At 33.8% G+C, this 144,179-nt stretch overlaps 7 protein-coding genes across 11 annotated transcripts; 6 read left to right on the forward strand and 1 right to left on the reverse strand.

Moving 5' to 3' along the window:
* The first annotated feature begins 10,225 nt into the window (after positions 1-10,225).
* Positions 10,226-14,286, forward strand: LOC125049740 (ankyrin repeat and ELMO domain-containing protein D-like). The gene is made up of 7 exons (XM_047649177.1): positions 10,226-10,379; positions 11,284-11,441; positions 11,682-12,807; positions 12,880-13,050; positions 13,205-13,373; positions 13,450-13,646; positions 13,775-14,286. The coding sequence occupies exons 1-7, from the start codon at positions 10,319-10,321 to the stop codon at positions 14,164-14,166; spliced, it is 2,274 nt and encodes a 757-aa protein (XP_047505133.1). The 5' UTR covers positions 10,226-10,318; the 3' UTR covers positions 14,167-14,286.
* Positions 14,287-21,521: 7,235 nt separating this feature from the next.
* On the forward strand, positions 21,522-25,181 carry LOC125049958 (D-beta-hydroxybutyrate dehydrogenase, mitochondrial). Of its 2 annotated transcripts, none has more exons than XM_047649513.1 (5): positions 21,522-21,622; positions 22,507-22,653; positions 23,747-23,904; positions 24,156-24,318; positions 24,621-25,181. In XM_047649513.1, exons 1-5 carry the CDS (start codon positions 21,523-21,525, stop codon positions 24,956-24,958), a joined length of 906 nt encoding a protein of 301 aa, XP_047505469.1. In that variant the 5' UTR covers position 21,522; the 3' UTR covers positions 24,959-25,181. The 2 variants fall into 2 exon arrangements, with proteins under 2 accessions (XP_047505469.1, XP_047505470.1); XM_047649514.1 differs by lacking the exon at positions 21,522-21,622 and adding an exon at positions 21,661-21,851.
* Positions 25,182-25,540: 359 nt separating this feature from the next.
* LOC125049447 (nuclear pore complex protein Nup214-like) lies at positions 25,541-48,843 on the forward strand. 3 transcript variants are annotated; one of them, XM_047648755.1, is made up of 29 exons: positions 25,541-25,763; positions 25,853-25,991; positions 26,077-26,243; positions 26,512-26,684; positions 27,005-27,216; positions 28,165-28,285; positions 29,173-29,260; positions 30,253-30,355; positions 30,970-31,123; positions 31,922-31,958; positions 32,059-32,152; positions 32,201-32,371; positions 33,293-33,351; positions 34,120-34,314; positions 34,838-35,007; positions 35,908-36,069; positions 37,485-37,664; positions 38,124-38,518; positions 39,465-39,605; positions 40,903-41,031; positions 41,768-42,205; positions 42,283-42,363; positions 42,440-43,382; positions 43,795-43,967; positions 44,648-44,746; positions 45,817-45,877; positions 46,389-46,528; positions 48,189-48,315; positions 48,714-48,843. In XM_047648755.1, the coding sequence occupies exons 1-29, from the start codon at positions 25,725-25,727 to the stop codon at positions 48,742-48,744; spliced, it is 5,022 nt and encodes a 1,673-aa protein (XP_047504711.1). In that variant the 5' UTR covers positions 25,541-25,724; the 3' UTR covers positions 48,745-48,843. The 3 variants fall into 3 exon arrangements, with proteins under 3 accessions (XP_047504711.1, XP_047504712.1, XP_047504710.1); XM_047648756.1 differs by having other exon boundaries at positions 32,225-32,371; XM_047648754.1 differs by having other exon boundaries at positions 32,059-32,371.
* A 6,351-nt stretch (positions 48,844-55,194) lies between these two features.
* LOC125049497 (TM2 domain-containing protein CG10795) lies at positions 55,195-56,823 on the forward strand. Its single transcript, XM_047648833.1, has 4 exons — positions 55,195-55,602; positions 55,819-55,900; positions 55,972-56,137; positions 56,426-56,823. Exons 1-4 carry the CDS (start codon positions 55,377-55,379, stop codon positions 56,546-56,548), a joined length of 597 nt encoding a protein of 198 aa, XP_047504789.1. The 5' UTR covers positions 55,195-55,376; the 3' UTR covers positions 56,549-56,823.
* LOC125049496 (evolutionarily conserved signaling intermediate in Toll pathway, mitochondrial) lies at positions 56,734-65,021 on the reverse strand. Its single transcript, XM_047648832.1, has 6 exons — positions 64,839-65,021; positions 58,268-58,675; positions 57,898-58,124; positions 57,602-57,809; positions 57,412-57,534; positions 56,734-57,030 (listed from the first exon to the last, which is right to left on the reverse strand). Exons 2-6 carry the CDS (start codon positions 58,650-58,652, stop codon positions 56,855-56,857), a joined length of 1,119 nt encoding a protein of 372 aa, XP_047504788.1. The 5' UTR covers positions 58,653-58,675; positions 64,839-65,021; the 3' UTR covers positions 56,734-56,854.
* A 17,200-nt stretch (positions 65,022-82,221) lies between these two features.
* LOC125049456 lies at positions 82,222-86,882 on the forward strand. 2 transcript variants are annotated; one of them, XM_047648766.1, is made up of 2 exons: positions 82,222-82,535; positions 83,037-86,882. In XM_047648766.1, the coding sequence occupies exon 2, from the start codon at positions 83,040-83,042 to the stop codon at positions 86,553-86,555; it is 3,516 nt and encodes a 1,171-aa protein (XP_047504722.1). In that variant the 5' UTR covers positions 82,222-82,535; positions 83,037-83,039; the 3' UTR covers positions 86,556-86,882. The 2 variants fall into 2 exon arrangements, with proteins under 2 accessions (XP_047504722.1, XP_047504721.1); XM_047648765.1 differs by having other exon boundaries at positions 82,222-82,477.
* A 1,394-nt stretch (positions 86,883-88,276) lies between these two features.
* On the forward strand, positions 88,277-106,250 carry LOC125049628. Its single transcript, XM_047649022.1, has 5 exons — positions 88,277-88,537; positions 94,630-94,756; positions 99,350-99,652; positions 103,860-103,974; positions 104,703-106,250. Exons 1-5 carry the CDS (start codon positions 88,480-88,482, stop codon positions 104,829-104,831), a joined length of 732 nt encoding a protein of 243 aa, XP_047504978.1. The 5' UTR covers positions 88,277-88,479; the 3' UTR covers positions 104,832-106,250.
* Positions 106,251-144,179: the final 37,929 nt, after the last annotated feature.

The following is a 144,179-nucleotide window of genomic DNA, read 5'->3' on the forward strand; positions in this document are numbered from 1 at the left end:
GCCCAACATAAATTAAAGCGGGCATTGTTGCGAGACCCCTGACGACGAAGTACCGCTTAAAGTTATTTATACCTAAAACAGCGATGAAGATAACTTAGGGCAACGTATGTATTATCATTTCCCTCCATATATTTTCTTATTTAAGAGGAAATATTTCGGTGGCATATGCAAAAAAGTAGGCAACGGAAAGAAAACTGTTACTTTATTCATTTCGTATCTTTATTTATAATATATGTATTAATTTATTTATTTTTATTAAAATGTATTCATTTAACTAAGTGACACCTAATTTGGCTGTGTTGTGTGATGGTGTAAAAGTGAGGGTAAGTACGTGAAGGTGTGTATGTGGGGTATGCTCATGATGCAGGTGATTTTGCGCTATGGATATTCTTAATACTCCTTTTAACCATATTCCGCGATAGCTTAAAAAAGTCAAGGCTTGAATGATAAAGGTTTTATGTTCATTATCCGCTTAGTTATAGCTCAAATGTTTATATATAAGAGATCTTTTACTATATCCTAAATATATTAAAATGAAAGGACGAATGTTTATCAATCGAGCTTTAACGAATTAGACGGAATATATAACACGCGGATAAAACTGTTTTCGCTTCCTTATAGATGTGAGGAAAAATTACGTCGAAGAATACAACTAGAATTGAAAAACAGAGAAAGACTTCTTCTGGTACTCGCAGCCATAACGAATTTTTTCCTAATTACAAAAGAAACTTTACTAATTTTGTAATTTTATAAACATCATTGATTAATCCATATGCAAATGTTTTGTGTAAAACCTTCAAAGATCTTCGAAGGAAGTTGGAAACATTTAGATTGCGGCCCACCAACAACCGCGCTCGTAAACCAACGAACTTTACGGCAAATCCGAAACGTAATTACACAGATTTCTTAATGGAATCACGACAAAACCGAGAATAATCATTAAGCTTATCTTAAAACATAACACAGCGTTTCAGATAATGGAATTTAGTGTATTTGATCAACTCTTGATGATATTCAAGGGGTGGGGTATATGAAATTAATTTTACGTTTAATATTATTCTACTAATATAGTATAAAGTTATTAAGTGTATGGAAGCAATTTTACATTTCATGTCATGTCTCACGACATTCAATAATGTCAAGTTTCACAACTAAGGAGGTTGCAGCTCCTTACAAACGTTGTGTAAAAAAAAAACATGACGATTAAAAAGAGTGGCGGAGAGTTTATTGCCAGTTCTTCTCTTCCGTTCTACGCCCTTGATTTGAGAACTGGCACTAAATGTAAAATTAGAAGCATTAATATGTATTTCTTTACTGACAAGTCATAAGTGTACAATGTGTTACCCATATGATTAAATGATTTTTGAATTTTGATTCAAGCGAGAGCAATACGTTAGGACTGTTGCCAATGGAGACCCATGGTCTCTGCCTACCCCTTCGGGAATGGGAAAATAAAAAACAAAATAAAATATACTTATTTTAAATACAAAGTAAAGCCATGTCCCCGTAGCTTAAATAAATTTAAAAAAAATCAGTCGCGCTAAAACCTTTTTAGGTTTCTGAATCTGTTTCATGATCATTTTTCAATGGGCAAGCAGGTGATCAGCCCAGCATCAGTGCCTGACACACGCCGTCAACTTTTTGGGTCTAAGACATGTCGGTTTCCTCACGATGTTTTCCTTCACCGTTTGAGCGAAAGTTAAATGCGCACATAGAAAGAAAGTCCATTGGTGCACAGCCGGGGTTCGAACCTACGACCTCAAGAATAAGAGTTGCACGCTGAAGGCCAACACTGCCATCGTCCCCGTAACTTAAAGTCTATAAATTTGTCTTATATAAATGAGGTTATGCCACTATGACCCTTATGAAATTTCCGGCTACTTCTACAGCTAACATATATTATATTTAATAAAATACAATTATACTAAACATATAGCCAAGATGGAATACATAATATAAACAAAAAGGTTCAAATATTACAGAAGAAACTATTCAAAAGACAAAAATTATTCACTTATAATACCACAAGAGCTTCAAAATTATCGGGTATTTCTCGATAGGTTCGTTGCAAACAATTAATATAGTCGTCATGACGACTATATTTGTTTGCAGGGAACCTTGAGGGAAATGCCCGATAATTTTGAAGCTCGTGTGGTATTCGGGGGATTATTTTTCCGACCCAAATGTCGGCCAATAGAATTGCACCATGAGACGAAATGTACAGTTAACAAATAAGAATTTCATAATGAATAAAACAACTACTTAATACTTTTCTTGAAGCAACGACCAGAGAAAATTTTCACAAAAAATTATCAGTATCAGTACCATGTAGGTTGTACCACGTGACGTCGAATGGTGCAATTCTATTGGCCGATATTTGGGTCGGAAAAATAATCAATACAATTAAATTAATTAGGCTGTGTTGTGTGATAGTGTAAAAGTAAGGGGAATTATGTATTTGAGGGTATGTATGTGAGATATCCTCAAGATGCAGGTGATTTTGTGCTATGTATATTCCTAATAAGGAGTATTAGGAATATTAAGATATATGAAATAGAATAGAATATCAAGCATTTGAAATAGTATCAGACAATAAACAAAACCAGTAAATAACTACAATAATTTTATGAATTATGAAAAATATTTTCGTTTACTTTGTACGTCTGCTCCGCCTTGATAAAAGCACCGTCTTCCCAACATTATTGTACAAACATAACGTCGTCCTATTAATAAGACGCTGTGTTTACTATTCCGAATACTTCGTATAGCATCAAAGGGATCGCGAGGTACGTCAGTTCGCTACCGTAAAGTATTTGTTTAATGCCCCACTAGCAGCTACTTAGGGTAGTCTGTCCTTGCCTCCCCTCTCGAGTGCAACCTAAATAACGCCGGTAGAGGGTCGCGTTTTGTTTTATTATACCCATTCTACAAAAAGTAATCTTCATTATTTACTAAAAAGATGAATTTTAAGAGGATTGCGCGCTGCGGCCCCGGCGCTGAGCATGTCGTGTTTGCGGTTCAAATACTGTTTTATTGCGTAGAAAATGACAGTTTTTGGGAAAATATTAGATTACAATCTGCCTTTGTGATTTAACTTTTAATTGCCTTTAATCTTATTTCAAATATTGCCAGAAATATGCTGATGGGTGATAATGTGAAATGTAAAATAAGTGAACTATGGCGCGTTTCTTATGATTGTGATTGGTCATCCGGAAAACGGATCGTGTCGAGTGTGACAGGACTTGATGTGCCGTTGACCAAACCTAATCCAAAGAAAACCCGGTCACCCCCAATATTCGAATTTCAAATTGTAAACACCTAAAAGACAAGTTCATCCCCCATTATTCGAATTTCAAATTCTAAACACCTAAAAGAAAGTTCGTCCCCCAGTGTTCGAATTTTAAATTCTAAACACCTAAAAAACAAGTTCGTCCCCCAGTATTCGAATTTCAAATTCTAAACACCTAAAAGACAAGTTCGTCCCCCAGTATTCGAATTTCAAATTCTAAACACCTAAAAGACAAGTTCGTCCCCCAGTATTCGAATTTCAAATTCTAAACACCTAAAAGATAAATTCGTCTCCCATTATTCGAATTTCAAATTCTAAACACCTAATAGACAAGTTCGTCCCCCAGTATTCGAATTTCAAATTCTAAACACCTAAAAGACAAGTTCGTCCCCCAGTATTCAAATTTCAAATTGTAAGCACCTAAAAGACAAGTTCGTGGACAGCCACAGAGCATAAAAACTCCCAGCTCTGTTCATTACGTTATAACGACTAGGCGTCTAATTTTGTGCATTTTTAAATGAGCGACAGTTGAGCGTTGGGTGCACTAGGGTACTGCACTCACCCAGTCAAAAGAGCATTGTGCTAACGATTGTGCTTAAGAGCTCTAAGAGGGAAAACATGAGCCATACCCGTAAACCTTTCAAACTGTGAATAGCGGAGTGTTTCAAATTACGGCCTGGGTTTTATGGAGTGTGAAAACATCCTGTTTTAATTTTTTAATGATAACGACGCGTTCTATTAAAGGATGCGGAAGGAAGTGTGGGAATGAATGCTGTAATTATGGCAAGTTATTTAACATTGGACAAACTAAACATTTTGTCACTAAACGACACCTGCCTTGCGATTCTGTAACTCACTTTTCGAACTCAAACAATAAACTACAAGCTCCCTCCTTATCAGAATGCCAAATCGTAAAATGACTGCTTCACGACTGATTTGAGCGCGACCGCCGCTGTGACAACCGCGGTGAGAGTTCGAAAAGTGAGTTACAGAATCGCAAGGCTGTATTATGGCCTACAAATAGTGACCACTTTTGGAAGCCTAATTTTCACACTCATAACAAAAACGGTGTATTTTTTAATGATTTAACCAAAAAATTCCGATTACGTACAAATAATTGTTTTCCTTTAGAACGCACCTATAAAGATCGATGAAACATTTTTATATATCCTGAAGTGTGAACTACTGAAGAACGTTTACCCATGTACGGTAATGGTCGTTAAAGGCATCAATAGAACCGCGTTAAACGTGTGTGAACCGTTAATCGTTTAAATAATGTACCATATTCTAATGTGAATTTCCGTCGAAAGGTATTATTGAATTTTTATATTAATTTAATATCCTCAATGGACGACAACAAATGTAATCGACACGTCCCGTGTCTGAATTGCAAATTGACTTGTTTTTAAACTCATGACAATATATGCGCATAAAAGGTACGATTTAATTTGATAAATCCCTAAACCTAATATTGTCCCTTTTGTGATTTATATACAAAGTATATTTTAACGTAATGCATGTTCAAAAACATTTTTTTGACTATGGTAACACATATGTAATACGGACTTCGGTTTTCAAACAAATTAAATAGGGACGCATTTGATTTAAAAACACAATATGTATAATATAATTAATTAAAATACTCTGGACTGAAATTTGCTAGGCAACCCATATGGATTATATTTATTGACATATTAAATTAAATATAAAATAAGTTTCATTAAATAAGCATCTCGGTGAAGGTCGTTGTATAGCGGGATCTTAGACCATAAGGTACGTAGAAATGTGTCTGCCCTAAGGAATTTTTCTCAGGTATTTTAAGTAAGATGCATATAATGCCCAAGTAACTAACCAGAGAGGACTTCACATATTTTGTCATCTATGTCTTCATATTTTGCAATTCTAATTAACACGCGATCACTACAGTTCTTGTTTTTGCTACTCCCAATAACAATTATCTATCATTGCAAACGTATATGTATATCTAAATGGTCCTAAGAGTGGTTCAGAAAGGAGACTTATATGATAATATCTAAAATGTATTGGATTTTGTCATACGGGACTCATAGCTCGCGCTAAGCCTCATTTCTGAATCTAGCCCTAATTGAACATAGTAACTTACGTACAACATTGTCATATTGAGTATTACATTCTAATAACAACCGCGAGTTTGCGTCACATCCAAATCATCAGATTATTAGATGAGAGCTTTTTTAGCGTTCACTTAACACCCCCTTAGAAAATCTGACGCGCACGTTATTTTTTTTTTACATTTTCAACCCTTACGTCCGACCACCCCCACCACGCAAACACGTAGGACATGGATGCTATCAATATCTGACGCGCTCGAGTATGTCCATGGAACAGTTTTTTTTTAATATTTTTGAAAGTCTATAGCCGCTCCCCCCACCGAGGAAAAGGTTTTTTTTATATCACATTTTTTTCTTGTAATTATCTGAGCTTCGCAACCCAATAGGTCTCTATGACGCTCGAGTAAATCCCCATTTGGCATCGTGGGCTACTACCTCGTGTACTATGACTTACGTCAAATAAAACGAAGTTGACGCAAGTGAAGTTATACAAGTTTTCATCGTGTGTATTTTTATATTTTTCGTATTTATTAAACAATGTTAGAAGGCTAACAGAATACACCAATTTAGCTTGTTTTATGTAGCTACGAATCGAACAATCAGCCTTTACCTTATTTAATAGACGCGATATTTATCCAAAATATTAAGAATGTGCTAAAGCTGAGGAAAATCTCTACCTGTCTAGGTAATTTGTCTTGTAAATAAACTGAAAGAAATGCTTTCATAGCTTATTGTTCTAAGGCAGCACTATACTAACATATCGACAAACCAACATATTATGATTTTAAATAACAATCCTTCAAGGACTCAATTATTTAGGTTAAATTATATTTAAGGTTTATACAATTTTCGGACACTTTTGCGTCGGCCATTGTATGGAATTCGTGTATACGAATGAGTTCCAGGATGTGATATTTCTATTACAGAAATATCACAATTCTGCAATTATTCATTTATTTATTAGTAACTGCCACATGGACCATACTTTTTAAATTTGTTTTAATTTTCTTTTTATGAATTTTTAATATTTTTTTTATAAAATAATATTTATAATAACCTAGATGTAGTAATTTACTATCTAGGTTAAGAAAATTGTAAATACTGTATATTCGATTGCTATGATTACTAATAAATATATATTATTCATTGTAACGGTGCTGGCGTGCGACCCCCATCCCAGAGGTCGTGCGTTCGAGTCACAGCAGCAATGGAATTGTGGGAAGGCAAACATCGTGAGGAAACCGAAATATCTCAAACTCAAAATCGATGTGTCAGACACAAAAGGCTGCTACTTGTTTATAAAATAAAAATTATCGAAGAAACTGATGCAATCTGTATTAATGTGGCATCTAGTATTTTTATAACATCAATAATTATTAATTTTAATATAACTGTGCCGAAGTGTAATGTATTCTATCACATATAAAAGAGCAGTAAAATAATGTAAAGTCGCTGAAAGTATTTAGATCTTGTTGTAAATTCTGTGGTTTCGATACCCACACTTCAAAAGAAATTGAACAGCGACTCCCCACATCCCTCTGAACTTGCAGTCTATAACCCATTAGCAACAAGTACCACTTCAACGAACCTGAGGTTAATTGATAGCAAACGAGAGATGTTTTGATAAACTTTTCCTTTGCGAAAAAATACCTTAATAGAATGAACAGTTCTAGCAGCTTTAACAAAATAAAAAAAATCAGTGGCGCTAGAATCTTTTTAGGTCTGGGCCTCATATTTCTGTATCTGATTAATGATCATTTGTCAATTGGCAAGTAAGTGATCAGCCACCGGCGCCTGACACACGTCGTCGACTTTATGGGCAAGCCGGTTTCCTCACGACGTTTTCCTTTCTTTGAGCGAATGTTAAATGCGCACAATGTCCATTGGTCGAGTGAAGAGTCTCACGCTGAAGCCACTAGACCAGTGATTCCCAAAGTGGTCTATATCGACCCCTAGGGGTCTATGACAACCTGCAAGGGGTCTACGTCAGCGAAAAAAAATTTGGGGGTCCATGAAATGAAAATGGGGGTCCACGATAGTGGATCTCAACACATACACTGATAGTACCTATTTACTTACATCATACTCTTATAATATCAAAACATATACTTTATATTGACTTATTGCTTATGTTATTTTATTTATAGTTTATTTTATATTTATTTAATGCTACGTATATTTTACATAACAGATACTAAATTTTATTTTGAGTAGTTTTAATTTAAATTCAATTAATAAATGTATAGATTAACATGTGTTTTTACTTTGAGTTTTTAACACTAAACTTCACCACTGTTAGAAATTTACAGGAAATCAATATCAGGTAAGTAGGGGGTCTACCCAACACCGAAAAACATGGCAAGGGGTCTACGACACAAAAAAGTTTGGGGAACTCTGCACTAGACCAACATTACCGCTTAAATTATAGATATGAATAGAAGTTATATCTAAAATCAACTAGGTATTAAATATAATGAACATGCCCAGTATAATATTAGTGATATGTAATGGGGATTTAACGAAGCAGATAGCATAACGACTAGCCTAATTAAGGTTGGGGTTTTCATTATCATTACCGAGGTAATAAGTAGCAAATTAATTTAAATTTATCTCCCAATTAACAGATGAATACTTCGTCACTGGTAATTTATTAATTTTCTAAGGAAGTAATCTGGGTCAGTTTATAAGATTTGTAATAAGCTAATTTGTTGGCACTTCGGAAAATGTTTGTAAAAAACTTGAGAGTTGTCAAGGGACACCTGGATGGAACGAAGTTCCATTCGATTAATTTATATGTTAATTGGTATCATAACAGTATGATAGATTTTCTCGACACCAATCTTATATTTCATCGTCTATTAAAGTTTTAAGAGAAAAGGAATCTGAAAGAGGAAGAAGTATGATGTTGTTGTGCTACGCAGCGATTAAATAGTAAAATAACCTAAATATAAATTAAGTGGCACAAGTAATAAGCATATTTCGTATTTGGTGGTTCAGATGTTTTAATTCAGTATCATCTGGTTCATCTCCTTGTATAAGCTGTTCTCGTTGTGATATTAGTACACTAATTTTTGAATTCGCAGATTTTCATGACATTTTCCTGAAACATTATTTTTTTATTTATTATAATGAATATTTTTTACAGGTATTCTGGTGTACGATTATTACGACTAATTTAGTTAAGTGATGCCAAAAATAATTTAATTTCTTATCGCTACGAAAAAAGCCAACATCACGAGGTGTTCCCAGGCGGTCACCCATCCAAGTACTGACCTCGCCCGACGTTGCTTAACTTCGGTGATCGGACGAGAATTATAATAGCAAATAGCAAAAAAGTGTCGTGACAACCTTTCGTAAGAATTTTTTTCGTCTAGCCCCCTTTCACAACGCGCGATAAGGAACTTCGTTCCAAAAACATGTGTGCGTACAAAATATACATATCAGTATCGTTCGTCATTTGGGATTTCAATAAATTATTTTAATCGGATGATCATTTGTTAATCTAACAAGCAAGATCAGTCTCCTGTGCCTGACGTCGACTTTTTGGGTCTAAGGTATGCGGTTTCCTCACGATTCACCGTTCGAGCGAGTGTTGCACACATAGAAAGAAAGTCCATTTTTACACAGCCGGGGTTCGAACCAACGACCTCAGGGATGAGATTCGTATACTGAGACCACTAGGCCAACGCTGCACTGGGTACTTTTAAGTTTTAATGGTCCAGTGATCAGGCTATATCCTCTTACAACTTAATTACTAACATTGATAAAGGTATTGATATGTTTTACAACAATCTTCCAACTTACCGTAACTTTGTTTATCGTGCTCTTAATGAGGTTTAAGTTTCTATTTAGTTCTAGTTTTATTTTTTTGTAATTGTTTTTTTAATATTTCCTAGTTTGAAATGCTAGCTAATATAATTGCTGTGTATGTTATGTGTGTAAAATTTATGATGTCATATTTTCTTGTATATTTTAAGCATACATGTTTTAGGACTTCTAAATAAATAAATATGTCTCGAGTTCAATTGCCGGTAAAACAAAAATTCATCTTATTCATCTAATTGCCTAATAATAACGAAACAGACATGCTGGCCCCACTGGGGCTATAAAACATAAGATAGCTTCATAATTATGTATTTGATCGTACTAAAACTATTATTATTTCAAATTTGAAATCTAGGTTTAATTCAAATTCAGGTATTCAATATGTAAAAGTTGTTTATTTGTTAGAGAGGTAACGATCTGTTACGAAATTCTGTATGTCGAAAAGGCATGTTTCTCAGCTAATTGAATTGGTAATCGTTGTGAATGTACTTTTCATTCTCTCATAACTCATTCCTCTTTTTACATAGCTTGAGTTCACTTTACCAATGCTTTCCTTATTATGAAATATTTGAAACAATTGTTGTTCTTATCGTTTGTTTTTAGCGATACAGTTAAAACCTAAGCTCGTTATTTCTTGAAGTACTTTTTGTAAACGATTTTTAGTTTTTATCAATTGTTTTGTCATAAAGAAAGTACCTTTTAATTTCAGACATTCAATTTGTAAAAGAAACTCATATAATTATCTACTAAATAAAACTGAATAGTATCGACTAATAACTGATATACTTAATATATTTTTAACACTGAATCTCAAGTACGACGCAATATATCTTTGTGATAAGGTAACAATAACATTGTTTCCTGATCACAAAGAATTATTTAATTAAAAAATTCCCATAAAGCTATTAAATCGGACGATAATATTTCCTTTCCTATAATTGTTTAATTCAAACCGCGTTTGTTTTCATCAAAACTATTAGTCTACTACGTCACACGATTAATGGCAAATACCCACTAACTAATACCCTTCAATCAAATGACAATTACGTAGGCATTTCTGTCATGATATAACAGTTATTAATCAATAGGACTCAAGACAGCACATGGTTTTAATATGAAGAGTGCATTATTCGTTATTTTGTTAAAAGTTATTTTAAGTGACTCCGTTAGGAAAGGTATGTAAAACTGTACGATATTATAAAATACTAGCTGGCCTGGCGAACATCGTACCGCCTAACAGTCGATTCTTTATTTTTTTTTAATACTTATTCTGCTATTCGGGACACCGGTCTAGCTAGTAAGATAAAAAAAAGAAAGTTGATAATACAACAAATACATTATGTCAAAAAATAAAAATTTACCTTCCCGGAACCCCTCCACTAACACTTGATCTTTATGATATGGTATTAAAGTTCAAATTGCCTTTAAATATTATTACGAATATTTTGTATGGGAATATAGAAAAGTGTTGTTTTTAGACTTTTTCACTCAATTTTTTGAAATTTTTCTCTCCGTAAAAACCATCCTCGTACTTCAAGGAATATTATAAAAAAAGAATCAGACAAATCGGTCAAGCCGTCTTCATGTTATGTCGTGACAACGGAAAACGGGTTTCATTTTTATATATATAGATTTTGTACGCCCGCAATGTAATTATGGAAATAACATACAATTGTCGATTTACAAAGCCAAATAGAATTCATGATATAACTTTCCAGACGATGTGAACATTTAAGATACAACTTCGACTAACTAATTATATTACTAGCCAATATAATGCACTGACAGATTCTACGCTTTAAGTTGATTGAAATTCTAAACCTCGGTACAAACTTGCTACTGGATATTGCTGGAATTAATCCTCTTAGGTATTCATAAAAACTTAACAATATTTCAACTAAAGCACGATCTGTCTTTAGAGAAATATAAGTACATGATTAAAGTTTAATATAAAACTGATTGACTGGAGTACTTTCTGTCTACATCGCCTTCAATTATTTAACTAAAATACTAATTTATTTTTAATTTAAATTGGATATTAAATACATTTAAAACATTAATGCTGATTTTTCTTTTCAGAAATATGTGAGCAATGCCTTGCAAAAGAACAATGTCCATCATTCGCGAGTATGAACAGACAGGAGCAAATTACCTGGAACTTAAAGTTCCCTTGTGACGACCAACAGGATAAAAAGAATAACGTTTTTGGTTTCTCACCTGTTGCGAAAGGAGATTTGGTAAGTTATCATTAAAAGTATATGCCCAACGCTTACGCACATCTTCAAGAAATATAAAATAACCAAATGAGAATGCAATTTGCTACATAGCATGTTTTATAGTGTATCTATCTTGATTGTTAAGTCGACATACAATAAATTCTAACTATCCCATTAATTTGAACCACTTTTCACATTTTTAAATCGGTTATATTTAAAACAATTAAAATCCATAACATTAATCGCCATTTTAAATTATAGGTATGCTGTCAAAATTCACAAGTATGGGGGGTTAACAACTTAGGTTCCAATACAGTTAGTTCAGCCATTGATACAGATACAAAGAGCAATAGCTCTGACCCCGCTATTAAGCCTGAGTACGGAAACTTGTATGACCAACCAAACAGAAGAAATCCCTACTTATATGGAAACCAAAACAACCCAAATATGTATGGAAATCAACAGTATCCGGACAACCCCTATAGAGGACAACAGAATTATCCTAATCAGAACATGTACGGTAACCAAAATATGCCAAACAACGGTAATTCAGGTAATTTTGGTAATCAAGGACGCTATCCTGGGTATTTAGGAAACCAATTTCCTGACAACCAAAATACTTTTGGCCAACCTGGTGGCTATGATCAAAATGGTGGCTTTACGCCAAGTCAAAATTTATTTGGCGGTTTGCAAAATCGTCCTTCACAGGCTTTAGGTGGCCAGTTCAATAGACCTACAAACCAGTATCCCTATGGTGGACAGCAAAATCGACCGAACCCAAATCTTTACAATAATCCTCAGTATGGCAATAGACCATCATATCCCGTTTCCAGTATAAATGGTTCTCCTTGGGGCAATCAACGGAAACCAGGATACCAAAGATACCCGCATAGTCATGTCCAACCAGGCATATTAAACCCAGGTCAAAATAATATAATCCCAGGCTACCACAATAATCAACCGACTAATATTCCGGGTCAAGCACAACCTGGAACCTTCAATCCAGGTTTGAATATACCTGGCAACGAAAATAATTTCGTACCGGATTATCAGAACCCACAAACGAATATACTAAACCCTGGTATTACGAATCCTGGACTTCCATCGGAAGGTATCCAAAACAATATAGTGCCAGGATACCAAAACCCACAATCCAATATACCCAAGCAACTGCAGCCTGGATTAAATACTGGATTACCTTCAACAATTAACGAAAATCCACCATATCAGTCCAATCCAAATGGAAATCAAAACTCCTATGGCAATGATCCTCAGGATCATAATCCTAACTTAGATGAAGAGTGTAACAGAATGAAGACAAGTTATCCTCCGAGCCCTGAAACTGGTTGTTGTGGAAGAGATATGTCAGATGCTGACAAAGTAACTGGTAAGAGCATGGATATTCATAGCATTACTAGTTTGATAGGTTTGATTTTTGATCACTGATGTTCTTTTATAGATTTGCAGAGTTTGTTAAATATGTTTGCACCGCCGAAACAGAACTCTTGGAATCAGCCAAGAAACAACCAACGACATCACAACCGACCGTCAACATCATGGCCCACATACCAAAGAAGGAAACGTGCAACACAAAATGATACTGATCTATCACTCGATAATAGAATAGCAGGTACAAAATCAACTCACTGCATGTAAATTTTGTAGGAACAACGGGATTTAAAACAGATCTTCCTTAAGTTCGGCGGAAGTTCAGCACCATTCTCCCACAACATTCCTACGAAATTAACAAATATGAGCTATAAAATACTTTATTTTTTTGACAGGAGGCAGAGAAACAGAACTTGATCAATTCCCTTGGACAGTTCTCATGAAGACTACTTTCGACTACGGGACAAAAATTTCTGCGTTTAGCTGTGGAGGATCACTTATCAGTCGGCGATATGTACTTACAGCTGGACATTGCGTTTTCGAACCTAAAGCCAGGATCAGCGAGTAAGCGGATTTAGTAACTTAAATTATACTAATACCTGTGAAGATCTGATGTATAGAAATCATTCTTTAATTTCAGTGTTGAAGTAACGTTAGCAGAGTATGACAAACGAACATTCCCAATTGATTGCATCACAGTTTTCGGTGGTGGACGCGAATGTGTCAAGAACGTCCTCATGCACGCTGAAGACGTGATCCACCATCCAGAATACGACGACGATCGACTACTTAATGACATTGCTCTCGTGAGGCTTAATGCATTTGCACCATATACAAGTAAGTAATGTATACAAATTATTGCGAATTTCTCATTTTAAATTTCTGATGATATAACAAAAATGATAAACACTAAGGCTAAACTAACGAAACTAGAAATAAAGATCTTATAAATATCCCTGTTCCAGGATATATAAGACCAGTCTGCCTTCCAAACATCAACATTGATATTCCGGAATTTTCCAACCTACCTCTCGCCGTCGCAGGCTGGGGTCGTGACCACCAGTACCTGACTGATGTTAAACAGTCTACCGTAGTCCAATTGGTACCACCTGAGGATTGCAAGAAGTCCTACCCTAATCTATCCAAGAAACATCTCTGTGCTGCAGGAAGAACGGGACAGGACACATGTAAGGGCGATTCTGGAGGACCCCTCATGATGCTGTATAAAGGCAGTTACTACATCATCGGTATTGTTAGTGGCAAACGAGCTGATAGTCCTTGCGGATCTAAAGTGCCATCTCTTTATACTAATGTCTATCAGTACATCAGTTGGATACAAAACACTATTAGAGAATAGAATAAGTGCTTTTGACGAGTTTAAGACTGCGATTAAGAATGTACATTACCGTAATAGGTATAAATAATCTGTAATATGAATAATAATTTATTTTAATGTTGAATAGTCCTGAATTAATAAAATAAATATTAACATGTTTGTGTTTTTTGTTATACTAACACAGATAAAATTTAATTTAATAAAAATATAAATTTAGATTTAAAAAATATATTATTTTGTAGTAATCTTGGTCCTTATATTAGTGCTACCACAATGAGCAATGTTGTAGAAAAACAATTCTTATTTCTCACAATATCTCTTTGTAATTCCTTGAATTTGAAATACTGAAACTGTATTGGAAATAAAAGAAGTTCTTTAATAATTCAAATAAAATTTTTCCTAATTTAGAACAATTAGAGACATTATTAAAATTATAGTTGTTACGTATTTCTTATTTATCCTAAAAAATATATAGCCTTCCATAGATTTTTACACCTTACATTTAATCGTGAACTGTGGCAAATTACAAATACTACCAACGAAAGGAAGAAGTGGCTATTTGATACCTTCTTCGTTCCTTGCATCTTTGTATCTTGGTACATGGACAAAAGCTCTTAATTTTGAATTGTTACAATACAAGTTTTTTAATTGTTTTAAATTATATAAAACAAGCGAAGACATTATTTTATTATTTAACAAATGTTTCACGTCCAATATAACCTGGAGTCTCAATTCAGAATAAGAAAGATAAGAATAACAATACTAAATAAAAAATAACATTATAAAATACAACGTACAGGGTTTCTGTAACTTATATTACATTTATTTGTTTAAACATAAAATACAAAAAAAATGTGGAATCCTATTTCAGGTTTGATGACACTCTTCTCAAAAATAATATCTGTTGTACTAAAAATGACCAATTCAGTCTCTGTGGAGTTTGACAGGCGTAACATTTGGGATGCGGAATGAAAATACAAAATTAGTTTTCAACTAGCAACTTATTTAGTTTTGTATGATAAATTATGTGAACACCGCTTTTCGGAATACTAACTGAGATATTAATATTGAAATAGTATGGAACAGATTGTGAATATGCAAATTGTATCATTTTAAATTATGTATTTTTATTTGAAATAGTGATTCAATTGACTATCTGCATTATTATTACTAACAATAGGAATGTGAGTTCTGAATTAATAAACATATTTTTTTTCTTATATAAATCAATGCTTTTGCAATGTAAGATAAAATAATTGTACCCTATTTTAATAATATTAATTATTATAACAGAAGGAATAACACAAAAAAAAACAATAAAAACGAAAAACTAACCTAATAATGTATGTACCCTTATACATCAACTATTTTATCCTCAATCAACAAACGTATAATTACAATTTTTATATTAAATATAGTCGAAAAACAATTTCGTAACAACATTGTCTCTTCAACAACACGTAGTCCCCATTACAGCACATTTCCGATACACAATGAGCAAATATGTACTCCTTTCGAAGACCATTAAGCGTTACGGAAAACAATCCAGCCCAGAGAACACTTAAATGAGCAAACACTATTATCAGAATTGTTGCCGGGGGCTCACAGATTTCCCAAGGGAACACTTCTCTTTAAAAATGTCGGCCGAATGACCGTGGCGCAAAAATCTTAAAAGTTTTACGCCGTAAAATTATGGCCACGATAAATTTTTGTCTAGACTTAAAATATCGCCTATAGTTTAACAATATCGAAAGCTTTATATATTACTAAAAATATGTGTGTGTAATTATGTACATGCGTTAGAAGTTATACTTTGGCGTAACAAGATAAAAATCTTTTTAATTTTTTTCTTTCTCCTTATTGTACGTTTGTAGAAAAAAAGACACTAACAATAGAAAAAAAGGTATTTTGTTTAAAAAAGTTTTATTATAACGCATTATCTAGTTAAATAAAGATTATCACATATCACAAAAAAAAAATTCTACATAATTAAAGAAATTGAAATTTTTAATTTTAAAATTATATAAAATTGAATAGTTTTTATTTGTTTGTTTCCTTTTATAAATTCTTGAACCATTTTGTAGTTAAATGTATTATTATGTATTCCATATTTGGCTATATTTTTAATGTAACTGTTTGTTATTGTATATAATTTATGTTAGCTGTAGGTTTACAAAATAAAATAAATAAAAATAAAATGTTGAATATACCAACTTTAGAGTGTCGGTTTTTTGTGACGCTGTGCGCGCGCATCGTAAAAATTTACTCTCATAATTTTTCCCTGCGCCAAAAGAACTTCAATAATAGATTACTAATAAATAATGGAAATATTATTTTTAACTTAAGCTCACGCAAATTCACGCAGCAGTTAAAATCCCGGCTAAGCACCGCTGTAGGCAATTCAATAAAGGAAAACATCGTAAGGAATTCGGTATGTCTTTGACCCAAAAATCGACGATGGTCATAGGAATAAGTTTGCCTACTTGTCGAAATAAATTTACAGACGCAAACATATGACTGTACATCCCAATTGGTTATAAGGCTTTAACAAACAATATTAACAATATTAGGATTAATAATTCGAAGGGAAAGTTTGAGAGTCGAGTCTAAACTCTAAGGTAAGGTAAGTATTACTCCCGGCCACCACTACGGAATCTATAATCTTATGAAATATATTAGTATAAACGGCCTAATCATCATCGTGACTTCCGTTTCCCAAAAACCGTATTTAATTAACTTAGGAGTGATGCGTAGTACTAAATCGACCCTGACCCATATTATAGTTGCCTGAAAGAAATCGCTTGTTAGAGATAAGGCCGCCCATTGCCTAATAACTTACGTAACCTGTATTTTTTATGTATTTGTTTAAGCTAACGAAGTGTACATAAATATATACATATAAATAACTACTATACACTATTGCTAAATAATAGTTTATCTATAGTATCAAATCGGATCTCCTGATGTGATATGAACATCATTCGTTTTAATGGTACAAGTTGAAATAAATAAAATGTGTCACAGTAAATATCGGTCTCCATATAAAAGTGTTCAGAATTTGGGAGAAGCGATGCGTTTTGTTATTAGCCATTGAACGCAATATGCAACGAGCCATTTTAAATCTGTTTTAACGTTTGCAAAAAAATTGGAATAGAATAGTTTTTCAGTTGTCAATGGCACTCGGTTAAATGCGATTTAGAACGGGATAAATTTTTGGTTTAACTGGAAAATAATTTTAGTTTTTTATACATATAACAGCTTCATTAAGACATTAAGGCCCGGCGCCCATTCTCGGCATCGGCAAGGAAAAGGATCCTTCGGCATCCTACATGCAAGCGCACACTATCGGCAATTATGCTTTGGCATGCTGCAACGTTCTTAGGGATGACGAAGCGTCCATAAGGATGCCGCACCGTCCTGTAGCTTGCCGAAGCGTCTCAATATCTAATATTATCTCAAACTATCCCCCGAGTGTTGCCTCGGCGCCGGTGGCGTACCGAAGCATCCCGAAGCATTCTCAAGGCTGCCGATACACCAGCCTCAAGCATACCGAAGCGGTATTTTTGTTATTACAACCACATATCACGGAAATTTCTACTTTATTGCCATTATGTTATAGTATATTGCTATTTGCCACCTAAAATCCTCAGTCGTACCGATGCCGATCGTGGGCGTCGGGCCTTAAACATTCTTAAAATGTTCATGCTGTTCACAAACATTTTATGTTTTTTTTATTTATTCACACTTCGTTACATCGATTTTAAAATTATGAGGGATGCAACGGGTGGCCTTATCGCTAACAAGCGATCTCTTCCAGGCAACTCTAGTAAGGAAAAAACTAAAATAGAAATATGATGCAAGAAGTGCGTAACCAAATCCTATAAAAAAATATAGATCCCTCCCAATCTAAAATAATCCAAAAAAGCTATTCATACATACTAAAAAGCTTATCTCACGGATTCATGAATTGCGATGCAATACAAAAGAATAAGAAATACAGGAATTACAAAACTCAAGATTGAGCAGGGTAGGATATGGTTAAGAAATGTTTATGCAGAAGAGTTTTAAAAGATGTCAGGAAGGTAGCTAATCGTATGGAGTCAGCAAAATTGCCTAAGAAGGATAGGCAGTGAGATGGAATTTCCAATAAGCATCTATTAGAGAAGCGTAACATATAGTTATAAGGACCTAAGAATTTGAATTAATTTTTATGATAAGAGTTTTGGGATTTAAAAGAATTGAGTATCGAACTTGAAGGAGATGAACGTCTGAGTCGAATAGGTATTTAAGATAAAATATTTAAAACAGCAGATTTAATTGCAACATATATACATGATAATTTAATATAAATGGCTTTCAATACACAATTTAAAAATAATTAACATAATCAAAATGCATTTTACACAACTATACGTCTTGTACTATTTAAGTGATAAAGGCATTTACGTTTGCGAACTAGCGAGCGCGGAATCGACTCCCGGTTTGTGTCTTCCGAGGGAGATACGACATCCAATTATTTGGTATACTCCTTCCTAAAAGGCCGTCAACGCACCCACTAAAAAGGTGTCTATGGGCTCGTTTGCCCCCCTATACTATAAAAAAAACAAAAATCCTGAATGAGGTTAATCTCGAGAATAAAGAAAAGTGTTTCATTGTTTTAATCTACTTTTGTATGTAAAATGTGATCCTACAGAAATGTAATCTTGTCAATTATAAGAATGTATTCAGGGTAAATTTCTACATATGGCAGTAGTCCGGTCAATTTAGACATTCAAGGGCAAAGGTAAAAAAATTGAAATTTTCGCGATTTTTGTCAAGTGTCTAAGATACTTTTATGATAAAACTCGCAAAAATCTCCTTCTTTCCCCTTTGCCCTTGAATAACTATTTTTCCATACACGGGAATGATGGGAACTTTTAAATATTATTTATAATTATGTTTTGAACAATTTTACAGATTGTCAGCTTGTTGGGATTATATGCACCTTCACTCAAATTTTTTGGTCTAGATTGACCGGACTACAGTGATATAAGTATAATTTTCTATTTGAATTATTCGGCTTGATTGATTTTTGGATAAGGGTGTGATGTATCAGTTGCGGTATTTCCTGTAACCCTACCCAAATTGGGCCCAATCCCAGGTTAAGTGAGGCATACACGGCATCCGTTCAATAAGCAGTAATACCGATTGAGTATTCGTGCTGAAATAATGGTCTTTTATTGACGCCTTTGTTGAGTGATAGGACGAAAATCAAATAATTCGTATCGGAAAACGAGTCCCCAATTTACAGTATTGAATGGAACAAACTATAGCTCAATCGAGAACTATGTTTAAATAAATTTAAAATATTTATTACGACAAAGAGACGATTTGGGGATCCGCTTAAGTTAAACATACCTATTTTATACTAGCTGACCCGGCAAATGTTTGTTTTGCCATGTATATTATTTCTAGGAAACATTTTTTTAGTTCAATAAAAATCTATCTACAATAATAAAAAATAGGCGTTTATCGTAGAGGGGTGAAAATTAGGGGTTATATGTATTTTTGTATACTGTATCATAAAAAAATAAAAACAAAAAAAAGTTCTTAAAATTAAAGTAAATTTTTTGGGATGGAAACCCCTTATCACTTAGGGGTTTGAAAAATAGATAGTAGCTGATATTCAAACTTACTGAATATTGATATAAAATTTCATAAGAATCGATGGAGGCTTTTCGGAGGAGTATGGGAACGAACATTGTGACACGATAATTTTATATATATAGAGACTAAGTACATTTTTTTATATATATATTAATTACAAAGAAAATAAATCCTTTTAAAGGAATCCTTTAGTAATTATTAGACCGCGTTTTCGAATTGTACGCTAATTTAAGCTTAAGTGACGTTTATAAGTGATAATATAAATGATTGTTAATTCATCAACAAATTTCCTATTTACAATATTCTCTGAAGGTAGATTTAAAATAGGCATATAGCCTATTTTTGATCTACCTACATTATCACTAGTAACTTTATTATTGAAGATTATTTTCATTTATGGTTCCCACTTTAACAAAGAAAATAAACCTTTAAATATGACTTTTAAAAACACGATACTAGCGGCAACATAATGTGATTCCTACAAATTCCTGATTCATATGCAACGATACCTGACGCTCAATGCCTGGGTCAAGATCATCAGTATCATTTCAGCTTTTGTGTCTCAAGCATTGTTCGAATAGTAAGTATTACCATTTGATTTAATTTTATTAGTAATGATAACAATCAACTATACAGAATTTACAATTCTCTTAACCTACATAATAATAATCTAATATATAAAATTCTCGTGTTACAGTTTTCGTTGCCATACTCCTCCGAAACGGCTTGACCGATTTTGATGAAATTTTTTGTGCTTATCCGGTATCTATAAGAATCGGCCAACATCTATTTTTCATCCCCCTAAATGTTAGGGGTAGTCCACCCCTAAATTTTTATTTTTATTTTTAGACACAATTTTTAATTTCTATTTTTTTATGATACAGCATTAAAAAATACATACAACCTAACTTTCACACCTCTACGATCAACCCCTATTTTTTTATTATAAATGATATACATGGCAAAACGACGTTTGCCCGGTCAGCTAGTAATTAATAAAAATAAATTTAAAAAGTTTGGTCCATATGGCAGAGTACCTTTAACGCTGGCAGCATTTCCTCGCTGTATTGCGATACTATTTCGTTGAGCGAGGAAAGCTTTGGGCTCACCGGTACTATCTACCAGGCGCCAACTTAAATCTTTAATAAGCGCCTGTGCACTTGAACATCACGGCCCAAGTCTCTACTCCAAATGAAACAAAATCGTTGGAGGAAAGACTTATATTTGAGTCGTTTATTATTTTGCTGCGGCCGCCCCACTTTTGTTTTAATAATTAGTCCATTGAAATGTTACATTTGATAGAGGACGCAATTTTATTTATGGAATATGTAGGGGAGTCAATACAAGCTTAAACCCAAGTTTGTGGGGTTGGCGCCCTTGTACCCCGGCCGCCATCTTGGAAAAAGGGGTGAAAACACGTTTTTGACTATATCTCTTAAACTATCCATCTTACAAAAATTTGTAAAAATATATTTTGTAGCAAATCGCCTTGCCTACAATTATGTCTGTATGACTTTTATCATAAAGCCAAAATTCAAAAGTTATAAGGCCACACAAACTTGGGTTTAAGCTTATATTGACCCCCCCAACATATTCCATAAATAAAATTGCGTCCTCTAACAAATGTTCAGTTTGGTCCTCAAATTGTAACATTTCAATGGACTAAATAATTTATGAGCCTGTGTAATATGAATATGTTTGTAAGGTGAGATTCGTGGTCCACCGTCCATTATGAAGTGGATTCGAGTTGTGGCCATAACAGGATGCGACAGCGGCCTTGGCTGGGCACTAGCGGCTCGACTAGCTCGGGAAGGTCTTGTTACAGTGGCAGGTGTGTATACAAATACAAAAACTTGTGTTAAATATAAATAATCGTACAATGCCATTAAAACCGCGTGAGTCCGGTAGTTTGTACAATAATGCTAAAACGAAAGTTTGTGATGATGGATGGATGTTTGTGTCACGCGAAAACTAAAACTATAGAGCAACTTGACGGAGATTCATTAATACAACATAGATTGTGGAAAATAATCTTGATAAAAACACACTCAACCAAATAGGCAAGTTGTGATAGTAAAACTTTCAACATTTTATAATTAAAGGTCGGCCGTGTTTTGTTTCAGATTGAGTTTTTTATTAATTTATTTATTTTACTAATCTGTTTCTTAGAATATAAACACGCCTATTATGTAATACATTAATTAGCGTACACATAAAATAAACTTATGCACTATTTACCTATATTTGGTGGCAGTTTCAATGTCAAAGCAATACAAAGGCTAGACCACGTCATATTGTAATAAACTAAAATAGGGGTTTGGATTATTAACATTCTAATTGGACCTGTAAAGAGTGCTCGGTGAGAGAAAAGTGAAACCCTCAGAAGTTATGAATAGAATGATCATTTATTTTACAAAATTGTTTCCTTAAAATTATATTAAATCTAAACAAAAAATCTTTTGTTTATTTATCCGTCACCGGCATTAGTAACTTTTTTGTTATATTTAATACATACCATTAATAATAGTTACTAATATCAGTAATAATAGTTACTAATGCCGGTGGCGGCTTCTTTTGTGATTGAACGTGTAGCTGATTAGGCGGCTCAAGTGTTATTAATGGCTGTTTCTAGGTACGCGGTTGCTGTAGCTACAGACCTTATAGATGACACTGCAACGGTTGATAACATTATAGCCCTTAATCATTTTGTTACAGGCATGTATAAGGGCACGAACACCGAGGCTTCCAAAGCCCTGAGAGCCCTTTGTGCACATCCTCACATGTTGGATGTGACGAGGCCCGAAAGCATTGCCAATTTTTATGACTATGTTAAATGTCTTTTAGAGAAAAATCCCGATTATAGTAAGTTTCTTCCCTAAAGTTATGCTACTAACGTTTTTGTGATATCGTATTTATATTTTAAGTCTATGATAATTTTTCTTTTTCCATTTCATATAGAAATAAATCCTTTATTTGCCTTGAAAGTGCTGCATGTTATGATGGTTGAATTAAAAAACAGCACAATTACTTATATCAAACTATAATTAATACCAATTAAATGATTCATTGTGTCACAACAAATTATAATAAATAGCAATTAAATATTGGTTATGTCATATTTTATGTTAGTATGTCAAACCTTATAATCTAATAACTCCACTCACATTAAAGTAGCACCGAGTGTTAAAAATCTAATTACTATGCAAGGGGTTGCATAATATGGTAGTTTTCTGTAACCTGTGGAAAGTTGATTAAATAGTTTGATTGCTTTAGCGTAGCTATTTTATTCAGCTGTGCTAGATGCTTGTACCCACAGCCGTGTTGGATCCCTTGATAGATACAATTGAATTCCAAATAAATAAGATGCAATTAAATTTGAGAGAACTAACTCAAATCATTCGTCGCATTAATCACGATTAATGAAACTTAAGGGTGATATTCAGAGTTGAGTGCAAGTGTCTCATAAGTATTTTATATATGGAAATCATACTTATCTCTAAGCATGGACTTAATCTGACTTATGATCTCTATTATTCAGGAAACTCTAGAAAATGATAAGTTTCGAACATATCAATTATATTTCTATCTTTCTTTGCAAGGTTTTTCTTATTTATTGTTTGCTAAAGAAGATTACAATAAAAGCTTACACTTAGGAATACACAAAAAACCAATAAATACTGATTTTACGCATTTGACAGGCAAACACAGTATGCTTATACTTAATAACTATTGTTAACAGAATTCTTACAAACTATAAATATGTGATCTAAAAGCGAGAGATATATAATAAATGATAAGTTATTGTTTTTTTTGGAAATGATAGCTCTGCGAATCTGTGACTAAGATAGGTGGAAGGGATCAATTTTGGGGGAAAATTTATTAAACTTACACACCCTATATTCTTGTCACCTAACCTAATAATACATAACACACTCATTAATATTTAATGTATTAGGATTATATGCCCTGATCAACAATGCTGGAGTAATGACCATAGCTGACTATGAAGTGCAACCACCAGAAATATTTGAAAATACAATAAATGTAAACTTAATGGGTCCTATGAGGATGGTGTCAACATTTCTACCTGAGCTTAGAAAAAATGCTTCCGAGGTAAAAAATATGTTAATACTACCTTCGAAATAAGATTATAATAAGTATGTGTTGCCATACTATTGAATTCAATTGTATTTACGTATTGTGTTTTATGTTAATACTCTTATGCGATAAAAACTTATCGTTGCTCTATCCAAACGAAATCACAGGTAACAACTTTTTAATACAACGACAATTAAATTGTCCCATTAATGTAACAACGCAATTAATATACACATTTGGGTTATAAAATTTATATGTAATTGCAGGGTTTAAAACCTCGTATAATTAACGTCGCCAGCCACTGCGGTCTGCAGCCACTGCCTGGCTTTGCCCCGTACAGCGGTAGTAAGGCAGGCTTGCTTGCGTGGACGCGTGCTCTACGGCTAGAACATTTTGGTACCGGGCTGAGTGTAGCGGCGTTTATACCAGGTATTATGTGTTACTTTTTGTATCCATTGAGGTTTTATTAAAATAAAAAAAACGTTTTTTTTTATTTGTAACTTTATTAATGGATCACTACCATAGCGTATGTCATTATTAGCCAACCAACTTTCTAATTTGGGGCTATCATTGCTCATGATCTGAAGGCGATCATTTTAACGAAATTTAAACCAGTAGACCGTTGAGACAGTAACAATTATCTAAGTGACATCGCACTATAATATGTGCTTTGCCTAGCTGTTATATTATAATTATATCTTCTATAAACCTTAAAAAACACTTTTTTGCAGGAGGATTCGTCAGTAACAGCAACCTCATGGCCAATCAGAAACGCCAAGAAGAAATAATCTTAAAACATTTGAACAACGAGCAAAAACCGATTTACGAAACCAAAATCAAAACATTAAATAATTATCTGTGTCCAAATGTACAGTCACCTAGTTTCGATGCTATGAAAGACGAAAACTTAATCGAAACTTTCATGAAAGCTGCATTGTCAGAAAATCCAAAATTACAATACAAAGTGGAATCTTGGCGTTACAAGTTTTACTACACTTTGTTTAAAATACCTTTTCCTGAAATTGTACATCTTTGGCTTATTAAGAAGTTTTTGAGATTTCCAGTTTAAAACATAGTTAAGAAATTAGGACATGTTTCATAAGTGAGGTACAAAGTAGATTCTTATGTCTCTGCTTGCGCACGAACAAAAACTACATTAAAATATACATAGTTAAACTCTGTTAATTAAGTACTAGGTACCCTAAAACCTAAAATTGTTTACTGTATGATATTGTATTCTATGTATTTGGGTTATGGGCAAAATAAATGTAATAAGGCAATAGGTACTAGAATTTTTGTTTTTGTTACTCTCCTAGTCAATTAACGCTTAAAATAGAATAAGAATAATAAATTTACGCCACCTACAAAGTAAATAATAAACTTCTTATATTACAGTATTAATACGACCACGAATACTAGAGACGTAGAGTAATACTTAAGTACTCTAGCGGCGTAAAGTATAACTCACTTAACCCTTTTATTCTACGTTATGTAAAATAAAAAAAAAATAAAAAAAAAAATCTGAAAAGTCGTTTCTGTGGTTATTGATTGACTGATGACATATCGGGCCGCTGTCAATCTGGAAGTTTTAGTCACTGTCAGTATAAAATATAAATCGTTGTTAAATAATTTTTAAAGAATTTCATGAAATGGTATTTACTACAATTACTTATTATTAATCAAAGAAATTGAAAGTTATTCGACTAGTAATATATAAATAAGAACTATTATTTTTATATTGCTTTTAATAATTATTAACTAAAATTAGTTGATATTTCTCCAATAGTCTAGCTTAAATTTACGGAGGGGTTTAAGTTTATGCGAATCCTATAACGATGGAAGTTCAGTTTGGACCAAATCCTGTAGATGAATCGGTAAGGAACTTAAATATTGCCTTCAGGCTACCGCCTTATGTAAATATTAAGCTTATAAAGCAACTAGCAATAACCTACCGGCATTTCAGAATTTGCTTTACAAACTACAACGGAAAGTTAAGGTGTTTAATACGTCTAATTCATTACCTCACCGTGGATATAATTTGATTACTACATCAAGCAAGTATGGAATTGTTTTTGTTGCATCTCCTCAGGGTGTTTTGTCTGGTAAGTCGTTTAATTATATTTGCTTTTTCTACTGCTTACTCTTGGATAACCTTGATTAATGATTACCATATCAATTTTTTTACAGCTTATACAATCAAAGAACTAATAGACCCAGTATCTGAGCCAAGACATTTGTCAACAAATCTTCAAGTACAACCTACTCACATCGCAGTAAACTGTGATCAAGAATGGCTGGCTGTGGTTGGAGGCCAAATGCTTTTGATTTATAAAATTACTGATTTTCAAAATCCTGTAAGTGACAACAATTCCAATCAATTAACAAAGTTTTACTTTATTAATTATAAATAGGTTTAACTATGTAAGTCTAAGCTGATAATTTTTCCCTATCTGAGGTTGGTTACTTTTGTGTAATTATATGCAGGTAAAGTTATTTTTCAAATTAATATGTTACCTGTGGGTGTTTTTGTGTGTAAATAAAATTAAGATTATTGATACATAAATATAATATAAAGGAGTTAATGACGAAGTACAACAATAAAATAATATTCTTTATTTTCAGGCTGTAGGTCATTCAATTCAAATAAGATGTGAAGTAAGTCCATCTACTTTTCTGTCATCCATACAATGGAATCCTTGCATCCCAGATACAATTGCCTTAGTGTATTTTGATGGCACTCTAGTAGTGAGCCAAGTAAACACTATGCAGAAAAAACAGATACAATCAAATGCCAGGTAAAATAAATGTTAAATATATTAAATGGGATGTTAGAACTGTAATCGCGTCAAAATCACGAAGAAAGATTTTCTCTATATTGGACAAATACAATAACCAGTTAATTTTCAAATAGAATATAAAAAAAATTGAATTGACACCATTTGCCTTGTACTTAGATGAATTGAAAAACTAAATAGCCTACTGAACACAATATGTATATAGAATAATCTCAATATGATGAGACAATATGTAAAATGTCATTTTTACATGTTTCCTTTTTAAAATTAAAGATGTTTAGAATCTCAGTGCAAAAATTAATTTTCTTTTGGAAATCCAGGTGCATGTGTTGGAGTCCAAAGGGTAAACAACTCGTGACTGGTAATGCTGATGGAACTCTCTGCCAGTACAAGCCTGATCTGTCTCCAATGAAGTCTGTGCCAGCACCAAACTTGTTTGAAGGAGCACCCGTAGAGGCACTTGCCATTTACTGGATATCTACTTTCCAATTTGCAGTTGTATACAGGAATGCGTCTGATAATAGCCGACCAGGTACTTTATATTATCACATACATTGAGAATTAATTGGTATTTTATAGTGTCCAGATTGGTAACAGCAGGCTTACTACCGAAAGATACAGTTGAATTTGATTTGAACAAACAAATGATTCATACTTTTGAAATCTGATAATGGCTTGAAATACAAAGGCAGCAGTAATTTCAGCTGGTCAAACATTACAAAGTTGAGTATATCAACAACTATGCTTTTAAACCAAGATTTATAAATATTTATTTCTATCAAAGGAAAAGGAAAAAATTTAACAGTTGGAAGTTACCTTCTAGTTTGAATACAAACTATAGGTTTTTATCTTCCCTTTTTTCATTTTAGTAAAGAGAGTATTCTATCCTTAACATTTTAGTAAGGGAAGTATTCTATCCTTAACATTTTAGTAAGGGAAGTATTCTTACCTTAACATTTTAGTTAGGGAAGTATTCTAACCTTAACATTTTAGTTAGGGAAGTATTCTAACCTTAACATTTTAGTTGGGGAAGTATTCTAACCTTAACATTTTAGTTGGGGAAGTATTCTAACTTTAACATTTTAGTAAGGGAAGTATTCTAACCTTAACATTTTAGTTAGGGAAGTATTCTAACCTTAACATTTTAGTAAGGGAAGTATTCTAACCTTAACATTTTAGTTAGGGAAGTAGTCTAACCTTAACATTTTTGTTAGGGAAGTATTCTAACCTTAACATTTTAGTAAGGGAAGTATTCTAACCTTAACATTTTAGTAAGGGAAGTATTCTAACCTTAACATTTTAGTAAGGGAAGTTTTCTTTCTAAAAAGTTGCTGTAAATAACTGTCTTAAATAATACTGACTCTTTAACTGGCTGGTTTGATTGAGTCAAAATAAGTAAAGGTGGTGTTATTGTCTCAAAAGGTAGTATGTAAGTTAATTCTACTGATTTTAATTTCAAATATTTTGTGTATGATTTCAGTTGTCACAATTGTAAACACTCCAAAAGGTGGAAAACCTTCATGCATGAACTTTGAAGATATTTGCTACAGTATGGGCTCCAACCGACCCTGGTTTTACTATTTACAAGGACTATCCCAATGGTACAATTCTAATTTATTTTATATTTTTAATTTAGGCTAACATTTATATCCCACACTAATAAATGCCCATTTGCTTCTTTGAATCAATATATTTAAATATATTCACTATAAACCTGTGATATATTTGTGTGTCCTTTGGTTTTTAGTCGGTCACAAATAATTTTATTGAACTAAGTATGTTCTATCAAAAATCAATATCCATTACATTCTAGAAAAGTTTATAGAAAATCCGTTACATAATAATTTTTGGTTAACTAAACATTTCATAGTAAAATAGCAAGTACAACCCAAATACTGTGGTTTCTATCTATCCAATAATATAATTTCGTAATGGAGTTCTATAGTTTTTTAGATATATTGATCCTGGATATTTTTATCTTATAATAAAATGGCTGCTATAAATAAATTTTCGTATAAAATAATAACGGTCGCATATTGGCCAACTATACCCATTCTACGATAAACCAATCATCGCTGTCGTGTGAAACCAATTCCCGCCAATTACTGGTAATTACTGCGGTACCTGGACCGACCTACTAGTTTCCGATCATGGCATTACATATGCTTCCTTTAATTCCTGATCTTGGCCCATGCGCTTTAAGCTAAATAGATTATTTAATATATTCCATTTTAATATTCGATATGTGTATATGTGATCGCCTCGATTTACCCGAGCGATAAAAAATATACAGTATTGAGTTGTATAATGTCTATAACATTATAATGACAATTGACCAATCCTGTGAATATACGGATAGCCATGAATTGTTAATTAACAATTGAATTTATCCAAGTTTAAATTTAATTGTTAATTAAAAATGGAATTTAACCAAGTTTAAATTTAATTGTTAATTAAAAATGGAATTTAACCAAGTTAAAATTTACAGGAACCTAATCATAGCGTCGTCATCAAACAGTATGGAAATTGCAACAATGGGGTCCAAAGATAGCGCCAACTGGATACAATGGTGTCAGGTAGGTTTAAAGTTCCTTCCAAAATTATACAGAATCGAAACAGACCAGAGATAAAAAATAAAATTATTGGTAATTCTTTATTTGAAAAACATTATTTTTTATAATGAAGTATCTTGAATATAATTTTTTATATGTTTATTTAGAACTTGGATTTTCATGTGTGTTTCCAATTCAATGCAAACTACGAGAAAGCGACTCAGATTATAAATAATTTGTATTCAATTATACAATTTGGCAACACTGCTATAAGGAATAGTTTTACCTAATAAATTCTTTTGCTTTATACTAATATAAATTCATACTAAACAACCATAAAATTTGCATTTTTTTTAGATTTAAGTTTAGTATGGTATGGCACTACCCTCAGTAGGTATTTCTATATTTAGTATAGAAGAAGCAAAAATCTCTTGTAAGCATTAAGGCTTTCATGAATAAGGGATAATTCACAAGTATATGTACACAACAGTGCACTCTTTTGTATCTCCCATAATTAGATGTACAACACACAGGAGACAACATGCACAATGCACGTACGATACACATGCATGTTTTTACATTGAAGTTATTTTTTTTTTCTACTAAGTACATTCTATATTCCTTTTCTTTAATTTTTCGACTGAGGCGGCAAACTAGCTGCTGTGGTCTCTGGCAGAATGACCAGCGCTGTGGGACATTCTGCTCCTCAGCATAATGCTGAGCCAGGGCCTATTACAGCCACAGCACACACGCATTACACACTTGAAACGAACCGAATGGGAAAAGGGATTTTTTTATTTTTATATCTCTCATATTTTTTCTTTTTTCTTCGATTATTGTCATTTTGTGTGTTAATGTGTGTGTGTGTGTGTTTTCAGTAATGAACCCGTCGTTTTAATCCGCCGGATAAGTTACGAAACAATAAGATGCTTCAATGATCGAACGGATCGTAAAATCGTATCGTGGTTTGCTTCAACAAAATTTTTACTTCTTATATAGAGTGAAATTGATTTCAGAGCGATGAAGCGCGACCGGAGTTACCGCTAACAGACAAAAAAATTGAAAATTATCCCGTTGGTCTGTGTGTGGATACAGCTGCGGCGCACCAATTACCTTGGGGTAAGTCATAAAAAAGAAAGAGTAATCATTTTTATAACTTATAATGAAATATTCTTATATTATGGTTAATTGAAGAAATTAATGGGCAGTTTTCTAAGGAATAAAATTATATTGTAGATTTGTACGATTTGAATTTCAAAAATAACTCCAACAGTACCGACAAAACTCTCCAGATTATACATACATTAATATGGAAACATGGACTTCAATCATTGTCAGAAACTTATCCTTCAACATGATGTGGCATTCCCTCGGACAGGGGCACTCGAACCATTGAGTTATGTAAAAAAATCGTTGTCTGTAAAGTTGGTTTATGCACAATATTTTAACGTGACAACGTCATAACAAAACATTGATGAAATGATTGCATACTAAAGTCTTTGAGTGGAAAAGAGATAGATGCGGCGCAAGCGTGAACAATGACCGTTACGGGACAATTAGTCATGCTTTTTGCGTGCAGTCGGCGTTTATCAATTTACAAGACGTTGTTACGTCAAAATCTAATAAATTCGTGTTTATATCTTCTGTTCAATGTGGAGTTCTAGAAAACATCAATAAAATTTTCTTTTCAAATTCCAAATTTTCTCGCATATTTATTTAATTTGATATTACAGGTGAGAATGAAGTCTTACCTCCCATGCCGTTCCTCTTGGCTTTATCACACACTGGTATGCTGACTATATTCAACATCATCAATTTGGATAAAGCCGCTCCACAGATATGCACACCCATACAACCACTATCATTGCCGGAAGCTGCGTTTACAAGGTACAAATCTTTTTAAAAGTTTTATATACACACAATTGACGGTCCTATTTATAAAGAGCGATATAAAAAAATGGGTGCGTGTACTTATGTAAGCGCGTAAGAAGTTATACTTCTTTGGCATTATTAAAAATAGTTTTTGATTGCATGTAAATAATTAATTACAATTAAATAATCAGACTGGAAAAGGAGTCATTATTGTCAATAAAGTTCAGTTTACATTTGAAAAATTCAATAAATAAATATTTATTATTCTCTTACATTAAGTGTAACATAAATTATATTATTATTCGAATGTTGTTTTAAAATTATGTCCAATGCCGTAGCATCTTCAGTGGGCAACTTCATTATGTTAATTTTGTGTAACGGTGCGCGCGCATCGTAAAATTTCACTATCATCAATTTTTCATAACGCTCCTAAAGAAGTATGACTTTTATTTTTAATTTGATAATTAATTAATTGAATAATTTGATTATTTAATTGTTTGCGTGTAATCAAAAACTATTTTTAATAATGACAAAGAAGTATTACTTCTTACGCGCTTAAGTACACGCACCCTTTTTTTTTATTAAGACATTAACAATTATGAAGAAAAAAATAAGTTGTTGCCTGGAAGAGATCTCTTTCTTATTTAATTATTTTACGTGCAAAGAACTTTTAATAAATAAATGAGATTTTGTTTTTCGTTTAATTTTTTTTAATATTATCATAAGATGTAAACTAGGTTAAGTAATTCCTAACTCTTGTCTCGAATATTAAGATTTTATATTACATTAACTGATTTTTTATTAATTTTACAGTGAAGTACCAAATGATGTGCCCGCGCAACCGCAACAGGTAAGTTTCTTTGAATTAGGTTAAAAAAAACTAAAAATACTTACTAATAAGCTTGAATAAAACAATTCATATAGGTAATTTATTTTTAAATAATTCACAGCTATCACAAGAACCACCAAAACTTCAACCAATCACTCAACAACCACAACCAGTTGCCCAACCGCTACAAGCAGCCAACCAACAGCCTCAACAAGTTGCCCAACCGTTTGCTCAACAAGCGGCCCAACCGTTTGGTCAACAAGTTGCCCAACCGTTTGCTCAACAAGTTGCCCAACCGTTTGCTCAACAAGTTGCCCAACCGGTCGCTCAACCACAACCGACCCAACAAGCAATAAGCCATTTTGGTCAACAATTTGCTCAATCCCAAGTGTTACAAAAAGTAGAGCCACCAACTGGATTATTTTTGGCACAAGGTAAGTTAATGTTCATTGAGTTTTGAAAGCTTTCCTAATAACGCTCGTAGATTTTAAATTTGATTTCTAAATTTTCCTATTAATATATTTTAGATTGAATTTCTGGAAAAAGTCTGATACTTAACTAATATAACTCGAATAATACTCGCAAATTTAGGTTATTACCTGGCACCAAAATATTTTTTTAAATAGAAAACGTAACTTGCCTGGCCTTTTGACTTCAGCGTCTCTCATCCTTAAAGAGGTCGTAGGTTTTGACTCCGGCTGAGCACCAATAGACTTTGTCTATGTGTGCATTTAACATTCGCTCATGGGCAAGGAAAACATCGTTAAGAAACCGGCATACCTTAGGCTTAGACCCAAAAGTCAACGATACGTGGCGGGCTACTGAACAGATACATAAATCTTAGTTTCAGGGCTAAAATTTTAGCGCCAACGGTTAATTAATATTTAAAAAGACAGGAATGTATTATATTTAATTTTAACATACATCGATCGTGTACGCTACCGAACAACTTACGTCGTCGTCAAGAGTAACAATAGACAAAATCGGATTATAATCTTTATTTAGTATTTTTAAGAACAGTTTAGTAATTCTCTTTAAATTTTGTCAAAACCACAAATTTTCAAGTCCAAATTGGTCAATAAAATCAAATTTTTCCTTGTTAAAGTGTCCTAAAAATATTTTTTTTTTATATACATGTGTCTTCACTAAGATCATGGAATATTACGATCTAGCCTAACTTAAGACTAATAAGTAATTTAAGTCTAACCTAATTTATTAAAAAGGATATTTAACATAAGAAAGTGTCCAATAACACTACTTACAGTCTCTATTAAAGGGAAGAAAAAAAAATTTTTTTATTTGAGAACAAATAAAAATTTATTGTTCTCTAAAATTATACATAATTTTTACCATAGCCCTTCAATCTTCAAACGCCCAGAAGCAATCGGCTGCTGCGGTGGCGGCCTCTGTTAAGGTGGGTGAAATTCATTTTCTAAAAAGTTTTTCCAAAAAAAATATCCTATATTTAGTTTTAGTTCTTATTACATTTTTAAGTTATTTTTATTTTAAGTGAAACTTCTTTAGGCGCATGAGGGTAAAATTGTTATGGATAAAACGCAATAATAATAATATTAGCGTCACGAAGATGTGAAGGTTTTTGTCGAAGAAAAGTGAGAGAGCGATTAAGACCGATTGATAGAGAGTGAGAAGGGCTAATTACTTGATAGAAATTCTATTTTTAAAATTAAAATTTCGTAAAGAGAATTTACGAAATATTAATATTTTATATTTTATGCAAAATAATTTATTGAAATCTCAAATGACGAAATGTATACGTAAATTAAAATGCCACATGTTTTTACTATCGAAGAAATAAATTAAAAAAAAAAAAATAATTTGTATTAATTTTCGACGTCTTTTAATATTTTAATGAGAATTTAATTCATTAAACTCCTAACATATCTTTTTTTTTCCTTTTTTTAGTCTCGGAAATCTAAAGTTTTACATTTGTATAAATATGAACAAGAATTAAAAATTTGTTTGCCAAAGAAGTTTCACTTCTGACGTGTACTTTGTACGCACGCAGGTTTATTTTGTGGTTGCTTGTTTAGTTTTTTCCCTTGCTAGCTTGCTAATATTGTAATATAATTGATGTGTGTGTGTAAGATTTGTGACGTCATATTTCTTATATAATCTTATGCATACACGTTGTTTTAGAACTTATAAATAAATAAATATATAGGTTGAAGCAAACGCGCCATCTGCCGCCGAAATTGAGAAGTCGAAAGCGGAAGCCGCTGCTATCAAACGAGAGCAAGAGCAAGTGAATAAAGCCAAAGTTGAACTCGAGTTGAAGAATATACTTATAAAGGAAGTCAACGATTTCCAGTCGGAGCTGCATAGGTTCCGTGTTAATACTTGTGGGAGTCAGATCAAGGTAGGGTTTTTTTACATAGGAAAAGGTCACACTCACTTGGCCGGGATATTTCTTGGAACTTGCCTTATACGCAGATATTGCAGTGCATGAATGCGTTCGTAAAAATACAATGTAAGATCACGAACCAACTTTCAAATTCAGACAATATTTTTCATAGAAAAAATTTAATGTATTTTTTTTTTCGGCACAGAAGAATAGGGACCTGGGAACTTATTTTGACTTTTGGTTGTAATTGTGAAGATTTTAATAAATTGTATTAAACAATTTTGATTTGTAGTAGTAGAACTCTTTGAATCTACTTTTTGGTGGTTAATACGTAGACGATTTAGGACCAAGTAGTGTTTTCTCAATTATTTTTAAAAAAACTAAATTATCCGTTTTTAATCATAAAATGTGGTACTAGAATGACATTCATTTTCAGTACATTTTGGGCTAAGGAATGTCACAGCCTCAGAAAATTGGTAACTATGTCAAAATTTATCATTTAACGTGCATTCCGATTGATACAAATACTGATTGCCAGATCCAACAACAGCTGGAAGCGGTCAAACCGGACTTAGACCTTCGAAACTTGGACGGGGAACAATTAAAAAAGCAATGTGGTCTTGAAGAACTAAGGGACTCCATTGTACACCTCAAACTAGAGCTGGTGAGGGCCTGCGCTGTAGTTGCTGAAGCCAGGACACACGCCGAGTAAGTATTATTGAATTTAAAGGTTACTTGCATATTAGAATTTAATTTATATTACTCAAAAAAAAATACTAATTAAATTGGGACCGATGGAGAGTACGCACAATGACTTGTTCGTAGAACGTAATTTGTTGATTGAAAATTAAGTTTATATTGTAAACCTGTTCACTAAATAGATAGTTTAAAAAAAAGTTCAATTTTTTTTTAAACTTTACAAATACATATATATAGTCAGCTGACATTTCAAGAATGCCATAAAGATTACCTATTCAAAACATGCGTATACGCATTAATAAACTGAGTGAGCGTGCTTCACTTTTAGTCCCTAAAACCCTTTAAAAGGAATACAAATGTAAGAGAATAAATAATAGTTTATAGAAAGTAGAACACACACTTTTAAAGCACATCAAACTAAAAAGTGAAAAATAATTCGATAGACGAAGAATATGGCACAGAGCGCCCCACGCTTTTTCACAATAATACCAGTATTTTTTGTTCATTACCATTTTCAGCCTAAACTAGGAATTATTTTTCACTTTTTAGTTTGATGTGCTTTAAAAGCGTCTGTTCTAGTTTTTTTAAACTATTATTTATTTTTTAGTTAATTTTTTTAATTTTTTTTTTTCGGATTATTACATTGTCATCGATCTTTGACAGGTGCGCAAAGTTTGAATTAAATCTGTCCGTTAAAAGTTGGTCAAAATCGAGTCCGAAGGAGTCGGTTACATACATACATACAGGTGAAGCTAATATAAAGCGTGTTATAAAACGATATAAAAACGGCGCATTCCGATCGACTATGTCTCAACAGCATCTCTTGTTCAATGCTTTTTAATTTTACATTCTCAGCCTCTAGTCTCATTTGAAAATGATTATAGAAACCATATTTTTAAAATCTTTCAGAGCGAAGGAGCATCACGAGTGGAGCCAAGTTGACCCGCTCACCGCCAAACGTTTCTCTTCCATCAAGCAACTTGCGTACTACGTACAGAACCAATTAGATCAAGCCCAAAGGGAGCTGGAGAGCAGGTGGAATGATATGGCTTCGAAGACGCAACGTGGGAAGTATGTATGGCTATATATCAAATCAAAGATTCATTTATTCATATACTAGCCGTTTCGCGCCCGCTTTGCTGGACGAATTAAAATAAATTTTATGTTTCATTATTTTTTTTTTTTTTTCATATTTTTATTATTCTTCTTTTTAACTTCGCGCTAAGAAAATTGAAATATTTCGAAAATCGAGTTTTTAACAGATGTTGACGTTTTGAGGTTCTAGGAAGCCTCCCCGAATGTTTCCGCGGTGAAGTCCGTATGGATAAATTTTCATAAAAGTAAAACAGCAATAAAAAAATGAAGGAACGTTGGAATTTCATAAATAAATAGCCATCTAGGAAAAATTTCGCATCGAATGGTGGTAGTTTCATGTCGATACGATCAGTGGTTTAGGCGTGATTGAGCCTCAAACGAAGACCATTTTCATTATATATATATATAGAAGTAACTGTATATTTAGAGCAGTGTTGGCCTAGTCAACGTGCGACTCTCATCCCCGAGGTCGTAGGTTCGATCTCCGGCTGTGAACCAATAGACTTTCTTTCTATGTACGCATTTAACACTGGCTCGAACGGTGAAGGAAAACTTCGCGAGGAAATCGGCTTTCCTTAGACTCAAAAAAACGTCGGCGTGTTTCAGGCACGCGAGGCTGATCTCCTACTTATCTATTAGATTAAGATATCATGAAACAGATACAGAAGTCTGAGGTCAAGACCTAAAAAGATTGTAGCGTCACTGGTTTATTTATTTTTAATATTTGAGGAAAGAAATATCAAAATTTACATATACGACCTCCCATGTCAAGGGCGAAAAGCGGGCGAGAGCAACTTGCAAGAAACTCTCAGCCACCCTTCTCATACGCTAAGTTTTTGAATTAAGAAAGAAAATTGTAAGGAGCTGTTGGAGGAATTGTGTTGCCATATGACATGCATATGATATGCAGCCCTAAAATCTTGGATGCAGCCCTATTCATATATTTTAATGCAGACTGCATTAAAATATATGAATAGGGCTGGGCTCAATAACTAAAAAGAAATGTTAAAGATTTATGACATACAAAGTTCTTCTAAAAATTGCGCCATTTATGTTTTAGCTAACTTTACTGATATCTGCTCCATCTGTTATCAATTAGTGTAAAAATTCCAATACTAAATTAAGCTTTAGTATCATTGTAATGCTAATTATTGCTTATTGCACATACAACAGTCGGTAAAACATCTTTTTGATTTAGATCAATCGGTTCTGTTCATTTCTCATTTGTTTGTACGTATACGTACGTATATAACGTAATCAAATCATGACATACTTACCCAATGATTTAACCCATGTATCTTCTGTTATTTGAAAATATATTTCTTTAATAAGGTGTCTGAGGTAACCACCTCCTAGACTGAGCTGTAGTGACGTTTACTTATTTTTTTTAGAGGTGACCGTATGATTCGCCCTATACTAGATGACGTATACCAGCCATTGGTGGAGCAGCAAGAAATTCTTTGTCGTCAAAAAGCCGTACTTCGAACCTTAAGAAGTACAATGAATGAGTGCAATACCACGCCCCTTTTCAAATCCACCTCGCTACTGCGGAGCACGCCCTTTAAGAACAAGTGAGTAACTAAATATAATGTTTATTGTAGAAGGTATTTTTTTTTTAAACAATTCCGTGGTACATAGTGCATGTTTAATACATTTTTGTTGTTTAAAGAAAAGTAGGCTTAGTGTCTCTATCAAACAAGTGATCTAATCAAACAAAATTCGTATAAGACCTTAAGTATGTGTGAATGTATAAGTATGTGTGCGTATCTCACGTGTGCGTCACTCTGCATTTGAGATATATGCGTGTGCTGTGTCTGTTAGTTTTTGGAACCTCAGAGTCATGACAAAATTTGTAGTATGGCCTCTGTAGAATCGGAATCCATTTTTATGTAATATAAATTTGTTATCCAGGAGTAAATCCATAAATAATTATCCATATGTAAATATTATCTTTAATTTATGGACATTTTAAGAACAAAAATTTACGCGGTAGGACAAACTAATAACCAGTTTAATAATAAATTTAACAGGGATCCTCTATCAAAATTAACGAAGAACATTCTAAACATGAGTATTGAACCACAAGACAACAAAGATAAAGAGCTATCCGCACAAAAGTTAGACGCGCTTCGCGACATGCTCTCAAATCATAGACCAAAGAAAATTAAACCTGTTAGCGTTGAAGTGCGACAATATATGGAGAACCTAAGACAGAGGTACGAAAAAGGAGTAAAAGAGAGAGCGGAAAAGAGAGATATGGAAAAGCATGAACAGATGAAACTAGAAAAGCAAAAAATTGAGACGGAAATGCAGGAGAAAGCCAGAATTCAGTATCAGTTAATGGAAGCTAAGAAGGAACAAAGAATTGAAGCTGAACGACAAAAAGATATTAAGCCGCAATTTAAAACAGAACTTCCTGCACCAGGTGAGACAATGTGTGCTATGTATTTTAGAGTTTTTTTTGAAGTTATACTTCTTTAGGCGCGTTATAAAAAATTGATAAGAGTGAAATTTTACGATGCGCGCGCACCGTGACACAAAATTAACAGAATGAAGTTGCCCACGGAAGATGCTACGGCATTGGACACAATTTAAAAACAACATTCGAATAATAATAGAATTTATGTTACACTTAATGTAAGAGAATAATAATAAATATTTATTTATTTCATTTTTAAATGTAAACTGAACTTTATTGACTATAATGACTCCTTTTCCAGTCTTTGATTATTTGATTGTAATTAATTATTTGCATGCAATCAAAAACTATTTTTAATAATGCCAAAGAAGTATAACTTCTTACGCGCGTACATAAGTACACGCACCCTTTTTTTTAATTAACAGTCTTATCAGGGTTTTCTATCATTATATGTCTAATGCATGCGGGTTAATTTCCACGTTTTCCTTTACTGTAAAGAGCAATATTGACCTAGTGGCTTCAGCGTGACTCTCATACCTGAGGTCGTAGGTTCGATCCACGTCTGGGCACCAATTGACTTTCTTTCTATGTGCGCATTTAACGTTTGCTCGAACGGTGAAGGAAAACATCGTGAGGAAACCGACATGTCTTAGACCCAAAAAGTCGACGGCGTGTGTCAGGCACTGGAGGCTGATCACCTACTTGCCTATTAGATATAAAAATGATCATGAAACAGATTCAGAAATCTGAGGCAAAGACCTAAAGAGGTTGTAGCGCCACTGATTTTTTTTCTTTACTGTACCAGCTAGTTTTAAATTTCGCATATAAAAAGTTGGTGCAGCCGAGAATTACGTACGTTACGTATTTACGCAAAGACGATCGGACTATATTATGAGAACAATAATATGATAAATATCTCTTTCTCTCTTTCTACAATTCTTGCCATTTCCAGCACCAGCGCCACAATTTAACTCTTTCATAAAGAGTGATCCAAGTCCCAAAGAGACTTCAGCACCTGTGGCCGCCTTTGCATCTTCTATAAAACCGGCTCAACCGACTTTTGCCAGCTTCTCCAAGACTCTTTTTAGCGATGGTATGTTTAATAATGTGCTTTGATAGTTTATACAGTCTCCGAATATGTGGATTGTCTATAATAAATCGTTTATTTGCAAAGAAAGTGGAAGATTCAAATTTATTAGTTACCAGCGGACCCGACTGACAGGTATACATATTTTAAGCGACTAGGATATTAAACAAAGTATGAAAGTGCCGACTTTAGCACCATCTGCCGGATTTGTGAAACTAAACTATCCACGGCGCCACCAAAACTCATTCAAAGCGGTCTAGCCGTTTAGGAGGAGTTCAATGACAAACACACGTACATACATACTATCGTTACCAAAGTCAGGATTACATAATATGGTGGTTAAGTATTCTTTAAGATTATAATTTTCCGCGCAATTTTCTTAGTTTTTTTCTTACATAAGAACGACAATAACAAATACAACAAAAAAGAATTAGCGAAATCGGTCCAGCCGTTCACTTGTGATGCCGTGACCAAGGGAAATAGGGATTCATTCTTATAAAAATAGGCATGCAAATCATAAAAATGGTTAAGTTACTTATAATTGTTGTCAAAACTTCTCTCTATCACATCTTACATTTAGTTAAAAAAAGTGTTTCTATTTAATTGATATGCCCCTTGGTGGGCTGTGCCAATTTTCCATACAAAAATGTACCATTACCGGTTTGTAATGTACCATTATGGTAAAGGTTCTGTGCAAAAGTTTTAGGAAAATGCTAAACTAATATGAAGAGAATTCAAGTTCAATTCGTGGTTTATAAATCATGAATAAAGTTATTGCACCGTTTTAACCTTTCTTAACAATTAAACTTAACTAACAACAATTTAATAGAAAAAAAACGTGTGGCACTCGGGGACTGCCGCGGTAAAGCTATTGCATAGCATGTTTTATTAACTTATGCAGTTATAATTTTTTATTTTTTTTTATTCATGCAGTATTTGTTTTTCTTTGATATTATTTCAATCTAACACTCTACCAGACTCAGACTAAAACGCCTATATAGTCTGTCTCACTCTAACGCGTACCGGCTGCACCGGCCGCGCTCACGCTACGTCGCCGATCTCGTCAGAGAGATGGGAATGCGCAGTATGCGTTCTGTCCCACTCTAACGCGTATTTGCCGCACCTATATTACGTCATCGTATGGTAGGTTTTTTTCGTTACGGAATTTCTTGATTCGGTCGCCACGCTCAAAAGCCGCGACAAAATCTATGCAATAGCTTAAAGTTTAATTCGTTCGGTTCATTCCACTGAAATTCTTACATAGGACCTATTTTACAAACTTTCCTAAACTTAAATATTTCAGTACCAAAACAAGAAGTTTCTTTACCTCAAGTTCAGCCCGTGAAAACGGAAAACAGTCAGCGATCTTTGAAGGATTACTTACAAAGTGACGTCGAAATTCCCAAAATATGCTCTCCCACAGCTTTTGCAAGTAAGTTGTACTTATTTAGGGAGAAAGGGAATGATATATGTTCATAAAATAAATGATGGTAATTAATCTACAAGAATATTTGGACATTCTGTTTATCTAAATATTTATATTTCTCTTCTTCTGGTGCCACTTTAGTGCTAAAGGTTGACTGGTAACAACTTGAATTGCCGGGTATCTTGTGCTAGTCTAAGAAGTCTATATAACTATGACAATTCTTGGCTTTTTACACGCTTTATATTAGCTTCACCTGTATGTATGTAACCGACTCCTTCGGACTCGATTTTGACCCACTTTTAACGGACAGATTTAATTCAAACTTTGCGCACCTGTCAAAGATCGATGACAATGCAATAATCCGAAAAATAAATGAAAAAAAAGAAAAGAAATTTTACTAAAAAATAAAAATAAATAATAGTTAAAAAAAACTAAAAAACACGCTTTTAAAGCACATCAAACTAAAAAGTGAAAAATAATTCCTAATTTAGGCTGAAAATGGTAATGAACAAAAAATACTGATATTATTGTGAAAAAGCGTGGGTTGCTCGATAGACGAAAAATATGGCACAGAGCGCCCCGTGTTTTTTAGCTTTTTAAACTATTATTTATAATTATATTAAATGAAATATGTTCAAAGTATTGCCTATACGAAATTATTTTAGTTTCTTTACATAACAAGCCCTTTATTAACTACAGTAATCCTATTATGGTCGTTACTTTATTTTATTTATTTTTGTAGCTCCAAAAACTACATCAAATTCAGTATTTTCATCAAAACCAATAGCGGAAATGAGTAATATGTTCAATAAATTGACGACTCCTGATACTAAACCAGTCAAGCCCACCCCTACATCAGATGAAACTGGAGAAGTAGAATCTAGCTCAACTCCTATCAAGACTCCCATCCAGCCAGTGAAAGAAAAGCCCCTAGGCAGCATATTTAGTCTAAAACCTACAGCGCCACTAACCAACGTCCAAAATGTTCCGGATGTCCTTAAAAATCAAACGATGCTTGGAAAAACGGAATCAAAACCAAAGACTGAAGAAACACAAAAACCTAAAGAAAATGTACCGCAAGTTGAAGTTAAAATAACGGCTAAAAAGGAAGAATTGAAGCCATTCACCATCCAGAGCACAACTGTACCGCCTTTGTCTACTGCGCAGTCGGTGTTTATAAGTAATGATATATTTTTTAACTCAGCATTATAACTGATAATCTTAATCTTGCATATACTGAAAGTTTAAATTTTCCAGTTGACCCAAAGAAACCAAGCGAAGTTAAAATTGAATCTTCTTTGCCTGCATCGTTTTATACTTCAACTCCTTCGACTCCAGGTACTACTTTCGTCTTGTTATTGAATAACTATAATTAATATTTTAATATACATTTCTTGTTTCTTTCTATTTTTAGCTTCCCCTGTTGCTTCTACACCTCAAGTGTCCGCAACTGTAACAGTAAAAGCTGTTACTTCACCAAAAGATCCACCAACAAATGATACTAAATCTGAAAAAGAGGTTGAAAAACCGGTCCAATCTGTGCCGTCTAAAACCGAATCAAGTACACCAACCACAGCGACTCCTGTCACTATCGAGTCCACAAGTCCAACTGCGAAATCTGTGTTCAGTAGCGCTTCTAAGTCTTTATTCAGCCCTACGTCTGAATCAAAGCCGTTATTCGCATCAACTTCACCAACAACACAGGCCGCTACAACATCAACTCCTCAAGACACTTCTTTTGGTCAGGCGGCTATCACAACATCCACTATTAGCACAACTATTGCGACATCTTCTGCATTCGGTACAGCGCAAAGTGTGTTTAGCGCCGCCAATTCTGCTTTTGGCACTACAACGACCGCGTCCAGTGTATTCGGTACCACTCCAGCTTTCGGCACTTCATCAGTGATCGGTGCTACACCCAGTTCCCCTAGCGCGGTCTTTGGATCGGCCGCTCAAGCTGCTTTTGGTCAAACAACAGGAGCCGGTTTCGGAGTGTCCACTACGCAGTCTTTATTCGGATCAGCCCCGACTACTTCAGCATTTGGTGCCACAACAACAACGCCATCTATATTTGGATCTTCTAAACCAGTGTTTGGGTCGACGCCCGCGTTTGGAGCAAGTTCACCTACCTCCGTTTTCGGTTCCCCGACGACTCAATCGTCAGTATTTGGCGCGACTCCCACGACGCAAGCGTCGGTATTCGGATCAGCGCCTACAACGCAAGCGTCGCCCTTTGGGTCTCCTACTAATACAGGCAGTGGGTCGTTATTCGGTGACGGCGGTTCTAACTTATTCGCAGCTGCCAATATCTCTACCACTAGTGCTTCACAATCTGGAGGCAGCTTGTTTGGAGGAAGGTATGTCGTTCTTGCAATGATTACATTGATATAGTATATACTATATAATATAATCATTGCAATAAATATTTGTAACGTATCTTAATCTTTGGTTTACGCGTGCACGTATAGTGTTTATATGTCTTAGCACTATACGTGCTCGCGTAAAGAAAACTTCTTTAAGACATATATATGTAAATACAAATGTATTCATACATAATTATTCAAGATTTCTGAATAAATAACAATTTCTTTTGGACCGGCATAAGAAATAGCTTTTCGACCTTACAAAAAGTAATATTCTTTAATCTTGATATTTCATCTAGATTGTATATGTTATGTTAGGTTATAAGACATTATATAGTAGGTATAAGACCAAATTCCAGTGGTATGCTTTCTTATGCTATTACATCATAGTTTTTTATTATTATAGTTCTGGATTCGGAAGTGCAAATGCAAACGTCTTTGGGGCCAAATCCACGTTTAGCGGCTCCAATGCGACGGCTGCGAGCATATTCGGGGGCGGATCTTCCTTCAGTCAAAAGCCCGCAAATGATTTCTGGGGCGGGGAAACTAACGCCACGCCATTTGGATCAAGTGGTTTTGGTAAGATGAAAAATCATTTCAGTTATTTATTTGAAGGTGATGAAAATGCCCAAGATAACTTATTGCGTAGTTTTTTCACTGTCTATGGCATGGAGTGTATATAAATATTTTCTTCTCAATATCCATTATTCTGTATTTGACGTTAGCATAATACATGTTCTTATATAGGAATCTATTTGAATAGAAAAAACTGGTTCAAGATACAGTCTTTTCTTCTCAATTTGTTGGTTGCTTTTTTTTGCCTTAGATACAGAGTTTTGTCAGAAGTTCCATGATATTTCATTCATCTTTAAAAACACAGACTGGAATAGTTATATACTTTAATGAAGTACTGACCAATTTAATAAACCAATGTAGTCTACAAAAACATTGAGCTTTAAGCTCATATGCAAAAGTCCGAAGTTTAAATAATATTGTCTACCAACTTCAATGAATGATAAAAACGTACTCTAAACACTACGAAACTTTTAAAATCAACTGTATATATACCTATAATTGCAACACTTGCATTTCGTGTTTTTACTGTGATGGGCGATTTAAAAATTTTACAGAATGTTTTTAGGCATTTTTACGGTATTTTGATGACAATTTAATCTAAATCTAATCTATGGTTTTTATATAGCTCCAGTCATAAATAAGAACAATTGTATTATCTCTAAATAATTAAAGGATTTTTTTAGGTCAAGCAGAATCAGGTAGCTTTAGTCAGCCTTCAACGGCTGGACAACCATTTGGAAGTCCACAGCAGACTGCGTTTGGATCACCTCAACAGCAAGCAGGTATTTATTAGTGATGTTTTTAATGAACTTCATAATAATTTCGTTCATGCAAATGTTTTTTTTTTACTGACCACTAGATATAATTTTTTTTAATATATAGATATACTAGTAGACTCGGCCAAGCGTTGCTGTGGCTAAGAGTTTTGTTATATTATATAATAGTATAATACTTGAATAGTTTCAAGAGAAATGGCAGGAGAACTCCACCATGCTTTTTTGGTGGTTAGGCCATTAAATTGTAGCTTATGTGAAACGTTGGTACTTTCAATACAGCGCTGTATTGAAAGTGCCAACTAATCTGTTAGAATTGTGACTATCAAATAATAAACAAATAATTTGCAATAAAATAATATTGCTGGTATAAATTGAGATGTAAGCCAGTGGCGTAGCTAGGCAACCAAGGGCCCTGGGGCAAATTGAAAAATGGGGCCCCCTGCTGTGTAAACTGATTAGGTTTTATCAAATAAAAATATACAAATACTTTAAAAATGCTAAGCTACTTAAGCTATTTTGTGCACTGCAGGGCACTCGAACAAATGTGTTGTTTAATTCTTTCTTATAAATGCTTCCAATCTCGAATTACAAAACGCACTATATCCGTCAAATTGACGACACTGCCAACCTACCGAAAGAATTTAGGGGAATTCCCTAGGCATAACTTTTGAATTTCTCTCAACTGAGTTGTCATGATTAAAGTGGGGTTGCAACCTGTCATATTTATTTTGAAAATGGGAGAAACTTCTAAAATTTCAGTTCGATCGAGATTTCTGGTAAGGGATTTGAGGGCCCCCTGAGCTTGAGGGCCCCGGGGCACTGCCCCGCCTAGCCCCTAGGTAGCTACGCCACTGATGTAAGCTATCCTATCTTTTAAGTTGGATCAAACTACACACGGTGTGCAAATTTGATTGATATCGGTTCGGTAGTTTAGGAGTCTATAGCGGACAAACAACGTGACACGTAATTTATATATATTAAGATAGATATACTATTTGTAAATTGCAAAGCTAATAAATTGCAATAATAAATGAGGGTATGTATTATGTTATGTATGCTTAAAAGCTTTTTTTCAGCTCCTGGTTTTGGAAGTTCATCTGTGTTTGGTGGGAAGCCAGCTTTTGGTTCCCCTACAAGGTAAATATAATATATATATAGTAGTTTTAATGTTGCTTAAACTTAAAACCAAACATATTCTAAGAAGAATAAAAATAATGTTATTGTCATTGGAGTAAATATTCCTATGTTTTTTCATCATTTTGTAACATATAATTTTAGATGCACTTTTTTTTAATTCTATCTTAAATGATAAAAAAGGGAAATATTTTTATTTTTTCTGAATCATCATATCAAAAATTTCAATTTAAATATGCCCACAAGTTTGGCTTATGTGTTTTTCTTACACAAAAAGGGATATTTTTACTGAATTAAAAATGAAGGGGTTTTAAGGTTTTTATTTATAGTTTGACCTGTGTGTGATATAATTAAAGTATGCTAGATAGTCTTAAAAACTAAAAGCCATATCATGATGAACCTAACAAAAATGTATATATTATACATATAAACATATTCTTCTACAATAGGAGTGTCATCAAAATTGGGCTATTTTTATGGATAATCACGCATTTAATATCATTATTTTTTTTAGTTTTGGTGGATCAGGTTTTGGTGGCGCAAACAAAAGCCCCGGTTTCGGGTCATCTGCCACTTTTGGTGGTGGCGCCACTTTCGGTGGAACTGCCTTCGGGAACACTTCGCCAGGAAAGGCTTTTGGCGGTGCTTCACCAAGTAAGTATTTGTTTATTATTATTACCAAAGTAGAGTGTAATCCAGAGGAATCGAAAGGAAGAGGGGATGTCAAGTTAGGGGCCATCCATAAAGTAAGTCACACGAATTTTTTGAACCCCTCCCCCCGTCCTTGTCACAGGTTGTCACATTTTTAAAAACCCCCCCCCCCCCCCTCCTTATGTGACGTCACACATTTTTTAAATTTATCTTTAAATCCTTACCATTCTAAATTCTCGTGAATTGAGTGTCTCACTTGCATTACAACGCCGCTCTAGAAGTTAAATGACGTTGCATGAGAGATTATCGCATAGTGAGAATGCTAAATAAATATAGATCAAGTTCGTAAATTTTTCAAATTTTTAATTCACATCCAAACTTTGCGTTTTAGTATTTTAAATTTTAACATGAGACGTCACAAAAGTATTGACCCCCCCATGCCCCTCACACGATGTCACACTTCGGTGATACCCTCCCTCCCCATTAACGTGTGACGTACTTTATGGATGGCCCAGGACGGAGCAGAATGGGCTAAAATAGGGCTATGTTAGAGTACCCTAAAACTGTTTGCTAAAAATCTATTAATTGTTTTTTCTTACCAATTATTTGTCTGTAACCAACGGTCAGAGAAAATATTATTTATGACCAAGATAATTATAATTCCATGTATCAGTACTCTGTAATAGCGAGAGTTGCCTACCACACGATCTCAAGCTTGCGTCAGCGCTATATTGGTAAAAAATTAAATGGCATTAAGTTACAAAGTACCGGCTTACGCAAAAATATTGTCAAAAAAAAGTTATACTGGTAATAATTAATACCATAATTTTTAGAGCTAAAGATTTTGTTTGATCGCGCAAAAAATCCTCTGGTCTTCATATTATAGGTTGGATAATTATCCAATGTGTGGAATCAATGCGGTATTAAACTATGTATTCATTGATATACAAAAAACCCAAGATGCACAGTCTCGAATAAAAGTAACGCTCGAATGTGTCCCGAAACACTATTTCTGTCCCTTTCTATAACAGTATGTCTATAACAGTATATGTTACAAGCATATATTATTGCAAAATCAACCTTACGCGAATTGCTTAAAGTTGTTATTACAACGCAGTGTATACGTATTTAAAGCAATAAAATTTTACGACCGACCGTGGTCGGTTAGACAAGGTATTGAGTGGAGTCGAACATGACTTTTTTATTTACAACTATTTAACATAATTTTAAATTTATCCGACTTTTCGGGTGCTTTCCAGCGTGCGTGGTCACGGTGACTGAAGACAAAAGTTGTTGGATGTTAAATAGTTGTAAATTTATAATAATACATAACTTTAATCCGGTTAAAAAGTTTTTTCTTTAAATTAAAAAAAATGTTAATTTGGCTACTTCCTGACCTACACTGTATAATAGAGTAAATATATTTGTCAAAAACTACACACAAAAAAGTTCAAAAGTACATAAATTTATTTATAAAAAAAACACAAATAAATAACATCGACTCCACTTATTAGACGCGAGACTATTTGAAATGAGCGCACAATTTAGAATGTTGCGCTCATTTTTTGAGGACGTTTTTTAGACATTGAGTGTGCATCTTGGGTTTTTTGTATATCAATGTATGTATTTCAAATATTAATAAAACAATAATTGATTAATTCAGCAGGCTTCGGTACCCCGACGCAATCGAACGCAACGTTCGAAAACTTAGCGACTCAGAACACGTTGACATTTGGAAATCTCGCGCAGAACTCTGGACAGGCGCCAGCTGCTGCACCTGCCTTCAACGCGTTAGTATTTATATTTATATATATTATAGAAGTTGGAAGGTTTGTTTCGCTCCCGTGTAAGTTTTGTAACCTATCTGTCCAATTTCTTATGTATAAGTTATCTGTGCCGTCATTATGTGTCAATTGTAATAGGCTATTTGACAGAATGAAAAATAAATTGTTATTTAGAGTAATCTGTATAAAACATGGCTTTAAGAAGTGTAACATAACTAGTAGATAATCGTTTAACACGTTAAAAAAACTTGATAAAACTTGGACAGTTAGAAACAGTATGATGTATATCAAAAATTCAATACGTTCTTGACATTCGGGAGTGATACTTAGCGCTAAGTCTCCATTGTGAGTCTTATTCTAGGTATTGCAAAAGAAAAAGAAAAATATTCTCTATTTTGTTTCAGATCGCCGTCGTTTACTGGTTGGCGTGGTTGATACTCAAGAATAATTTCTTTAAATATTTTTAATAAATGTTTGCTAATCAATAATGTGTCACTTATTATTATATTTGTAATAAAATAATATTTTATTTTACCTACCTTTTTTATTTTCATTCACACAAAGGCCATCTATTTGACAAAGTTTAATAGTAACCAAAAACAATACAGCAAATATATGATAAATCTTATCGTGAGATTCAGAAACGGGACACCACGCGAACTATGTCTAAAATCTAAATCCAATGCGTTTTTGACATATCGCTAGAGAGCACGCTTAGCGCTCCTGAATTTCACGCTTAGCTTTGTTGACTCACCAAACTTGCTGATCACAGAAAGCGCTGTACAGGTTTTTGACCTAGACTATTCGGACGCATTTTAATAATTTTTTATCTGGCAAGTAAATTTAACCTGTCTGTCTGTGTCATCTGGGGCTTGTATGGGAACGACATTTTGTCACGTGACCATTTTCATACAAATTCGTTTGGTGTTAGGAGGTCACGCCTATCGAAAAGTGATTTTGTCTGAAGGTCCTAAACTGAATAAAATCCGCTATCCATGTCCATAATGACAGTTATAGCTTAACACTTTTTACTGTTTCAAAAAATTTTAAGTTTCATAAACGCAGTATTTGACCATTTCAAATCATGCTGGACCTGAACAAGTTCATAATAAATTAATCCAAACAGCATAAGAACAAATATTACATAAGTAAAGTATTGTATTTAGGACAATACTGTAAGTAATACAATAATAAACATATGAACGTATGATTGTCTGCCTAAATAAATAAATTATTATTATAAAATGTTGATTGAATTTCCTGACGTTAATTATTTTTCCCGCTTAATTATATCCGGATAACCTCTATTAAGGTACTTAGAGAAGTTGTTGTAGCTCAAAAAATGTTGAATTATTGTTACTATAGGGTAACCAAACCACCCTTATCAGACTTCATGAATAAGAAAATTGTTAAAGAAAACTGTATGATCAAACTTGATTCATTAGGGGCTCCAAGGAAAATTGAAAAGATACGACGGTTTTTTATCAACTTAACTAAAAGTATGACCGAGTTTTCAACTAGCCAGGAGGCAGTCGCCACTAACTTTAGTGCGCTAACAAGACCAACTTATTACAAAGATACTATTATGCATATTAAATAACCTGCTGACAGACTTTTACTTTTTTTAGACGTACTAGATTGACTTCAACGCAGTCTAAAGTATCCAAAATAATCTACTATTAACGAATTAAAAAAACAATAACCCTACAACCTTCCACGTTTTTGTAACTGTTTTGTGAACATTAATTATGCTTAATAGACAAGTAGTATAGTCGACAAGTTGAAAATGGAACAAAATAGAGATACTGCTCTTAAAATTATGTGCGATAGCTCATTGGATCCGGAATGACGTCTAGAAAAATGTGCTAAAAGCGTGTATTAGCACATAAAAAATTGCAAAAGTTATAGACAATTAAAGATGAAAAAAAAATGGCATTTAGTTTTTTGCCAATATTTAATAAACTATTAATATTTAAGAAATTTCAAATAAAGATTCTGAAAGAGGAGGAAATTTCCAATAAAAAACTTCTCGCTCCCGGAACTCTATCTCCATTATTTATAATTTTAATTTAACGCTGAAAATAACAACACAACTTTATTACATTAAAAATTTATATATGGTTGATTTTGTTAATTTTAGAAGTTTTAGAAAAAAAATTAAAAAAAGTTGAATATTTGTTTATAACAACTTGGTAAGTTAATAAACAATAGAATTGTTGATTAAAAAAATTTGTTTTTCTGTTACTTTATAGAGGACTGTCAATTATGATTTATAGAAAAAAAAAATTCTTAACTAATTATTTAAACAATAGAAAATTAAAAAAAACGATTATAAACAATTAAAAATTGTTATTAAGGAAAATTTTTTTTTTAAATCATAAAATTTTTAATGTAATAAAGTTGTGTTAAAATTTTTTTTTTTTAAATATTGATTTAATCAATTTGTTTAAAAAAAATTTATCAACAAATGGGGGGAATTTTTTTTTTTGCAAATCATTAAATATCTTGTATTAATAAAAAAACAATTATATGATGATTTAGAAAAAAAAATTTTTAACAACATTACATGGATTTTTAAGTTTTTGTTTAAGTAAAAAAATTGTTATAAACAAAGTATAAATATTTTTTTAACTTTTATGGCACGATCTTGTTAAGTATGTATGTAAGAAAGGCTCTACGAAGCGAAATATTTTTACGACCATTATTTAAACATTTTTTTTCACTTACAATTAAGACGGTCGTTCGAGAAAATTTCGTGAGTTAACAATTATTTAACTTGTTGAAAAATTAACTTTAAGTAAAATTTTCAACGGGAATAAATTAATTATAGTGTTCAGAACACACCATAATTTTTTCAAATTAAAAAAAAAAATTCAATACCTGAAATAAATTAATTAATGTGCCGTAGTCACTTTTGACGCCACGCGCGAATCCTAAAAATGTCACCCGCAGACCTATTTTCAGCGTTAAATTAACATTATAAATAATGGAGATAGAGTTCCGGGAGCTTCAGAATCTTTATTTGAACTTTCTTAAATATTAATAGTTTATTAAATATTGGCAAAAAACTAAATGCCATTTTTTTTTCATCTTTAATTGTCTATAATTTTTGCAATTTTTTATGTGCTAATACACGCTTTTAGCACATTTTTCTAGACGTCATTCCGGATCCAATGAGCTATCGCACATAATTTTAAGAGCAGTATCTCTATTTTGTTCCATTTTCAACTTGTCGACTAGACTAAAGTAGGCCTTATGTGACTGACACACGCCGTCGACTTTTTATGTGTCGTAAGGCATGCCGGTCTCCTCACGATATTTTCCTTCACCGTTCGAGCAGGCGTTGAATGCGCACTTAGAAAGTCTGTTGGTCATAGCCGTGAATCGAACTTACGACCTCAGTAGTGACAGACTCGTAATTACTAGGCCAACACTGCTTCGCTGATTTATTGACATTGAGAGCTATGTCATATGTCATACATACATACGCGCAAGATTTCATAGCGCGCATAAGCAGGGCAGTTTAATTTTAAATAGTATCTTAATAAACTATAGAAATACCACTACTTCAAACATTTTTACTCTGTACGCTTGCTCTCATGAAAATTGCAATTATATAAATCTGTGGAGTGGAGCGCGAGTTATAAGTACTCTCAATCAATTCGAGAACTCACGAACTATTCAAGTGTTCATTTTTAATCGTTTTTTTTTAAATTAAATTGTTTAACTGTTATTTTCTTTATATTACTGTCAATGAATAAAGTTTGACGGAGAAAAGTTTATCGACTTATGTGCGACGGTTTTTGAGAGTTGGTCGTGATTTTCTGATACGAGAACGTCACCCGATTTGCCTATACAATGTTTTATTGATTTACTACCTGACCCGACAAACGTTGTTTTGCCATGTATAATATTTCTAAGAAACATTGTTTTAGCTCAATAAAAATAACTATTTACAATAATAAATAATAGGGGTTAACCGTAGAAGGGTCAAAATTAGGAGTTGTGTGTACTCCGCAATTTTGTAGGATTCTAAACGTAAAAATTTATTATTTTACGCCCACATCTTCCGGGATCATATCCCGTCGTTTGTTTTCGGTCGGTGTATTTTTTCGCGTGTGCGTCTCTTACGGGGGTCTTCCACGTAATAGCCCAGAGCCACACAAATTCACGATCCACCCATGGCCGGGATTATCGGGAATCGTGGTCCTTCTTCACCTTAGAGGAAAGGCGTCAACTTTCGGACGTAATGTTCCTATATGATATACCTACTCCTCTATCCTCCGAAAAGGACTAGAAATATCCCACTGATCTCAGTCACTCCCACATTTCATAACTACTCTAAACATTCATTATTTAATTGGCTAAATGCATTATACATCGACTTTCAACACTAGATATATTCAATTCCGCTCGCAACTCTTTAAAAAATGTATTTATTGAAATTATACTTCTTTAGGCACGTTATGAAAAATTGGTGAGAGTGAAATTTTATGATGCGCGCGCACCGTTACACAAAATTAACAGAATGAAGTTGTCCACGGAAGATGCTACGGCATTGGAAATAATTTAAAAACAACATTCGAATAATAATAGAATTTATGTTACACTTAATGTAAGAGAATAATAATAATTATTTATTTATTTAATTTTTCAAATGTAAACTGAACTTTATTGACTATAATGACTCCTTTTCCTGATTATTTAATTGTAATTAATTATTTGCATGCAATCAAAAACTATTTTTAATAATGCCAAAGTATAACTTCTTACGCGCGTACATAAGTACACGCACCCTTTTTTTTATTTAATTATTTATACTTTATTACATTACATAACAAAAATAAAAAGCAGGTTACAGAAGATATAAGCCAACTGGCTGCCTTATCGCTAACAATCGATGTCTTCCAGGCAACCATACAACCAACCAACAAATATATACTTAGAACACTATCAGACATGTCACTAAATCAAGCCGATTCATTTCAGTTTATTTATTTATTTATTTATTGGAAACTAAACAGATACATCACTATATAGAAAAAATAAAAATAAATGTAAACATAAAATAAATAGACATATTGGACATATCCTCGAAAAAAGTTTCACTAATAAAAAATACAATACAAAGTAAGACAAGACAAAACATGACAGCAAAATTTGACACTAAACTAGCAGCTACAGAAACAAAAAAACAAAAAAAAAACAAGGACGACACAAAGCTTAAGATAATAAGAGTTTTAACTTATTCTTAAATGAAGCAGTAGAGGAGTGCGAAAAAGGGTCGATGTTAGTGATGGAATCCAAGGTGGAACACATCCTGTGAAGAGGCTCACGGAACCCAATGTTGGTTCTGGGAGTCGGAAGGTTAAAAGTTCTGAGCGCAGAGATCTGGCAGGAACATTAAATGGTATCAGTTCGAAAAGATGGGAACAAGTTATTTCAGTTACATAATATAAAGCACACACAAATACTCTCTCTGTACATATTATTGTTTAGTCTGTAGGTAAACCTTTTAATTGGCGATTAGATGTAAAATTTACTTTGTATAAGAGTTAAGCTGTAAGTATTTCTAAATAAATTAATAAAGTTTTATACTAGTTTAAGTTTTATCTATATATATATAACTTTTGCAAAAGCAGTCATTGTCAACCAAATCAAATGCTTTTTTACGTCGAAGTAGACAGCATCCACCTGTTTTCCACTGACCACTACTGGGCTAAAATTCTTCCTGCTGAGAGTTGGAAACTCTCTTGAGTATGCCGCTTCCAATACCTTCGCTGTACATTATAATACACCTATCTGTCTGATGTTCTGCTTTATCAGGGCGTCTTTCTTTGGGAATCGGAATTACCCAGCTGCTTTGAGACACAGGTTATATATGTGGGGCAGTGGATCAGCAAGTAGATACAGCGCCACAATCGTAATATATATTGCGGTATACCATCCGGGCCTGCTGCCTTTTTTTGGCTTAAGTCGCTGTGTGCCTCCTGTATATCCCTCAACTGTAATCTCCCAACATGAAAACTTGCTTCGGCCATAGCTGCGGTAAAACTTTGGCTTTTGAACGCCATAGACAACTAAAATACTGGGCAAATGCTTTAACACTCCCATCAGGGGGTAATACATTTGTGTTCTCAATAATACCCGATGGCTCTCTATTGACTCTGCTACCATTCATAAAACTTCATTATGACTTGGGGTCTTCTACTACATTTGATTCAATAGACTTAGTAGAATTCTCAATGAAATTAGTTTCTTGACTCCCTAGGCTTTTTGTTTAATTCTTTTAATAACATCCCTTGTGTACCATTTATGATATAAATATCTTTACCCTTTAATCTTCTAAAAGGACGTATTGCAAGACCTGGATCGATATGGTATGTATGATGCTGATGTACCTACATGAACATTTTATGTTTTCCATTATCAAATTAAGGTTAGTAGGTAGTAAGTAGGTATATAAAATATCTAATCAAACAAAAAATATCAAAATCAGTCGGGGTGTTTTCGAATAATTAGGTTTATAATATAATAATGGTTACAATATCTATATCATTAAATAGTGGTCTTATCAATCAATGGCGGCGTGCAGAATCTTGTTTATTTTCAAGGACTTTAAAGTTGAACGTAATCTCATACTACGACTTAAACATTTTTAATAATAAAATACATTTTGTGTTTTATTTGTAGTCGCTTAGCGGCTAGGGCTACCCACTACAGACTATATCATGTACCTAGTCTTTACGGTTTGATAAATAACATCCATTACAATTTACAGTTGACACTTGACAAATGGTGAATCTAAATATATTTTACCACTATTTAATCTGTGATATTAATTGTTTTAAAATAAATAGAAGTGTTTTAATTTTATGATTCATTTCAGCTCAAAATTATAACTCTAAAATATACTTGTATTCAATCAATATATTTATATAATTGATATAATATATTTTGTATTGATTGTTTAATATCATTAAATATTTATACAACAATTAAATACCATTGTTCTTAAAAGTTACTTATGAAAAGTGCAGTGCATTAAAGAATGAAATAAACAAAATATGCTTCGCTCGATTCTGTTTATTTTATGGTGTCTCAGACTTACATTTCATGTAACAGCTTCAGATGAAGTTAAAGAAGATAAAAATGTAGTTGTTGACTGTAGTACACTACGCTTAGGGCAATTCATATGCCCTGATCCCACATTTAACCACATTGACCCTGATACTCAGCAACTTCGAGGTTGTACCAAAGGCACTGTCGTGCCATCTGAAGGAGAAGCAGATGGTATTTATACTATTAGCATATATTATCAGCCTTAAGTTGTATAGTACATAGCTGATCTACAAAAGTTGTTCATAGCATTCTTTATCAGCTCTCGTTCAACAATACATCAGAATATTAATAGATCCTTTACCATCTTACATTCAAGAAATAATAAATATGTTTGTAATATGTTTAATAAAGACCTAGATGTTACATAATGTGTATTTTTTGTTTCAGTTCGATGTATCGCTGCTGATGGAATAATTTGTAATGAAACTAATAATTCAACGTTCACTAGGAAAATGCCATGCAAATGGACGTGAGTAGATTAACTTCACAATTATTTGTTAAATGAAAGATTATAGAAATAAATGAGTTTTGAATTTTCAGGAATGGATACTCTTTGGAAATAGCCTTGTTGCTGTCTGTTTTTCTAGGGATGTTTGGATTAGACCGCTTTTATTTAGGATATCCTGGCATAGGACTGGCAAAACTGTGTACTCTTGGGTTCATGTTTTTAGGCCAACTACTAGATATTATACTTATAGCAGCACAGGTAAATCTATTTTATATTGTTTGCCCCAATTTGTGTTATAGTGTAATTAACAGACATTTGAAACTCACAACAAAAAAAAAATGGCGATTAAAAAGAGTGGCGGAGAGTTTATTGCCTGTTCTTCTCTCCCGTTCTACTTCCTTGATTTGAGAACTAGCAGTAAATGTAAAATTAGAAGCATTAATAATGTATTTCTTTACTGACAAGTCATAAGTGTACATTATATTATATATTTTGGCAAACATACTAATAGTTCATAATTATTCCATTCCTTTCTTCATATTGCAGGTGGTTGGGCCATCTGATGGTTCTGCTTATGTTATACCCTACTATGGAGCTGGTGTTAATGTAATCAGAAGTGATAATGATACATATCTTCTACCACAAACAGACTGGCACAATATTACTTGACAGTGGGGTACAATCTCTTTTGAGGTTGATGAAGAGTATGATTGGACTTAACAGTGAATAATTGTTCACATAATATTGTTATTGTGCTATCTCAAAAAAGGATCTTCCTGTCCTTAGTTAGTTTCAATTACATCTAATAGTTTTTAAACTAGACAGTACTTAAATGATAAATTGAAAAATCTTAAAACTTTGTAACTTGTACTATAATTCTATGCAGTTTTAACTTAAATGTTATTTATAATGTATAAAGTGTAAATAAATCTTTAGGTAATTGATGGTATTTTTAAATCACTACAAGTTTAACTATTATCCTGCTCGTTCTATATTGTCTTCTTCTTGTAATGCCGGTTGGGTCTCCTGGAGGGAGATATCCGATGGTGGGGCCAGTAAAGTGAATATAACAGGTATATTAGCGAGTAAGGGATTATCATGTTTTTCTAGTAACCTTATCCAGGAAAGTAATGAATCTCTTGATGAAGTACCTGCAATATATTGAAGAGTAAGTTAATTGCCTTATTTGTTTTGGTACACAAACCTTATTCTTAAAATGAAGTCTTAATACCTTTTATTAATTTCAACAACAGTACCGTAACTATATCAAATTATGTTTACACTGTGATGAAAATACATAGTACATTGCACGTCTTTTATAGTCATAATGTTAATTTAGGAATTAACACTGTTGTTTATAATAATGTTAATGTAAATATTCATATAATGGACTTTGTGTTTTAATTAAACTTTTACGATTTCAATTATAATTTAACTGGTTTAAAAACATACAAGCTGTATAGTGTATAAGATGCAAAGGCTTGAAACAAATCTTTATACTACATTAACACTTATTTGAATTAAATAAATACCTGTAGCACAAATAGCTAAAATTGTTCCATCATCTTGTTCATGTACTGTACATTTTATTGAAGGTAAAGTAGTCTTGCCAATAAAGCCAGGTATTCCAGAGGGTTTTTCAATTTTAGAAACATCTGAAAGTAATAAATAAAAATATAAGTTACATAAAAATATTTTACATACATAACAATTGACACTTACCGTCCCAATCAATGTCATCTTTTGGTTCAGGTCTTATTTTACCTAGAAGAGTGAAATAAGTAACACTTTGATCTCTCAAGTATACATAATAGGGGCCTTTAATCACAAGCGGTTCTTCGATTGGTTGTTCAGCTAAGAGCAACTTCTGTATTCGACTCTGACCACTTACTATCCAAGTCTTGTCTAGCGCAACCTCTATCTCTTCTGTCTAATAAAATTTCAGTTAAAGTACATAAACAAATACTATATTTTACATAAAACAGAAGTATTATGAAATTTGTAATTGAATAAATCACCTGCCAAACATTAATATTAGTGTCAGGATCTACTGATGTTATTCTCTGAATAGCAAGTTTTGCTAGTTCTAAGGTATCATCTGGCATTTTATCAGGGAGGTACCAGGGACTCAGATTTTTAAATTTTGGCATCCAATACATCATCCTCCAATATTTTCTAAGAGGTATACCTCTTCTACCAAATGTATTTAGTAGCATTTGTTCCATTTCAATATCAGGCATTACACCTGAAATGTTACAAGTTTTTATTTAAAAGAATATAATGTACTATTAACAAAAATAAAATCCCTATATATTTTCACCATAAAAATAAATAATTTAGTAGTATATAAAATACTAATAGCATCAATAAGGAAATTATTCTACAAACCATTATTTTCCATCTGTTCCAATAGATCTACTGCACATTGTTGGTGTTTTGGGTAGTGCAAGAATTCTGCTTGAAATATATTTGTTGGAACCAATTTTCCTTTGGGTAAGACATCTACTAAAGCTTTATACGCTTCAAGATCATTATTAACACCAAATTCTTTCATCCGGCCAAGGGCAGCGTAAATAAATTCTACGTGACCCCGTCTTCTTTGATCACGACCTTCGAAAAACTTAATAACTTGCAAATATGACTCTTTATTTTTTTCTGGCTTATTAGAAAAAGGGTCGTGAATAGCCACTCGTTTTTCGGAACTTTCATATCTTTTGAAAAATGAGGCCTTTATTCTAGGCCTTAAAAAACTTCTGAAAATATTGGTGGCCATTTTAGGTTATAAATTTTAAATACCAGTCAGTGTGACCAGATTTTAATTGACGAATCTACTGCTTGTGGAGGTTAAAAACTACTGAATTCTACCGAAAGGAACGAGAAAATCTATTATGTTTTTTTTGCTGTTGTGTTACAACGTAAAACATGAATGTTTTCTTGATAAAACGATAGAATAATAAAAATAAGAATTTAATTTAAAAGAAACCAAGTTTTTTTTAAAATTAAATTCATAATAAAAATATAATTAAACAAAACAGTCTTTATGTTGGGTAACATTGTCATAAAGCAATTTTGAGTCCATTAACTTGAACATACTTCTGTCAGATCTATTGATTGCAGCGGAGTAGTTTTTATATAATTTATCTTCATAAAGCAACTCAAAATGGAACTGTAGGTGATTGATTAACGTGTCGTATTGAAACAGTGATGTGTTCTGAGAAGAACATATCAGAATAGATACGGTCGTGTGTTCTGAAAAGAACAGTTTCATCGTGTCGTAAGACACGGTAATTTGCCCTGACAAGGGCAGTTGTCAAACGTTTTCGTCGTGAAACAAGAATAATATGTCCTGAAAAGGACAGTTTTAGCGTTATCGTAAGGCTACGATACCGAAGTGTTCTGAGATGAACACGTTCGTACGCTTCGGCGGCTGCGTGCAGAAAAAGGCCAACTTTTTGCCGCGCCGCATTTTTATCGCCTACTCTGGTACCTGCGCAACCAATCAACGCTCCGCATCTTGGCACCACATGTCAATATTAGTTGTAAGTGTAGGATAATTTTTAAGTATAATTGTACACAGTTTTGTAAATAAATATCATTCAATCATTCACTATTCCATCTTCACTTCTTCTCTACAAGTAATTAGGGAGTTTTATTTTAACATCGACCACGTAATTCTGAACCAGTCAACCTCAAGCAACATCCCTAAAGTGGTGACCCCGAGAAGAACAACCCCGAGAAGAACAAGCCCGAGAAGAGCAACCCCGAGAAGAACAAGCCCGAGGAGAACAACAAGAAAATTGAAGATGTCGACAACAGAAAATTCCGGTGCAGAGCGTCTAACTTCATCAACACCGTCGAGCCAAGAAGTCTCCGGTATTTCACTGTCGCTCCGCGTGCCACCATTCTGGCGTGACCAGCCGCTCCTCTGGTTTTGCAGTTTCGAAGCAGCAACCGCCGATTTAAAACGAAGCCAGGCCCAGCTCGCCCAGATGGTCATCGCACAGCTTGAAAAGCAAGATATACAAAACATCGCTGATCTCATTTGCTCGCCGCCGGAAGCAGATTACTACAACGCAATTAAAGACCGTTTAATATCGCTATACGAAGAGTCTAACAGCGCACAAACGAAGAAGCTACTGTCGCAAGTCGAGCTCGGAGACCAGAAACCCAGCCAGCTGATGAGGCAAATGAAGCAGCTTAACAAGGATAAATTTCCCGAGAGCACCATCAAAATGATGTGGCTTGAGCATCTGCCGCCACACATTCGTTCCGTGCTAGCTGTCAGCGAAGCGTTTAAAATCAAAACGACGCTTGACGACCTTACCTTGCTCGCGGACAAAATGATGGAAGTCCACACGCCGTCGCAACACATCGCTGCCGTCGCAACGCCTTTCGCATCTGTACCATCGCCACCGCCACCTCATCCGCAACAGCCAACCATTGACACCCTCATCGGTGAAATAAGAAGGTTGTCTTTGGAAGTGGCTGAGCTACGAGCACAACCTCGCGACAATTACCGCAACAGTCGCTCTCGCCACCGTTACCTATCACGCTCGCGGAACGCATCTCCACATCACAGCGAAAACCGACGAGAGTCGCAGATGGAAGACCGAAGCCGAAAAAAATCTCCGATGCCGTACTGCTACTACCATCATCGCTACGGTATGGACGCGAAGAAATGCGCACCGCCGTGTAGTTTCAAGCCCATTAACCAGTCGGAAAACTAAAAGTAACGCTGGCCGCGGCGGGAACTGGCGTTACCGAATCATCACACCGCCTTTTCGTTACCGACAGGGTAACGAAACTTACATTTTTGGTCGACACAGGAGCCAATATCTCCGTGCTACCAAAGAAAAAAGGCTCACGCGAAAAACCACTGCCATTTCAACTCTACGCCGCCAACAATACTGTAATTCCTACATACGGAGAGAAGTCACTCACACTCGATCTTAACCTTCGAAGACCATACACATGGAAATTCGTCGTAGCCGATGTGTCTAAGCCAATCCTGGGAGCAGATTTCTTACAGTACCACCACCTCATTGTCGACGTAAAAAACCGACGATTGATCGACGGGAAAACACAGCTGGTAACTAACGCTCAACTCAGTACTGCGGGCATACCTACAGTTCGCAGTATAGACATTGGGCAAAATTACCACAGCATACTAGCCGATTTCCCAGGCACAACTAGGCTCACTTCAATGAAGCTTAGTCCTAAACATTCCGTCGAACACTTCATTGAAACAAATGGACCGCCTCTACACTGCAGGCCACGCCCCATTGCGCCGCATCGCTACGAAATGGTCAGGAAAGAATTTCAGAACATGATAAATCAAGGGTTATGCAGACCAAGCAAAAGCCCTTGGGCATCACCTCTTCACGTCGTGCCTAAGAAGAGTGGAGAGTTACGCGTGTGTGGCGATTACCGAAGGCTCAACGCTATAACCAAGCCCGATCGGTATCCCATACCACGCATGCGTGATTTCACATATCAACTCGCAGGAAAGAAAATTTTCTCCACACTCGACCTCAACCGCGCTTACCAACAACTGCCAGTCAGCGAGCAAGATGTGGAGAAAACCGCCATAATCACACCATTCGGCCTTTTCGAGTTCCCGCGCATGTGTCCTGGCCTAAAGAACGCCGGCCAGACATTCCAACGCTTTATTCACGAAGTACTGCGCGAACTCGACTTCGTATTCCCTTTCGTTGATGATCTACTGATAGCGTCAATCGACGAGGAAGAGCACCGAAAACACCTACGCACCGTATTACAGCGACTAGAAGAATACGGCATTACCATCAACCCATCAAAATGTGTTTTCGGCCAGCCAACTGTCAAATTCCTCGGTCATCTAGTCACGGCGGAAGGAATACAGCCACCCCAAGAGAAGGTACAGGCTATCACAGATTTCCCAAAGCCACAAACCGTAGAGGAACTGCGACGTTTTCTCGGTATGATAAACTTTTACCGCGAAAATGTCAAAGACGCCGCCTCCATACAAGCGCCGCTAAATACCTATCTGCATAACATCAAGAAGCGTGACAAAACTAAGATCGAATGGACCGCTGAATCATCGCAAGCTTACGAGGCATGTAAAGAGAGCATAAAAAACGCCGCTTTACTCGCTCATCCGTCTCACCATGCGACGCTTGCGATATTCAGCGACGCGAGCGACAAAACAGCTGGTGCCGCCCTCAACCAATTTGTAAACAACACATGGCAACCACTCGGCTATTTCTCGAAGAAATTCAGTGACGCACAGACTCGCTACAGTACTTACGATCGAGAGCTACTCGCCATCTATATGGCTGTCAAACACTTCCGAAAAATGTTCGAGGGACGTGAAATAATAATATTCACGGACCACAAGCCGCTAACATTCGCTTACACAAAATCAAATTCAAACAGCGAATCACCGAGACGCACCCGACAGCTACTATATATCAGCGAATTTACCACTGATATACGACACATCAGTGGGTCTCAAAATGCAGCCGCAGACGCATTATCACGCATCGACGCAATCACGTGTCCATCGCCGATTGACTACAATCAACTTGCATTAGCTCAAGAGCGCGATAGCGATACAATTCAAGCACTCGGCTTACAGAGCAACTTATCTTTCAAGGAAGTAAACCTGCCCGCGTCAAACATCAAATTACTCTGTGAAACTTCAACCTCATACATACGTCCGTACCTACCTGAAGAATACCGACGTACCGCATTCGACGCAGTACATAACGTTAGCCACCCTGGAATAAAGACCACGAGGAAATTAATTACGCAACGCTACTTTTGGCCCTCAATGAACGCAGATGTCGGCAAGTGGGCAAAAGTATGCCTACAGTGTCAGCGCGCCAAAATACAACGCCACACAACAAGTCCATTATCAATTTTTTCACCAACCGAACGATTCGAACACGTTCACATCGATATCGTTGGTCCGCTACCTACCGCGGCCACCGGTCATCGATACCTCGTGACAATGATCGACAGAGCGACGAGATGGCCCGAAGCATACCCATTATGCGAAATAACAGCCGAAGACGTCGCCAAAGCAGTGTACGAAGGTTGGATTTCCCGTTTCGGTTGCCCTGCTACAATAACAACGGACCAAGGACGCCAATTCGAAAGCAGAGTATTTGCATCTCTTTCTCACTTACTCGGAATTGACAAAACACGTACAACATCATACCATGCACAGTGTAACGGTATCATCGAAAGATGGCACCGTGTTCTTAAAGCCGCATTGAAGGCAAGACTACAGACCGCAAGAAGCTGGATTAACGAGCTACCAACCGTACTACTCGGATTACGCGCCGCTTTGCGAAGTGACACCGGTGTAAGCGCCGCCCAACTTACCTACGGATGCAACATACGCTTACCCGGTGATTTCTTATCTACGACCCGCGATAACATCATTATGGACTCTGCCTACATCGATCAGCTTCGTGACGCAATTCGTAACTTGCAACCAATGCCTAACCAACCACACAGCAACACAAAACATATATTCGTACATCGCGACCTGCAGACATGTGAATACGTATTCGTACGCATAGACGCCGTAAAGAAGCCATTACAAGCACCCTACGACGGTCCCTATCGCGTGCTAAAACGAGACAGCAAGATATTCACGCTGCAGTTACCTAACCGTGAAACAAAGATCTCTATTGACAGACTCAAACCCGCCTACACAATTGCCGAGCCAGATGTGCCCACTGATACAATACCGAGTACCTGCAACAAGCAAATGACATCAAGTGCGACCGAACTACATGAACCATCAAATAGCCTGAAACATCAAAACGACAACAACAACCTGAAACATCAAAACGATAACAACCTGAAACATCAAAATGACAACGACCTGAAACAACAAGACATTGGGAACAACTCAATACCTACAAGGACAACTCGCCGAGGCCGCGTTATACGCCTGCCGGTACGCTTCGCTAGAGGGGGAATCCTGTAGGTGATTGATTAACGTGTCGTATTGAAACAGTGATGTGTTCTGAGAAGAACATATCAGAATAGATACGGTCGTGTGTTCTGAAAAGAACAGTTTCATCGTGTCGTAAGACACGGTAATTTGCCCTGACAAGGGCAGTTGTCAAACGTTTTCGTCGTGAAACAAGAATAATATGTCCTGAAAAGGACAGTTTTAGCGTTATCGTAAGGCTACGATACCGAAGTGTTCTGAGATGAACACGTTCGTACGCTTCGGCGGCTGCGTGCAGAAAAAGGCCAACTTTTTGCCGCGCCGCATTTTTATCGCCTACTCTGGTACCTGCGCAACCAATCAACGCTCCGCATCTTGGCACCACATGTCAATATTAGTTGTAAGTGTAGGATAATTTTTAAGTATAATTGTACACAGTTTTGTAAATAAATATCATTCAATCATTCACTATTCCATCTTCACTTCTTCTCTACAAGTAATTAGGGAGTTTTATTTTAACATCGACCACGTAATTCTGAACCAGTCAACCTAAAGCAAACATCCCTAAAGAACTCATCATGTTTTGTATGTCTGTTTCAATTTTATGAATAAGGGTCTGATCACTTTGAAAAATAACGTAAAATATTGTAGATTTACATAACCAACTTTAAATAAGGGATCTTGCTCTTATTCATTGCGATATCCTTGTGTATATTTATGTTTCATTTTAAACTCGATTATATAAATTCTCAATAAAGGTATTCCCACATCACACTCTGTGATCACGGCACGAATGGTAACGAAAAGAATGAACATTAAATAGTTATAATCCAATCGATGAAAGAGGAATACCTCGCTTTTATTCGATATGCCAAAAAAAGTACTAGAATAACTGAAAAGCGTGAATTCTACTAAAATATACCAAATAATTTTTACATACTAAATTCTGTTGACAGTACCTCAAAATCTACCAAAAAAGTAGAAATCTACTAAATCTGGTCACACTGATACCAGTTGTACAGTATTTTATAGCGCCTGTGTATATTGTTCATTTAATAGCGTAAATATTCAACATATGTGTACCGATAAAAAGTAGTCAAATATTTCGAGAAATAATAGTATAATTTCTTATTTCATGAATCTTCATACAGTTTTATTTTTAAAGATTCCGCGGACCGGTAACGAGCCTTTTGAACTTTGTGACCAGTGTGACCGTTTTAAAAAATGGCGATCTACCAAAACTACAAGGTGCCAGTGGCACAAAATGGCAAAACACTAGAATCACGACATTTTCTAGCGAAAACTCAAAAATACAATGTCTGTTTCCAAATGACTTCATTTGGGGCGGAAATTATCGAAGAACACGGATATAATCCGACATTTAAGGTAATTTACGTTAAAAACTTTATTTTCTATCATTGTAAAAAAAATCTGAATTGTAGTTTGTTAGATTTCTGTATTTGTCTCTGAAATAAAAATGGCATGTTATTATTTGAAAAAAAAAAGTGTTTGTAAATCTAACTATAACTATGGTTTTGACTATACAGATTCAAGGCCACATTTGCCATCGCATTGGATCATTGCAACCTATAGAAGATGCACAGCATAAATTCTTGCAAATAAAGTTCATGAGCAATATGGAAGAACAACTTGATAGGCGTCAAGGGATCAACATAGCTACGAAAAGAGCAATTCTCCAAGATCTGCAGCAAATGCTTCATGAACATCATGCATTGGTCAGGCTGTTCAAGACTGCTTTAGAGCGCATACCAAGTGATGAATATAAAGTTGTGATCAGAGCAGATAAAAGACCAGTTGGAACACATGAACGCACATTTAATGCTCCAACAATCGATGAAATTGCAATCCTGATTGTTGGTGAAAACTTGGAAACACGTGATATTGTACTTACACGACGCAATACTGGGCAACTACAAAGAATATATGAAACACACCGTTCATATGACGCGTTACAATACCCGCTGATGTTTTGGCAAGGAGACGATGGATATCACTTTAATATCAAAATGATTAATCCATTGAATGGTAAAGACAATATTGTTGTTTTCATTTAAACTTGATATACATTTTATTCTGATTGCTTTTAGTACTCAAAAAAAGTTGTAATTTCTAATGTAGTAGAGAGTAGCTGTAAGAGTCGTTAACCTATTAGGCGAATGCTACACGCTCGATATTTATCGTGATATTTGGATCGTGATCCAAAATTACGATGCGTAGTACATGCGTATCACGATCCGTGATACGGATCGCTGGATTTCTAGAAATCTAAAAATCCACGATCCGTATCAATTATCGTCGATAAATATCGAGCGTCTAGTCTCTGCTCGATATTTATCGCGTCAGTATTTATTCTGCCAGCGATGGAAGAGGACGCGCATATATGGAGGCGGAATAATATAGAGAATTCATACTTGTATTAGAAACATTACCTATAAGTATAGGCTGATTTACACGTATTAAGTTGCCAAGTCTTAACTAAATTTCAAGTGACTTAATTTTAAGTAACCGTTTACACGTAAAAATACTAAATAATTAGTTAAACTCATTTATTCGCTCAAGATGGACGACCACAGAACAAAATATTAGGTCCTTACATATGAAATTGGCGTTTTGTATGGGAGGAACAAAAAGTCGAATATTTTGAAATATAATATATTTAATTAATCAAAGTATGAACCATTGTTTTCTATGCCCTTTTGCCATCTCATAGGTAGTTCATTGATCCCTTTACTAAAAAAAACAGTCGGACGGGAATCAATAAAATCTGTGAAGGCGATTTGGACTGCCCCATCAGAGTTAAATTTTTTCCCTTGCAAGAAGTTGTCCAAATTTCGAAAAAAAATGGTAATCTGTTGGAGCAAGGTCCGGGGAGTACGGAGGATGTCTTAGACATTCCAATTGAAGCTCTTCTAATTTGATAGCCGTCTGTTGTGCAGTGTGTGGTCTAGCGTTGTCGTGAAGTAGCAGTGGCGTGGAGCGATTGACCAGCCTAGGTTGTTTAGCCGCTAGCTTTTCCATCATGGTTTGCAATTGCTGACAATAGACATCAGCCGTAATAGTCTGGCCAGATTTGAGAAAACTGCAATGAACAATACCGGCACTAGTCCACCAAACGCTTACAAGTAACTTTTTTGGGGTTAATTTTCGCTTGAGGCAGGATTTGGCTGGCTGGCCAGGATCCAACCTTTGTGCTGAGCGCTTCCGATTATCGTAAAGAATCCATTTTTCATCACAGGTAATGATTCGGTTTAAAATACCTTCATTATTGTGCCGGTTCAGTAATGTAACGCAGCAGTCGACGCGCGTTTGCCGGTTTGCTTCAGTCAATTCGTGAGGTACCCATCTTTCAAGCTTTTTAATCTTCCCAATTTGCTTCAAGTGAATTAAAACAGTTTTATCACTAACACAGCAGCCTGCAGCTAACTCGGACGTGGTTTGCGATGGATCCGCTTCCACAATAGCCTTCAATACTTCATTATCAACTTGGGTCTCAGGCCGTCCACGGGGCTTGTTCTGCAGGTCGAAATTTCCAGAACAAAAATGTTTGAACCAAAAACGAACTGTGTTTTCTTTTGCAACATGACCGCCATACACATCATTCACCCTTCGAGTCGTTTCCGCAGCACTAGTGCCACGGCGGAACTCGTACTCGTAAATAATGCAATACTTTAAGTTTTCCATTTTGTAAAATGAGTGACGCAAACAGAAAAAAACAGAAGAAAAAAACAAATGAATGACGGTCATCGAAGCACAATTACATGAGTAAATAGCTGTACAAATTTTGATTTGGAATTCTTAACCAAAGAGGAGATATTTGAGGTCAAAGTAGACAAAACCTAAAACGCCAATTTCATATGTAAGGACCTAATATTATAGGATTTTCTCTTCCTGATTGGGGATTTACTGTATTGTATGCTCCAATACATGATTGTGAAGGTTCTGGGGACTCAACGTAATACGTATTTGAAGAAGGCGAAGGAGTAAAACGGCTACTATTATTCATTGGGGAAGGGGTTCTACTACTGTTCATTAATTGTTGTATACGCATATCGGACAAATAGTTTTGGATATGTTTTTGAGCTTCCAGCGCCGAAAGCAAAAGCATAGCTTTGCAATGACTCCGCCAGCTTATGCTTTTCACTTAAATTTAACTAAATTTTGCCTGTCCAAACGTGTCAAGTGATTAGCCACGCCCACCAACTTAACCGAAAAATAGACAAAATTCTATTCTACCTTGTTTAGTTGCAACTAAATTTTAACTTGCAACTTCTTACTAAATTCACTGTTTACACGGGTTAAGTTACTTAAAATTAAGTTAATATTTAGTAAATTTTTAGTCAACTTAATACGTGTAAATCGGCCATATGGGACACCTCAAATGCAAACTAGGCAAACTACAGAAAATAATTTAAAAAATAACAGATTTGAAACGATCTGTTGCTGCAGCGGAAAATGTTTACAATTCAAAGTCTTGGATATTGATGTATATCAGCATATACTGATAATAATAATAATAATAATGGCAACGCAAGCTTTCTTAATATTGTTACTCATATTGTAACACGAAATGTACGAGTGTACTCAATGAAATTTACCGTCGTACTGACGCGATCCGTATCGAGTGTGTAGTATACTAAAAAAATACAAGATAAATATCACGATAAATATCACGATAATTATCGAGCGTGTAGCATTCGCCTTACGGGTTCTAAAATACAATTTTTACTGCATTTGTTTCAGGTGAGGAAACTACCAAGAAGGTTAGTTCGATGAATTATTACGCATATCGTTTGATGATTCGTGAAAATTCTGACAATTATTTGTTGCGATTTCGTCGACTGCTTCAACAATATTGCGTTGACATGTACGTTAAAATAGAAACGGAGCGCCTGACTTTCATTCGGTTGAATCAAGCTAAATTGCGTTCGGAAGAGTATATCCATTTACGCGATGCAATTAGCACAGAAGGAGATTCAGAAAATGTTGGTCGATTGACTATTTTACCGGCGACATACATAGGTAGCCCGCGTCATTTGCATGAATATGCGCAAGATGCAATGACATATGTTCGTCATTATGGTCGGCCAGATCTATTCATTACATTTACATGTAATCCGAAATGGATAGAAATTTTTCAATTGCTGCTTCCCGGACAAACATCAAGTGATTGAGACGACATCACCGCACGTGTTTTCAGGCAAAAAATTCGGTCACTAATGAATTTCATTGTTAAGCAACACGTCTTTGGGAATACTCGATGCTGGATGTATTCAATCGAATGGCAAAAACGAGGCCTACCGCATGCTCACATTCTGATTTGGTTAATCGAAAGAATTCGGCCAGATCAAATATATGACATCATATGTGCGGAGATTCCTGCTCCTGAAACCGATCCAGACCTATATGATGTTGTAGTCACGAATATGATTCATGGACCGTGTGGCACTATCAACCGACAATCACCGTGCATGGTCGACGGCAAGTGTTCCAAACGGTATCCACGAAAATTGACGGCAGAGACCATTACAGGCAACGATGGTTATCCATTGTATCAGCGTCGATCGCCCGATGATAATGGTAGAACTATCACAACTAAAGTGAAAGAAAACGATTTCGTAGTTGACAACAGTTGGATTGTTCCATATTCGCCACTTCTTTCCAAAACATTTAAAGCACATTGTAATGTTGAGTATTGCAATTCGGTCAAGTCAATTAAATAAATTTGCAAATATGTCACGAAAGGGAGCGACATGGCGGTTTTTGGTATCCAAACATCCAATACCAACGATGAAATCACGCGCTATCAAGTTGGTAGATATGTGAACTGCAATGAAGCAATTTGGCGTATATTTTCATTCCCTATTCACGAACGTCATCCCACTGTTTTACATTTGGGGGTGCATCTAGAGAACGGTCAGAGAGTATATTTCACAGCGTCGAATGCTGCTCAACGTGCCGAAACACCTCCAGCGACAACACTGACCAGTTTCTTTGAGATTTGTCAAAGCGATCCGTTCGCACGAACTTTGCTTTACTCAGAAATGCCACGTTATTACACTTGGAACGCTACATCGAAGAAATTTCAACGTCGGAAGCAAGGCGATGCAGTTCCTGGTCATCCAGATATGCGTTCTACTGATGCTCTTGGTCGTATTTACACAGTTCATCCGAAGAATGATGAATGTTTCTATTTGCGGTTGTTGCTGGTACATGTTCGAGGGCCAACATCATTTGAATCACTACGACCTGTTAATGGTATCGTGTGCCCCACATTTTGTGCAGCATTTCAAGAGCTAAATTTGCTTGAAAACGATACTCATTGGGCAATTATTTCTGCATCTCCAAGTCAGATACGCACATTATTTGCTATCATCATTTCAACATGCTTCCCATCGAACCCACGTGATCTATGGAACAAATACAAAGATAACATGTCAGAAGATATTTTACATCGAATTCGCGTCAGCTCAAGAAATTTCGATCTTGAGGTGAATGAGGAGATCCATAACCAGCTCTTGATCGATGATATGTGTTACCTCATGTGCGGCAGTTTGTTAGTTAGGTTAGGAATGCCAGCGCCAGATCGCGGAATGAATGACGCATTTAATAGAGAATTGGAACGTGAACGTGAATATGATCCACATGAACTAATCCAATCAGTTCAAACGAATGTACCTCTGTTGAATCCTAAGCAGAGGGAAGTCTATGATACACTGATTAATGCAATTGATGATGGAAATGGCGGCTTATTTTTTTTGGATGCCCCCGGTGGAACTGGGAAGTCATTCCTCATGTCATTGATTTTGGATTTTGCCACATTGTTAGACGGATGCCGTATGGCTCACTCAGCGTTAAAATTGCCATTAAACCTTCAAACTACTGAACAACCGACATGTAACATTTCGAAACACTCCGCAATGGCCAAAGTTTTAGTAGCATCAAAAATCATCATATGGGACGAATGCACAATGGCGCACAAACGCGCATTGGAAGCACTAGACCGAACATTAAAAGATCTGCGCAATGACTCGAGATGTTTTGGTGGTGCAATGATTTTATTATCTGGCGATTTCCGGCAAACACTACCAGTCATTTCAAGATCTACTGCTGCCGAACTGCCGACAAAATAAAACGCTTGCCTCAAAGCATCAAATCTGTGGCGATATGTAAAGAAACTTCAACTGTCTGTAAATATGAGAGTCGCATTGTTGAACGATCTATCTGCTGATGATTTCTCGAAGCAATTGCTCACTATCGGTAATGGCCGTGTTCCTGTTGACAAATCGAGCGGTTTAATTTCATTTCCTCCAAATTTTTGCAATTTCGTATCATCAAAAGACAAGCTTATCAACAAAGTATTCCCGGATATCATTGCTAACCACAAAAATACTAAATGGTTAAGTGAGCGAGCAATTTTGGCCGCTAAAAATAAAGATGTAGATGACCTCAATTTTATAATTCAAAATAAAACCGTAGGTACTCTGTATTCAAATGGCTACAGATTCCCTGCTCGAAAGGGTTCCTACCGCTGAAATCGTGATACTTGGCGATTTTAACTCCCACCATGCCGATTGGCTCGGCTCTGAAACTACTGATCACGCGGGAAGATCCTTTCACGACTTTGCTTTACCTATACCTACCTACGACCTGACACAAATGGTCCCTGCGATTACGCGAATACCAGATGTGGATGGTCATAAACCCTCTTTGTTGGACCTTCTGCTGACTTCACATCCGGAGAACTATCAAGTCTCTGTTGACCCGCCATTGGGTTCATCAGATCATTGTGTGGTCCGGAGTACTGTGCCATATACGCGCCCTTCACGGCCCCGCTTTATGGGTTGTCGCCGTATTTGGCACTATAAGTCAGCAGATTGGGACGGGATGCGGTCTTTCTTTGCGTCCTACCCTTGGGGGCCTATGTGCTTTTCGCCGGAAGCTCCAGATTCCGTCGCCGAAATGGTTTTGCAGGGCATGGAGCTCTTTATTCCATTTTCTGCGGTGCCGATCGGTGGCAAGTCTCAGCCCTGGTTTAAACGTTCTTGCAAGGCGGCCTCGCGTCAAAAGCGAGAATGCTTTAAGGCATGGGCGGAAGCGGCGAAATCTCGTGATGCCAATACCAGCGAACTTAAAACAGCATATAACTCAGCCTCCAGGTCCTTCAAACGGGAAATCACTAAGGCAAAGTCAGAGCACATTGCCAGATTTGGCGAGAGATTGGCCCAACTCCTTTCAGGGACTCGAGCCTTCTGGTCCCTCGCCAAAGCTGTCCAGGGGAATTTTTGTCAGCCCTCCATTCCGCCACTACACAGGGAGGATGGCTCTCTGGCCCACACTGCGAAGGAGAAGGCCGACCTTTTGGGCTGTCTCTTCGCGTCCAACTCGACTTTGGACGACCGAGGAAGATCAACACCGTCCATTCCACGTTGTGATTCCTCGATGCCGGAAATCACATTCCGGCAACGTGCTGTCCGCAAAGCACTATCTTCCTTGGACATTCATAAGTCGAGCGGGCCGGATGGTATCCCCCCAATTGTGCTGCGTACTTGTGCTCCTGAGTTGGCTCCGGTCGTAACGCGCCCTTTCCGGTACCTGTACTCGCTTGGCACTGTCCCGAAGTGCTGGAAGACCGCTTCGATACATCCGATCCCAAAAAAAGGCGATCGCTCTGATCCGTCCAACTATCGCCCAATAGCTGTAACCTCCTTGTTCTCCAAAATAATGGATACCATTATTAACGCACGCGTGCGCGCATTGAGGTGTGTTGTGTTTTTCGTTACGGAGCTATCGCAGCGACGTAAATTTCATTATTACAAATATGACGGACGTTGTGAAATGTAACTTTTGCAACATTGTTTTGGATGAGCTATTATCGTATATCCAAAATAAAATATCGATAATGGATGAAGTGTCGTTAGTAAAAATTTGTGTGTCGGCATTTACGAGTGAAGAAATTAGTAACTCGAAATCATTATTGTTCGAAATCAAAATGTAAACAACGTTTTGCAGGAATGACGGGTCAAGCCAGTGACGGTGTTAATTTCAAGGCGGCGGAAAGGTTTATACCTATTTTTATAAGCAATGTACATAAAGATACGGTTGAATCGGATATCATAGATTATGTTCTCAAGAAAACTCAAGTGAATATATCGCTGAAAAAAATATCAATTAAAAGACATAACAACCATTTAGCGTACAAGTTTATGATACCTGAGGACAATTTGTCATTATTTTTAGATGATAAACTCTGGCCTAAAGGAATTATTTTTAGGCGCTTTGTACATTATAAAAAAGAAAAAAATCGCCATATTATAAATGAAACAAATATGAATTCCGGCCTTGTAAATGTAAACAATGGATAACGGCGTATACGCAATGACAACATTTAATTGTAAAAATATTAAACGATCCTTAGAGTGTATCAGGGATTTATGTCGTCACTCAGACATCATAGCTCTTCAGGAAACATGGTTGCTACCGAGCGAGATCTCATATCTTGGCAGTATTGATGCGGACTTCGGGTACACGGGAACATCAGCGATGGACACATCAGAGGGAATGCTGCGGGGGAGGCCCTATGGAGGGGTGGCCCTGATGTGGAGGAGGAGTGTGTTCAATAATGTGGTAGTGTTACCGAGTAATAATTCTCGAGTTTGTGCAATTAAAATAATAACGAGTGATCGACCCATAATCGTAGTGTGTGTGTACATGCCTACGGACTCGCAGGACAACTTGCCAGTGTTTACGGACTGTCTAAGTGTGGTGAGTGCTATTGTTGATGAGTATAGCATAGAATCTGTTTACATACTAGGGGATTTTAATGCGCATCCTTACTCGTTATTTTACAATGAACTTTTAAATTATTGTTATGATCAAAGGTGGTCATGTATAGATGTTGAGTTGCTTGGACCGCACTCTGACACTTATACTTTTGTTATACTACTCACGGATCGCGGAGGTGGCTAGATCATTGTTTAGTGACAGACGCGGCCCGCCGTTCAATATCAAAAGTGTATATTATGTATGATGTATTGTGGTCAGATCATTACCCGCTTATACTTCATTTTAATATTAAGATTATTAGTAAAAAGTTGTCCTCTATACAAAGTAACTCTGTAAACAATAACGTACGTTGGGGTCAAAGATCCGAGGAAGAAATATTGTTATATCAAAATGAATGTAACAAGAGGTTAAAATCAATAGATTTTCCAGAGATATTTACGGATTGCGCAGGTTGTTATTGTGACAGACCTAATCATCAAGGTGCAATTGATATATTATATAATAATATTGTTATTTCTCTTAGTGAGGCAGCCGTGACTAGTCGGAAATACCCTAATAAAAATAAAATTAATGATAGAAATCAAAATATTATAGGTTGGAACAAACATGTGAAGCCGGCGCACGCGGAAGCGAGGCTGAGGTTTAGGATTTGGTTACTTCATGGGAAACCAGAATCAGGGAGGGTTTATAATGACATGTGTGAAAGCAGAAAAATATTTAAATCACGACTAAAATGGTGTCAAAACCATCAAGATTTAATAAAAATGGAAAAACTAGCCACTTGTCATGATAAAAAAGATTTCGTTTCGTTTTGGAAAGAAACAAAGAGGCTGACGCCGATGCCGGGACTCCCAGTCAGCTTCGGAGGGTTAAGTGACTCGAAAGAAATTGCTGATTTTTTCCGAGACAACTTCTATATATCATCCTCGCTGAGACCGTCGCGAAACGAACTCGGTGCTATACCCATTGGTGATAGGGTTAATACTCAATTTAGCGCCAAACATGTAAGAAGCGTTATAAGTTCTATGTCAAGAGGAAAGTCCCCTGGTCATGATGGGTTAAGCATCGAGCATATACAGTACGCTGGTTCTCATATATATAGGTTATTAGCCATGCTATACTCGTTGTGTATAAGTCATTCATAACTACCATATGATCTTATGCGAACATTAGTTATACCGGTTGTAAAAAACAAGACAGGAGATTGGGCGGATGGTTCAAACTACAGGCCTATATCGCTGGCGACTATTATGGCTAGGGTGTTGGACGGTTTTCTTAATACTCAGTTAAATAAATATATACATTTGCACGATAACCAGTTTGGGTTTCGACCCAAGCTGTCTACAGATGGTGCTATACTGAGTCTTAAGCACACCGTTTCATACTATCTGTGTCGGAGGACGGCGGTGTATGCCTGTTTCCTTGATCTTTCCAAGGCATTTGACTTGATTTGCTACGATCTACTTTGGAAGAAGCTAGAGGATATAAGTGTTCCTCAAGAACTTCTTAACTTATTTAAGTTTTGGTATGGTAACCAAATCAATAATGTTAAATGGATGGGTGCCTTGTCTAAGCCCTATACGATGCAGTGTGGCGTAAGACAAGGTGGACTGAGCTCTCCATCTCTCTTTAATTTATATATAAACGCTTTGATTGAGACGCTTAGCAGCGAGCGTGTCGGCTGTCACGTGGACGGTGTGTGCGTTAACAATATCAGCTACGCAGACGATATGGTGCTGCTGAGTGCGTCGGTCTGCGGGATTAGACGTCTCCTTAAGCTCTGTGAGGTATATGCGGCTAGTCATGGTTTGAAATATAATATAAATAAAAGTGAAGTCATGGTCTTTGGGGCCGGTTGGAAGGGTGTGTCCAGTATACCCCCCATGTCGCTATATGGGGTCCCTTTAAAAATTGTAAAAACATTTAAATATCTTGGACACATATTGACACCCGACCTCAGGGACGATGCTGATATAGATAGGGAACGGAGAGCGTTGTGTGTCAGGGCGAACATGATCGCCCGCAGGTTTGCACGATGCTCAATTGATGTGAAAGTAACCTTGTTTAGAGCATTCTGCACATCATTCTATACGAGCGCCTTATGGTCGAAATATACTCGATTGTCATACAACGCTTTCCGTATCCAATATAATAATGCGTTCAGGGTGCTGTTGCGGCTGCCTCGATTCTGCAGCGCATCGGGGATGTTTGCTGAGGCGCGGGTGGATTGTTTTTACGCCACCATACGCAAGAGATGTGCATCCTTGGTGCGCAGGGTGAGAGCTAGCGGTAACGGTATCCTCCGCATTATCGCGGACCGAGTCGATTGCCCATACATGAATCACTGTTCCTCTATTTCATGCGGAATTATTCCGGTATGAATTAATCTAAACATACTAACACTTAGATTTAAGGTATTAAGCTGTAATTTTACTAACATTGTTATGGAACCTTGTTTTCTGAATTAAACAATTAAATTAAATTAAAATTAATAGCCAGCTCTTGAGTTATCTAGAAGGCCACCAGTTGATTAGCGATTCTCAGTACGGCTTTCGTCGTGGTCGCTCAGCTGGTGACCTCCTTGTATAACTTAAAGCCTACCTACCCACTCTTCTTAAAGCCACAGCCAGCATTGGAATACTTGGCGTTGACATATCGAACGACGTTCAGTTTCGCGGTCACTTGGAGGGAAAGGCTAAATTAGCCTCCAAAAAGCTTGGTGTGCTCAGCAAGGCGAGGCGGTACTTCACTCCGGGACACCGCATGCAACTATCTAAAGCACAAATACGGCCCCACATGGAGTACTGCTCTCACCTCTGGGCGGGGGCTCCCCAGTACCAGCTCCTTCCACTTGACCGTATACAACGCAGAGCGGTTCGAATCGTCGACGACCAATCCCTCTCCGAGCGGCTTGATCCTTTGGCGTTGCGTAGAGATGTGGGGTCACTCTGCATCTTCTACCGCATTTACCATGGAGAGTGTTCAGAGGAGTTGTTGAGATTAATACCTGCAGCTGAATTTCATCATCGGACGTCGAGACAGAATAAAAATTCCACCCGTATCACCTCGACGTCCGCCGTTCCACAACTGAGCGTTTTTCAAGGCAGTTTTTGCCGCGCACAACCACTATGTGGAACCAGCTGCCCACTGAAGTATTTCCGAACCAATTCGACTTAGGGTCCTTCAAGAAAAGAGCGTACCTATTCTTAAAAGGCCGGCAACGTACTCGCGAGCCCTCTAGCATTGAGAGTGTCCATGGGCAGCGGTATCACTTAACATCAGGTGAGCCTCCTGCCCGTTTGCCCCCACGTTCTATAAAAAAAAAAAAAATCATTCAAATCTATCGACTGTGTAACAAACGAAGAAGAAGCCACTAATTATCCAACAGAATTTTTAAACTCCTTGGATGTGCCTGGTTTGCCATCGCACAATTTAAAACTTAAAGTTGGCTCGGTAGTCATCATGCTTAGAAAATTAAACCAACCAAAACTGTGTAATGGAACGCGTTTGGTGATAAGAAAACTGATGAGCAATGTGATTCACGCGTCGATACTTAAAGGAAAATTTAAAGATGAGGAAGTTCTTATTCCAAGAATTCCGATGATCCCAACTTATATGCCCTTTGAGTTTAAACGAATACAATTCCCGATTCGTCTTGCCTTCGCCATCACGATCAACAAATCACAGGGCCAATCCTGGACTATTTGTGGCCTCAATCTAGAAAATGCATGTTTTTCTCATGGTCAATTGTACGTGGCATGCTCACGTGTCGGCAATCCATCCGCTTTATTTGTTTTTGCGCCTGACCAAAAAACAAAGAATGTCGTTTACCACAAAGTGCTTGTAGCCCGGTCATTTTAGACAATTGAAATAAAGAAAATTCCGACAAAGCCAAATTTTCGTAGAGACCTTAGGTTTACCACAAGGAATAAAGTGTCAAAAGTCCCCATCAGTCCCATGTGAGCTTAGGGACTTATTCGGGGTGAAAGGTCAAAATTTTAGGTTTTTTGGATTTTTCTCGAAAACGGTAAGTTTTATCGAAAAGTACCTCAGAACACAGTTGTAGATCTTAAAATTCTCTATAAAAATGGTCCCTATGATTTTTTCTCTAAGACCCACTATTTCCCAGATATTGCGCTTGTAAGAATCACGTTCTACATAATATGCACACATTTCCTCACCACCTGTGAGGTAGTGTACCTACTCGGCGCGTTTTTTTTAACGTGGTATCCCCGGTAGGCCTATTTCACGAACCTTTCTGACGATATTGTCAGGAACAATAATTATTTAATAGTATGAAGATTATCGATATGGGTTATTGAGTTTAACTGTCGTTCAAACTTTTTTTTATTACTTTAATCTGACTCATACTCTTCATATTATTCAACTTCAACAATCATGTTTTCTTCAATTTCTTCTTGTTCTTCTTCTTCTCTTTCCTGTTGATAAGCGCTTAGAAATTGTTCAAATGAAGATGAATCAGTTGTCTCTTCATCAAAATCACATGAATATTCCTCTCTTGTATTTAATTGAACATTTGAGCAAGAGACACCTTGGCAATTGGTACACGCTGGAGAACACTGCAACCCTACTTTTTTACAGCCACATTTGGCACTACAACCTTTCTTGCAATTGCAAAAAATAGTGTTAAGAAGTTTTTCTGGAGCAGGGGGCAGTATAGTTCGAATCGGTTCCAAAGTATTATTTATCAATTTCCAACCCCAGTCTTCAGGGTTCAGTTCATTGCCTTGCCATGTCTGAACTTGATAGTATACTCGAAACAAATGTTGACTAGCAGATGCCGATGTTGGAGGAAGACAAGATAGCTGTACTTGCTTTTTGTTTCGTGTATTTTTTACAAATGTTAAATATCTGTACGTATCTAAGCAATCAATTTTTTTTGGAGCTCCATAAACCGCAAGAAGAAACCGAATTCCTTTAGTAATTAGTATTTGAGGTGAAGAATTAATTTCTGTAAATACTTTTGCGCAGTCAATCAAATCATTTTTTTCAAATAATTTTAATACTGAATTTTTGCCCCTTCTAAACATTGCAGATGTAGTATCGCATCCGGTCATCGCATGTAAAAATAAAATAAAGTTTTGGCATTTTGGATAAGCTGATAAACTTTTAGAAGAATATATTTCTGTCCGTTGCTGCGCCTTCCCAGGTTATACTAATAATGTATACATAAAAGAGACACGAGTAGGCATTTTTGCTTGCTTGAGTACCTAAATATGTATATACGTGGCATATGTGGAATATGATTCTTACAAGCGCAATATCTGGGAAATAGTGAGTCTTAGAGAAAAAATCATAGGGACCATTTTTTTAGAGAATTTTAAGATCTACAACTGTGCTCTGAGATACTTTTCGATAAAACTTACCGTTTTCGAGAAAAATCCAAAAAACCTAAAATTTTGACCTTTGACCCCGAATAAGTCGCTAAGCTCACATGGGACTGATGGGGACTTTTGACACTTTATTCCTTGTGGTAAACCTAAGGTCTCTACGAAAATTTGGCTTTGTCGGAATTTTCTTTATTTGATCACTATTTTTATGTCTAAAATGACCGGGCTATTGAGTGAAAGTCCTATTAATGAATTAATCCGAGTTTTATTTTTTTTTTCCCAATCTGCACAACATAAGTAGTTTTAAATCATTTTTTTCTGACATGAGTTTGAAGTACATAATTATTATTATTATTTTTATTTTTTTATTCTCATTCTGTATGTATGTTTTCATCATCATTCATCATAATAAAATACTTTTTTGTTTCTATCTATATAAATATATTATTTTGTATCATTGTTTTACGTTCATCAAAGTCTAAATTAGTTCAGCTAAAAAGTAACACGATATTCATTGACTGTTAGGCGGTACGAAGTTCGCCGGGTCAGCTAGTAGAGTAATAAAAGATTCAGCTTATGAAAAGCTTATTTTAAAACTACGCGAAATAGATTCTAAAAGTAATAAAGAGGCTGTTATAAAGAAAACTAATAACCTACGCTGTACGTATAACAAGGAACATAAAAAAGTCATGGCCTCGTCAAAAATCGTTTTAGTCGGGTGACATGTTCAGAAACTTGTGTCACACCAAAACCTCACGAGCGCGATCGCAGGTATAACGAGAGAGAGACGGACCGATCTCCCATCTCATCTCGAGCGCTGCCAGTCATTCCGTGAAACTTGTCACGCGGAATCCTCACGAGCGGAGGCTGGCATAGCGTTCGAGTGAGTGGACCGATCTTCCGTCTCTCTCACTCTAGCGGGATACAAACGAATGGAGATTTGTTATCTTCATTAATTCCTTACTTCCCAAAAACTTATATCACCAATAAGACGTTATCACGTAAACATCTCGATCGTAAACCTACTTTACAAACAACCAATATTTTTGACGTGATAACGTCTTTAAAATCGTTTTAGTCGGGTAACATGTTCAGAAACTTGTGTCACACCAAAACCTCACGAGCGCGATCGCAGGTATAACGAGAGAGAGACGGACCGATCTCCCGTCTCATCTCGAGCGCTGCCAGTCATTCCGTGAAACTTGTCACGCGGAATCCTCACGAGCGGAGGCTGGCATAGCGTTCGAGTGAGTGGACCGATCTTCCGTCTCTCTCACTCTAGCGGCATACAAACGAATGGAGATTTGTTATCTTCATTAATTCCTTACTTCCCAAAAACTTATATCACCAATAAGACGTTATCACGTAAACATCTCGATCGTAAACCTACTTTACAAACAACCAATATTTTTGACGTGATAACGTCTTTAAAATCGTTTTAGTCGGGTGACATGTTCAGAAACTTGTGTCACACCAAAACCTCACGAGCGCGATCGCAGGTATAACGAGAGAGAGACGGACCGATCTCCCGTCTCATCTCGAGCGCTGCCAGTCATTCCGTGAATGTATGAAGAAAAATGTATATCATAGTCGAATAAGTAAACTTGTCATTTTACACCCGAAATTTATCATCAAAAGTGTGAATAAAACGATAGATGTAATTTAAAATTTGAAAAAATTGTTATCTTCATTAATTCCTTACTTCCCAAAAACTTATATCACCAATAAGACGTTATCACGTAAACATCTCGATCGTAAACCTACTTTACAAACAACCAATATTTTTTATGACTATTTTCTTTTAACACACACATTAGGCCTACGATCGCTAAAGCGTCGTCTATGGAGGCCATGATGATAAAACTGAAAGATCGTCTATTTTTACTTGATCGTGTGTAGGCTGTATGGACATACTACACGTCGGAAATATCTGCGAACCTCGCTGGAATGCGCTTCCCCGCACCCCGCCCCGTTTTCGCCTATCCAGTACCGTTGCCAACGCAATCGCCGACGCACGTGTATTATTCTTTAATCGCATTTTAGTGTTTATTGTTTCTCTGTAAATTTGTAAATAATTTGAATTTTAAATAATAAGTATTTGTAAATTTCAAGTAGGTACGAGTATCAATAAAAATAAGTACACAAATAAAATATTTTTTATTTTTACATCTTCAATTTTTTTGCTATCTCTCCAGTTTGTATGACGTCATTAAGCCAGGTTCGCAGATATTTCCGACGACTTGTACGTTTTAACTGTACAGTTCAACTGTTTGTTCTACACACCTAACCTGTACAGTCGAACTGTATAGTCCTTTTCACGAAAGAAGTCCCCCAGACGCGGCGCTGCAATCGCATGACGTAATGTTGCCATTTATGAGTAAAAAATTTACCTATTTTATTTACATTTAGCAGATGTAATTTATCAAGTAATATTATTTTCTGCATACTTCGATGAAACAATATTTCTGTTATGTAAAAAGTATAAATTTATTTACTTATATTAGCGGTGTTCTACCTACTTACAGGGAAAAGTTGAGAAAATAGGGTAAAGAAAAGCAATACAATTTTTTATTCAGAGTTTTATTGCATAATTGTTGGGTTACAATTTTTTTCGAAGTACACACCGCTGTTATACCTTCGTTTGTAATTCTTGTTACAGTTATTTCAGACACACCTGCAATTAAATTATGAACAATTAAAAATAATAATAACTTTAAGTTTATAATGCTTATGAAATATATGTTTTAATTTCAGTTACCTAGTTTCATCACGTTATGTATTTGTTGAATTTTGTCGCAAAAACGAATTTATATCATAAAAGTCCCATCAATACAGCAAAAAAATATTAAATGGCAACTCTAAAAAGTAACTGTAACGGCGGCAATTCTCTTCCGAACATTGTTTAGTTGTATTAAAACACCTTGATTCTTATGTTCCGGTTCACAGAACTCTTTCACCTTTAATATCATTTCTCGAGCCGAACTTTTTACAACTTTTGGCATTGTAATCAATCTTTAAAATGCACTAAGCTAGTTAAAAATTCACAAAAATCTACCACAACAAACGAACTTGATAACATCGACGAATGACAACATTGCCGACCTGTCAAATTTAGTTCCAAAAATATCCGCGGGACTTCTTTCATGAAAAGCACTATACAGTTAAATCGCACAGTTAAAACTGAAGGTGTGTATCCCGCATTAGGAAATGGCACTAAGCTATAATAATGTAGTCTGTGACCTGTGTTTGTAAATTGTAATTACTAATTTTACGATAGCCGATTGTCTTTTCACTATTTCATATCTATTAATAATTTTCAATTACTATTGAATATTGATATAAGGAAAACCGGACGAATAGCATTCGTCATTCGTATTGTGATAAGTGATTAATCATTTCAAATTTTAATAGAATTTGGAATAGAGATAAAACCGGCCGGCAATTATTGCTAAGTCAAAATTTTTTCATTGAAACTTGAAAGTTCGAATAAAGTGGGTAAGGATTTTTAATTTTTTGTACTAACGTCACTCGCCAAGTTTTTAATGAGTAATAGGTAAATCGATGCATTTCTTTGTTATATTACGTTAATTAGTTTTAAACCTCTTTACGTTCCTGTAATTAGATCTTAAAGTTTTAATAATCTTAATCTCAAACTGCAAATGTATATAATATATATATATATATATTATACATTTGCAGTTTACTATTATACATATATAGTATGTGCCACTTTTTCTGTTAATTTTGCTCCTAAATATTCCTATTTAATAATATTCTGATTTGGTTCATTAAACTACCAAACCAAAACCAAATTGATTGGTACTAAAGAAAGTCAAGCTTAATAATAATAACTTCTTTAGTATACTAAAAATAAGTATGTAGTATAATGTTACATAATACAGGTATATAAGCAACATTGTTTATCATGAAATAAATCAGTCTAAAGCATATTTAATTTATTAACTAATGATCAATTAAGTAAATAATTAGGATTCCTAAATAAAATGGAATCATTGTTTATAAAACATTTAAAACTAAAGTAAACTTTTTGCAGAAAATGACTCAGTTGGCTGGTGAAAACTTAGGAAAGCGTCAAAAAGACCTTAATAAAAGAGTTTATGAAACTGTCAAGAAACAGGTAGATTTTGACAACTTAAAAGAAATTGAGGAAAGTTCTGATATTGAGAGGCTGTATAAAATTGATGTTGCTTCACAATATAAAAATAATGACTACATCCTAACAACTCTTAAATGTGGAGACAGTTTGTATGTTTCCAGGGCTATGAGGGCTGACTGGTTTTATAATGATGAGTTTTCACATGTGTTGAACCCTGACTATTTACATCATGAAGTCTTCCCTTATATGTCAATGAAAATGAAGACCAAACTTGTTAACAAAATTGCTTCAAAAATAAGAAATGAGTCCAGGGCAGCAGACTTTTATACATATTTTAATAATCTTAAAATGGATCATCTTGCACAAAAGTTTCTCTATTTTACATCAGAATCTTTTAAACTTGGCATTATCAACAGTAGTCATAGTTTGGTCAAAAATGATATTAATTTAAAGAATATTATAGGTAATTCATTTGTATTAGCAGAAGCATTTGTAGCAAGAATAGAGTTTGATTCTGTCAAAGAATATCACATAATGGAACTTTCATACTTATATTCAATAAATGAAGAGAAGTACTTGGACCTACTTGAAAAAAATGTGACAACAAATTGTGGTAAATACTTTGGGGGTAGAATGTCGAAAAGTATTATTAAAAAACACAAAAATAGAATTCTGCAATTCCCAGGTCTGTACATACATAAACTTAATAAGTATATGTTGGTTCGTAATAGCACGAGTGAAGATGCTAAAAAGTATTTAATTGCTATAATGCCAACTGAAATAAAAAAATTTTGGTTCAAAAACATTTATGGCACATACAAGTATCTTTTTGATTTGATTCCTAAAAATGATGTTTTTTCTTTCTTTAAAAACACATTTAACAGTTTATTTGGAGATAAGCCATTTGAAATGACTCTTGACTTTTATGAGTTTCATTACTATGAACTATTTAATGAAGAAGATAGAGAGAAATGGGCTTTAAAACACATTGAAGAAGGAAAGGAGATACTTGGCACCAATCGAGATTATATTTGGTATAAGTTTGTAAATTATGATCAAGCATTTAATGCCATCAAGAAGTATATTCTTGTGACATCTGATGAGGATGCAAGGAATGAAATGGCAGTGACCTTAATAGATTCCTGTAGAAATCAAAGAGATTTGGAAAAATTATTCGACTATTATTATGAAAGATTTGTCAATGAAAGTGGTCATCACAAAGAATATTTTGTTGAATCAGTTCTTAAAGTACATAATATTTTTAAATTTGATGAACCATGTTGGACAGCATTCAATAAAATTTTGTACAGTATGGAAGTTTATACTCCAGGATTTTTCGGAAAAAACAACTTTAGAGTTTTCTGTGTAATTTATAATATATTACACCAGTTGGATATGCCAGAAGCATTGAAATATTATATGGATAATGAGATATCTTGTAATTCCTTAAAGCGCCACTCAAAAAATTTATCATCAGAACAATGGCATACTGTGTACAACTATCTATGCGACTATTTTTTGAAGGAATTTCAAATGCTTGAGAGTGATAATGATAAAGATATAAAAGATGACAGGACAAGCTTGACCCACACATACTTGGATATTCTTGATTGTTTTGAAAAGACTAAAGATGATATACCAAAAGCAATTTTGGAATTTATAAATTCAAATATAAAAGAATTTAGATTTGTATCTTTACTAAAGATAGAAAACATAACAGAAGCTTCGCTTTTACGAATTCTAAAACAAGATAAAAATATGTTAGTGCAAAAAGTACCACACATAAAAAAAGATTTAGAAAATCAAAGAATTAAGATAAATTCTTTGCTAAAGAAAATTAAAGTTTACTTTCATAATGATATAGATCACGATTTCTTAAATTTTTTCAATGAACATTTAAAAAATAAAAAAGAGTACCGTGATTGGGTTACAAGACTAGCAATTTATGGTATTCTTATATTGGGTGATGAGAAAGCTAAAACACAATTGCTGTCTAAATATGTTCCTAAAGAGCCAAAAATTGACCACAGCAAGATTGATAGAAAAGTGTTGGATATTCAAGAAGCAATATGCCGTTTTGCATGTTATTCACGGCCTCCAGTCCCTCTAAATTATATTTTGCAATATATTAAAGGAGATTATGTCCATTACTGCTTACCTATGTTTAATGTGTATTCATCTAATTTACCATTGCCACAATCAATTGAGTTCATTGCTGCGATTTTAGATGCACCACTTTCTATACAAAAACATGGTATAAGATTGGCATTCAAAGCTTATGGCACTGAAGACTTAAAAACTCTAATAACAGGTATTTGGCACAAAACAAAAAATGTATCACTTAGACTTATTATTTACCAGGCTCTTGTAAGTAAAATTGAAGAAACCAATTATGTGATACAAGATGATTTATTTGAAACATTAAAATCGTTTACTTTAACTTTACATGCCGATGATCAAGATAAAATTTATAATCTTATTGTATCACATAATATTCCTAAGAGATTTGTGGGAAAATTGGTTGAAATTACTTGGTCTTCTGTTAGAAATCTATCACATAAAAATCAGAAAAACATACTAATTAAAAGTAAATTAATTAGTCATATAGATAAACATATTGACCTAGTAAATCGGGAGTTTTGTGCCGATATAATTGAAAAGCATGTTAAAGAAATGTTTTATGAAAAGAGGATGCAACAAAACTTTGATTGGTGTGAAGAAGCTTTAAATAAAGCTTTATGGGATTTAACCAGTAAATACATAATAACATGCAAAAGTGATAATGAATTTATCACATCTCAGAAACTAGTGTCTGAAATTTTAAAAGAGACATTTAACCAATGGAACTTTATTTCTGAAAGTAATTTTGTTTTCATAAAATTTTGTTATCAGTTTATTAATCAAATCAAAAGTATTTGTTCTGAAAGTGAACAAGAGAAAAATGTGTTTGTTGTTCCATTAGTTGAACATATTGTGTCATTACTTGAAGGATTTTCTCCACATTCCGATGTATTTATATTAGTATTAAACTTGAAACTTTTTATAAATATAAGGAAAATTTTGCATGAGAAAATTTTGGGCATTGAACATGCTTCAGAATTGATTTTCAAGATGTTATCTAAATTTATATATGACCTTGTTATCACAAATCACTTCATAACAAGCTTAAATGAAATATTTACCGCATTGATAACTGACAATATTCATTACTTTGCATTGACTATAAATGTTAATAAAAATATACTTAAGGTATATGTTTGCAATAAATTAATTACTAATTGTGATAAAGAGACGGCCCTTATTGCATTGTCGCTGATGCCACTTTTGGATAATATTGATGAAACAGATAAAAATGTTTATAAAAAAATATATTCAGATTTTATAGAAAAAGTTAAAGCTGTTAATGATTTTGAAATTCAATATTACTATTTTTGTAAGTTTGTTTTTCCTTTATAAATAATAATATATAGTTTATAGTTAATCCTTTATAAATAATAATAATATAAATAATAATAATTCCTAAATTTTTATTACTGTTACTTGAGATTTATTTATAAAATATTCTATTCTTAGGTGTAAGTGATTTGGAATGTCAAAAGGTTAATATTTTTGTATTGATTAACATAAGTGCCTTATTGTGTTGATTACATACACCACATAGTCAAGAATTGGTCCTTTCTTTCTATTCGCTAATTGGCACATTGTGTTTGTTCTTGTATGAATATAAAATTCATTTTTTTATCTTAATTAAGGTTTAATAAAGTATAAAAAATCAAAATGTTATTTATTGTTTATGTACTCTTTAATTAGGGTCTCCTTATCAAACAAACGTCTTATAAAAAAAATGTGACGTATAATGTTGTCGCATTTCTGAAAATACAATAATCGTATCATGAATTTTATAATTTTTTTTAATAAATGAGAATAAGATAGACAACCTTAGGTAGCAGTAGGGATGTGACATTCTGCATAAAAAAATCGATTTTTTAATAATCGATTATTTTTTTTGCATGAAAAATCGATTAATAAATAATCGATTTTTCTTAAAAAATAATTGTTTTTTTTTATTAATCGATTTTTTCCTAATTTTTGAATTAATTTCAAAATAAACACCCTAAATATTTTATTTTTCATTTATTTTTTGAATTAAAAATAAACAAAACAATTTATGAACACAAATTAACGTTTAAGAATAATCAAAATCGAAATTAACTCTCGTAACTTGTCTCAAAATCTCGTTTTGATAGATTTTGGTGAAATTTGATAAATGCTGAGTGTATGCCTTTTCAGTAGCACATTGCAGTATTTTTGTTGTCTTTTTAATTGTATTTAGTCTTGTGCTGCTGAATAAATTGATTTTACTTTTAAATTATAGTGTTCCATTCAAACTTAAGTTTTTGTAAAATTAACTGGTTTTATCATCCTTTCGATGTTTTACAAAAAAACATCAATGCATCGAGTATATCAATACATCTTCAAAGAATTGGATTCAATGTATCGCATTGCAAACATCGTTGTATATCGAATATCCCTAATAGTTCGAGGTCCGGGTTATAAAAGACCAGAGATAATGTCGGGAGGTGGCAGATAAAAAATCGACTATGATAGATTTTCAATTATGAAAATAATCGATTATTAATCGATTATTTTAAATATAAAAATCGCGTAAAAAATCGATTTTTACTTTTAAAAAAATCGATTAAAATCGATTTTTTTTATAATCGATTATTTTTTCACATCCCTAGGTAGCAGTTTTACTTATTGCTCAACTAAAAAAGGACTTTAGTAGTAATTTTTAATATTACAAAATATTGTTAACTAGCGCGCTAATTCTTTTAAACCAAAACATACTACGAGACCAGAAATCTCAATCTCGAATGTAAATTCAAATTTCAAACTGATTAGGCGCTAAAGTTCAAATTACTATGTTGAATGTTGGCGTGAGACGTGAGTAGACAATGGACATCTCCATGAGGGATGAATGAGACAAAAAGCACAAGTCAATTGTCTAATTGTTTTAAAACGGCAACAGTACTAGCACAGATTATGCAGAGGTTTTATTTGAGTATAGAGCAAGTACGTTATGGTTCATAGATATGTAAGTCTATAGGCTGTGTTAAGCACAGAACACATTACTTGTTGAGTAAGACAAAATAACAGAAAATATGACAGAAACAAATTAGTTTTGCCTTGGATATGTGGGAATGGTGTCGCGTTTTATGAAAAGTTTTGAAATTCACACGTTTCATCACGAAACAAAATTTCAGTTTTAAATTTACGAATACTTTTGTGAAATAATTTTATAAAATATTGTACTGTGGAACATATTGAATCAGAGATAGTTTGTTAGAATTATTATTCTTTTAAGAAAGTTTAAAAAATGACCCACAATAAAGTTATACTATTTTGGATGGCCGCTGTTTTAATTAATAGAATTGGTAAGTTACTTAAGATTTAGGTATAGGTGAAAATTCATTTTACTTATCAAGGCAAGGCGAGCTTGTCGTACATACATAATGTACTAATAATTTTATTACTTCGATTTGCTCAGTTTAATAATGTTTAGTATGGTTAACATAATTTTTATGAATTATTTTTTATTTAAAAAAGTCCTAGGTACCTATTAAGCATATTTTTATCGTAAAAAGCGACTCCTGTAACCATTATTATAAATATTGCATCCGTTCACGGTCAATAAATGGTGATTGTTTTATGTTTTATTGTTGTTTACTTGTTATCAGTAAAACCAAAGGAGGTCGTGGTTTTTAAAATATGAGATAATTTTTATTTTATTTATACTCTTTTTTACCGCAGAAGGTATAGGTACTTAAATGTCTTACTTTAATCTATAATATTGCGTTAACGCTATAGTAGAGACCTACTATTAAAATGACAGACCACGTTGAATCGTTCGACTTCGTTATTTACAAGATTTCCATAACGAATGTGATTTAATAATATTATGAGTTAGCTATCCAAGTCTAATATTCCAGTATATTTGTGTGTAGATGGGATGTTTCCGGCGATTATCCAACATTGACGGCTATTTTAATCTAATAGAATTATATTAATTTTGGCTCCCATTGCGATACCACTTTGTAAATACTGCAGTTATATTAACGTTATTTTTATTTAATATTTATATAAAGTTGTTTTAAACTTAAATTCTGCTCCCTTTATTATTCAATGCATATATAAACAGCTGGGAAAATATTTCTTTTTGGTAAGTACATATTAAAGAGAACCGGTTATGCGATTTAATATAATTGCTATTTATTCACAAAAGTTATACACTTTTTCTCATACTAAGTATGAAGACGATTACTGTCTTACTACGTGTGTCCATCTGTCCGCGACGGTATTCTTTCCGCACATACCTACTAGTAGTTTATGGATATATATATATATTTTTAATTTAGGCATTACCAACGGACAGTCAATCCCGTAAAGCGTCCACCGATTTAGTATAAGAACAGTACCGATAGAAGGAAGATATAACTTTCAAATAGATAATAAATATACATTTTCATTTGATAACATACGTATGTATGAATGGTCACAATTGTCAGTATGAGGTTGGTAAAATTGTAGCATTGATAATAATTTATAGTCCACAGGAGACCGGTACAATTCCGATATTTATCAGATATGCACCAAAATGCTAATTTATTACAATGATTTTGTAATTTTGTGTTTTGTTACGTTTCTTAACTTTATCATATGTAGTTGACAACCCCCTACGAGCTTTTTATAGACAACATTTTTAAACCGGCTATGTAGTTTTCGAGTTTATTATTCGAATCTATTGTTTAATAATTGACGTTTAATATCAATTGATAATCTTCTTATATATATAAGAAAAATGGCCTTCGTTTGAGGCTCCTTCACGCCTAAACCACTGATCGTATCGTCGTATCGTTTATGGCTATTTATTTTTTAAATTCCAACGTTCCTTCATTTTTTTATTGCTGTTTTACTTTTATGAAAATTTATACATACGGAATTCACCGCGGAAACATTCGGGGAGGCTTCTTTGAACCTCAAAACGTCAACATCTGTTAAAAACTCGATTTTCGAAAATTTTCAATTTTCTTAGCGGGAAATTAAAAAGAAGAATAATAAAAATATGAAAAAAAAATAATAATAATGAAACATAAAATTTTATTTATGTCCTATTTAAATTCGCGGGCGGGAAACGGCTAGTGTTATAATAAATAAAAGTTTAATGAATATAAATCAACGCCCGCGACTCAAATAGTAGCGACGCGACACCGATCGCGATATTTTTGTATAAAATTTCGAAATGATTATCTCAATAGCACTGATATCGCAACCTTGACGTCGTGTGCTTGAAAAGCGCCATATTGATGTCGGGATCGTTGGTTGACTGAATCGTCTGTTGGTTACAGATTTCGTCGAACGAAAATAGCATAAGGCCGTAAAGAATCCGAAATATCTGTTTATTTAAACATTACTAACGTAAATAAAAGTGCTAAAGTTACATAAAATAATATGGATTAGATAAAATAAGAGAGATGTCACACCTTACAAGTCCTGATTAAGCGAAGCGAGAAAAGGTAAAAAAGTGACCCAATCTGATTTGAGGGAAATGACAAATGACTGTGCACGCGGGAACATCAGTGATGGTCGATTTGCTTCGCGATCATTTCTAGTTTCCTCAATTCACTTGGGAATATCTATTCAGATAACAATTTGATATATTATCATTCGCAGTTCTTGCAGGGAAAGATAACACATGATTCCGGGTTTTTATTATTTATTTTTTTGGCTCGATTTCAAGGTGAATATGCGCGATCAACATGTAACTATCCTTACGACGCAGTTCAGTTTGTAAATAAACTACTGGAAATGTTTTTATAGAATAAATCTTCTACAATTTTATTGAGACGATTGGAAACACTAAAATTTCAAAGTATACTTTGACGACTCATTGGTCTAGTGGTTAGTACCCCTGACCGCGTATCCATGGACCCGGGTTCGATCCCCGGCTGAGACGAACATCGATGTGATTAGCATTTGGTGTTGTGCTTAGGTCTTGGGTGTTCAAATATGTATTTATATGTCTATCTATCTATAGATACATACATATTTGAATATGATATATTGATATACATACATATTATAATATGTATGTATATCAGTTGCCTAGTACCCATAACCCAAGCTTCACCAGCTTAGCATGGGACTAGGTCAATTGGTGTGAATTGTCTTAAAAAAAAAAATACTTGTATGATCTCTCGAGGCAGGAGCAAAAATTCATTAATTTTAAATTACTACTTGTACTTATATAAAATTAAGGTCTACAAAAAATAATGACTATAGTTCATATAACTATATTTTGTTAAACATAAAAGAGAAGAGATTAAACGTTTTGAAATTTTTAAAACAACCATAGAATTAAATGCTTAATTTTTGAGTGTAATTTAAAACTTAGTATGTATCGCACATGATACCACACGTAGCTAGCCGCCGGCTTATCCCCAATTTATTATTCTCATTTGACTTTTAATGCTTGTTGTGGCTGGATAATCCGTACATATTATGTTAATACTGAATTACTGTTAATATTGCTAACAATTACTGCAATTAACGCCATTCGCCACGTAATCACGAGATAAAATCGCGGTATTATTCTAATTATGGTTTCATACGTTTTCATTTCTACACCTGTACGCTAAAGAAGTCATTTTGTATTTAGATGTATTACAGCGATGTATTAATAGATAACGCGTCATTTGTTTTCTCGATAAACAACTCCCAATTTAAATTAGCGTGACACGACTGCACCAGTAATGAAAAGGTCAAACAACAATCTACAGCAATAATTGCAAGGGAAATAGATTTCCTATGGTATCAGATGGACTTAATTGATTGCGTATACAGATGTTCTTCAAATTGGTCTTCATACATCGGTTGACGTTCGATACACACATTCAAAGCATCATACGATGTTAACAACCAATGGAGTAGTGCCACGTGGTGGGCTCGGCACCCCACCACCATTGGAATGCACCAGGTTAGAATGGCACCGGTAAAAATAAACTCGTTCAACTAGTCAACGAGGAACACACGTTTCGAGGCCATTATCAAGAATCAGTTATCTAGATAAGTGAAAGGACACTGCCGGTATCTTGCCTTGTAAACATATAGTACTCATGATTTACGAATTTTGAGAATTTCGCGTGTATAGAGGACGATTTTCTGTTTAACTACTGCTATGCATTCCATATGTTTCGCAATGTGTTATACAGTTTTAGTAACTTGTTTGTGATGACAAAATACGCTTGCGGTAGAATTCCGTTCATTAAGATTGTTCTTAGGAAAAATTGAATCTTTGCGTGGGATTAGTAGGCAAACGTTTCTATGTTCTAAACAAATGTTTGGTCATGTGTAGATGGTAAATACAATAATATCATAGATTGTTTTAGTTTCCATGTATGATATTTATACACTGACGATTTACATCATATCATTATATATTAATTAAAAATTATGCATATATTATAACCATAAATAAATTTAAATAAAATATTTTGACGTCATGTTGACGTATTGAAGTTCCGGGATTTTAGTATAATATAACATTTATTTTCCTAAATATGTATAATGTATATGCAAAAACATCTACCATTTTGATATTTCATTGCGCACGCTGAAGCATATCATATTTATGAATATATGTATCACCCCTAGATTAATTGATTGAAATTTTATTACTATAAAAGTATTATAAGCGTCAAATTAAGATTTTATTTATAAAACCGTTATATATACGTTAAAAATACTTCCCTAGTGTATATTTTATATTAAGTACTCTAAAAACTATCCATAGAATACTGTTTTTTACGTATATTGTAGTTAACAAACTATTCAAGATTGTCCCATTTTATATTTCCAATTTTAGTTTAATTATAGGGCCTTCGGGCCTGTCAGTAGTTAAACCAGTGTTTCCCAACCTTTTTTTCAGCCATGCCACCCACCTTAGCCTTTTTAAAATTCTTATGCCCCTATATATACTTTATATCTTAAAACAATTATTGTTCACTTAAGAAAGCTAAATTAAGGTTCAAGGATGAAATCACTAGGAAATTGTTAACGAAACAATAAGTAAAGTTTCAAAACAATGAAAAATCAAATTACAAATAATTTTATTAAAGATTTTACTATGGTAATTTAGTGAGATCCTTGCGCTCGATGCTTGCACCTTGATTTTATATTAGGTTCCAATTTGGTTAGCTTCAGTCTCAAGTCCACGTTGTTATATCCAGCTGATTTCGATTGCCCCACTTAACAATCAAATTGCCCCTTGTGGGGCGTGGGCCCCACGTTGGGAAACACTAACTTAGACTGTTAGGGTTAGAGGAAGGATCCTTCCTCCACAAATATGATTAAAGTAGCTACCATAGTACGGTAGATTTTTTTGGAAAGGAATCTAGCAGTTGGCCTTATAAGGGCCTTTACAGCTCGGCTCGGGCTGTTTTGGCGAGCGTAGCTCGGCCTGAATGGGCGTTTTTCCCGCGACTAGCGCAAGGGCGTCTCCTGTGAGACTCGGTCCTCGGCTTGGGCCGTCGCGGGGTGGTCAATCGCCTGAAGGGCAGGACTGAAGCTCACTGGAGTGAGCGCAGTACGAAGTAAATGTCCTCGCCTTCCCTGTGAAGGCGGTTTTTTACCCTAATCTAATTTTTGTTTTTATTATTTTTGGCGGGTGGAGAACGGCAGATTTTGTACAACTATACTATATAATATACTAGCAGACTCGGCCAAGCGTTGCTATGGCTAAGGTTTTATAAGGTTCTATATTACATAGTTGTAAACTAATCAAGGGAAACGGTAGGAGAACACTAGTCATGGGGACCACCATCCTTTTTGGTTGCTATGCCATTAAATTGTAGCATAACAGTTTACTTTCAACACAGCGCCATCTGTTGGAATTGTGACTATCAAATAATAAACAAATATTTTGCAATAAAATAATATTGCGGGTATAAGTTGAGATGTAAGCTATCCTATCTTTTAAGTTGGATCAAACTACACACGGTGTGCAAATTTGATTGATATCGGTTCGGTAGTTTAGGAGTCCATAGCGGACAAACAACGTGACACGTAATCTATATATATAAAAAGAAAATGGTGTTCGTTTGAGGCTCTTTCACGCTTAAACCACTGATCGTATCGACATGAAACTACCACCATTTTTCCTAGATGGTTTATGGCTATTTATTTTTTTAATTCCAACGTTCCTTCATTTTTTTATTTCTGTTTTACTTTTATGAAAATTTTTCCCGCTAATAAAAACAAAAGAGGCTTCCTAGAACCGCAAAACGTCAACATCTGTTAAAAACTCGATTTTCGAAATATTTCAATTTTCTTAGCGGGAAGTTAAAAAGAAGAATAATAAAAATATGAAAAAAATAAAATAATGAAACATAAAATTTATTTTAATTCGTCCAGCAAAGCGGGCGCGAAACGGCTAGTTTATATATATTAAGATTTTTTTTCATTGTTACAGAGGCTTTGAAAGAACATTGCAACAAACAAGAGGATTTACTTCAGAGGTGTTCGATGGCGCTGCCGGTACTTAGTTCCCCGGAAATATCTTTCGCCCTCACAAGAGAAGAACTGGACAAAAGTTGCATGTGAGTAAAGTACTTCCGCAAGTTTCCATAATTTTATTAAAGATTTTACTATGGTAATTTAGTGAGATCCTTGCGCTTGATGCTTGCTGCATAGTGATTTTATATTAGGTTCCAATTTGGATTCGCGTTAAATCTTTCTATATAGATTATTAAAATTTTGCTAAATTGTATTCGTAATGTGTTTTTGCGCCTCCGATTAGTTCGAAATACACTCAGAAAGCGGTGCACGTGATTTCAATACAAAAATGTATTGTTACTATTCTATTACAGCAACTATGTTACATATAGGTATTAGTTGTTAGTCGTGAGTTAACAGTAATAGTAATGTAAAGCGATATATAAATACAAATAAACGTTACATCTAGTGAATTATATATAATCTAAGAAAGTAATTCTTATGCTACAAAATTAAATTACATTTAGAAACTAAAGTTAAATAATATTGAGTCACGAGTGAGAGAAGTGCAAACTGTACTATGTACCTATCTACACATATTGAGATAAATAATTTAGATACATTAATGATCTGTGTTCTGGAGGATTATAATTCGTATATTTGCAATAATTGTAGATTAGACTTCTGAAAAAAAAGCTAAATATAAAATCTAGTTAGAATTGCATGTATCCTCAAACAGTTCCACAGAAACAAAAAGAATAAATAAATACAAACATGACAGCAGAACGATAAGATTTCACACAATATGAAGTATTCAAGAAAAGAGCATGCCATTTCTTAAAAGGCCGGCAACGTACTTGCGAGCCTCAAAGTGTGAGTTTCCTTAGGCGGCGGGTATCATTTAACATCAGGTGAGCCTTCTGCCCGTTTGCCTCCTGTTCCATAAAAAAAAAAACAATAAAAAATTATAATTTTTTTAAATTAATTGTCGGCTTAGGGAAAGGATAGCAAAAAAAAGCAGCAGTATGTGTCTAAGACATGCCGGTTTCCTCACGATATTTGTCTTCTAGCCACTAGGCCAACTGTTAATTTATAATGAAACTATTTTAATTTATAATGAATAACGATATTAAAAAAAGTTCAGTAACTCTTAAAGTTATACTTCATCGTTTCATAGTTTACACTTCATAACTTAATTTAGCCTTTTGCACTTTGGTACCAAGGGAAAATTTACGGCTCACTCATTTACGTGAAGTTCGTGTAGAATAAGTTTCCCAAGATGCCGTCAGCGCCAGCTAACTTCCAGCAAAACGGTCCGCGGTACGCAGTTAGCTCATCTTAATTTGCTGCTCTTGTTTGCGGTAAACAGCAATTTAGAATAGTCCTTTAACTTTAGATTCCACTTGATTGGGCGGTTGAATGGTCAGCATTTGTTTGGATAATTTGAATAATTTTAACGCTAAATTAATTGTTGGATTTTATCGGTGTCCATTCATCTTTATATTAAACTTAATTGCTTTTGTAATTATAAATTATAAATCAACAGAGCAGTGTTGGCCTAGTGGCTTCAGCGTGCTAATCTTATCCCTGAGGTCCTAGGTTCCATCCCCGGCTGTGTACCAACGGACTCTCTATGTGCGCATTTAACATTCGCTCGAACGGTGAAGGAAAACATTCTTAGGAAACTTGCCTTAGACCCAAAAAGTCAACGGCGTGCGTCAGGCACAGGAGGCTGATCACCTTCTTGCGTATTAGATTACCAAATGATCATTAAACAGAAATCTGAGGCCTAGACCTAAAAATCTTGTAGCGCCATTGATTTATATACTCACACTTCATTGCACAACACAAAAACGATTATTTTTTAAATTATTATATGTATTAAGATGATTTACAATAAATAAATTATGTATTAAATACAAATAACTTTGTACGCCAATAAAAAAAGCTTCACGTATAAACAAGTATGTACTGAATTAGGTTGATTGGTACAAACCAAATCATTTTAATCTACGATAAATGGTATAACAAAATAAATTAGTTTATGAACACTAAGGGCAGTAAACTTGTGTTACAATATTTGTTTCTGAAGAATTCGGATACCAGAGCTCATGCCGACATATTTGTGGCGAACAGAATATCAACAGTAAAATCGTCAAACTTATTCTCTGCACTAACCATTAACCTCAACACATACATAAAGCTGTTCCTTATGTATGTGTTGAGACTGTTGAATTCAGAAGTATACAATAGGTTCATGTTTATAGCGTCCTATTGTATACACAGTGCACCTTACTTAGAAACTCAGGGCAGTCTATTTTACTTGAGCCAAATTAATTAAACATGTAACATCTCCTATTTCACGCCTGACAGTGGAAGAATGTGGAAATGCTTGTTAAGTAGTCAGGTAGGAAGGTATTAGCTTTATACTGGAGATGTCTGTTAAATTGTATGAGTATGAGTTCTATACGATTGCTATATTAACTCCATATTGGGAGTTCATACTTGTGAGGCATACTCTACCTTTGATCTAACATAGGCAAAGTACAGAGCTTTCAGTTTTGACTTGGATGAAGTTGGTCGACGCCCTTAAGACTTATCCTAACATTTTATAAGCTTTACGAACAATGCTGTAAATATAAGGGCCACATAAAAAAGGCCGACAACGCACTCGCGAGCCCTCTGGCATTAAGAGTGTCCATGGGCGAGGGAATCACTTAACTTCAGATGAGCCTCATGCTCCGTTTATGTTCTATAAAAAGAAATAGAAGTTTGTTATAATTAATTACGATGACATTATTTAATACAGTATTTTTAATTTAATAGGTTTGTATAAATTTTATATTAACAAAAGATTTTAAAAGAATCTAGAGAAAAGAAAGACAATTAAAAGAAAGAGCGCAACGGGCGGCCTAATCAGAAATAAGTGAATTCTTCGCAACCCCCAGTTATAAAGATATTATATTATATGCATCACTTATATGTTAACAATCGCTTATGTTAAATTATTTTTTGTACCTGTTGTTGATTAGGTCAGAAGTTGTTGCTTTCCAATTGGCTGCCATGAAATGTGTGGGAAATTAAGGTAATAATTAGTAAGACTGATAGTCTTAGAGCATTCTGATAAAAGATATTATGCCATTAGTGTTTATAGTGGATGACTGCAGTTATTCGAAACGGAACTGATTATCAAAGAATACAAGTGAAATTCCGTGAACATTGTGATGTTGTCCTGAAGTCGACTGAGTATCTTCAAGAACCCTTGTCTTTATGCGGTCAGAAAACTAAAACGTACAACAACATAAGATTTTATTGTAATATGTAAAAATTTCTAAGTAAAATTTTTCAAACGCATTTAAGCGCGTCTTTTATTACGTTATATTTTGTATCTACAGAAACCGTAGGTCCATGAGAGAAATCGTATTGAGCATGTATTTAAAGTTATACTTCTTTTGGCGCGTTTGGAAAAAATGATGAGTAAATTTTTACGAAGCGCGCACACCGCCACAAAAAACCGACACCCTGAAGTTAGCAATAGTCAACAGTTTAGTTTTTTCTACAAACGTAGAATAAAATTTTTGAAAAGTTTTTTATCTTGTTACGCAAAAGAAGTATAACTTCTAACGCGTGTACATAAGTACACACCCTTCTTTTATGTAACGGGGTAAACGGGCAGGAGGCTCACCTGATGTTAAGTGTTAACACCGCCCATAGTATACTAGAATTTAATACTATAGTAGTGTTACCCAGTGTGGGTATTTCTGAACTATAAGATGTTCTATTCTTAAGTTTTCTCATTAGTATTTTTTATTCAGCCACGAATTGAATTGACAAAAAGCCTTTCAATGTTACCAGGAAACTTTGAAGAAAGATAAATTTCGCATACTAACTAATGCAGTTCCAAAGTTTGTTCCTTTCTTGACTGTGAAAATTAACTGGGCGAGTGAATCATTGTGTAAACTTTCTAGAGATACTTTTCAGAAATATTAAAGGTTTTTATTGATTTTTTGTTTTAGTACTCCTAATTAATGATTGATTACTAGAGGTGACGCTTGGAAGCAGTTTATATTATGTAGGTTAGGAATTTAGTTTATAAGTGGGAGTTAAATTTCTTAATGTTAAATTTACATAAATAAGCAGAGTAAAACTGTGTTAATGAATTAAATTATAATAATTAACGCGTTAGATTACTGTTAGATGTTGATGACGTAAGAGAGCATTTATTAAGATCATTTATACAATTTGTGTTGGGCAATATCGTATCTGCAATCTCGACAAATGAGTCCGTTTTGTTGATCATTATTTGCAATTAATAAGTATATAATCAGCTTTTATTGCCTTCTAATAATTCGGTTTTCGCCGAATTATAGTTGAAACTAATTTTCCCTGTCAAATGGTATTGTATGAATATTAGATATAGTCCTTCTAAAACAACGTGTATGCCTAAAAATATAACTAAATAAGACATCACAAATTTAACACACATATATATACACACATAAATTACATTAGAACATAAGCAATCTATCAAGGGAAAAAATTAAACAAACAACCACAAAATAACTAAAAGTTAATAATAACCAAAACTAAATGAAAACTTAAACCTTATTAAGAGCTTGATAAATAAAGTTACAATAACTTTGCAGACTGTTGTAGAATACATCTAAGGTATTAACATCAAAAGTGATTTGTTATAGAGAACTTCGAGCGGGAATCAAATGTATAGACAACTACACAGAAGTTTGTATGGGGAAGAGCGAACAAGTCCTGTTTAGGCGGATGTACGCCGGGATAACTGATGTGGTCCAAGAGCTTTGTACACGCGGCACATATCAGGATGAGTACCTGAGACATGCTGATTGTGTGAAGAAGGTTCGACCGGAGTATGAAACGTGTAGCAAGAACTATGAGGTGACTTTGACGTCACTCGGCAACCACCCGGAGAGGGACCAGTATGAGACAGATAGCGGAAGCCATGAGGATCTGCGAACTATGTGCTGGTAAGAGATATTTGTAATTATTGGTTTTAATGAGCAGTTAATTTGCGTGCATTTTTATTAAATTTATTTTCATTTAACATCACAAACCACCACCACAGCCACAACAAAGGGCTACACCACAGATTTTTTTTTTAATTCCTTATTAACTAAATTACGTAGGCACCTCGAAAAAATTGCGGAAAATATATTTTATACTCAAAGTTGACTGACGTCGGATGGCCCGCATATACTTATACACTATATCAGTGTTTCCCAACCTTTTATGTGCCATGCCCCACCTTAGCGCTGCCTAAAATTCTTTTGCCCCCCCCCCCATGTAACATACATCTATATATATAAAAGAAAGTCGTGTTTGTTACAACACTTATAACTCGAGAACGGCTGGACGGATTGCCATGGTTTTTGATTTGTTGGATTTGTTTCCGTCCCGAATAGCAGAATAAGCAATAAAATATCGGATAAGTTATCGAATAACAATAAATAAATTAATAAATTTTACGAATGCAAAAACCATATGGTGCCATCTGTTGACAAAACTACGCATCATTTTACGTCGAATTCGTGTCAGTTCAAGAAATTCCGATCTTGAGGTGAATGAGGAGATGCATAACCATGCTTTGATCCTGATCAAAAGATGTTGTATATCAGAAAGTGCTTAACATGCAGTATCGCCATATTGACGCTTGAGAGAAGATGCCTAATGTGTAAAACTGCCATTCTTCTTTCGCAATGGCAAGCAATAATACTTAACATTAATGAAATCCTAAAATAAGTTAAATTAAAGTAACAACGATATTATAAGGTTAAGTAGGGCGGAACGAAGTTAGCCAGGTCAGCTAGTAATGTATATATGTATTAAAAAAATGAATTGTTCACTTACGAAATTTAAATGATAGGTTATAGGAAGAAATCACTAGGAAATTGTTAACGAAACAATAAGTAAATTTTCAAAAAAATGAAAAGATTCAAATTCCAAATAATTTTAATAAAGATTTTTCTTGCACTTGATGCTTTTGGACTACAGCACTTTATGTGCACAGAGATTTTATATTAGGTTCCACTTTGGTTAGCTTCAGTCTCAAGTCTCTACGGTGATTCAAGCTGATTTCGATTTCCCCCTTAACAATCAAATTGCCCCCTTGTGGGGCGTGGCCCCACGTTGGGAAACACTGCACTTTAATGCGTAAATGAACAGTCAATAGATATTAGCCGCCGATAAATTGGACTAGAGCACTTTATTTGATTTTTGCTAATTTGAAACAATTGATCAATAATAAATTAATTTTCATTCAATTTACTTTGACTTACAATTTTTACTTTGATCTCAAACTCCTTTGTTTCCATAAATACCTTTCAAATGGTGAAATAATTATTACAATAATTAGTTATTGATACAATGTCTGATTGTGGCTAAAGTATTTGACCTTTTGAACAATTTAAGGTTTCTTCGCGTTTAATGAAGCCACTCAATCTAAGTTTTCAAAAGCTGTCAAGAAATGGAATTTATCGCTACTCAAACGAGTCCTAGAGAATTAATTACTACTTAGGTCTTAGACATTAGAAACTTTACCTCGCCACGATTTTGATAATAAATTTTCAAACTTTATATTTTACAAGATCTAATTTAATTCTGTTATGTCTTACGTTAAAGTTTCTTTACAGTATCTATTATATTTGAATTTTTTTGTAGTATTTTATAATTATAAAGAACTTTTTCAAGGATGTCTCTCAGACATCAAATTTTCTTTTTTATTAAAGGCCTATTATATTTTGTTACATGTTTAAATAATTAAATTTATAAACCCGAGTTAACACGAAATAGATGAAGAAGTCTGAGCGATTTTTCAGTATATGAAGTATAGGTATGTTAACTAAAGCTGGCGGCTTCAACACATTTACACTTTGTGCTTGTGTAGTGTCTGTGAATAAGCGCGAGACGTGATGTCAAACTGAAATACAATCATAAATACATCATGAATAGACCGTCCGTCGTGTATGAGTGGACTAAAATGTATAGCATGGCAAAAAAATCATATTTTGAAACATACTATATGTGAAATTGCATTAGTGTGAGTACTGTGAACCCGCCAGCTTTCGATAACCGACCTATATGATTATTTAATCACGTGATACTAGCGACACACTTGCATATATTAAACATTACTACCCAGTAAGAATCTCTTTAGTAAGGTCGTCGTCGTTTCACAACTGGTCGTTTCATAAGGTAGTTTTTACCGGGCACCACCACTATGTGGAACCAGTGCGCCCATTGAAGTATTTCCTAATCAATTCGACTTAGGGTCCTTCAAGAAAAGAGCGTACCAAATTCTAAAAGGCCGGCAACTTACTTGCGAGCCTTCTGGCAATGTGAATGTCCATTGGCGACGGTATCACTATCATTAACACCTGCCCGTTTTCCCCCTGTGATATAAAAAAAAGGTGACTATAATATGTACTTGAAAAAAAAAAAATTAAAAAAAAAATCCTAAACGACATATTTAGTATTCTAATTGAATACTCGAGATTTGGGAGCCACTTAACGATTAATGGTTTGTTGCTATTAGTCACGTTCGATGTGAAAAAATGTTTGAATATTTTAAAGCTAGCTTCTATAAAGTCATTCAGCCAATATCACCGGACTTATACATCGCTGACCGTGCGTCGACACAATGAAAAGATAAACAAAAACAAAACTATTTCCGTTGAAAATTGCAGTGCGAATTGTGTGAACGAACTGCGAACTTTTAAAACCCCTTAATTGAAAAGTGAATAGATATTCTTTCAAAATAAAATATAAAGTTACGGTAAATTTGTCGAATCACGGCTTCATATTTTTTCTACATATTTTCATCACGCGGCAATGGTTACCATGCAATAATGTGGTGGCGCATGCTCTTTAACCCCATATAAATTAATTAAAACATCATGATTTGTGAAATGAATGAAAGAAGATACAAATTTTGGCTTTAACCTAACGTAACCTGATCATAAACGCCACTTAAAATAATAAAAAAATGTCATTTATATCACGCATCACAAGAGGTCCAAAGTCAAAGTAAAAATTATTTATTCATATAGGTAACACAATGTACACTCACGTCGTAAAAGAAATACATATTAAATGCTTCTAGTTTTACATTTACTGCCAGTTCTTAAATGAAGGGCGTAGAACGGAAGAGAAGAACTGGCAATAAACTCTCCGCCACTCTTTTTACTCGCCAAGTTTTTTGTTTTACACAACGTTTGTCAGGAGCTGCAACCATTACACCAAGTTCCACATGATTTCTTCAAGCCATCCGTAATATTACTTCATACAAGTCGTAAAGAACGATAGAATAATATTTGGAGCTGTTTTGCTATGAAGTTGGAGCCGTGATGTGACAAATTTACCGATGCTTCTAAATAGAAGTTCATTATGTGGGCTGAGAAACAATTTACGCAATAAAAAATGTCACATAGCATTTGCCTTCGTTTCACCATGTAATGCATTTAAGTCTTACTGAGTCAAGTATTGGCCCAGGTCTTTCTAAATACTAGGATGAAGACAATGTAGTTTGCGAAGGCGATTCAATCCCACTTTTATCTAGGGTAAGATTCGAAACTTTGAGGTAAAGTGGGCCATTGACAGACCGCATGTTGCAGCCGATACCGACTGTTCGCCGCACGGCGATCTGCAGTTTCCATACTAAATTCATATTCGCAATACACGGACCGCTCGAGCAGTTCCTGAGCAAACCGCATGTTGCAGTCGGTCTTGACTGCAACATGCGGTCCGTCTATGGCCCGCTTAAGAATTTTCGATTTTAATCAGATACTTGTGGCCTATTGTTTAGTCGTAGTCTTTGGTTGAATCTTGTTTTAGAATTATAGCCACCGATTCCCAATTCATTTCATTCCAACATATGCAAAATGTATTGATTATTATTTAATCACACGGTACGCTTACGGTAATTCTTTTTAATGTTTTTGTCTATTCCGTGGTATTACAAACTCTTTGCAGTTGTGGGTTTATCCGGAGTAAAATGAATGTCTGTGGTTTGTAAAAGCTACCTTGAAAAATTGTCTAAATAACATATCTATGGAAGAGCCGAGTTATTTTAATTATGCCGGTTTAAAAATAAACAACGATAAATCTTGTTCAAAATAAAACACAAAGATGGCTAAATTATTCGCGGTGTATGTATTCATAACCAATTACACATTCCAGCTCGTTCCAAGAATACCTCCAGTGTTCCGAGCGGACGGTTCAGAGGTCGTGTGGAGACGATGCTGCCTTGTTCACCAGCGCATTCCTCAAGAGAATGGCATCTAATATCATAAAGGTATTAAGATTAGCAAATTTACGGCTGCTAACATTAACATATTTGTACTAACATTATTATTTTAATCTATGTCTATTGAGATTAAAACTGCTTTTTGTGTTGACAATTGACACCTAAAAGTAAGACGGAATTATAGTTGACGTCAATAAATACAGTTTTAATTTAATGCACAAGTGTAGTGTCTAAACAATTTATTACTATATTTTGTGTTTATAATATAGTGGCCAAACAACATTTTATTGTGAATATATTTAATAAAATTAATATAATTACATGCGTTGAGCGGGGAAGGTTTTTAGATGACTTCAAAATGACATGTATTTTTTCAAGAGTAATAAGTACAGTATAATTCAGTACAGATACAGGAAAACATCTTGAACATCTTGCCTGCGCCGAAGCGATTTTTAGGTATCACTGGGAAGTGGGGCGGCGGGAGAGTGACGTGTCGATCGCGTGATTGGTAAATCAGTTGACGTTTATGTGTACGATGCGCAAACTTTCCACCAATCCCTTGTTTAATGCTGAAGAAGTTTGCCAGTATCTGTAACGTAAAGTTTCTTGCCAGTTGTCCAGCTCTACGCCCTTGATTTGAGCACTGGTTAAGATCTTCCTCATTAAATATTGACGTTCATAACTGTATATAGCAATATGAATTAATACATTTTCATATGAATCAAATAAATCGAGTAAATGTTTTTTTTGGCTCCAAATTTGCTCTATTTTCGCAGAGCTTCTGTCTGGAATATCGCGGACAAGAGTGCGGTCTAACGGACAGCGGAACCTCAAACCAGCTCAGCCTAGTTCTACTCAGTATAACAATGATATTTCCCTTCGTGTCGGCGCTTGTGCCTGCGTAATGCAATCGGCGCACACACGGAATTGAAATTTTAATTACTAACTTAGTAATTAGTGAAGAACTTCAAGTTGATGCATTCACTGAAGTGTAAACAATTTATGGATGGTGAAACTTCGCCTTTTTGCGAAGTAAGCGATGTAGTTCATGTTACCTGGTAATTATAAGTTATTAGATAATTGTATTTTCAGTCTCAAGAACTCGTATGAAACTTTGATACTTATGCAAGGTACTTTTAAAAATCCATACAATAATCATCACCACGGCTCAATCGTCTGACATGAATACTATCCAATTGATGTATGTTCGTTTGTTTACTACCAAATTACGCTGAATAGTGCTGTTATTTTTTACAAATATTCCTAATTCGTCTACATTATAATTCATTATAATTACAATTAAAATCTTGAATCTCATTTGTATTTATAAATCTGTATCATTGATATTTCAACTTTCCTATTATTTTCCGGAAATTGAACCTATTTATATACCTTATTCATATAATGTCAAAAACAAAAAAGTCAGACAATTAGTTCACTTGTTAGTCCGTTTAGAATGTTTCTAAAGAAATAAATAAATTCACTTTGAAAATCATATTTTTTAATATTTAAGGTTGGTAGAAATATATCGTAGGCCAAAGACTGCGAATAGAATTCGTGAAACTTAAAAAAGGCATTTAGTTAAGTATAATAATGTATAGTATTGTTCCTAGTATTGTAATATATGTAGGTATTATTTGTGTATAAGCGTATTTTAAAATAGTAAATTTCATGAAGACTTTGATGTATCTCAAGGTTTCTAGTACAGTCCTTAATCATCCCCTAGAGTTCTCATATCAGCTAATTTTTTACAAATCTATCGAAAACTTACATAATAAATATACATACATATATGTATATTTGTTGAAAAAAAATTACTATATTTTTATGTTCTCCCGCAAATGGCTCGTCTAATAGTACTTTAGCAATTTGGTCTAGTAAAGTGCCGAGAGTTAATTATTATTTAAAAGTTATCTTTTGATTATATAGGTACTTAAATTATTATATTAATTAAATAAAAATATATTACGCATATCAATTAAATCTAACGTCAATGTAACGATCTTTCATTACTGTAATAATTGTAATATTAAATATAATTAAACATTTTAATAACAAATACACTTTAATTTATATTTATTTAAATTATTATAAGTATTTAAATGCGTTTTTCAATCACATTTCACGATAACCATGCATCATTACATGTTAAAATCGTAAATATTTGTGTTAATAGCTTTTAGAATAAACGTTATACCTTGGTTGGGATATTTAAATATTTGTTATTATGCATATATGTCAGCTCAGAACTTCCTGTGATAGTTTAATGAAATTATAGTTAGAATTATTATTATTATTTCCTATTAAAATATATGAATAACTTTTGTATGTGTTTTTTTATAGTTGACTAGCTGATTCGGCAAACGTCGTTTTGCCATGTATATCATTTATAATAAAAAATAGGGTTGATCGTAGAGGGGTGAAAATCAGGGGTCGTATGTATTTTTGTATGCTGTATCATAAAAAAATAAATACAAACACATTATATTACAAAAAAATTATATAAAAATTTAAAACAAATTTTTGGGGTGGACTACCCTTAACATTTAAGGGGATGAAAAATAGATGTCCGATTCTCAGATATACCCAATATGCACACAAAATTTCATGAGAATCGGTCAAGCCGTTTCGGAAGAGTTTAACTACAAACACCGCGACACGAGAATTTTATATATTAGATTTAGCGATAATTTTTGTGACTAGCTAAGGGTCACCTACGGTGGTAAAGTTTGGTTTTCGTAAAAATGATTGATGTATTTGTCAGACCCCAAAATAATTTTAAGATGTATCAATGAAACCACCAAAACCTTCCAAGAAGTTGCTACTGAAAAAAAAAAAAAAAAAAAAATGTTCTTTGTGGCAGTGCTAGCCTAGTGGCTTCAGCATGCAACTCTTATCGGTCATAGGTTCGAATCCGCGTTGAGCACCAATGAACTTTCTATCTTAACATCGTGAGGAAACCGGTATCCCTTAGACCCAAAAGTCGACACCGAAGGCTGATCACCTACTTGTCTATTAGAAAAACAAATGATACACAGAAATCTGAGGCCCAGACTTTAGGCTGTAGCGCCATTCAAAATCAGTACATTTTTTGTTCAGTAAGAAAAGAAAAAAATATTGACTTATTGTCCTAGTTCCTAGAGCCCCTATGAGGAGACCGCGGCCACAACTGAGTGTCGCCAGGTTTAAGATCGTCTAGTGTAGTGCCTAGTAGTTTGGGTTTAAACAGTGTATCCGATCTTTCTCCATTTGCGTTAGATCTGGTGGCCGATTAGCGGTTCCCAGACCGTTCATGGAGTTTTTTATTAGAAATCTTCTCAGGCCAGTACATTTTTAAGTTAAAATGTTCAATAAAAAATTAAAAAGTTCGCGTTTCGTAAAAACCTGAAAAGGCAGTGTCTCGCTAAATATGTCTTCTCAAAAATACTGGAATCGTCGGGTTATATAAATTCTCGTCAATTAATTATCGTTAGTGTTCAATAACGCTGAACCCGTCAAATAGCACGCTCGCAGTACCTTTAGATACCCTTGTATGCTTGTTAATGGTGTTAACTTTATTTAAAAATTGCCTTACTCGATATTTGTGATATAAAAAAATTAAGCCTTAGTAAAATGAATATGATTGATAGTAGATAACATGATTTTGTTTCGCAAATAATGAGGTCGCGCGTTCGATTCACGCCTGTAGATATACTTTGCGCAATTAATAATGTAATTGTTAATTAACTAGTATTAAAACAAATTTTTTGTCAGTAATCTGTCACGGAAGCCCTCGTCATTTTATATATATTAATAATAAGTAAATAATTTATTTATTTAAAGAATAGCATAATAAACATATTATATACAACTTTAAACTACGAACAAATTATAATTCTTTCTTCTGTTCTAAGTGCCAACAAATTTCTGTAATTTTATTTTATTGTGTGCTTGTATTATCGTATATGTTTTGATTGTATTTTTAATATCTATTTAATTTTTTTTTTGTGGAAATTATGCTCACATTAATTGTCACACATTTTAGATGTAAGATTTTGTAAAATAATTAGTAGATTTAGTACTGTGTGTGATGTCGTAAGCTTAATAACTAATAAAATAAAAAATAAAATTCTATTTGAAAATAGAATCTTCTTCCATTAATCATTCTCTGTCTTCCCAAGATACAGGTCTCGTGATTTAAATCGATTCGATTACTCGAAATCTATAGATAAATCAGTATCAAGTAATGAAAGACTCTTGTACTCAATCGTAGAGTACTCGCTAAATGACTGGAGACTTGCATAAGAACAGTTCAATCTAAAAAGAATTCACCTTTTCTAGAGAAATTAATTCAAACGAACAAAAGTTTAAGATCTTTTTCATAATCATCGTCTACTTGTTAATTCCGGAGCGTAAAGCATAAGACTTTCAACTTTCATTATATTGTAATTTTTCTTTTCGGTTTTTAAGAATTTCTTTAAGAACCAATTATTGATATATTATTATTAAGAATAAGGACGAATGCAATATCGATCATGCGTCGTGTGAGTTAAGAATTTCGTATTTGATGTCCAACGTCATTAAGCAAAAAATTAACAGTTATTATTTTTACACGCTTTATATTAGCTTCACCTGTATGTATGTATGTATGTAACCGAGTCCTTCGGACTCGATTTTGACCCACTTTTAACGGACAGATTTAATTCAAACTTTGCGCACCTGTCAAAGAACGATGAAAATGCAATAATCCGAAAAAAAAAAATTAAAAAATAAATAATAGTTTTAAAAAACTAAAAAACACGCTTTTAAAGCACATCAAACTAAAAAGTGAAAAATAATTCCTAATTTAGGCTGAAAATGGTAATGAACAAAAAATACTGGTATTATTGTGAAAAAGCGTAAAAACACATAACAAAAACAAATTATAAACAATGTGTGGCCTCGATAATAGGTGCCGACGGCATGTGCTAACATAATGTTTATAATCTAATAATTAATAAGTTTACAAAGATAAATTTTACTAAAGAATTACTAAAATTACTGTAAATCATAGCAAAAGCACCTAAGAAAGTGATAACAGAATGCCCTTTCTGTAATCGGATGGGTGATCCAAAAAAAAAAAAAATCAAGAAGATAGTTTATTTGCCGATCTACGATTTGTTGACAAATATATTATATTAAAATCAATGTATATAAAAAAAATATGAAGAAAAATTAAATAATGATATATCACAACCTGTTCCATTTTGTATTCGTATTGTGTAGTTATTAAAAATGTGAAATTAATTGCCACGAAACCTTAAAATCAATTGACGGCCATTTCTCACCCATGCCACGGCAATTAATATCTAAGGAACTACGCAGACATGCCATGAGAGTTTCAATCGATTTAGTTTTAAACTTTATTCAATTAAACCCAGTTTAACTAACACAAGCGATCAAGGGCTAAGTAAATTCAGTTTAAATGAGCAGACTTTTCATTGCACTCGCTGTGAATCGATGAAAAGAAGGCTGCGGTAAATGGCGTTTAGATTTAAGGATTTTGTTTACCTTACATTTTGAATAGGCGTTGATAGAACCGACTTTGTAGTAAAAGTATATAATATTTATTTTATTTACACCATTTTGTAGTATGTAAATATGATACTATATTTTTTTGCATGATGACGATAAGCTTTTATGCTAGTGGTGCAGCAGTGAGCCGAATTATTTGACACTTTGGACATTCTAAAGTCAACAATCATTTATTCATATTATATACTCTGATTTTTTATTCCGTAGAATTCTGACATTTGATAAGTGCTACTTAAAAAGTTCTCCACCGAAAAAGGGACAAATTTGACTTATTGAGGGCAATAAAAAAAAATGCTACATATTTTTTATGTTTTACCTACAAAAAGGCAAATTTAAACTTTTAACGTGGATCACCACACTTAATAAAATAAAATAAAATGTATGTATAGACTCAGATGTTTAGACTCGTATTGAAATTGAAAAAATTGCACGGCCAAAAAAGGTTCGCCATCTCTGACATGTCAAAAAATTATAGCTGTGTAGCTCCTTCTTTTGAAGTTAAAATTTATACTTGTATTTAAACTCGGGTTCGGGGTCGGGTTCGAAATCAAATAATTAAACAACTTTCGATGTTCTTAAATGGTATTTTTTGACAATATTCGAAAGATAAAAATATATCTGATTAATTAATCAAGTTAACCGTAGTATATGTACATATATATGTATATATACTCTGTGTTAAGCCCACATAATGGGGTTTCAAACTGGTTTATGTTTGCTTTTATAATTATATTTTTTATAGGCACGTCCTCATATGGATTTGAAGCTTTGCATACTTCGGAGAAATAAGAACCCATGTTCTCGATATCTGTTTTCGGAAATCTTTTACTGTCATAATCCGTGAGAATTCGTTTCTTTTGTTAGTCCTTTAACATGTAATGCAATTAATTAAAGTATATATAGTTTATATGAAGTTCAACGCAATATATTAAGGGTATTTTTAGTTTATTTAGACGAGCTACGGGCATCTACAACCCAAAACCGCGAGAATTTTTTTTTTCAAATATTAATAATAATAATAATGTATTTTTTGCAAGAATATGGTACAAAATGTTAAGGTGATACAATCGTAAATCGTTCGCATATTCTGCCACACACGATGGCGCGCAAATTTGTCTTAAATAATTTTACATTATTATTCAAAGTCAATTCTTATATTATCTAGTCTATTATATTATATACATTACATCATTAGCTTTATATCAATTACGGTGTTTCATGCAAATAATCAATTATTGAATAGTACATTTTTTCTAAAAGTAATTCACTAAGTCGCTTTTTAAAGAATCTAGACGGAAGATCTTTTAATTCTTTTGGTAATTTATTGTAGACTTTAATTGCCATACAAAAGCTGTTTTTCCGAAACAGTTCCAGATTGATTTTTGGCACAGCCAATTTCTCCCCATGTCTACTTCTTACTTCAACATTCGAATATGTAAATAAGTTTCCGTGCACGAATAAGGATATTTCTAAAATATAAATACATGGAAGAGATAACATTTTGAGCTTCTTAAATAAAGGTACGCAACTATCAAGACAGTTTGCTCCACAAATTGCTCTAATACATTTCTTTTGAGCCTTAAATACCCTAATTAATTATTAATAGCCTAATTGTATGAATACCAACGGACCTTTTTGAGTGTTACGCTCAACTGCACAATCAATTGCTTTGCTAATACGCAAATATGAAGTGATATTTTTTATCGGGGATTAAATCTTTTCTCTTTGCATTTGCTGAATTGGAGCACGGCCGTAATAATTGATTGGATTATACCTTTCATCGGGCGCTCCGTACGTGATCTCCGTACACGTTTCTGGATGCGACACAATATATTTAGTAACTGTGACAATAAAATGTGTTATGGCTCATACGATTTTATTGCATTCGATGAACTCTGACATGAATAAAATATAATTACGCAATCAAGTCAGGTAATATCTTTTGCTACCTCACTTGCATTCGAAAACGATGTTATTGAAAATTATGAGTCGTATAAGTTCCTGAAGACATAATTTGTTTCAAATCGTACTAACTTTATTTATTGATCCATTAACTTGTTATTATAAGTCACCCTAACACACATACTATCTCATGTAAAACAAAAAAAGGGTGCGTGTACTTATGAACGCGCGTAAGAAGTTATACTTCTTTGGCATTATTAAAAATAGTTTTTCATTGCATGCAAATAATTAATTACAATTAAATAATCAAAGACTAGAAAAGGAGTCTGATCAATAAAGTTCAGTTTACATTTGAAAAATTTAATAAATAAATATTTATTATTATTCTCTTACATTAAATAAATTCTATGATTATTCGAATGTTGTTTTTAAATTATGTCCAATGCCGTAGCATCTTCCGTGGGCAACTTCATTCTGTTAATTTTGTGTCACGGTGCGGGCGCATCGTAAAATTTCACTCTCATCAATTTTTCATTACGCGCCTAAAGAAGTATAACTTCAAAAATACTGCTGATTATGATATGAAATATTTACAATAAAAACTATGTACGATTATATGAATTAATAACTATTTATAACACCATATGCCCTAACATATAGAAACCTATTATAAGTTCACTCAACGCTGAATAATATTGGTGTGTAATGGGAACCCTTCTGAGTTAGTTATATCAGAGCCGAACTTTTATATACCTTAATAATTAGATTTTTCTAATATATATAAAAAACCGCTGCCGAAATACGAATATCATTACTAAAATTAACTTAAGAAACTTTTTTTTAAATGTAAGTGTGAACACAGTTGCAGCTTCTAAATTTTGCTGTGTTAAATTTCATGTTCAAATGTCTTACTTAACCGAAACCCGATTCTAAATTTAATACGAATAGTGTGGCGGGAAGATAATCAATTAGGCATATACTTTAATTAATTGTTCAATCAAACAGTAAATCTAGAAAAAAATTAACGGCACTGAACTGAAATCAATGGATTATTAAAAATACTTAATGTTCAACATTCTTTTGATCTTCATTCTTTGTATATTTTAAGGTGTGTTTAATTTTTTTTATTTAAATAGGACTTGGAGCACATATATTTCTGCATATACCTTCTTTTTTTTTCATAACGATTAGCTATATCGCTGGGAATCGTTTCGAGGATTTTTGGGTAACCATGTACATAAATTATTAAGGCGTACGAAACATGTGTAAACGGATATTATTGATCAATGTAATTTTACACCATAACAAAATCGAGGCTCAAGAACTTTAAAAGCTTGTCTAAAAGCAATCGCTTAAAACACGCAAGAGAAAACTCCAGTGTTAAAATAACGGGTAACCAAATATAACCGAAAGTAATTGAAAAAGTTCGTATATTTGTTAGAAATTTATCGTCGTTAGAGCAAACATACGGACGTGTTAAGCCTCGCAACTGAGCCATAAATATCGACATCGCTGACTAATGGTGTCCGTTCAGCATTACAGATTTGCTTCCTCGACATTGCCTAATTTTACGGCCGTTTTGGTCATTTACGTCGGATCACGATGTCCACTTTTAGTTAATAAACAGACCCATTAATTGTGTCTAAACTATCGCACGTACGGCCTAGAGGGGAGGCTAATTTATAACACTAGTAATAATAATAGCGGGTTACACGTATTTCTTTATCTGCCGTAATGGCGTAGCAGAATTGTAGCATATCTTTAAAATACATTAAGTTATTGCTTGAAAGATTGGTTAAAAAACGAACATAATATTTAATTAATAACTGTTCATATGGCTAATAAAAGAAGTTTTAGTTCTCTGTTTTAGGCTTAAATCACAGACAAATATTTGAGCAAGTTATCTAAGGGTTTTGTAAATTTAAACTCATATATAACTCTTGTAAACTTGTAGCATATCTTTAAAATACAAGTTGTTGTTAAAAAGATTTTTTGAAAAAACTAAACATAATATTTAATTAATAACTAATAATAAAAGTTTTCGTTCTCTGTTTTAGGCTTAAATCTCAGACACATCTTTGAGCAAGTTATCTTAAGGTTTTGTAAATTTAAACTCATATATAACTCTTGTAAACTTGTAGCATGTCTTTAAAATACATTAAGTTATTACTTGAAAGATTTGTTAAAAAATCGAACATAATATTTAATTTATAACTGTTCGTGAATTGGGCAACATATTTCTAGATACTAATAAAAGATTAGGTCTCTGTTTTAGGCTTAAATCACAGACACCTCTTTGAGCAAATTATCTTAAGGTTTTATAAATTTTAACTTATATAACTCTTGTAAACTGGTAGTGTTTTAATTTAATGGAATCGATGTTTTTATACAATGTAGTTTATTTTCATGATATTTGGGAATATGCAAGATTTGTTTATTATAAAACAATAATATAAATAACAATAATATAAAAACAACAAAATAAATAAAACATTTTTTAATTTTAATTTTACAATTGTAAACGCATTATTTATAACTTCGTAGTTCAAAAGAGTTTTTTGCTTCACTTTTTCACATACAAAACTGTTATAACAAAGCTAATTATTAATTAAGTCTGGAACATATAAAATTCTTAAATATTTGTAGAGCCGGCGCGGCGCATTCATTGTGTTCACAAGTTTATTCATTCGCCCGACGCAGCGGACGTTAATTAGATGTTCGTTCATATATTTAATTCTGTCGTAGTTTTTGCTTCAACGTTTTATCCAAAACGTAATTATTTAGTCACTTTTTATTGAGTTTTATATATTTAATTGTGTAGGTTTCGGTCATGTATTCGAAGCACTACTGAAGTTTTGCCATGGAAGATATAACTTTAAACTGCATGTTATATTGTTAAGATTGGATAACATTTAAGTATGATGCATTCTATAATAAACAAAATTCTAAACTAAAGACATATCATACTGTCTTCTTCGTTTCAGTTATGTTATGAGTCATAAGTTTGTTCACAATCGGCTCAGTAGTTTTTAAGGTATAGGTATTCACGTATATCTAGAAGTTGTTTTGTTTCTCGAAGATAACTTCCCCACGCACAAGGGCAGTTCTAGAAATTAGCTATGAATTGATGGAACATCCTCCATATCCAAACAGGAAGAAGTCAGCTTCTAGTGACTTCTTCCTGTTTTCACGATTAAACGAAAGTCTTAGGGTCCATAAAGATGCACAGTATTACCGCGGTACACAAGTTTTAAAAAAAGATATACAAAATGTATAAACCTAAAAGGTGACTATGTCGAAAAATTTAGAAACATTTAATAAAAGATAATTGCGACATACTCATTATCACTTTTAATTGAACACCCCTAGTTTTGTTTGCGTAATTTGAAAATAGGAAAATATATATTTCACTATAGGCCACATCGATGTATTTATAGTCAATTCGTTAGGAATTCATTTTAATAAATCGTTGGAGTGGTTGCTCAACTTCAAAATCAATGTTATGAAACCTCGTTGGTTATTAAGTGCACGTTGCAAGTTGTGTATCCAACGTCTTTCATTGCCCAAGTTTCTAGTGGTTTGCCAATAAAGACAGACGCTTTAGTCCGTAACATGATACTTAAGTTTCATAAGGAGCTATCATAATACTAATTAATTCTGGTTAGTAGCTAATAATAATCCCACCATTTCGTTGGTAATGTTTGTATTTAGGAAAAGAGATAAGGAACTTGCCAAAAAGGACGAGCAAGGGCGCTTTTAAATATGTTTACTCTAACCGGGTGTTAATTAAAAAAAAATCAAATCTGTTTGGTGATCATACATTTTTCTTAATAGATAAGTAGGGGATTTGTCTATGTGTGTGTTTTTCTTTACTGTTAGATATGTGTTAATTGCGATTTAAACAATCCATTGGACAGCCGGGGTTAGAACCCACAACCTCAGGGTTGAGTTGAGAGACACACTCTCTTCAGGCTAAAGGGCAAACATGTGTATATCACTGGTGCCATGAGTAATGAACAATATTGAACCGAACAGGTGGTATAATTCAATTAAATTGTTGTCCGTTAATCAGGGAGGAGTCATGAACTGCTGTCTTCCCGGACACATTGACAAATACCTTGATATTACGGTCTGACCTAGGTAATGTTATATACTTAAATATTTTTGTATTATAAAATATCTTGTGAATAAAATATATAAAATAATTTAGTGGCGCATCAAACTTTTATAATGCATCCGTGTCTTTCATATTTTTTTGTTTTTTATGGTAGGGGAGCCCAAGAGGGGATTTCGGGATTTACTAAAGCGCGGCAGATTAAAAAATAGGGGGATACCTTGTACCCGGTTAAGTACCTCCACAAAATATGAGGCCCATATATAAGGCCGCCCGTGAAGGAGACAGGATCAGATTAGTAAAAATAAATTGACCATCAGAAATTCCCGAGCGCGTGAGATTAAGGTAGGGTGAGTTAATTACATCCTAAAAAGTGTATATTCCACTAATCTGACAGTTTGAGAGTGACGGAAAAAAAGGGGAGGGCAACAAAGTTGTAAAAAAAAACGTCATCTCGACATTCTCGAGCGAGGCTAATTTTTTTTTATTTTGAAGGAAATAATTCAAGAATAATGAAAAGTATATAATCTGACGATTTCCGCAAGCCGAAATAACAAAAATTCGTCGATAAAGTTAAATGCGTGCAGCTGCGTGATGCCTACATTTCCTTAAACCGATCGGAATCTACTAAACGGCGTTCTAAATATTTCCCTCAAAATTACATTTCCTGTGAATTTGAACCGATTCGGACCGATAGATTTTGAGAAATTTTGAAAAATCTTAAAAAAATAAGAAATATTTTTTTTAAAGTGGTTTCTTTATCGATCAACTTCAAAAATTAATTCGCCTTTGAGCTTGAAAAACCACGTCGATCGCCACCAAGCTGGTCAAAAGCGGTTGATTAGTTCGAGAGATATCGTGGACGAAAGAAACCCGAAAAAGTGTTTTTTCGGGATTACTCCGAAATTTGTGGTTCGATCAATTAAAATTACTTATGATGATGATAAAACTGCGTCGAATGCCGCCAACCGCATGAAAATTGCTTGATCCATTCAAAAGTTATTGCGGTTTAAAAATTCCAAAAATAGTGTTCTATGAAACTTCTAAGTTCTATCAGACTTTTGAGCTGGGAGAGCTCAAATGCATTGACATGTTATTTCTTTGAACTCAGCGAGCTCAAAATATCAATTTTAAACGCCCAGGAATGGAATTAGCGGGAAGTTGCAGGGATGGCCCTTTAGGTGAACCGTTTTTGTAAAAAAAATTTGTCAGATCAGGCGAATCCCTCTACATAATTGTCAGATTATGAGACAGTACATTTAGAACATAAAGATGAACCACATATATCTTAATCTGACGCGCTTGAGTATTTCAAAATTGCGATTTTTTTTTGCAAATTATGAAAATGGCCGTGGGTTTGCGTCCCATCGAAATCGTCAGATTAGTGAATGAGAGCTTTTTTTTGGTGCACTTAACACTCCCTTAGAAAATCTGACGCGCTCGATAATTTTTTTTTTTTTTTTCATTTTCAACCCTTAAATACAACCTCCCGCATCATGCAAACGATCAGATTAACATACGTACATTATTAAAAATACGTAGGGCATTGATGCTATCAATATCTGACGCGCTCGAGGATGTCCATGCAACAGTTTTTTTTTACATATTTAACAATCTATAGCCGCTTCCTCCACCGATGAAAAGGTATATATCATATAACATTTTTTTCTTCTTATTATCTAAGCTTTGCATCCCAATAGGTCTCTACGACGCTCGAGTAAATCCCCATTTAGCATCGTGGGCTCCCCTACTATTATAGGCAGTGGGAGCTGGAATTTGCAACGAAAATCTCAACGAAAAGCGTCTATGAAGAATTATAATTGGACTAATAATATTACGACTAACTTTTAATATAAAATCAAACAAATTAAAAAATAAAACATGATAATACTTAAATATAAAACAAAAGATATTCATGACTATAGTATTAATTTGGACCAGAAACGGTATGCCATAGTTTGTTGAACCCTTCAATTAAGAACGAAGAGTCTAAGACCTCCAAACGTCGATAGGGGTGAATTGGTCCCCAGGTGATCCACCTTCTGTCTGATACATGTAAGTCATGCCTAACGATGCCAATCCATCTGTGCTTCTGTGATGCAAGGGAAAAGTAGATATGTATCTAAATTAAATAATATATAATCTAGGTGTAGAAATAGTGTCGTTCCTTCGCGTGTTTTAACTTTCGTATTTTTTCGAGCGTTTTTGCAAAAACTCCTAATATTAATTTCTTTGGTTTATATTTATGTATTTACACTTCGTAGCAGTAATACAGAGATACAGCACAATCAAAATAATTAAATAAAAAGGAAGGCAACTGGCGCTTTCGAGCGATCTCTTTCAGGCAACCACTGTGTCAAATAAATAAAAAATAAAATTATATACCGTGAGCGCAAGAAGTCCAACATAAGACATAAAATTACTGAGACAAAACTAATAGAATAAAGCAAAGCAATTTAAACATATGTAAACAGTCAAAGCGAAAAGTGTTTTAGTACATTACTTGCTTACTTACTTACATTTAAAAAAAAATGTCTTCGATCAGTCGTGTAGTATTTAAAAAAGCACGATCCATATATATTCTTATATTCTAGTCTAAAGAAGAACAATTTAATAGCTTTTTCACACTTGTTGAATACGAGATACACAGTTCATGACCTGGCCTGTTTAATAATGGTTATACTACGCTCTATTGGGACCGGTCTATCATCACCGACAGGTTTATTGCAGCCAATAAAGCTGATATCGTGCAGCTAGATAGACAGTGTGTTAACGTCAAAGTCCTTTAATGCGTGTATTTAAAAAGAGAAACTGTGCCAAAATATGTTCTTCAATTTTGCTAGAATATGGGCTGGGAAATACAACCTAGCTAACACTACATGCATTTATTCTAGTTTTATTCAGTGTCGCCTAGTGTTGGCCTAGTGGCTGCAGCGTGCGACTCTCATCCCTGAGGTCGTAGGTTCGATCCCCAGCTGTGCACCATTAAACTTTCTTTCTATGTGCATAATTCGCTTGAACGGTGAAGGAAAACATCGTGAGGAAACCGACATGTTTTAGACCCAAAAATCGACGGCGTGTGTCAGGCACACGAAGCTGATCTCCTATTTGCTTAGATTGAAAGATGATCATGAAACAGATTCCGAAATCTGAGGCCCAGACCTAAAGAGGTTGTAGCGCCACAGATTTTTTTATTTAAAGTGTAAACAATTCTTAGCGTGAAGGAAAAACGATTTTTCACTAATTATTATTTAAGAACTTGATACTACATTAATGAGATATATTTCATAAAAAATAACATAATTTTGTACGTTTTAAAAAGCAGGGCAAGTGACTGACAGTACTTAAATCGACCTTCCATACTAAAATAAGAACTGCGTTCTTACAAAGAGTCATATACATTTTCATTTTATATTCTCCTAACGTAAGATTAAAGTAAAAATCCGATATTGTAATGAATAAATAATCAACTCGTTTTATGAAAAATGCACAACGTGACAGTGAAAAAGGTTCAATTAACATGTTAATATACCCGGACTTCATAAATCTCACTCAATTAAAAGAGGGCAATTTACATATATGAGAATTATATTCGCTTTTGGTTTATACGATCTTTCCTTTAATCATACAGACCACAGAACATTTACTAAAAATGATAATTATAATTTATTGAAAGAATACAAAAATGTTATGGTGGTACAATCGTAAGTTCGCATATTCAGCCACACAAAATGCGTGCAAATTTGTCTTTAAAGGAATATTACATTTTACATTATTAGTCATATCAATTAGTCAATTCTTATATTATTTGTAACATACGTTATCAAATTAATATTAATTATAGTGTTTCACGCAAATAATCATAAATGGAATAATACATCTTTTCCAAAAGTTAAAAGTCGATTTTTAAAAACTCTAGTCGGAAGATCTTTTAATGTTTTTGGTAAATTATTGTAAACCTTGATTGCCACGCATTCCAATTTCTCCCGTGTACGTTACATACATAGGAAAGGCATATTAACTAATTTTGGATTGCTTTGCTTGTTTATTGAATTTGCAAATATTTTCTACGTTTCCTGGGTCGACTGGAATAATAGAGGAAAATATTCATACGCTATTTTTACGACTAACTTATAACAAAAGATTCAATTAATGCTAAATGAATGCATGATGCTGAAGAGAGTGGCTCGTACACGGCAATACAATTTCTGTTCATCCCTTATTTTTATTCGCTCAGGATAGAATTTCATAAAGTTTTAAAGTTAAACAAATGAATATTTCGCTATTTTCAGTTCAAAGTACTTATGTTGAAATAAATAGGTTTGTTGTATTTATATAGATAGAAATATATTTTTTTATGTAAAACAAACGTGCAGGAGGCTCACCAGCTGTTAAGTGATATAATGGACACTCACATTGCTAGAAGACTCGTTACGTTGCCGGCCTTTTAAGAATTGGTACGCTCTTTTCTTGAAGGACCCTAAGTCGAATTGGTTTGGAAATATTTCAGTGTGCAGCTGGTTTCATATTGTGGCGTTGCGTGGTGCTGCCTTAAGAAATGCTCAGTTGTGGAACGACGGACGTTGAGGTGATACGGATGGTATTTTATATTCTGCCTTGACGTCGGATAATGAAACTCAGCTGCAGGTCCGATCAACTCCTCTGAACACTCTCCATGCGATATCGTTAAGTTATTATTTTAAATCTCCAAAGATTAAACAAAATTGATGTACGTATTTTCCAAATATTGTCTACGTACAAGAGATACGAAAGTGGTTCTTTGATATAAATAACAAACCTTGATATAATATATTTCCAGCCTTGCGATTCTGTAACTCACTTTTCGAACTCTCACAGCGGTTTTCGCAGCGGCGGTCGCGCTCAAATCAGTCGTGAAGCAGTCGTTTTACGATTTGGCATTCTGATAAACAATAAACTACAAGCTCCCTTATCAGAATTTCGAAAAGTGAGTTACAGAATCGCAAGACTGTCCTTTATTCAATGAAGTTTATAAAGACAACAACTGCATTGTATTTATAGATAAAATCAAGTCGTATTAACATTGGACTACCTCCGAGAAATATCCACATAAATAACAAAGTTGCAAAGTGCATGCATATTGCAAATTATAACTTAGTTATTCAAAAACGTAGCGTAGAAAACTTTTGTAATAATAACATTCCGTAAGTCTTATGGCTCTATATAATTTCCATAATATGAAGAAACTATTGGAAATATTTGATACGAATAGCTTTACACTACTACGAATTTATGGAGAGGGCCTATCATGGGGTTCGTTTACTTAAAAACTAGAGTTAAAAATTGTATTATTATTTATAAAAATTTATTAATCCATCCAACAATTGGTTAGTTTGCATTCCTTAATATAAGTATTAGTTGTGTTAGTATTAATTGCATTACAATTACTTAATTGTAACGTATTTCGAAATAAAAAGCTATATTATTATTATTGGAATATTTTTACGAATATATTAGTTACGCAATTTAAACATCGAATATTTTTTCATAAACTGAAATATTTTGTTTAATTTAAATGTCACTATATATGATATGATATTTTAAAGGCCGGCAACGCACTCGCGAGCCATCTGGAATTGAGAGTGTCCATGGGCAGCGGTATCACTTAACATCAGAGGAGCCTCCTGCCCGTTTGCCTGTTCTATAAAAAAATGATGATCGCATTCTTTCATTCGTGCCATGTATTTATGTATCTACAAAGCCAGTCTTATTGTGTTAGACATGCTTTCGTTTCACTTAGGCGTAAATACGATAGCTAAAGAGAAATATTTAAATTATCATCCGGTACGCTACAAGGAGCGGGTTGGGAGTCGTGACTTCTCATTGTGAGCCAGTCACCCGAATAACTTCGGTAAAGAATATTCTTTTGAATGTTTCAAGATAATCGAGTTGATTTTCGAATAATATTTACTTTTAGTTATATATGGAAGATATTTGTTACGTTGCCTTAACATTACGCTTGAAGAAAAGTTTCTGGTTAATAAATTGGCTTGTATAAAATATTTGGTTGATTATAAAGAATTTTTATAAATAATAATAATAATAAGCTATATTATAATTAAAAATTAACGATTTCAAATTCAAATTCAAAAACGTAGGTAACACAATGTACACTTGTGATTCGTCATTAAAGAAATAAATATTAATGCTTCTAATTTTACATTTACTGCCAGTTCTCAAATCAAGGGCGTAGAACGGAAGAGAAGAACTGGCAATAAACTCTCCGCCACTCTTTTTAATCGCCATGTTTTTTTTTTTTTTACACAACGTTTGTAAGGAGCTGCAACAATTACACCATGTTCCACATGACATTTTAAGTAATTAATAATAATAACATAAATAAAAACAAAGACTTGTCCCCTATCAGCAGGAGGCATGGTGAAATAGGAGCACGCACTTACATTCTCGTGGGAACAACACGCAAACACATAGTCGAAAAAATTAACATCACCGCATACACGAATTCAAGTACGACCAGTCACCACAAGTAGCACCCGTTCACGAGTATGACGCATGGCCAGCCATCAGCCCCCTCGCCATATTTTAGGGAGAGAGACAACCCGACGCATGGACGCCGCCACAAGCAATGACATTTAAGCGAGCATGACGATCCTTGAAATGTGGACTTGGCTACATAAGAAAATAATAATAATACTGAAATAATTGGATACCACATGGATCACGGTTTGTTCCCACTTTACATTAAAACAGTCGTGGATGTTGACGATCGCCCCAGAGTCTGGAAATGCAGCCGAGAGATTCATTCATTTCATAGCTGATATTGACAAAATAATCATATGTAATACCACAAGAGTCTACCACGAGACTATAGTCGTCATGACGACTATATTAATTGTTTGCAACGAACCTATCGGGAAATACCCGATAATTTTGAAGCTCGAGTGGTATTCGGGGGATTATTTTTCCGACCCAAATGTCGGCCAATAGAATTGCACCATGAGACGAAATGTACAGTTAACAAATAAGAATTTCATAATGAATAAAACAACTACTTAAACTTACTTTTAATACTTTTCTTGAAGCAACGACCAGAGAAAATTTTCACAAAAAAAATTCAGTATAATACCATGTAGGTTGTACCACGTGACGTCGAATGGTGCAATTCTATTGGCCGATATTTGGGTCGGAAAAATAATCGTGGTTATTTTAACTGAATAAAACTAATTACAATTGTGCTCAGACAAACAGTCTTTTGTCAAAAAAATAATGTATAATAGGCATTATTGCTCACAATTTAATCTTTGTACTACGAAATATTGTGTAGATAAATCTACTTAAAAAATCGTAAGTCTAGTACAAAGCGCAATTAGTTTTAGAGAATTCTTTGACTAGCTTAAGTTAGACACGAGCTTCGGTTGAAACCGACCCAACTCGGTTACTGGAGGATGTATCGTTGACTACTCCACCTGAATCTAATCCTTGTGTGAAACACTGTACTTTAATTATAAAACTAATTTAACGATGCCGTCAGCAATATCTTCTAACACAGTGTAAATTCTGTGTAATGTCATTCGTTAAAACGAAAAACTCTCTATAACTTAAAAATGAGATAATTGGTTCGGTTTAACACAACCCCATACATTAATTCAGCCTTTATACGCAACAGCCATTCTCTATAACGAAGAAATATTTTCATATTTGGACATCAACAACATACTTAAGTATAATTGATTTTATAATTAGCTTATAAAACTAACCTATTGAAGTGCTGAAATTTCTATGAAAGACACCTGAGGTCATTACAGCCTTCTCGCCTTTGTTATTGTTAATTTCATTAACACGTGTGCCATTTTTCTTACATTGCCATTGTGATTTCATTGCCTGTAGGACATTTTGGTCTCAGTTACTAAACGCACCACCGTCACCTATCGTGTATTATCAGTCGTAAACAAGCTTTGAAACTGTCGAGATGGCCAGTAAAAGAAAAGCGTTATGTATTATTTGTGTTTAGAATAATTTACCTATTGATAGTTATAAAATTAAAATTCTTGTAATTCGTTAAATTTGTTTTTTTTTCTTTTCCCTCCCTATAAGGGAAAGTCTCTATAGCGAAAAAAAATCGTTATAAAGAGTTTACACTATATATAAAAATTAAGAGGAATACCAACCGTAAAGAGAAATTATTAAATCTTATAATTTCAGATAGATTCCTAAGGAATACGCTACACATAAAGTACTTATTACGTACTATTGGTACGTCAGACTCAAATAAAGAACACTTTTACTTTAGTTTAGTATATAGAAGTCAATCATAGTTATAATTATAATAATATTACAATTTCTGTATTATTATTTGATAGTACAGAGAAATCTTCATGAATAACAACTTTCATACGATAATTTACCAGTGTGTGTAAAAGCGTTCTGGGGTTTGATTCAGAGGGAAACAAATGCGAATCAAGAAACATCTCAGAAAGCCATCGTGAAAAAGAGTCATAGGGCTGCCCATAGCGTTTCTATAAATAATAGGGTAGTTAATCTTACTCTATAAAATGGTAGTATTACAAAGCTCATACAAGAGAGGTTTTTATTTGTCCAATGATATCCAGCGAATCCTAATGACATCGTAAAATCCAATGTCTATTCAGTATCGAGCCATCCGCGGTCATAATGTCGTACTAAAGTGCTACAGATAAGCGATAATACTGCATTAGTTGTTAAATACATTTAGTAATTTGTATTTGAGTTTTACACAACATTTTAACCGTAAAATTAGACTTTTTTGTGATACACAATCACTTTCATTTTGAATTGTTTGATATATTATAATGCATATTTAATATGCTTGTAACATTATTTAATTATTATAATTAAAAACGATTTTCATAAATATGAAAATATTGTAGTTTTTGCTAACACAACTATTGCAAAAATCTTATATTTGGTTTAAATATGTCACCGTAAAATTGTAAACACTGTTAGATTGTAATATATCTCGCGAGATTGTAAACTGTCGAAAGATTGTGAACCTCAACGAACTGCTTACAATTTAAGGTATTATTATTCGGTAGTTATATGAAATTGTTGGGAAGTAAAATTAATCTGTAATTGACCAAAGAAGTTTGAATGATAACTAAGTTAGTGTAGTACAATCTACCGAATAATAATACGTTAAATTGTAAGCAGTACGTTGAGGTTCACAATCTTTCGACAGTTTATAATCTCGCGAGATAGATTACAATCTAACGGTGTTTACAATTTTACGTTAACAAATATACCAAATATAAGATATATATATTATAAATATAAATTTATAATATAAATATAATAAATATTATATTTATATTATATATTAATTATAATATATCTCTTCACTTTGTGTAACTTAAAAGAGGTCGTTATATATTTTTACGTTTATACCCCTAAGTGCGGCCCGGGCCAAATTTTCTGTTAACGCTTAATTTTCACCCCTTTTTATTTAGCTATCAAAATATTAACTGGAAATATGTATGGAATAATATTCACTTGGTCAGCTAGTATTACGGTACAAAGTACAAAAGATGGTCATTTGTGTTTTCGTTCTTTTGTTATAAGCTGTGTAGCTTCATAAATAACGTAATGTCACGTCTCTGAAGCACGTAGTACGTTACGTACGGGGTCGATCCCTCTGAAGAGATAAAATGTTTACATCTTGGGTAATAGCATTAGGACCGGTTACTTCTTAACTCTGAAGCGGTTCAACATTTCTTTCGGATGTGCTCAAGTGTTTACGGCATCCAAGCTTAATTCTTATTGCATTGTAGTATTGATTGATTTAACTGTAGTAGACTACTTTTAGTACTGATAATATTGATTACAGCATAGATGTTTAAGAGGTGAATGGTTAATCATTATGACTGTATTTTAATTTTTGTATTTAGAATTTTTATATAACACGGGCAAACAGGCAGGAGGCTTATCTGATGTTAAGTGATACCGCCATGGACAGTCACATTGCCAGAAGGATCGCAAGTGCGTTGGCGGCCTTTTATGATATAAGTACGCTCTCTTTTCTTGTAGGACCGTAAATTGAATTTGGAAATAGATTCGTTGTATTAGTAATTAGGGTATTGAATAATTTTATAGAGCGAGAACTGGGACAGTTTATTTTAATATTTCCGTCAGAAAATGTGCTTGAGATTTACATTAATTTTTCATACATACGAAAAATCTTCCTAGAATTAATTAGTGAGGCTATACAAACTCATTACTTTTTGTCGTTTTGGAAGAACTGACGAGGAAACTAGAATTTTATGCTAATGAAAAATGAATATGGGTATTAAATGTGTTATATTCCTTTAGTTTATATTTTTTAAACACTAGGATAATTTAGTTTTTATTTAGAACACTGTTTGCGTTATACTCGTACAGTTTATTTTAATATTTTTACACTATACTTGAGGTTCTCCATTCTTCTGTATTACGAATTCAATTGTTAAATATTGAATGAGTTATAAAAACTATTTTTGTTATTAAGATTTTTCAGCTTTATAAAATGTTACAAATCTTCACTAGATACGCGGTGCTACGTGGTGCTACGCGGAAACTGTAGCAACGCTGTAGCAATTTCAATGGTTCACTGAACGCTGTTAATTGCAAAATTACTCTTAAGAACGTATATATACCGTAATGAACTACAAACAATAATGGAAAATAGAACGACCATCTTCCATTTTGAAATTATAAGAATTTTCTTCATTGGTGTTACGATAGTGTAATTAGCTCCCTACCCATGAACATTTTGCTACCTATTCTTAGTGTGGTGAGTCAAACACCGCCGAAGATAGAAAATGGCTGTTCAAAGGACAAGAACGTATAACACTACCGTAAGGTAGGATGAATTAACAAAGACCGTATAGTAACAAAACAGTACACGATGATCAAATTTACTTAGAAAATCAATTATAAATTAAATATTCATAAGAAGCCTCATAATAATTTCAATTCTCGTTTTTGAAACCAGAATCAACGAAGATAAAGGACTAATAAAATATTGGTTGTTTGTAAAGTAGGTTTACGATCGAGATGTTTACGTGATAACGTCTTATTGGTGATATAAGTTTTTGGGAAGTAAGGAATTAATGAAGATAACAATTTTTTCAAATTTTAAATTACATCTATCGTTTTATTCACACTTTTGATGATAAATTTCGGGTGTAAAATGACAAGTTTACTTATTCGACTATGATATACATTTTTCTTCATACATTCACGGAATGACTGGCAGCGCTCGAGATGAGACGGGAGATCGGTCCGTCTCTCTCTCGTTATACCTGCGATCGCGCTCGTGAGGTTTTGGTGTGACACAAGTTTCTGAACATGTCACCCGACTAAAACGATTTTAAAGACGTTATCACGTCAAAATGTTGTGTGAGTTGTTTATTAAAATAAGCATTGTATTGTCAAGTTAATTTAATTAAATTACGGACAACTTTTGCTAGCGGCTCTATTGTGGGACGTTATTCGCGTTATGACTAGAATGCATTATTGCTGTTGTAATTTGGTCGTTTTGTCCTCTATTTTATTTTGCCGCTGTTATTTCTGAAAGTAAGTTGCCTTTTTGATAAATTTATTATATCTGAACCCGAAATGAACTCAGTTCATTCGTAAAAAGAAAACAGGAAAATGTTATAAGAGGCTTTGGGGGTCGTATCATTTAATATAGAAAACTATTATTTCTGATATTGTATGTACCTGAATACAGTGAGTACATTTGTCATAGTGAAAATTTTTCATAATGTTAATAATATTGACCTTGCCGCAATTTGGGCACGGCGATTTATTTCTTTTGAGACAGGGATTTAAGCGTAATTATGGTGCATGCGCATGTGTGAACAGATGCACACATGTGTGTCAATTACACAACCCTCATTCTCCGATAGGATGGAGGTCAGATAAAACTGATTTTGATGATAACAGACGTCAGAAAGCGTGCTTCTTAATATAACTCTCCAATTTTTTTAGTTGTTTTTATCGTTATTTTATATTCCAGCCCCACCAAGGAATTGAACCCGAGGCATTATACAATATAATTGTAAGGTAATGTAATAGATGTTATATCTTGGTATAAGATTCATATAAACTTTTAATTTTTTACATTATATTTTTTTATCTTTTGTTAAAATCGTATACCTATTATATTGATATCTGCATTTACCACCCTAATTTGATACAGGTATGTGAAAGGATGTTCTGCAATGTTCCTCCGTTATTAGGAGCTTTACTATGCAATTTCCTAGAATGAAACACTAATTATGTACTACTGTCTGAAATACGCGATTTGTAGAACATATTTCTCATGACTACTCTGCTAATTGGAAATATAAATCTAATTTAAATAATGTTTAAGTTTTTTTAAAACTAGGTAAAGCACGCATCCTGGATACGTGTGTATATATTGCAAAAGTAATAGATATGGCTAATATAAATAAAAATTATTCATTACTAGCTGGTCTGGCGAACATCGTACCGCTTAACAGTCGATTCTTTATTTTTTTTAAATACTTATTCTGCTATTCGGGACACCAGTCTAGCTAGTAAAATAAAAAAAACATGATAAGACAACAAATACATTATGTCAAAAAATAAAAATTTACCTTCCCGGAACCCCTCCACTAACACTTGAACTGTATGCTATGGTATTAAAGTTCAAATTGACTTTTAAGTATTATTACGAATATTTTGTATGGGAATATAGAAAAGTGTTGTTTTTAGACTTTTTCACTCAATTTTTTTTAATTTTTCTCCGTAAGAACCATCCTCGTACTTCAAAGTATATTATATAAAAAAATCAGACAAATCGGTCAAGCCGTTTTCATGTTATGTCGTGACAACGGAAAACGGGTTTCATTTTTATATATATAGATAAATGTAAATTGTTATTAGCTAGATCGTTATAAAATAAATCTAAATCGCATCTCACGTCGAGGCCTATTCTTCTTAACACTACGGGATTAGTAAGAAGGCTGAAAAGAAACTCTTTTGAATTATTATTTATTTTTATTTAATTAAATTAGTGTTAAGTGCTAAGTGATATATGGAACAAATAGAACACAAGAACAAAGTGGCCACCCCTTCATAGACTTATTACGAATTTGGCTTGACTCAATTACTTATCGATCTTAAATTAACCCATATTGTAAGGTCCAAGAGTCGATTTAATAAAAATAATCGCGTCTTTAACTATCATAGAAGTGTATATAATGTAGCATAATATTAATGATCCTAGTGCTTCAAATGCATTGCATAAATAGCCTGGAATGTTCTTCAAAAATGAAGAATATAAAAACACCTATGGAATATGTTAATTTTTCTGTTCGTTTCAGTTTTTCCTACTGATTATTACTTGGTGATTCATAATGTGAACTTTCGTAATTTTGCCTATCAAAATTTACTCATAAACCTATTATCAACCACATCTTTAAGAACTTGTTACGTATATTTATTTAATGTGTAATAAATAAATGGGCCAAAGTTCACAACATATATTAAATGTTTTAATACATTAAGAAATAAAATTATAAGTGACGTATAATTGATATAATAATGTTTTTTTATTCTAAATTAGCTTAATTATTATTTTGTTTCTAGCCTTATGCAGGCGGAGTCAAGAATATAGCTGAATAAAAGAGAAGATGCATTATCTAACTAAAACATTAGTTAAAGTTTTCTCGGAAAACATGCAAGATATCTTCAACAGAAGTAAAATATTTTCACACGCGTCTGCAAAGGGAACGGGAATGTTATGATTAGATATAAGTACATAATGTGAGGAACGTTGAGATAAAAGGTCTATGTTAAATAATATTTTCTCGGTTATGTACTTCTCAGCCAAGCCTTAATTATGTACTGACATAAACGATATTTCTATTTTTTTATAATAATGTAACAAGCGAGATAAAATCTCTAAGCCAAATGTATATTTTATTTGTAATATGTAACTATAAATATATATGATTAAAATTGACGTTAAAATTAAGTATTGATTTAAATTTGAATTTGTAAATACAATAATCATATATAAGTATCAGTCTCTATAAGTACGCAATTAAATTTCTTTTGTTCGTGTTTAGAATCGATTGACCCGCTTATTTAAAAGTGCAAGTTGTATGTTGTGTGTTGCCAAAGATATTTAATTCATAAAATAGTGTTACCACGCCACAATATCAACAAACAATACTTCTGTGTCTTTTTCTAATAGTCGTTAGCAAAAATAATTGGATATTGCTACATAGTCCTTTTTTGTCAATCAACTGTTATTCCTCTTCGCGCTATGGAGAAATTCAAGTGGAAATGAAATGAAAAGCTCCGGTGATAAATCGTTTTAAACAGATCGAAGCATTTAATACTCTCTAATAGGTGTGTTTGAATTGAACACAATTTGCGTATTTATTATTTAGGTAGGAATAATATGCTTTTATAATGATTTTTATTAGATACATTAAACTTGGATATATTTTCATAAATTTTCTTGCCAATATTTTAACGAAATATCAAAAATGATAATCAATTGTTGATTGCTACTTTTGATTTGTTAAAATATAGATTTTTTGAGACATAATTTTATATTTTGCATACATTTCATGACTATAGATACTATTATAAGGCCTATTTGCTTAAAAGAGATGATACAATCTGTACATAAATAACTCACTGTATAAGTCACTCGACACTTGGCACACGCGTCAATAAAGGCCGATTTACATTATCTTAGTGTTTAGGAGAGTGCTTTAGGATAGTACTTTAGTTGAAACATGTAAACGCTACTTGCTTTAGTAAACGCTACGCTAAAGAACTTGCCTTTCAAGTTGTACTAAAGCACTCTCCTAAACACTAAGATAATGTAAATCGGCCTTAAGAGGTTTCTACTGTCGCACTTTGTACCTAAGACTAAGATTGTAAACCATTTATAATGCTTTTTTTTTTGTTAAATTAAAAGAAGTAAAATTTGTTAATAGGTATTATAATAGTATTGTAATAAAAGTCGACGCTTCGGTTGACGGAGAAATTCTGACCAATATGTATTACACAGTCACATGAACTTCTGTATTTTTTAAAATAAATAAAACATTCCGGCAAAACTTTTAATGCATAGCCAGAAAGGTTAACATATAAATACTGCTTAAGAGATATTAATATGCGTAGTAGTAGCATAAAACCAATTTAGGGGATAAACTGCTCAACTATCTCAAGGATGTAGGGTGAGGCATCGGAATCCCTTAAACACAAATTGCTCCTAAAACTTAAAATTATCCTCCATTCATACGTAAATGGGCAGAATTTCCAACAATATAGGCTAAATATAGAGCGGCAAAACTTGGCCTGCCTTATAGTACCTCGGGGCCTCTTTGTGAGTTCAAGCCAGTTAGCCCCTTTACACCGTTATAGTTTCAAACAAACAGTCGTTATCGACATCAAGCCAATTTGGTTATAGATAAAAAATATTCTTTTGTAACGCAGGCATAGACAATGCATTTTGTTCGTTATTAATTACATATGTGTGTCGCGCTGGCACGTTTTTAATGAAACTAAATTAAAAATTCGCGTCAAAGAAACAGAAAAGTCGTCCTTTACGGGCCTTCACATAAATAAGTATAGAGTCTGGCTAATGAAAGAAGATAAAGAGAAAACGCGGCAAATTCAAAAAAATAGTATGGTATCCCTAAAAGCTTGATATATTTTGTGGATTAAACTTACTTGATACTTGATTTTATTTTATTATTTTTTACATTGACTGTATTTCTATGAAATTGTATACTATACGTATTAAGGCTTTTACTATTGATACTTACAATGACTAGCATTGCATGGAAAACTAAAACTATATTTATTATAAAACATAACTTTATTCGGAATAATCAAATCCTGCGAAAGAAACAAAATATTCTATTAAATAAAACAAAGTTTAGGCTATTATACCTGTTAACTATTCGGAAAAAATATATAATAGAAATAAAAATGAGTAATTGCATGAAGGACCAAGACAATAAATCATACTAACCTAAGAAATTCAATGACATTCTGTGTTGCTATCCGAAAGTTTTCTAATAATTCAATTATCTTCTTTCATTAGCCAGACTAGAAGGTGTACCAAGACGGGAATCCAGGTAAAATCTATTCGTAAGCAGTTATCCTTCATTGTAAAAGTGTTAATATATTTGAAAAGTCCATTATCTATACTAATATTATAAAAAGGAAAGATTTGATTTTTTGTTTGTTTGAAATGAATAGGATCCGAAACTACTGGACCGATTTCAAAAATAGGGATGCTTACTAAAACTTGAATAATCTAACCCAAGGTGTAAAAAAATAAACAAAAAACTTCCTTCAATCGCTTGCGCTGCGAAAACTATTTATGATAGAACAAAATAATGTATTACAATTTTTTAGGAGATAGCACTATCTATAAAAAATGTCGCGGCAGCATGTCTTTATCTTTTATAGTTACGTCACAATAAGCACCCTTTTATTATTATTTTTTTATTAAAATACCACCGCTAGAAATGGCTCTTTATTCGTACCTAGGTCCGAAGTTTGATTCTTATCAAAATAAATACCAACGTTTCACATAAGCTACAATTTAATGGCATAACCACCAAAAAAGCATGGTGGATTGGTGTTCTCCTGCCGTTTCTCTTGAATAGTTTACTACTATGTAATATAACAAAAATCTTAGCCACAGCAACACTTGGCCGAGTCTACTAGTACGATATAAAGCGAATAAATCTCAACATTAAAGTAATACCCGTTATAAATGATATTTTCCTGAAAATGCATTCTATGTAAATGTACATACTTTAAATTCATGAATGCAATCACGACGTCGGTACAAAATCGTTGATCCGATTGATTCGTAGCGAGTCTTTTTGTGAACCGACTCATTTCGGAGATAGCTTTGAAACGTCGACCACTGAAGCCTCGAGCTGTGTATCAGACCAACAAATGTCACACGAAAATCTTCTTTCTATTTTCAGTCTTGAGTGTAGTACGGCTTATTAGGGTGAGGCCAAACGAGCGTACATTTTTAAGTTGTTAGTTGCGTAATTTCGGTCGCGTAATTTCTGCTGCATTCGGTTTCATACCAAAGTCCTGTTTCATTCACACGGCAAAATGAGTTCTCTGCCGACTCGCACGCATTATTCGGATCGAATTGAGTTTGCGGGGGGCGAGGGGGCCAGCGCGGGCCGAGCATCAATCTTTCACTATTAAGCGGATTTACCCAGCATCTTTTTCTGGCATTATCTACTTCTTCGTCTTCTAAATGCTTCGTAAATACACAAAATTTTCAACGGTTCCATTGCACGACACAAACATCCGCTATAAACGTTGGATAGTCACTGAATAAAATGCGCTCGTCTGGCATCCCAACAGAATTTCTGCGAACGAAATTCGTTGCTGCGTAAAAAATTATGCTCGTTTGGCCTCACCCTTAAAGACAGTTTTGAACAAGAACCACATCTTGAAACGCAAAAGTTCCGTGTGCAATTAAAGTCACGTAATACATCAGTCGATTTCTAAATGTTTTAGTTAAATTATTACTTTATTTTTTATACGGCGCCTCTCTTATGACAATGTACAATTTTGAGGAGATGAGTCTTTCGGTTCTACTGGTTGGTGAACGGCCACGTCATCTTTTTTCCTTCTGTGTAACGATCAGTTTTCCCAAGTTCTCATCAAAGTTTATACCTGGAAGAAAAAAGCAATATATTATTTATGCACATAGGTACTTACTCGCCTTTTAAACGTCAGTAACCACCATGCTACCCACTGAAGTATTTGCTAACTAATTTGACTTAGGATCCTTCAAGCGTACCAATTCTCAATGGGGTGTGGGTTACATCAGATGAGCCTCCTGTCCGTTAGCGCACTGTTCTATATAAAAAATATATCAGTAATAAAATTAATTAGAAAAACTTAAATTACTTTAAGTTTAAATTTACTTCCAGTTAACTAAGTCACGAAAATAATAGCTTATAAAATCCATATCCCATAAATGTAGGTAAGGGAAGATTAAAATTATTGTATCGGAAAAACCTTTTGTTATTTATATTAAAACCATACCACAATAGATGACTGAAGTCTTTTAACAATGTACTTTTATTAAAGAATAACTAAAGGTTTATTGATCCCCTTATTTTTAGCGGATTATAGTATTACTATCAACATATTGAAAAATGTTACGCGAAACTGATTTATCAAAGTGCAAAATTGAAATGTACATAGGTTTTTGTATAGACATAAGTAGCGCTGTGTGTGTGGAATGAAACGGAAGTACGAATATTGTTTAAATAGAATTTGTGTATGCGATGTTTTTAAAGTGTCAAAAACTGAACAAAAATCGTCGTATTAACGTAACATGACGCAATTACCTTGAATTTTATCGCTGATAAGTTCGTTTGCTATTAAAATATGAACTTTTTCTTTTTTTTTCTTTTTCATGGACACATCTTTTATTAATGTCCCCTTCACCTTTTACATATGTTTTAATTGCTTTGCTTTGTAGTTTTGCCTAAGTAATCAGCACTTTCTGCACCTTATCTAACTTTTTAATTTTTTTCTCACCGTGGTTGCCTGGAAGACTTTGCTCGAAAACGATAAGGCCGCCACTTGCCCTCCTTTTTATTTAATTATTTAATTGTACTGTATTACTGTACCAAGTATAAATACATAAAATAAAATAATTTAGTTGACATAAACACAAATATAGATTTGCTGTTCTGTAAGCTGTTTGATATATATTTTATTACTTAAAATGATTAAATAATGTAATACAACAATTACTTTGTAATAAACAAATGATACAAGTCTATATCGGTGTTAAATACACGTCAATTCATTATATATATTTTATCACTTCTAAAATATAAATTTATATTGTACCTATTACTTAAACATAACAACATCATAAATCTTTACATTAATACATATATTTTGTATTTAAAACTCATTCTATATACAAAGTGTATCCATTAAATTCTGAGTACAATCGTAATGGCGATAGCTTCGTAAAGTTAGCTCATTTCCTTAAAAAGTTGTTTGTTGCGTACGATGTGGCCGCACGTCTCGGAAACTGGAGTATTAGCTACATTTTCCTCGGCGTAATTATATATTTAGTTCTTCTAAATCGTATTAAATACGCTATTATATTAAATTCAATTTATAAATTAAAGCAAAGGGAATATTAGAGGTGAATTAAGTAAAACTCTAGATTTTTTTCTTGAAGAACAGAATTTAATTTCGGTCCGTATTATACTGGGTAACAATATGAACCTATTTTTTTATTTATAACTGTTAGATCATTTACATAGTTTAAACGAGCGATTTTTAAAATTGAGGCCCTGCCATTGAATCACGACCACAATTGATTTTTCTTTCAATATTCGCAATTAACACTAGCCCTTTGAAAGGAAACATCGTGACGAAAGTATGTCTAAAACCCAGATTCATGACGTCATCATCAAACTTATTAAAATGATTCGGAAAACAGATACAGAAGCTTAAACGGTACAAGCATAGTACGGCTAAGATACGGGTATTATTATTTAAACTATATCGAATCTTAAAATTCAAATTTGGAATGAAGTTATTTGCTCCAACAAACACCCTCAACCTTAGCATTTGTATCTAACAAGTTGTTGAGTAAATCCGTAGAACTTCCCTCCATTCGTCCGTGTCGCCGCCGACAGCCCTGTAACATTACAAATGCAGATATTTCACGCTTACACAGAAATAAATTCTCTCCGTTGTTCAAGTTTGGAGTACATACATAAATCAACATGCGATTTGAGCTGATGAGCCCTGACATTGTTTCTTTAAACGTCACAATACAACGCTATAAGTTGGCGACCTCTGAACTCGTAATTTTAAGAAAATAGTTTATTTATTACACACACATTACATATAATGTGTGAGTAATAAATAACACACACACACAGTTACACTTAAAATCTGCACCAAACAGATTTTGAGACGGTGGGCCGACGAGTTTAAGAAAGTTGGTGGAGAGGATTGGGAGAAAAATGCTCAAAACAGAGAGAGATGGAGTCAATTGGAGGAGGCCTATACTCAATAAGGAAAAACGAAAAAAAAAATATATATGTATATATATATATATGTATGTACATATTTTATGTGTGCGTGTGTATATTTTGTAACTTTTTGTAAAATTTTCAAGGAATAAATGAGGCTTAATTATTATTATTATTGATTATAATTAACTTAAAATCTCTCTATTCTAAAATATGACGATTACGATGAACAATAAATTTAAAAAAAAATTATAATTTGCAGTAGGATAAAAAATGTAACTACAAATTTTAGTTTTTACCTAGTAATTACCTATTTTGAAAATTCGGCTAATGCGGTTTAGGTACACGATAGGTGATTAACAACGCCCTAACAATTGATCAGCCCACTACTGAATATATATATATATCTTAATATTTATAAATTACGTGTCACGTTGTTTGTCCGCTATGGACTCTTAAACTACCGAACCGATTTCATTCAAATTTGCACACCGTGTGCAGTTTGACCTAACTTAAAAGATAGGATAGCTTTCATCTCAATTTATACCCGCAATATTATTTCATTGCAAAATATTTGTTTATTATTTGACAAGTCACAATTCTAACAGATGGCGCTGTGTTGAAAGTACCAACGTTTCACATAAGCTACAATTTAATGGCATATCCACCAAAAAAAAAATGTTGGTCCCCATGACTGGTGTTCTCCTACCGTTTCCCTTGAATAGTTTGCTACTATGTAATTTAACAAAAACCTTAGCCACAGCAACGCTTGGCCGGTCTGCTAGTGATATATATATTTAATACACTTACTCATATGTCAATAGACTAGAGCCAGTCTTCGTTAAAGCGTTCAAGTGTCTTTCAATCAATAACAAACATTTAATATTGTTTTTCAATGTTTGTTGTGGGACTTAATAATAATTTGTATAAAATAGTGTATATGAGGATGCAGTAGGTAATTTTTATTTCTTTATATGTATTATAGTTCTGTATGAGTTCGCAAAAACTGTGAACTTACTATTCCACAAACGCGCGTCCTTGTATATAATTTCGATGAAGTTTTCTAATACCTGTAGTAGGTACTGATGTCGTGCAGTACAAAAACACCACATTCAAGTCAGGATCACAATTAGGAGCAGAAATATAAAATGAAAAGAAATGTAATTGCAAATCTCTCTGTTAGCATACAAGGAGTCCCGATCTTATCTGATGGAGTTTCTATGTAGTATCAATAGATGCTGCAAGCTGAAATGGTGGCAAATATAACGGCGTTTGGTTAAATAATGTCTCCAGGCATACTGAAAGCAAGGGGAAGGAGGTTAAAATTAAAAAAATGGGAATTACAGAACACAGCAACGGAATAATGAAGTTTTTTTCTGATAGAAAATTTGAAATTGCTGATTACAAAATTTAACATCTTTTTTAACACCTATGTCATAAAACTCATACATTTTTACTGCAAATATTTTTAAAAAGTTTCGTAAATGTTTGTGGAACAGATGATAGTAATTTTTGCTCGGCTATAAATCAATTTGCATTTTTATATTCGCAACTGCAGTTTTGACTGGAGTGGTGGGAATAATTGATTGGATTTCACCCTTCATAGCTGCGATGTACGTGACTGCGTAGCATTTGTTCTATACGTATATCGGTAATATACATAAAAACAACAGTGTTGGCGTAGTGGCTTAAGCGAGGACATCATCCATGAGGTACATCTCACTCTCTCATATATTTAGTTATCTAGTGCAGCTTGCTCATACATACACTACATACACATACCTACAGATCCTGACATATACATATACATTCAACCACACATTTCACAGTCCACTGGTTGGCAAGCTGTACATAATATTTATTAGATCTTAATTTAAAACTATTTAGCGTCTGTGTTGTACACGTAAAATTAAAATCTAGATATTGGACGCACAATACTTCGTTATCGTTTCGAAGCTTAACTTATTGACCTTTCATATAACTCCGCAAGCTAAAGTTTAAATATATCCGCAAGTTTTGTTGTTGGGTGTTTTCATTCAAGTTTGCGTAATATTTGGGGTGAAGATAACGTGTGATGTGGGTACAGTGGCATGCGAGAATATTTTTCGTTAACAGTCGTGCAAAAGATGTTTACTTAAAATACGACTTTAAGCGTTTGAAGTAATTAAGGTCGCTTGTCATTAACGTAATTCAAAATAATTTATTCATATAGGTAACAAAATGTATACTTATGAACGTCAAAAAATAAATATATATGAAATGCTTCTAATGTTACATTTACTGCCAGTTCTCAAAGAAAGGGCGTAGAACGGAAGAGAGGAACTGGCAATAAACTCTCCGCCACTCTTTTAAATCGCCAAGTTTTTCGATTTACACAATGTTTGTAAGAAGCTGCAACCATTGCACCATGTTCCACATGACATCTTAAGTAATATTAATAAAATCAATTAAAAACAACGATTTGTCCTCTATCAGCAGGAGTCATGGTGAAATAGGAGCGCGCACTTACATTCTCGAGGGAACAACACGCAAATACATAGTCGAAATAACTAACATCACCGAATACATGAATTCAAGTCCGACCAGTCACCACAAGTAGCAGACGTTCACGAGTATGACGCATGGCCACTGGCCAGCCATCGTCTTCCTCGCCTCGCCTTAACTAACTATGAATAAATATTCAAACCACTGTCTTAATTTTTATATTTTAATATGTGACGAACGTTGAACGCGTGTTTGTCGCTTATAAGTTACGTTTAGTTTAAATTAAGTTATCAATGAAGATTTATCCGTTGTGTCAACACTGTCTTAAAATTAAGTTTATGTAAGTGTATGCAAGACAATCATGATTGTTTAAATACATGTTAGGTCACTATATTAATTATCGTTTTTATCAATGACGCACGAGTTTTCATCATCAACTTGTTTCATGAAACCCATGTTTAGGTCAACTTGGCCATTACGAAGTCGGAAATTTAATGTTTAATATTAGTAATAATATTTTGTACTGATTCATCTTAAAATAACCCGACTTTTTAGACATGTATGTGAATTATGTAGTTGAATTTTTTTTTTATATTTACAAGAGATATCCTAGCTTAAGCTTTAAACCGAGAGCGAAGCGATCCGACAATATTATTTAAATGTATGAAAGGAAGGTTCATATATTTAACTTTATTTATTAATTTACGAAAATAGAATCTCGTCTTACAGGAGACTCTAAATCAACCGGAATTTAATAAAATATAAACACCCCATATAAACAAAAACTTTTTGATGAAAATGGACTATATGCACTGACAAATAATACAACATTTGTTCAACACTACGGACAGCGAAAAAGGTTTGTTAACTTATGTAGTTTATTAATCGTAATGACGTATCCAAATGTATTTATTCATTTGTACGACACGATGCGTTATGAACCTTGAGTTGGTAACGTTAGTTGGCCATTGGCATATGCAATTTATTATAGTTATATTTTTGATTTGACAACCCCAGTTAAAGCGGTTCTACCGTTGGATTTCTCATGATCCCTCAATTATTTATTCATATATTCACAACGGTATTGCTATTTCAATTCTCCATTCCCGTAAATAAATTGTATTTACATAGACGCAACTTTGCATGACAGGTTTCTACGAGTATTTCGTCTAGACGTTAATCGTTATTTTACACAGATATGAAAAATAAGGCAGTACATTATATAAGCGAACAATAAACCACATACTGTGACGAATTGAAATGCCCTAAGTAATTTTATAATAATAATAAAACCAGATTATTTTTGTTACTCGATATCGTACCTTTCTTCAGTACCATTGACCGGTACCTTCACGAGTAATAGCCTCCTCAAGCCTTTACCAAATTCCTCTATCCATGACTTTCTTTCTCTATTCGCTTATTGCTAACATTTCCTATATCTGCTATCCACCTTTCTCTAGGGCGCCGTCTCTCCTTCTTCTCCTTAGTTCTTTCCGTATAGTGGTATTTAAAGTTCATCTTTTATCTTTTTTTTTTATATGATTGGACAATTCACACCAAGACCTAGTCCCATGCTAAGCTGGGAATGGGGGGCTATACATATTATAGAAAGATAGATATAAATAAATAATTAAACACCCAAGACCTAAGCACAACACCAAATGCTCATCACATCGATGTTTGTCTCAGCCGGGGATCGAACCCGGGACCCATGGATTCGCAGTCAGGGGTACTAACCACTAGACCAATGAGCCGTAGATCTGTGCATTTTGTTATATGCATTGCCATTTCCACACTTCTGTTGTAGGGCATAATATGATTAACAAAGTAAATTAGAAAAATAAAATACAAATACATGGTAACGGTAGAAAAGGTTAAAATAAATGTCTACTCGAGAAATGCGTGGATAATCTCAAAAACTGTTTTTTTTTAATTTAGTATTCATGAAATTTTCAATCAAACTAACACGAAACTTAGCACCCCCATAAAAGCCTTAATAGATATTATCTAATATGACAAACCTCCTAAAGGCGGTTAAAAACATGTCATCCAGTAATTTAAAAATGGAATAACCAGTAGTTAATAGCACAATATTGTTAAACGTGACAACATTTCCAAGAAACGCGTGTGGAATGCACGAGATTGCTACGTATTATCTAGAACGGCAATTGTAAAGAACATTGGGATAGCCGTAATGGTCCCGTACTGAATGAAATTGCTTGCAAGTGTATGGCGTATGTACGATTTTATCGAATCTTTTGTCTTGTTGCGAAATCTATAGATATTGTTTGAAAATAGAATTAATATTCCTTCCACGTATGTATTATAACTTTTTAGATTAGTTTTCAAATAAAGTATTTCAGCATTTAATAGATGTTTCTTGGCTAAAATATTCCTTATTAATAACAGAAAAATATTTTCGAGAGCAGTTGAAACATTTTAAATCATTTTACAAACAATTATTTTTGTATGAAACTGATATACAATGCCAATAAGATAAAGATATGTATATTTTAGAACATAGGTTTATACGAAATATTAATCGAATATTAAACGATTCGTTTTAATTGCTACAAACAAACAACTAAGATCAATTTACTTCCCACAGAGAGTAAACAAATCGAAAACCTAATTTCAATCAGAAAGGCTTCCGATGTAACACGAGCAAATACCAAAACAAGATCGAGTTGCAATATAATTACAAACTGAACTCTTCAATTTGTTTTTGATTTATTAAAAATGTTATTCTTAAAAATTAGGGAATTAACGCTAATTAATTAATTTATATAATATATTTAGTATATATGACTTCCAATAAACACGTTTAATTTTTTTAATATAAATAATTAAAATTATATTTTTATATCAACTATTTTTTTATTTCTAATATACTTATTTTTAATTCCTCAATATTATAAAAAAAAACAAACTTAGACCAAGAAAAATGCCCCCCATTTGAATGTGGATTTGATCCCAAATCTTTACCTCGAATTCCTTTTTCTTCACATTTTTTAATTACTGAAATTTTTTAAATCTTTGATGTAGAAATTGTCTTAATTTTCCCGATCTTCCCATCATTTTCAATAACAAATATCTATATTTGATTCAAAAGAAGATTTTTTTTATATGAAATAAATTTATTATTTATTTAAGTTATATCAAACTAAGCGTGAAATATGTGTACCGCATGACAAAAACGTGACGAGTCATAGTTAGCATTTACTTACGAATCTGAATCTAACCTTGTAGCGCAAATTGTTCTTAATATAAAAAAAACACATTAAAATTAACACTTTATATGATATTTTTTCGTGTACTAAACTTTTTTAAGCCGAAGACATGACGTTTACGTCTACGACTTGCTAAATCAAATTATACTCACAATTTAATTGTTTATGGCTTGACGAAATGATATAACATATACTTTTAATCAACCTGTGGTTTAATTAGTGCTAACCATCTTGAACAACAAATGGTTATAATTTAGAGACCATGGCTCGTTTCCAGGAGGATATAAATCTCTCTAGCTTTATGTGCGAAAAAGATTTCAAAGGTGATATTTCGTTTACATGGTTCATATCAAGAAAGTTTTCCTTTTAGGGAAATTATTTTATTAACTACTATAATCTACGGTATATGTATTATCTACTTTTTCTATTCATAAATGACAAAATATCAGAGTTAGCATTGTCAAAAGTCAAAAGTAAAAAATAATTTATTCATGTGGGTAACACAATGTACACTTATGAACTTCAAAAAAAGAAATATACATTAAATGCTTCTAATTTTACATTTACTGCCAGTTCTCAAATCAAGGGCGTAGAATTGAAGAGAAGAACTGGCAATAAACTCTCCGCCACTATTTTTAATCGCCAAGTTTTTTGTTTTACACAAAGTTTATGGAGCTGCAACCATTACACCATGTTCCACATGACATCTTAAGAAATAAATAATAATAAATATGAGCACGCGCTTACATTACATTGTGGTTAAGCGTTCGATGAATACAGAAATTCATATCAAAATATTATTCCAAATTCAAATGTTTCTATAAACATAAAATATTTTTCGATATATTATTTCAATCCAGTCGCTGTTAAGTAAATCGTATGTCTCTTCAATAAACAACTCCAATGATCCATTACAGTACAACGAGGCACAAACGACCCGCCGATATTCGAAGCTTTGAATTTCAATCATAATCATAACCCAGCTGGATATTTCCCATGATTTTTACTGGTACAAAAATAATGTATATTTTATTAGGTTTTTATTGTTTCAAGAACTTGTTTCAAGTTTCTTGATAAAATGTTTATTTAATAAGCAATTGTTATATTTATAAAACATCTGCTTGAATTACATAGGTTATTGTTTTTGTGTTATTAAAACAAGGATTTAAATTAATACAATATTTGTTACCATGGTAACAAAGTACGCAAATAAACGTAACATTTTCGTAAATGTTTCTTGTATATGTTACCGGAAATGTATGATTTCTAGGAATTGTATACAAATCCTAGGAAGTTTATATAATTCCGAAGCTATTTAGGAAATGTATAAAATATTGTTTCGAAAACTATTCAATACATAAATGTCCTAGAAAATGTGTACAATTCCTAGAAATAGTATGTAATTCCAATATCGTATTAAAAAATGAGAATAATAATTTTTATTAGCACTCGTTGAGACAACAACGTTCATGTAATTGACATATCGTATAATATAATAATCTTCATATTATCTTACTAATTAAAGCATCGAAAATCAAGTATCTGAACTTTTGAAATGTATTTATCACAAAATCTTCTTATTCTTATAAAGTCAAACGTTCGTTTGTTACCTGCAAATGTATGTAATCCGTCATTATATACATTTTGGTTGGTCTTAATTAACTTAAAAGGTAAACACCGGTGTTGCTAAGACGATTTATACCTGTTAAGTTAATTAAGTAGATTTTCACACAGGTAACAAATAAAGCAGCATATCTAATATATAAAATTCTCGTGTCGCGGTGTTTGTAGTTAAACTCCTCCAAAACAGCTCGACCGATTCTCATGAAATTTTGTGTGCATATTGGGTATGTCTGAGAATCGGACAACATCTATTGTTCATCCCCCTAAATGTTAAGGGTAGTCCACCCTAATTTTTTTTTTAACTTTTAGATAAAAAAATATTTATGATACAGCATTAAAAAATACAAACAATTTACCCCTATTTTAACCCCTCTACGATCAACCCCTATATTTTATTATAAATGATATACATGGCAAAACGACGTATGCAAGCTAGTATTTTTATAACATTTCCGCCTCCGTGGCTCAATTGCCAACAACGTGGTATTAATTTTTATTTTTGTAGTACATACCCCATTACCGGATCAAAGAGGTTCTCGGGGTCGCTTTTGTATCCTGCTGAGACCTCAGCGGTATAGCCATATAACTTCAACCAATTATGGATTACATAGGAGACGTGCGAACCTTTAACTTCTCTCTCAACTCTCACAAGAGTTCTTATACTACACCCTCTCACATTCTGCAGACTCACTTATTAACTTGTTACGTAAAATAAAAGTGAAACTTTTTTCACATTATAGACATTTAACTAAAAAATTTTGGAATAATATTCCATTAAGGGTATAAAAATCGCTTTATCAATCTCAATTTTATACTTGGAAAATTGGCATGATAATGGGAAATAATAGAAGTAGACTAAGTCTCCAACTAATATTTTTATTGAACTCTGTGTCTTAGAGAGTACGACATACATAACACTTAACAATTATTTAGATTATATCCACATATTAAATAATAGTCTATACACTACACGGTTAGCTGCTGCGAACTATAGGCGCCGCCATATTGGCCTTGGCTGCTATGACAAGCCTTTCACTCTATCCCTACTCCGCGGCCGACCGTCACGCGACATGCAACACACAGACGAAAAAGTTTGAGACGAATAAAAGTTTCACTTTAATAAATCCACCACGTAATTACTTATGTATTAAGTGTGTATATACTTTGAAAGTTAGGTATTATTCACATAAATCGAGAACAAATTAACGGCCCTGTCGAAACTCTCGACGTCCCTCACATTTCAGCGCTCAGGTGTTTCTGCTAAGGGATACTTGAAACATC

The sequence above is a fragment of the Pieris napi genome, chromosome 5 (assembly GCF_905475465.1).
Source record: "Pieris napi chromosome 5, ilPieNapi1.2, whole genome shotgun sequence".
NCBI lineage: Eukaryota > Metazoa > Arthropoda > Insecta > Lepidoptera > Pieridae > Pieris > Pieris napi.

Excerpts from the sequence above, each read along its gene's own strand:
- LOC125049628 (XM_047649022.1), top strand. The coding sequence starts at position 88,480 with ATGACCCACAATAAAGTTATACTATTTTGGATGGCCGCTGTTTTAATT. Across the intron at positions 88,538-94,629 it reads TGTTTTAATTAATAGAATTG|AGGCTTTGAAAGAACATTGC; the intron begins GTAAGTTACTTA and ends TCATTGTTACAG. Across the intron at positions 94,757-99,349 it reads GAACTGGACAAAAGTTGCAT|AGAACTTCGAGCGGGAATCA; the intron begins GTGAGTAAAGTA and ends GATTTGTTATAG.
- LOC125049958 (XM_047649513.1), top strand. The coding sequence starts at position 21,523 with ATGAAGTGGATTCGAGTTGTGGCCATAACAGGATGCGACAGCGGCCTT. Across the intron at positions 21,623-22,506 it reads AGGTCTTGTTACAGTGGCAG|GCATGTATAAGGGCACGAAC; the intron begins GTGTGTATACAA and ends ATTTTGTTACAG. Across the intron at positions 23,905-24,155 it reads TTAGAAAAAATGCTTCCGAG|GGTTTAAAACCTCGTATAAT; the intron begins GTAAAAAATATG and ends ATGTAATTGCAG.
- LOC125049447 (XM_047648754.1), top strand. The coding sequence starts at position 25,725 with ATGGAAGTTCAGTTTGGACCAAATCCTGTAGATGAATCG. Across the intron at positions 43,383-43,794 it reads GGCAGCTTGTTTGGAGGAAG|TTCTGGATTCGGAAGTGCAA; the intron begins GTATGTCGTTCT and ends TTATTATTATAG. Across the intron at positions 45,878-46,388 it reads GCTTTTGGTTCCCCTACAAG|TTTTGGTGGATCAGGTTTTG; the intron begins GTAAATATAATA and ends TATTTTTTTTAG.
- LOC125049740 (XM_047649177.1), top strand. The coding sequence starts at position 10,319 with ATGAAGAGTGCATTATTCGTTATTTTGTTAAAAGTTATTTTAAGTGAC. Across the intron at positions 10,380-11,283 it reads AAGTGACTCCGTTAGGAAAG|AAATATGTGAGCAATGCCTT; the intron begins GTATGTAAAACT and ends TTTTCTTTTCAG. Across the intron at positions 13,647-13,774 it reads TGCATTTGCACCATATACAA|GATATATAAGACCAGTCTGC; the intron begins GTAAGTAATGTA and ends TCCCTGTTCCAG.
- LOC125049497 (XM_047648833.1), top strand. The coding sequence starts at position 55,377 with ATGCTTCGCTCGATTCTGTTTATTTTATGGTGTCTCAGACTTACATTT. Across the intron at positions 55,603-55,818 it reads ATCTGAAGGAGAAGCAGATG|TTCGATGTATCGCTGCTGAT; the intron begins GTATTTATACTA and ends TTTTTGTTTCAG. Across the intron at positions 56,138-56,425 it reads TTATACTTATAGCAGCACAG|GTGGTTGGGCCATCTGATGG; the intron begins GTAAATCTATTT and ends TTCATATTGCAG.
- LOC125049496 (XM_047648832.1), bottom strand. The coding sequence starts at position 58,652 with ATGGCCACCAATATTTTCAGAAGTTTTTTAAGGCCTAGAATAAAGGCC. Across the intron at positions 57,810-57,897 it reads CTAATATTAATGTTTGGCAG|ACAGAAGAGATAGAGGTTGC; the intron begins GTGATTTATTCA and ends AAATTTTATTAG. Across the intron at positions 57,031-57,411 it reads TTTAGCTATTTGTGCTACAG|GTACTTCATCAAGAGATTCA; the intron begins GTATTTATTTAA and ends AATATATTGCAG.
- LOC125049456 (XM_047648766.1), top strand. The coding sequence starts at position 83,040 with ATGACTCAGTTGGCTGGTGAAAACTTAGGAAAGCGTCAAAAAGACCTT.